We start from the raw sequence: 144,179 nt of genomic DNA, 5'->3' as shown, positions 1-144,179 counted from the left end.
GCCCAACAGCGCCATCTGTCGTCCAGATACCCAGTACTCAATGTAAACAAAGACTCAATTTTCTCCTCGTCCCACTGCGTCTCTATTGGGGAGGAAGGGAGGGTCCTTTAATTTATAATCACCGGGTAAGTATATTCAAAAATTTATTTTATTATCAAAATAACATTTTTCAATATTTAACTTAGCCGGTGATTATATAGCTGATTCACACCCAGGGGGGTGGGTAGAGACCAGCAATATATGTTTACACTTTTATGAGCTAAGAGTTTTTATTTCATTTTAGAAGTTATCAAAATAACAAAAACAAAATAAATAGGTACCTGGTAAGGAAGTCGACTTGAACAATTACTCTGCCTTTTAAGTACGTCTTCCTTACGGAGCCTCGCGATCCTCTTAGGATGCTGATCGACCCCTAGGATCTGAAGTATCAAGGGTTGCAACCCATACAACAGGACCTCATCAAAACCCCTAATCTAGGCGCTCTCAAGAAATGACTTTGACCACCCGCCAAATCAACCAGGATGCGAAAGGCTTCTTAGCCTTCCGGACAACCCAAAAAACAACAATAAAAACATTTCAAGAGAAAGATTAAAAGGGTATGGAATTAGGGAATTGTAGTGGTTGAGCCCTCACCCACTACTGCACTCGCTGCTACGAATGGTCCCAGTGTGTAGCAGTTCTTGTAAAGAGACTGGACATCTTTCAAGTAAAATGACGCGAACACTGACTTGCTTCTCCAATAGGTTGCGTCCATTATACTTTGCAGAGATATATTTTGCATAAAGGCCACGGAAGTTGTTACAGCTCTAACTTCGTGCGTCTTCACCTTAAGCAAAGTTCGGTCTTCCTCACTCAGATGTGAATGAGCTTCTCGTATTAACAATCTGATAAAGTCTGACCAAGCATTCTTTGACAAAGGCAAGGATGGTTTCTTAACTGAACACCATAAAGCTTCAGATTGGCCTTGTAAAGGTTTAGTACGCTTTAAATAGAACTTAAGAGCTCTAACAGGGCATAAGACTCTTTCTAGTTCATTGCCTACGATCTCCGATAAGCTGGGGATATCGAAAGATTTAGGCCAAGGCCGAGAAGGCAGCTCATTTTTGGCTAGAAAACCAAGTTGTAGCGAACAAGTGGCTTTTTCTGACGAAAATCCTATGTTCTTGCTGAAGGCATGAATCTCACTGACTCTTTTAGCCGAGGCTAAGCATACCAGGAAAAGAGTCTTAAGAGTGAGATCTTTCAGGGAGGCTGATTGTAACGGCTCCAACCTATCTGACATGAAGAATCTTAGTACCACGTCTAAATTCCATCCAGGGATAGCCAAACGACGCTCCTTGGTGGTCTCAAAAGACTTAAGGAGGTCTTGCAGATCTTTATGTTTGGAAAGATCTAAGCCTCTATGCCGGAAGACCGATGCCAACATGCTTCTGTAGCCCTTGATAGTGGGAGCTGAAAGGGATCGTCCTTTTCTCAGGTATAAGAGAAAAACAGCTATTTGAGCTACAGAGGTACTGGTCGAGGATACAGAAACTGACTTGCACCAGTCTCGGAAGACTTCCCACTTCGATTGGTAGACTCTAATGGAAGAAGCTCTCCTTGCTCTAGCAATCGCACTGGCTGCTTCCTTCGAAAAGCCTCTAGCTCTCGAGAGTCTTTCGATAGTCTGAAGGCAGTCAGACGAAGAGCGTGGAGGCTTTGGAGTACCTTCTTTACGTGTGGCTGACGTAGAAGGTCTACCCTTAGAGGAAGACTACTGGGAACGTCTACTAACCATCGAAGTATCTCGGTGAACCATTCTCTCGCGGGCCAGAGGGAAGCAACTAACGTCAACCTTGTCCCTTCGTGAGAGGCGAACTTCTGCAGTACCTTGTTGACAATCTTGAACGGTGGGAATGCGTAGAGATCCAGATGTGACCAATCTAGGAGGAAAGCATCTATATGTATTGCTGCTGGGTCCGGGACTGGAGAGCAATAGATTGGAAGCCTCTTGGTCAGCGAGGTTGCAAAGAGATCTATGGATGGTTTTACCCCAAGTGGCCCAAAGTCTCTTGCACACATCCTTGTGGAGGGTCCATTCGGTTGGAATTACTTGCCCTTTCCGACTGAGACAATTTGCTATGACGTTCAAGTCGCCTTGGATGAACCTCGTTACTAGGGAGATGTCTTGACCTTTTGACCAGATGAGCAGGTCCCTTGCGATCTCGTACAACGTCAGTGAGTGGGTACCTCCTTGTTTGGAGATGTACGCCAAGGCCGTGGTGATGTCCGAGTTAACTTCCACCACTTTGCCTCGAAGGAGAGACTTGAAGCTTTTCAAGGCCAGATGTACTGCCAACCGCTCCTTGCAGTTGATATGCATGCTCCTCTGACTCGAGTTCCACAGTCCTGAGCATTCCCGACCGTCTAGTGTCGCGCCCCAGCCCACGTCCGATGCGTCCGAGAAAAGAACGTGGTTGGGAGTCTGAACAGCCAGGGGAAGACCCTCTCTTAGGTTGATATTGTCCTTCCACCAAGTCAGACAAGACTTTATCTTTTCGGAAACCGGGATCGAGACCGCTTCTAGCGTCTTGTCCTTTTTCCAGTGAAAAGCTAGATGGTATTGAAGAGGACGGAGGTGTAGTCTTCCTAGTGACACAAATTGTTCCACGGATGACAGCGTCCCTACTAGACTCATCCACAGCCTGACTGAGCAGCGTTCCTTCTTCAGCATCTTCTGGATGGATAGCAGGGCTTGATCTATTATGGGGGCTGATCGTCTTGTTGTTCAGCAACGTCCTCATCAGAGGGTTCCTCATCCGAAAACTGATGAGGAAACGGCAACGGAGTGGGCAACGTCTGGCTCGCTGAGTCCGGTCGCACTGGTGGATGCGTGACGGAGCCGGACGCAACATCATGGAACTGCTGCACAGTCTGTGAACTGTCAACAACCATGGGTGCGCGAGGAAGCACAGCGTCAACCCGAGACTGTCTAGACCGTCTGGGTTGTGCAGTCAACACCCTACCGGGTTGCTGAGGTTGACGCACTGCGTCCAAACAAGTCACCTCTGCTGGTTGTTGAACGTCCTGAACGTCAACAACCACCTCCGAGCGTCGCTTAACGTCAACGTGCGGCTGGCAACCCACACTGGGTCGCATCGGTGGAGGAACCACCTCAACTGGCAGACGCGAGTAGGTTACCTCAGCGTCAACAGGGCGCACAACCGACCGGTTGGAAGGTTGTTGGCCAGAACGTTCGGTAGCACCCTTCTCCGCATTAAAGTCCTCTAACAAGGACGCAAGCTTGGACTGCATGTCTTGCAGCAAAGCCCATTTAGGGTCTACGGGAGCAGGTGTGGCAACAGACGGGGTTAGCGACTGAGGCGGTACCGCTTACCATCCCTGAAAGCCTTGTTATGCATGACATAATTGTACAGCAAAACTTCAAAGGTTCGAAAACAGCTGTGAAGTTGACCTGTAAACAACTTGGAGCGTCTCCTGGCCAGGCGCCAGGGAGAGTCTACGAGAATTGAGAAGTCTATCTGGGCAGAGGCATGAACTCCCAAGCCGAGAACTTCTCTCGTGTCATATCAGACTCTCGCTCTATAAACCAGTTTAAAAGAAGGGAAAGCAAAGGCTGTATCCCCCAAACTCCTCCTGGTGAAAAACCAGTCGCCTAGCCAACGTAAAGCTCTCTAGGAGAGCGAGAGAGCACTAGCTTAAAAACAACGGCTTCGAAGTAGCTAGGCCTAGTGTAAGCTCTGACGTTTAGGCGAACGAGGAGCAGCAGTTACAAAAAGATCCGGACAAAGATCCTTAAAAAAAATCATCATGATTTAATTAAAGTCCATAGGAGGCTAAGCAGCTTTAGGCTCCTCTCCATCTGACAGAGTCCTCAAGGGAATATCAGTAGGAGGGGGAACAGCAACTTCCTCATCTACAGGAACCTTGTCCGATAAAAGCTGAGTCTCAAGCAAGGGAGAGACCTACCGTGGTGGCAATGCTTTACAAGCAGAGTCCACACTCACTGGTGCATTAGTAGCGGACCAGAACGCAACGTCATGTAACTGCTTGACAGTCTGTGAACTGTCAACAACTGAACTGTCAACCACAACAGGTGCGTGAGGACGCACAGCGTCCACTCGAGACTGCTCTGACTGCCTAGACTGAGCAGTCAAAACAACTCTAGAATGCGGAGGTTGACGCACAGCGTCAAAACAAGTCAACTCCGATTGTTAGGGAACGTCTTGAACGTCAACAGGAGCATCAGCAAGTGGCCTAACGTCCAAATGCGGCTGAAAAACCACACGAGACCGCATCGAGTGTGGTTCTAAACAACCTGACTGACGTGACTAAGCTACGCCAACGTCAACAGTAAGCACAAAGGAACGTTAGGTTGGCTGAAAGCCAGGATATCGATGAGATAAACGGCTAGACTCAACGGACTAATCGGCAGAATAGTCTTCCATAAGGGAGGCAAGCATATACTGCATGTCTTGCCATACAACCCATTAAGGATCAACGGAAATGGTTGTGGTAAGAGACGAGGGTAACGTCTGTGACCGCAACACTTTGCCAACAAAAAAAGACTCTCGGAGTCTGTGTTACGCTTTTGTTAGGCGGCGAGCAGTTATCCGATGACTGCATAGGGTCAGAGCTGTCCTAATGGTTGTAACCAGGACACTGGACCTGTCCTGAAAGGACTTACTTTCGCTTAAGGGCTTCGAAACCTTGTGACAGGTTTCTTATGCGAAAAGGCTTCGGATGACGAGGAGAAACAACGTCTCTCTCGTCTTATGGTAGGGGAGATCTTGGTAAGATACACCCGATACCATAGAGGGAAAACGTCTGTTCGTTGATCAAGGCCTCTCGAACCCACAAGTCGTTTGACATTACTTCTCCCCTGGGCTTGGGAGCATGCAAGAGGTCCCGGACTAGGTGAACGACAGGCACGAACAGACGAACCCTCGGACGCAACACTGTAACACTTTGCGCATATCACTTTATCACTTCGATTTTCTGTTTTGCACTTATTTCACTGAAATCAAAACTTTTACTGATTTCTACCTGAAACACGCAATTCTACCCTTCATTAAAAGGTAGTAATTGCGAAATCAGTCGTATAATGCAAGCTCATTAATACCAGCAAAAAACAGAAAACATATTTTAAGATAAAAAAAATCAGTGGCTGGGAAAGAGACTAAACACTAGTTCATATAACTACGTTTTCAATCTCTCACCGCACATAGCCTGGGGACGAGAATAAAAAACTAAAAACGTTTTATCCTTCCTCCCCGTACAGCGACTAGGGACGAGAGTAACTCGAGAACAACGTTACCCGCTTGAACGGAACGTTTTCTCTCCTCTCTCTCCCTCCGTCTCTATCTCTCTCTCTCTTTCTCTCTTGATTTCGCACCTAAGAGAAGAGCCCAATTATATTTCGTCAAAAAAACATGTTATTTGACTAAAGGAAAAAACTGAAAGGTTTTTCAAATAAAAAGTTCCTTTAAAATAGAATTTAAAACATTTAAGCTAAGAAAGAATGAACAAAACGTCAGAATCGATTTACTCTTACTGCAAAGTGAAACCGTGATACACTCTCTCTATATCGTAACGATAGAGCGCGTGTTGAACGTCCTGAACGTCAACAACTGCGTAGCATAAATAAACAAAACGTTAGTTCATCTTTGAAAACAGTACGAAGACTATCAAAGAAATTCTTTCATAAAATATTACATTTAAAAAGTTTTAAATCCTTTAAAAGCTAATTACGATATAAAGGGCTCAACGTTGATTAACTTCGGTTTCCAAGTTAGGACCGCCTACTCTCAGGAAAGGTCTATATAAACAAAACATTAAAATTTATTTTTATATGTTTATAATAAATGGAAAGTTAATCGAAGAGGCCTAATAAAGGCGGAGAGATATAAAATATATAGAGGAAAATCTATAACGTGATAAGATAATTACTAAAAGCCTAAACACACTTCCGTCTAAGGGAAGGGTCGGCCATTTAAAAGTGAAAGAAAGTCCATACTCTCTTTGTCACCATAATTAAATCTATCCAAAACGAGTTCAAGATTTAAGATGAAGATAAAACACCTGCATAGCGAAAGCTCAAAACTAGAATAAAGTACTTCACCAATTAGTTGTGAAAAAACTCCAGTTTAGCAACAGCGAGTAAGTACGTCTTGTCGATAGCTCGACAGAGAGAAAATTGAGTCTTTGTTTACATTGGGTACTGGGTATCTGGACGACAGATGGCGCTGTTGGGCACACCCGCAACCTGTGTAGCGATCGCTGGCGAGTTTTTACCGTAGAGTTGTCTGTCGGGCAACAGAGTTGCAGCTATATAATCACCGGCTAAGTTAAATATTGAAAAAGGAGCAATTAGAGTCGTTCTGGTCTCCTTGTGAGATACGAACTTTTGCACTACTTTGTATAGGATCTTGAAGGGTGGGAACGCGTAAACATCCATGTGCGCCCAATCCAGCAGGAACGCGTCTATGTGAGCTGCCTCGGGATCCGGTACTGGAGAGCAATACGTTCCCAGTCTCTTTGTTTTGGAGGTTGCAAAGAGATCTATGAGAGGGTGACCCCATAATCGCCACAACTTCTTACATACCTCCAAATGCAGCATCTATTCCATGGACAGAACTTGGTCCCTCCTGCTGAGCCTGTCCACACTCACATTCTTGGCTCCTTGAATGAATCGAGTCAATAAAAGAATCCTCCTTTCCTTTGCCCAGAGGAGTAGATTTCGCCAACTCGTACAGAGACTCCGAGTGGGTCCCCCCCTCATTCGCTATGTACGCTAAGGCCGTGGTATTGTCCGAATTGACCTGTACCACCTTGTCCAGGACCAGGCCCTCGAATCCTTTGAGGGCTAAGTGCACCGCTAAGAGCTCCTTCTGATTGATATGAAGAGCCTTCTGTTCTTTTGTCCAACACCCTGAGATCTCTCTTCTTCCCAATGTTGCTCTCCACCCCGAATTTGAGGCGTCTGAGAACAACATGAGGTCTGGGTTACTCTGCTCCAACGATAGACCCTCGTTGAGTTTGTGAGCATTGCTCCACCATTGAAGATGTGATTTGATCGTATTCGTAACGGGAATACTCTCTTTGTCGAGACAGTCTCCCCTTTTCCAATGAGCATTGAGGTGGAATTGAAGCGGGCGCAGGTGCAACCTTACCAGAGATACAAACTTCTCTAGAGACGAGAGGGTTCCCAGAAGACTCATCCATTCCCTTAACGTAGTGACTTTTTTCTCCATAAAGGCTCCCAGCCTTAGAAGGGCTGACTGAACTCTTGCAGGCGACGGAAAAGCCCGAAAATCCTGACTCCGAATCTCTATCCCCAAATAAAGGATCTTCTGGGATGGAGTCAACTGTGACTTCTTTGAACTCACTAGAAGTCCCAATTCTTTTGTCAAATCCATGGTCAACTGAAGGTCCTTCAAACAGCGCTCGACTGAGGGAGCTCTTATCAACCAATCGTCCAAGTACAGGGAGGAGCTGATGCCTCTCGAATGCAGCATGCTCGCCACATTCATCATTAATTTTGTAAAAATCAGAGGAGCTGTGCAGAGGCCAAAACATAAAGCTCGAAACTGGAAGACCTTTTCCTTGTATACGAACCTCAGATAACGTTTGCAGCTTGGATGTATCGGAACATGAAAATAAGCGTCCTGGAGGTCCAATGATACCATCCAGTCGCCTTTCCTCACTGCTGCCAGCACAGTCTTCTGAGTCTCCATAGTGAATTTCGAGTTCTGGACGTAGCGGTTGAGGGCGCTCACATCCAGAACCGGTCTCCATTCCCCTGAACTCTTCAGATCTAGGAACAAGCGGTTGTAAAACCCTGGAGACTCCAAATCCTGTACCCTTTCTACCGCTCTCTTTTTTAGTAGAAGCGACACTTGCAAGTGTATGGCCTGCCTCTTCGGTCCTCTCTTGTACTTGGGTGAAAGATCCACCGGATCTGCGACTAAAGGAGGCTTTAATACAAATGGAATTTTGTATCCTTCCTTTAAAAGACGTACCGACCAAGGATCCGCTCCCTTCTTCTCCCAGGCCTGCCAGTAGTTGTTCAGCCTGGCTCCCACTGCTTCAAGGGGAGAACCGTCAGACCCTGCCCCAGCTTGGCTTGGCTCCTCTTTTCCTTTGCTTTCTTGCCTATGGCTTGAAAGTACTTCTCCCTGTAGATTTACCCCGAAAGGGCTGAGCAGAATGAGAATATGAAGCCCCTTCCTTAGTTCTACGAGAAGAGAAGGACGTAGGTAAAACCTTACTGGCTGTTTTAGTAACCAAATCCTGAGTAGACTCCACAGAACGGGACAAACTACGTCTAATCCTTTCTTTCCTAATTCTATCTTTCTCTAATTTCTGAGTATAACGCTCGTAAGCTACCCACTGACTTTCCATTAACGAAGAACATTCTTCACACGGATCCCCATCAGCACACGATTTCCCTCTACATTTAACACAAATTGTGTGCGGATCAACAGAACCTTTAGGAAGTCGAGTCTGACAACCTTTACTACACTTCCAATATAAAGGGGAGGGGTCAGCCATATTGAAAAGTGACAAGAGAAAATTAAACAATAACAAAGGTCAAAATAACTAAATAACCTCACAATAATAAGATTTCAAGAATATTTGAAAAGGAAAACACCAAAGCGAAAGCCAACAAAAACACAAAGACAGAATACATCACCAAATAAACCGTCCAAGTGAATGTAAACAGCGAGTGAATTTTCAACGTTCTGATCAGTACGACCGGCAGGAAAAATCTGAGGAAGTGGGAGTAATTCTACCTGTAGTCCACCAGGGTGCTAGTGTACACCTGACATACCTCCGTTAGCCGCGAGTTTTTAAATAGTTCTGCCGAGGCGTCGGGAACGCTAGCCATTCTTATATAACCAGCGGGTAAGTTTTATGTTTAAAATAAAAGAATTAGAATAGAGAAGACAATTAAGGAGGTGCCGAAGAAAAGGCAAATCCCTCCGCCCAGCAACGGAACGGATCACCTCCAAATTTTCATGGTTTCGTACGATGACTAAAATCTGTCCATTGTTAGAATTTGGTGAAAATTCAATGTGTCAATTTCTTTAGACATAATCTTTAAAATTGTGAAAAATGCAAATCCAGATCTAAAATCTGGATCCGGTACCAGATCATCTCCAATAGTTGATGAAGTTATCAATGGCCTAAGTTCTATCTGGGGAGAAAATTTTGTTAAAATCCATCCAGTGGATTTGACGTAATCCTGTCCACAGACAAATAAATAAATAAATAAACCGACTCAATTTCATTACATCATTGGCGGAGGTAATAAGTGAGTAAAGAGCTTGCTCATACAAATGACGAGAGTTTGTATTTGTGTAGGAACAGATTGATAACAATATCATAATTCCAGTTATATCAATGCCTTACCTTCACATGTTCAGAATCTAGAAGACGAAAAGACTTGGATACACGCTGATGTACGCCTACACCTCATTCTTCGTTTCGTTCGTTCCATACTGCCCGGAGCTGGTCTCTGGGTGAGGCTCGTAGACTATAAGTCATACCCCCTTACATGTTTGTGACCAAAATGGTCACCATTGCAAAGTATCTCTGCATCTTGTCTCTGAGGACCAAACTCCAGGTCACAAGTTGGAGCCGGAATGAATCCCATTCTTCGGACTTTCGATTTCAGCTGGTCAGCCTGGAATGAAATACAGTATCAGATTAAGGGCATTTCAATCTCTTGCTATCTCAAAGGTTAATACGATAGTCTTACTAATTAATCAAAATCTATAAAATCTATTAACTATTCTTTTTAATGGTCTACTAAATATCTGCTATGCTACACTTCACAATAAATGTAGGTAAAGTCATCTTTCTCTAAAATCAAAATTATATTGAAACAAATTATATGATGATAACCCTCAATAAGTTCTACTTGAGACTAGAACATCTGTATTATCTAAATCACTTAAATATCTGATTAAATTCAACATGTGGGCTGTCGCAAGTCTTTTTTTTTTATATAAAAATACTATAACCCAACAATTGGACACAACTAGGGCCAGGCAATGGTTCCTGATGACTCAGTAAGTAGACCTATATGCTCCCCAAATCCCCTATCCTTAGCTCACAAGAAACTATCAAGCTTGAGCGAGTCTTGAACCCCAGTCCAACAGACAGTTTGTTACCCATAAGCTACCGCAACCCTAGCAGTGGATTCAATCTAAAATGCTACCTTTAGAATCCTATCAAGAACAAAATTAGAATTATAATGGTTTATCAAAGGAGAAGGCAGAAGAGATGAGAAGTAACTGCTATTATTCTGAGATTGTCATACCCATCATAATCTAACACAAGCGTGAGAGCCTTCGATTAAAAGTTTGACTTTGCGAATATGGCCCTGATTACGTTCTTGAATATTGACTAATATTATTGTTATTATCCTTACTTGCTAAACTACAACACTAGTTGAAAACTCAGGATACTATAAGGCCAAGGGGTCCATGGGGAAAATAGCCTAGTAAGGAAATAAAGACACAGATAGAATAGTGTCCCTGAGTGTACCCTAAGACAGAGAACTCTAACCCCAGACAGTGGAACACCATGGTACAGAGGCTATGGCACTAACCAAGAGAAGGGAACATTGTTTTGATTTTGGAGTGTCCTCCTAGAGGAGGTGCTTACCATAGCTAAAGAGTTTTTACCCTTACCAAGAGAAAATTAGCCAATGAATGACTACAGTGCAGAAGTTAACCCTTTGAGTGATGAATTGTTCAGCTATCATAGTGTTCTAAGGTGTATGAGGAAAGAGGAAAATTTGTAAAGAATAGGCCAGACTATTAGGTGAATGTGTAGGCAAAGGAAATATGACACATAATCAGAGAGGGGTCCAAGGTACAGTAGTACTATCTGGCCAGGCTAAGGACCCAACAACTCTCTGGCGGTAATATCTCGCCAAACTGTTTTCAACATTGTCAGAATTTTCTCAATCTTGAATTCTCTGGCGGTAATATCTCGCCAAACCGTTTTCAACATTGTCAGAATTTTCTCAATCTTGAATTGGTGAAATCACTTGAACAAACTTTTCAAAAAAAAAAGAAATAAAATATCTATCCTAATTACATTGAGTCATCAAGTTCAAGCTAAACTAAGATCAAAGTCTAAAATAAGATTTTTGCAAAAATATTTCACTCATTCATCTTATACAGTATAAATATTACAAATTTTACGGTAAAAGAGCTTCAAAAGTTCTAATAAGCAGCGAATGTTTTTATGTTGAACAGATTGATATAAGTCTCTCCTCTTAGTTTATGAAGGACAGATCTATTTTAACACTGATACTGACCCTGAAGTTACTTTATATTGATTATTAATCACTTCTCATGTAGTTAATTTGTTTCCTTTCCTCATTTGGCTATTTATTCCTATAGGAGCCCTTGGGCTTATAGCATCCTGCTTTTCCAACTAGGGTTGTAGCTTAACTAATAAGAATAACAATAATAATCATATTTCAAACCACCTCTGAAGACGAATTAATTAACATGATAAAGACAGTAGAAATATTCTCAATATTTCCAGACTCCAAAGATGAAACTTAACAGCCCTTAAGTGCAAACTTCTTCCTGCATTTATTTATCTATTTATCTATCTGTTTGTTTGTCTGTTAGCAGGAATACGGCAAAACCTCCTGCGGGATTATCATCTATTTTAACAACGGATAGGAAGAACCCCTTTGCTTTTGGAAGTAATCCCGATCAAGATTGTGACTAACAACGGATAGGTTCCATGTCCTGGAACGGATAGGTATTTTGCTCTGGAAGACCCCATTAGATTCTGGAGGTGATACAGATGAAGATCGCAATTCTAGTTATTGCTGTTATTAAAATACAGTAGAATCATTCACGGTCAACATATGAAGAAGGGAAAGCTCAATCTGTAGACTTGAGTCAAATGTTAACAATCTTCATTGACGGAGACCTAAAATGTCTGAATGCTCTTTCTACTTGTTTCAAATGCATTTAGAATGTTGTCATCTACTGTAGATATTTACAACAAAGTTTAACCATTACACCTAACAAGACTAACCAGTTGGGGAACAAAATATTAGGCTTAATTTATAGAAGATCCTCAACTTACAAACTTAATAGGTTCCAAGAAGCTGTTTGCAAGTCAAATTTTGTTACCCAACTCCCATACCTATAATTTCCAGTTACAAAAGTCAACAAATAGTAGGATTTCATATGAAATAGATATCATGTTATTACAAATGTCATTTTTCTTACTGTATTAAAATGATATTTTCATTAATAAAATAAATTTTTGAACATACTTACCCGGTAGTTATATATATAGCTTACGTCCCCGACGTTAACAGCAGAAAATTTGAAACTCGCACCAACCGCCAGTTGGATAGCCAGGTGTACCACCCCTGCACCCTAGCAAGGTACCTGGAAACCATTCCAGTGACCCTCATATATTCCATGCCTCTAGTCTCTTAGAGGGGAGGAGGGTGGGACTAAAATTATATATAACTACCGGTTAAGTATGTTCAAAAATTTATTTTATTAATGAAAATATAATTTTTAAACACAAGACTTACCCGGTAGTTATATATATAGCTGATCAACACCTTTGGTGGAGTGGTGGAGGGTTAGAGACAGCTAGCATATCGGGAATTCTACTTAAAGAGTTAATTAAAACAAAACTTGAGGGTTCGTACCTGATAAGGAAGCTGACTTCAATGATACTCTGCCTCATTATGTCTGCTAGCCTTATGAGATCCAGCGATCCTCCCAGGAGGCTGAAGATCTTGAAGGGACTGTCAAACCGGTGTCAAAACCTCATCATGACAGAACCTCCTCCAATAACCAGTTCCGGGTGCTCTCAAGGAACAAACTTGACCACCTGACAAAATCAATAATTGTGGAAGACTGACACAATCTCCACAAACAACCATAAAAAACAATTAAGAGTACCAAGAGAAGAAAAGGTTATTGGGATTATGGGAACATAGTGGTGGATCCTTCACTCACTATTGCACTCGCTGCTACGAATGGACCCAGAGTGTAACAGTCCTCGTAACAAGTCTGAACACCTTTGCTCCTCCAGAAGGTTGTGTCCATTATGCTTTGTAGAGATCTGTTCTGCCTGAATGCTGCCGACGTTGCCACTGCTCTGACTTCATGAGTCTTGACCTTTAAAAGTCCAAGGTCTGATTCATTACAATGAATATGAGCTTCCTTAATCAAAAGCCTGACAAAATATGACAAGGCATTTTTAGACATCTGTAAAGAGGGCTTTTTGACTGAACACCACAAAGATTCAGACTTGCCTCGTAAATCTTTTGTTCTCTCCAAGTAGCATCTCAGAGCTCTAACTGGGCCTAAGACTCTTTCTACCTCATCTCCAACCAGATCCGTAAGATTTGGAATCTCGAATGCTTTAGCCCAAGGCTGAGAAGGGCGTTCGTTTTTGGCAAGAAAGCCTAACTGTAAGGAACAGACAGCTTTACCATTACGAAATCCAATGTTTTTGCTAAACGCATGAATCTCACTCACTCTTTTGGCTGTTGCAAGACTGACCAAAAATAAAGTCTTCATAGTGAGGTCTTTCAAGAAAGTTGAACCCAGTGGCTCAAACCTGTCGCTCATAAGATACTTCAAAACAATATCCAAATTCCAGGCTGGAGAATCTTGGTTCCGTCGTTTTGAAGTCTCGAAAGACTTGAGAAGTTCTTGCAGATCCTTATTGCTAGAGAGGTCAAGGTTTCTATGCCTAAACACAGTAGCTAACATACTCTTATAGCCTTTAACAGTAGAGGAGGAGAAATTGCACTTCCTTCGAAGATATAGCAGGAAATCCGCAATTTGAGCTACAGAGGTACTGGATGAGGAAAGAGAGTTGATTTTACACCACTCTCTGAAAACCTGCCACTTAGATTGATAAACTTTGATGGTCAAAGTCCTTCTTGCTCTTGCAATAGCTTGAGCTGCCTCCTTCGAAAAGCCTCTAGATCTAGCGAGTCTTGCGATAGTCTGAAAGCAGTCAGCTGAAGAACGTGGAGATTTTGATGCAATCTTTCCAAGTGGGGTTGTCTGAGTAGATCTACTCTTAAAGGAAGAATTCTTGGGGTGTCTATCACCCATTCCTGTACCTCTGTAAACCATTCTCTTGACGGCCAATAAGGAGCCACTAGGGTCATCCTGGTTCCTTTGGATGTCACAAATTTCTGTACTACTTTGTACAGGATCTTGTAAGGTGGGAAGGCGTACAGATCTAGATGGGACCAGTCCAACAGAAAAGCGTCTATGTGGACTGCTTCTGGATCCGGAACAGGGGAGCAATATGCCTCTAGCCTCTTCGTCTTTGAGGTTGCGAAGAGGTCTATGCAAGGACGACCCCAAAGACGCCACAGGCTCTTGCACACCTGAAGGTTGAGGGTCCACTCTGTTGGAAGGATCTGATTTCATCTGCTGAGACTGTCAGCCATTACGTTTTTCTCCCCTTGAATGAATCTTGTCAGGAGTATAACGTTCCTCTCTCTTGCCCACACCAGGAGATTCTTTGATGTCTCGTACAGAGATATCGAGTGTGTTCCCCCTTGCTTTGAGATGTAGACCAATGTTGTCGTGTTGTCCGCATTGACCTGAACCACTTTGTTGGTGACTAATTCCTCGAAACTTTTGAGGGCTAAAAAAACTGCCAACAACTCCTTGTGGTTTATATGCAAGGATTTCTGGGTCTCTGACCATAGTCCCGAGACTTCTAACTTGTTTAGGGTTGCTCCCCATCCTGTGTCCGAGGCGTCGGAGCATAACACAAGGTCTGGGCTCTTTATTGATACAGTAAGTCGAGACCTTCCTGGAATTTGTCTGGTTCTTTCCACCACCAAAGGCAGTCTTTGATGGGGTTCGTGATAGGAATGGACATCGTTTCTAAGTCCCTCTCCTTGTCCCAATGGCTGTTGAGATGGAACTGGAGAGGACGAAGATTCAGTCTTTCCAGTGGGACGAATTGTTCCAAGGAGGAGAGGGTTCCTACCAGACTCATCCATTTCCTTGCTGAACATACTTTCTTGCTTTGAAACGATCTTAGTTTCAACTTGGCTTGCTCTATCCATGAGGGAGACGGAAAAGCGCGAAAAATCTGACTCCGTATCGTCAACCCAAAATATAAAATCTCTTGAGATGGAACCAAGAGAGACTTTTCCTTGTTTACAAGGAGACCCAGTTCTTTCGCAAGGTCCAAGGTTGTCTGAAGATCCTTCAGGCAGTGATCGTAAGAGTGCGCTCTTAGAAGCCAGTCGTCGAGATACAGGGAGGCTCTTATGCCCCTTGAATGGAGGATCTTTGCTACATTCAGCATGAGCTTCGTAAAGATCTGAGGTGCTGTGCAAAGACCGAAGCATAGGGCTCTGAATTGGAAGACATCTCCCAAGAAAACGAACCTTAGGTAGGATCTGAAGCTCGGATGGATAGGGATGTGGAAGTAGCGTCCTGAAGGTCTAATGAGACCATCCAGTCGTCCCTCCTTACTGCTGCTAGCACTGACTTCGAAGTTTCCATGGTGAACTTCGTTTTGATGATGAACTTGTTCAGCACACTCACGTCGTCCAGAACTGGACGCCATCCTCCCGAGTTCTTGGGTACCAGGAATAGACGGTTGTAGAAACCCAGAGAACAAATATCCTGAACCTTCTCTATGGCCCCCTTTTCTAACATAAGAGACACTTGGTTCGATAGAGCTTGTCTCTTTGCCTCCTCTCTCTATCTGGGAGAGAAATCCTCGGGAACTAAGACCAGAGGAGGGCTCCCTAGAAAGGGGATCTTGTAGCCCTCCTTCAAGATCTGAATAGACCACTGATCTGCTCCTCTCTTCTCCCACGCTTGCCAGAATTTGAGTAGTCTAGCACCTACTGCCTGAAGGCGAAAGCAGTCAGACTCTGCTTCGCCCTGCTCTGAAGCCTCTTCTCTTACTCCTTCTAGCATCAGGTCTGGAACTACCGCTGCTGGAAGATCTCCCTCGAAAGGGCTGGGAAAACTTGGGAAAAGTATCTTCCTTAGGCTTGCGGCTGGTAAAAGAGGGAGGAAGAGCCTTTCTAGCAGACTTGGAGACAAGATCCTGAGTAGCCTTCTGAGCTAAAGCTGCAGAAATCTCCCTGATAAGCTCTTGTGGGAACAGCAATGGAGAAAGAGGCGCATACAAAAGTTCGGACTTCTGGAAGGGAGTAACCCCCGGCGAAAGAAAAGAGCAAAGTTGATCTCTTTTCTTAAGAATGCCTGCAGAAAAAAAAGAGCTGCAAGTTCGTTAGAGCCATCCCTCAAGGCTTTGTCCATGCACAACATCAAATGGACCAGGGCAGAGGTATCCCCCACTTTAAAAGTCTCAACTTTTTTACTCAAAGCCCCAAGTGTCCAGTCTAAAAAGTTAAAAACTTCAAAGGCTCGAAAAATTCCCTTGAGAAGGTGGTCCATCTCTGAAGTAGACCAAAAAATCTTGGTCCTTCTCATGGCCGACCGACGAGGAGCGTCTACGAGGCTTGAGAAATCTCCCTAGGCAGAGGCAGGAATCCCCAAGCCGAGAACTTCTCCTGTCTCGTACCAGATGCTCAACCTGGAGGAAAGGATAAAGCCGTCTTTCCTAAGGCCTTCTTAGACTGTAACCAGTCACCCATCAATTTAAGAGCTCTCTTAGACGAGCGCGACAATACCATCTTAGTAAAGCAGGCTTTATTAGAGGCTTTCCCGAGAGTAAACTCAGACGGAGGCGAGCGCGGAGCTACAGGCACAAAAAAGTCTGAAAACTCTTCCGTAAAAACTTTCATTAGTTTTTCAGATCGGCAGAATGACGGAAAGAAACAGAGTCCTCGTCTTCTGAAACGTCATCGAACTCCATAGGAGAAAGCTGGCCTTCTACTTCCTTCTCTTGCAACGTTCCTTCGGGAGCAGTAGGGTTAAGAGCAGTTTCTTTTTCAGAAATATCCTGAGTGCCAACCGCAATAGAAATAGGCTCATTGCGAATAGAATCAGGCGGCAGAGTCGTGTGCAGCTCATCCGAACGCTCGCGATCAGCTCGATCAGAGACAAGAAGTTCCTGTACATGAACTGTATCGATGTCTTGAAAAGAATGAGCCTTCTCATCGTAATCCAAACTAACATCCGAAATATGAGAAGGGATAGGACGTTCAGGATCATATTCAGAAACACGCTTGTCGTCAACTTCTGACAAGCGTTCAGTACTACGAACCTCTTGTTGTTCAGCGACTCGTTCAACTGTTATCCTTCCGGAAACACGACCTGAAGGACGCTCACTAAAATAATTGGCGGAGAGAGAAACTTCCTGAATTATAGGACGTTTGGCAGCCTGCTTGTAAGGACGTTCGGTAGCCTGTTTGCAAGGACATTCGGCAGCCTGTTCCGAAGGAGGATCGGCAGCCTGTTCCGTAGGAAGTCCAGGATCCTGAATCGAAGGACGTTCGAAAGACTTATCCAAAGAACGAACATAAGCCTGTTTAACACGGCGTTCGGTAATGCGTTTGCAAGGACGTTCAATAACCTGTTTAACAGGACGTCCGACGTCTTTCTTAGAAGAACGCACGAGCACACTGTCTGAAGGAAAGAACTCCTTGCTCTTGAAAGAACGTTCGCGTTCAATAAAAGAACTGTGGACTGCGGACTTAGGAGAACGATCACGATCACTTCCTAAGGGACGTTCATAGCGGCTAGCAGGAAGCTTAGAACCTCGATTACGAGGGCGTTTGGGAACACATCCTAGTTCGCTGCTCCGATCACGACCAAAACCGCCACGTGCGCTGAAATGAGATTATGGTATGATTGCATAAAGGACGAAAGCCTGCTTTGCATGTCTTGAAGAATGACAAAGTTAGGATCCGAACGTTGTGAAATCGGTGATGAAATCACAATGTTCTAGTCATCGCTAAATGGAACAGAGCACCTAGAAGGCGAAAACCAGTCTGAGGGCTGCTTGGGAGCTTGGAATGAGGTAAAGCCTGGTCCTGAGTGCAAAGAATGATCCTTGGAAACGTCCAGCGTTCTATAAGGACGTTTAATCGGGGGACTTTCAAAAGGCTCTGGAGTATCCCAGTGACTACATCCAGGTTTTGAACTAGCAGGACGTCGATAGGCCTTATCATAGGTCCTCTTAAGAGGTCTAGAAGCGAGCTTCCAGCCTCTTTTACGCAAGAGGTCATCCGAAGACGAAGAAAAACACTTAACCTCACCTTTCCAATGGTGAGGGCGAACGTCCTGGGAGGCGCCCACAGGTACGTTCGAGGGGACGTCTGCTCGTTTGTTAAAGCCTCTCGTCTCCTTTCGCCTTTACAGACACGAGCAAGCGCACCCTCCACTGCACTTAACTTCACTTCACTGCACTTGCACTTGCACTTGCACTTTCACCTTTTAATAGTTGCAAATCGGACATCAACTATGTCCTGTCCGCAGCCAAAGATGACAAATTTGTAGATAATTTGTATTTTTCCTAACTATACAAACCTTAGCTATTTACATGGGGGCAAATACTTCGGCGTAGCTGAATGACGAGCCATAAAAGTTTTAATGAGGGTTTACTACCCCGCCGCTAATTAGCGGGGAGTAGGGAGGGGTAGCTAGCTACCCCCCCTCACACACACCGGTGAATGCTTCACTTTGTTTAGAGGTAGGACTTATCTTAGGGGACAGGGCTGGCGGGCACATATGTGCAAATAGCTAAGGTTTATATAGTTAGGAAAAATACAAATTATCTACGAATTTGTCATTTGTTCCGTAACTGAAATACAAACCACGCTATTTACATGGGGTGACTTAACCCTTAGGAAGGGCGGTAAGTACCCTCCCATATTGGCTTTGGCTTGCCCGGGGACCCCAAACTCGAGTGTGTAGGAACTCAAGAAGTAAGGGGTCCCTGCTCCTTGCTGACAGCTGTGAAACTGCTGCGGCCTACATAAGCTGTGTGTGAAGGTGAGAAGTGACTCATCCTAGGAAGTTGACCTGGAGTTCTTTAGATGGAAATCTAGGCTAGGACTCTCCCAATACCACCTCGTCAGGGTATGGGGACATGACAGTATTACATCTTAATACTAGAAACACAAGGGAGCATAGCGTACCTGCAGAGGTTCAAGATCCTGTTGAGTACACTCCTCATCAGACAGAACGGGGGAAAGGCGTACACATCGACGTTGTCCCACCGTTGTTGGAAGGCATCCTGCCAGAGAGCCTTGGGGTCCGGGACTGGGGAGCAGTACAGCGGGAGCTTGGTGTTCAGCGCCGTAGCGAACAGATTCACCGTCGGGGAACCCCACAAAGTCAGGACTTTGTTGGCTATCTGAGGATCCAAAGACCACTCGGTACTCACTATCTGTGTCGCTCTGCTCAGACTGTCGGCGAGCACATTCCTTTTGCCTGGAATGAAGTGAGCTGCTAGTGAAATTGAGTGGACCTCGGACCATCTCAGGATCTCTACTGCAAGATGGGATAGCTGTTCTGAAAAGGTACCTCCCTGCTTGTTGATATAAGCCACTACCGTGGTGTTGTCGCTCATCACCACCACAGAGTGGCCCGCCAGGACTTGGTGGAACTTCTGAAGTGCCAGAAACACGGCCTTCATTTCTAGCAGGTTTATGTGAAGGTACTTTTCTGATTCTGACCACAGGCCTGAGGTCCTGTGGTTCAGAACGTGGGCTCCCCACCCTTTGTTTGATGCGTCCGAAAACAGCATCAAATCTGGGGGGGAGGAGGAGAAGATCCACTCCCTTTCGTAGGTTCTCATCCGCCACCCACCACCGGAGATCCGTCCGTTCCGCAGTGCCCATAGGGATCAAAGTGTCCGGGGAGTCGTGGCCTTGACTCCACCGGGACTTGAGTCGCCACTGGAGAGATCTCATTCTGAGGCGACCGTTGGGAACAAGACGGGTCAGGGAGGAGAGGTGGCCGAGGAGACGAAGCCACGATTGGGCTGGGAGTTCTTCTCGATTGAGGAAAGGTCTCGCAACCTTCCTCAGCCTTGCTATCCTGTCGTCTGATGGGAAGGCTTTGTGGAGATTGGTGTCTATGATCATGCCTAGATATACCAGTTTCTGAGAGGGCTGCAGGGAGGACTTCTCGAGATTTACCACGATCCCTAGATCCTGGCAAACTTCGAGGAGCTTGTCTCGGTGGCGAAGATGGGTTGCCTCCGAGTCCGCTAGGATCAGCCAGTCGTCCAGATAACGAAGGAGACGGATGCCGATCCTGAGCCCACGAAGAGATGAGGGTGAATACTCTGGTGAACACCTGAGGGGCTGTGGAGAGACCGAAGCACAGCACCTTGAACTGGTAGATCTTGTTGTCTAGGCAGAATCTTAGGTACTTCCTTGAAGACGGATGAATTGGCATCTGGAAGTACGCGTCCTTCAGGTCCAGTGTACATATGAAGTCTAGTGGTCTCACCGCAAGTCTGACCATGTCTGCCGTCTCCACGCTGAACGGAGTCTGCTTGACAAACCCGTTCAGGGTTGAGAGGTCGATGACTGGTCTCCAGCCTCCAGACGCCTTTCTCACAAGAAAGAGTCGACTGTAGAAGCCTGGGGACCCGTCTACAACCTCATGGAGAGCGTCCTTCTTCAACATGGTCTGGACTTCTGCCCGAAGGGCTTGCCCTTTTGCCGATCCCATGGCAAAAGACCTCAACGACACTGGATTCGCTGTCAGGGGAGGTAGAGAGGCTGTGAACGGGACGCGATAACCTAGAGTGATCACGGAGATCGTCCAGGCATCTGACCCAAGTTGCTGCCACCTTGTCGAGCAACTCTGTAGGCACCCCCCCACTGGTGGACATGCAGGGGGATTGCCAACCCTAGCATTTTTGGCCTCGGCTCTTACCTCTAGGGTTCTTGCCTCCCCTGGAGGACTTCTTGCTCCTTCTGCTCTTGGCAGGAAAGGGCTTGTTATTATTATTATTATTATTATTAAATGCTAAGCTACAACCCTATTTGGAAAAGCAGGATACTATAAGCCCAGGGGCCCCGACAGGGAAAATAGCCCAGTGAGGAAAGGATAAAGAAAAGTCAAATATTTTAAGTACAGCAACAACATCAAAATAAATATTTCCTATAAAAACTATAAAAAAAAACTTTAGCAAAACAAGAGGAAGAGAAACGAGATAGAAGTGTGCCCGAGTGTACCCTCAAGCACGAGAACTCTAATCCAAGACAGTGGAAGACCATGGTACAGAGGTTTAAAGGTAGTAGGTTGGCCAGGGCACCAGCCGCCCGTTGAGATACTACCGCTCGAGAATTAGGGGGTCCTTTGACTGGCCAGACAGTACCATATTGGATCCTTCTCTCTGGTTACGGTTCTTTCCCTTTGCCTACACAGACACCGAATAGTCTGGCCTATTCTTTACAGATATTCCTCTGTCCTCATACACCTGACAACACTGAGATTACTAAACAATTCTTCTTCGCCCAAGGGGTTAACTACGGCAATGTAACTGTTCAGTGGCTACTTTCCTCTTGGTAAGGGTAGAAGAGACTCTTTAGCTATGGTAAGCAGCTCTTCTAGGAGAAGGAAACTCCAATATCAAACCATTGTTCTCTAGTCTTGGGTAGTGCTATAGCCTCTGTACCATGGCCTTCCACTGTCTTGGGTTAGAGTTCTCTTGCTTGAGGGTACACTCAGGCACACTGTTGTATCTAGTTTCTCTTTCTCTTGTTTTGTTGAAGTTTTTATTGTTTATATAGGAAATGTTTATTTAAATGTTGTTACTATTCTTAAAATATTTTATTTTTCCTTGCTTCCTTTCCTCACTGAGCTATTTTCCCTGTTGGGGCCCCTGGGCTTATAGCATCCTGCTTTTCCAACTAGGGTTGTAGCTTAGCATTTAATAATAATAATAATAATAATTATGGCACTGCCCAAGACTAGAGAACAATGGTTTGATTTTGGAGTGTCCTTCTCCTAGAAGAGCTGCTTACCATAGCTGAAGAGTCTCTTCTACCCTTACCAAGAGGAAAGTAGCTACTGAACAATTACAGTGCAGTAGTTAACCCCTTGTGTGAAGAAGAATTGTTTGGCAATCTCAGTGTTGTGAGGTGTATGAGGACAGAGGAGAATCTGTAAAGAATAGGCCAGACTATTCGGTGTCTTTGTAGGCAAAGGGAAAGAACCGTAACCAGAGAGAAGGGTCCTATGTAGTAGGCCTACTGTCTGGCCAGTTAAAGGACCCCATAACTCTCTAGCGGTAGTATCTCAACGGGCGGTTGTTGCCCAGGCCAACCTACTACCTAGACACCTTTGGCTTCGCTGCAGTAGTCTTCTTCGTGTTCTTAGCTGGACGGGGCTGCTGAACCGCTGGAGGTTTGTAGGGCCTCGATGTCATGGCCCTGTGGATGAGGGAATCCTGGTTGGATTTCCTCCACCTCTCAGCGGTGAGCTCTACGTCCTTAGGCTCAAACAGACTCTTACCGAACACGGAAGAGTGTCTGAGCCTGCTAACCTTCGAACTGGGGACCTTCTGGTGGAACCTCTCGGCCACAGCGTCCCGACGTTTGAGAATCGTATTGGCCCACAAGCTTGAGACTTGGTGGGCCAGAAACTCAATGGTCCGTGTGCCTGAGAGTAAGAAAGTCTCCAGCGCCTTCCTGGAGCTTTCTTTGGAGAGGTCTTCAGACCGCACCAGGATGCCCAGAGACCCCAGCCAGATGTCGAGCCACGAAGTTGCCTGCATGGCACACTTGGTGACTTTCTCCTGGCTTAAGATCTCAGTGGCAGAGAAAGGCACGTGCCAGTTGGAGAGTCTCTCAAGAGGGACTCCCCCTGTGAGTTCTTCCACAGAGTGGTGCAACGGAAGACTCAGACAAGACGCCTCAAGGATCTCGAAGTACCTCCTCTGATGGACTCGAGGAGGAGGGAGGAGCTTGCTACCGGCACTCGATCTGCTGGAGGAGGCAAGCTCAGAGAGCTGGCCCTCGACCTTGTCCCTGGCACTCTTCATCCCCTGAGACCAGGGTAAAGCTGCACTGGCCCTAGAGGGTTTCTGGGGGCCATAGATGCGGTCCAGGACCGTGTCCTTAACTTCACGAGGGGGAATCTCAGGGTCTGGGATCCCATTGAGGTTCCTCATGAGGGTCAGGACTTGCCAGAAAACATGTTCTGACTCCTGGTGCTCTCCTCCTGAAGGACTGGCAGCTAAGTCTCCCGTCCACAGTGGCTCTTCCCGGGGGGACACGTGGACATCCTCAGCGGCTCTAGACGGTTCCTCCCTGATCCTTGCTGATGATTTGGGAATCGTCTTAGAGTCCTTAGGCTCCCTCCTGGGAGGGATACAGGACTCGAGCAACGAAGGGGGCAGGCTCTTCTCCACCCCTGGACGAAACGACTTCTCAGGGAGAGGCGGCGCTTCCCCCATTGGTGCGATGGGGGAATGGTCCGGCTAATCCGACTCTCCTGAGGATGGGTAGTCCTCATCCGTAGGGGAGGGAGAGAAAGTCTGGGGGGGAGAAGGAGCCTTGCGCAAGGACCTGCGAGGAGACAAAATAGGCCTTGGAGGAGTTTCCACGGGAGAGACTCCTCTCTTCCTCTTCAGGGGGGAGGAAGCTGCCGCTGGTTTGTGACCCCCGTCAGAGAGGGCGGGCTTAATCGCCTGCACAAGAGCTGTGACTAGGGTGCCAAACCAGGGTTGCTGGCTGACAGTCACGCTGTCAGACACCCCCTCTGGAGGGAAGGGGATTGTGCGATCCCTAGGAGGAGTCGACAAATGTGGGTTCGCCTGTGGGGCTGAAAGGAAAGTGTCCCAAGACCTGTCCGGGAAACGCCCCTCCTCCGGCGAGCGTACTGGTCTGCGCTTGCGGGGAGGGGAACGAGACGAAGAACTGTCCGCCTGGCAGCGCTCGCGCTGCGGGTCGTATGACAGGCCCTGGTCAGGGTCGCGCGTGAAAGAGTCGCGCACGAAGGGCTCGCGCGACACAGGAATCTCGCGCTCGCGCGGGGGTGAGGATTCAGGAACGAGGGAGCGCTGGCGCGCTGGCGATGGAGCGGGCGCGTGGTCGCAGGCGCACGTAGGAGATGGCGAGGGCGTGCGGCGCGCAGGAGCCGGCACGGGAGGCGGCCGGACGCGAGGGCGCGCAGCAACCTGATGCGGCCCCGGAGGGCGCGAGATAACGGGGGCGCCTGAGCGCGTGTCCAGGAGAACCAGGCGAGGGCGCGTGAGCGCTGGTGCAGGATCGCGTGCGGCAGGGATGGCGCGTTGGCGCGGCGGTTGTCGCTGGTCTGACAGGACCGGCATGCTCGCCTGTGGGCGCGCTGGCCGCGCCGGCGAACGTGGGCGCGCATCAGGATGTGGTCGCACCGGGGTGTGCTGCTGCGGCGGCTGCGTAGGGCGCGCGGTTGGATGAGGGCGCACAGTTGTGCGCTGGAGGGTTACATTAAGCGCCTTGAAGACAGGAACAGGGCGCGTGACAGAAATAGGGCGCGTAACCGGGGCGTCGCTCGCGGTTGTAGCGCGTGCAGGATCGCGCAGTCTGGTAGGAGAGCCCAGGGGCGGCCATGAGCGCCCGTGCGCCAGCTTAGAAGCCTCCTGGGCGACGCACTGGGATGTTGAAGCGCGTTGGCTTGTTGGTGAGCGCTGGATCTGGAACCGCGCGTGGGTTCGTGTCGCGCGTCTCTCCAGACAGGCGCGGCGAGTCCGGAGGAACCTGTGGGCGCCTGTACGCCAGCGAAGGAACCTTCTGGACTGCGCGGGACAAGGCAGGAACCGGGGGACGCTGGGGAGCTGGTGGGCGCGTGAGCGTAGGTGGCCGCTGGGGCACCGGAGGGGTGACCGGAATTCTTGCCGCATACATTTTTGCCGTAGGACTCTTTGTCACGGACTTTTTGCCGTAGGAATCTTTGCCACTAGGTATTTTTGCCGTAAGGAATTTTTGCCGCAAATTGCATATTACTTTTATAATTTAAAGGTATATGAAAGATTTGACCTATAAAAAAAAATAAGTATAGTGGCCTACATACATACATCTAATGCGATGGATGGTCTCTGATAATTAGCTCTTACTTACGAAGTTTTAAACAAGCAGTTTTAGCCCATACACACACTCCACTGGTCTTTGATAAATAGGTCGTGCTTCTAAAGTTTAAAACAAATGTGAGTGTAACCGGATGTTTGTTTCATTTAGCTAAAAATATTTTTCGAAAAGTCTGTGAATTTGGCCACAAAGTGCGTTACCAGAGTGATTTGGAATTTAACACCTTGGTCAAATTCTTTACAGCACTGGCATTTGTTCCTTCTAGTGACGTTATTAGAGCATTTGAGGAACTAGTTGACAACGATGATTTGCCTCAGGACCTGGTATCTTATTTTGAGACGTATTATATTGGTGGGGTAAGAGGCAGGGGCCCTCGTAGACAAAGAGTCGGTCCAACATTTCCTGTGGATATGTGGAATGTTTATGAACGGACTTTAAATAAGTTACCAAACACCAATGATAGTGTAGAAGGGTTTCATAATGCCTTGCAAAGTTCTGTTACAAATATCCACCCAAATATTTGGCAATTAATTAACCTTTTGAAAAACGAAGAGAGTCTAGCAAAAAAGAAAAGAATTGATATTGAACGCGGCGAAGCATCTCACATGAAGAAAAAGTACAAAGATGTTTATGTACGAATACAAAGAATTGTTTCAAGATATGATTTTCAGCATAAAGTACACTATTTACGGAGTATTGCAATGAATTTGCACTCATTCTAATCTTAATTAAAGTTTTTTTTTTTCAAATATTTAAAATTTTAAATAAATAAACCTTCTATATTGTAATACCTTTGTTATTGATTTTATTTTGACAATGATGAATATTTGAATATTTATTGTAACTTCAATTGCTCTTAAATTTATTGCTTGTTTTAAATAAATAAACTTTCAGTTTTATAATACACTATTATTCTCATACCCTTTTATACTCATAATTTAGATATATTTTATTCATTATACGGCATTCATGTATGTAGTAGAGTGTATGTATGTATGCTAAATACTTCTTGTTTAAAACTTGCTAAGTAAGAGCTAATTAGATGTATGTGTGTATGTATGTATGTAAGTAGGTGTGTATATTTCTTGTTTATAAACAACTTGTTTTAAACTTTAGAAGCACGACCTATTTATCAAAGACCAGTGGAGTGTGTGTATGGGCTAAAACTGCTTGTTTAAAACTTCATAAGTAAGAGCAATTATCAGATACCATCCATCGCATTAGATGTATTGATGTAGGCCACTATGCTAATTGTTTTTTATAGATCAACTCTTTCATAAACCTTTAAATTATAAAAGTAATATGCAATTTACGGCAAGAATTCCTTACGGCAAAAATACCTAGTGGCAAAGTTTCCTACGGCAAAAAGTCCGTGACAAAAAGTCCTACGGCGAAAATGAATGCGGCAAGAATTCCTAGAACTCACCGGAGGGCGCGTGTGCGCAGGTGAGAGCTAGCACGCTGCAACAGGAACTGCTGGGGGGCGCCGGGGTGCAGAAGGGCGTGGGCACGCAGGGGATATCTGGCACGTGGCAGGAACAGTGTCGCGAACGCATGAGGGTGAGCGCCGTGGCGCTAAGTCAGGAACAGCGGCAACGGCAGGCACAGCAGCGACAGCAGCAGGAGAGCGCACAGGAAGAACCTGGCACTTGAGGGCAGGAGGCGCGGTTTTGCGCTCAAGACCCTTCAGCCCCGAAGGGCCCGGAGACTGCGCAGCGGCAGGATCAGGTGGCGCGTCAAGCGCATCAGGAACCTTAGATGTTGAAGGTCTAGGAGACTGGTCACTGTGTCTCAAAGGACGACCATCATCTGAAGGTGATCGCGAACGATCCCCGGAGAGGTCTAGGGTGGTAGCTGGCAGGATCGGTGAACGGCGAGTCGTCTCCTCCGCAGAGGACTGTGGTGACGAAGAGCCGAAGAGGCGCCTCTTAACCCCCTTGTAAGGGGAAGGAAGGCCTCTACGGCGAAGGGGAGGACGAGCCTTCCGCTTTATACGCCCACAAGGGGCCGTGGGATCAGCAAGCTGACCATCAAGGGGCCTCCGAAGAGGAGTCTCTGTATGTGAGCTCCCCCGAGGGAGAGAATCACCGGCAGGAGAGACCGTGGGACTTACATCCTCCCTCGAAGGGTGTTCGGAGGGGGAATCTAAGCTGTCAGCTACCTCAGCCACAGGAACGGGGGTTTGACTTGACCCAAGGGATGACTCCGTCACAACAACGTCAACCAAAGACAGAGGATCTATCCCTGCTGTAGTTGGCGATTGTTTGACGGCTGCACCCAGTTTGATCATGTCAAACTGGGCTTCCTTGGAGGGCAAACCCTGCAGCCCCAAGGAAGCCCAAAGCTGAAACAAATCACGATTAGACATTAAATCCTCCTCCGGGGGAGGAGGGGCAACTACCTCTCCCGCACCCCGGGATCGGTCAACAGCACAGCGGTCTACGCTACCACTCGCCGGCCTCTCGAAAGAGACTGCTCGAGGGGGAGCTTCGGAGGAGGAAAGGGCAACGGAAGAAGTCCTGGAATTTTCTCTCTTCAGAGAAGCTTCTGAAGGAGAAAGATCCCTTTTGGCCTTCTTCTTCCGGCGCCGGGCAAACCTCTCCCACTGAGAGGTAGACCAATCCCTACATTCAATACATAAATTATCACTATCACACCGCTGGCCCCTACAGTGAGGACATAAGGTGTGGGGATCGGTGTCGACCGCCGACATACAGGTCCCACAAGGGTGGCCGGGAAGTCCAGGGCAAGTACGCATTGTCAGTAGAGGCAAACTTCAAGCTATCTGCAAAAGAGAAAAAGCAAAAACAGATTAATATGGCAGTCAAAGCGAGGGAGAGCGCAGACAGGTCTGTTATCTTCCCGAGCCAAAAGTAAAGTGAAGCATTCACCGGTGTGTGTGAGGGGGGGAGTAGCTAGCTACCCCTCCCTAACCCCCACTAACTAGTGGCGGGGTAGTAAACCCTCGTTAAAACTTTTATGGCTCGTCATTCAGCTACGCCAAAGTAATTACCCCAAGTAAATAGCGTGGTTTGTATTTCAGTTCCGGAACAAATTCAACTTTAGTGGCGAGAGCTTGAATCGCCACTAACATATCTTTTAGTGAAGGTTCATTAGCAATTGCAATAGTGGGATCGGGATCTACCACTACAGGTGAAGGAATAGGATTAATGACATGGGAAGGGGAAATATCTCTAGATGAGCGAGAAGAACTATGCCTCAATCTATCCCTTTTGAGTTTATGTCTGTATCTATCAAACTCAATCCATTCATACTCTGACAGTAAAACACATTCATCACAGCGATCAACTAAATCACACTCTTTACCACTACATGCAACACAGAGAGAATGGGGGTCAAGAGAGGCTTTAGCCATTCGGTTCTTACACACACTAGTCACACATAACCTAAAAGTTATAGGGGGGGTGGCCATTTTGAAATTTTAAAGAGAATTCAGAAGCAAAGGTCAAAAATTATCTAATCCAAACAAAATCAAGAAATATCCAAAGCGAGATCAAAAACAAGCGGGAGTCAATAACCAAAGATTTGTACTTCACCAAAAAAAACAATCAGTAATGACGGAGTAGAATTCACGTGTCGCCTCTAGCGACGGCAGGGAATATATGAAGGTCACTGGAATGGTTCCCAGGTACCTCGTTAGGGTGCAGGGGTGGTACACCTGGCTATCCAACTGGCGGTTGGCGCGAGTTTCAAATTTTCTGCCGTTGACGTCGGGGACGTAAGCTATATATATGACTACCGGGTAAGTCTTGTGTTTAAAATGATGTAGTATTGATTTATTACAGTATTCCTTCATCTTATCTTTGTTATTTTCCGTTGGATTTGTGTTAGTATCTCCGAATGTTTGCAAGCTGAGAACCTTCTGTACCGCACTTCCAAAGATCACTAGACCGCTCTACGGTGTCACACACCTTACCATGCATAATCAGTGTACGATAAAACAAAGGTTTTACGGCATCACACTGTACAATAGATCATTGATTAAAACCTTTTTATCAAAGTAAAATAATTCTAGTTAGTCCAATGACTTACCTTTACACGCTCCAAGTGCATGACGAACTGACTTAAGTCATTGCCGATGGACGACATGATGTGCTTCATCTCGATCTCGATCAATTTGTGTGCAAAGTTGATCCGCCTGAAATGAAACAAAAGTATCAGGAGAAAAATTCAATTGTTTGACTTCTCAAAACGGAATACTGTTTCAAAATAATACTTCTCAATAGAGTAGTAAAAATCCTTTTACTTTTCAATAAACATCAAAGACCTAGAGCAAAATTTTCCAAAATACATCAAGTTATTACTTTCAGAATACAATCATTGCCTGATTAACACATTTGCAGGCCAATGTCAATTCAATAGAAGGTAGTAGGTTGGCCAGGGCACCAGCCGTCCGTTGAGATACTACCGCTAGAAAGTTATGGGGTCTTTGATTGGCCAGACAGTATTACATTGGATCTTTCTCTCTGGTTACGGTTCTTTCCCCTTGCCTACACAGACACCAAATAGTCTGGCCTATTCTTTACAGACTCTCCTCTGTCCTCTTACACCTGACAACACTGAGATTACCAAACAATTCTTCTTCTCACAGGGGGTTAACTACTGCACTGTAATTGTTCAGTGGCCACTTTCCTCTTTGTAAGGGCAGAAGAGACTCCTTAGCTACGGTAAGCAGCTCTTCTATGAGAAGGACACTCCAAAATCAAACCATTGTTCTCTAATTTTGGGTAGTGCCATAGCCTCTGTACCATGGTCTTCCACTGTCTTGGGTTAGAGTTCTCTTACTTGAGGGTACACTCGGGCACACTCTTCTATCTTATATCTTATTTCTCTTCCTCTTGTTTTGTTAAAGTTTTTATAGTTTATAAAGTGATATTTATTTCAATATTGTTGCTCTTCTTAAAATATTTTATTTTTCCTTGTTCCCTTTCCTCACTGAGCTATTTTCCCTGTTGAAGCCCGTGGGCTAATAGCATCCTGTTTTTCCAACTAGGGTTGTAGCTTAGCAAGTAATAATAATAATGATAATGATAATAAAAATCATTTAACTACATCTGACAAGTTTGGAAGTAATTTGTATTTTTCCCAGCAATGAAAACCTGGAGCTCTTTACTAAGGAGTATTATTTCGGTGAAGCTGAAACCAGCCGAAAAGCTTTTTGTCAGTGTGTAACTACCCACCACTAGTTAGCGGGAACAGGGAGTGGGGTAGGATAACCTTCCCGCTCACACAAGCACTAGGGACTGACCGTCACTTTTGTAATTGCAGCAGGGCTTTCAGGGTGTTGTTGCTGGCAGGTCAGTACGTGTAAAGAGCTTTAAGTTTGTATTGCTCGGAAACAATACAATTCCAAATTTGTCATTTGTTCCTAAGCAAAATACAAAACTTCTGCTCTTTACTCTGGAGACTCACCTTTAGGTGGAAGTCCAAAACCAAATGACTGGCAACTGTATAGTTGAGGGATCCTGCACCACGTTATCCTCGTAGGAAAACGGCCTGGGCAATCATGGCTGGCGAATAAGGAATCAATCTCTTGGAACATTCACTGTAGCTATTCGAGCCGTGCCCTCTACTAATATATACATTATTACTTTCCACCTCCCCCTGACAGAAGTACAGAGGCATATCACATATACAGTGATACCTCTGGATACGAAAGTTTCTGCTTACGAAAAATTCAGGATGCGAAAAGTGATTGGAAGATTTTTATGCCCCAGTATATGAATAAAATTTCAGGATACGAAAACCTTACGAGATCCCAACTCTTCGCCGAGAGTGATTTTAAAAAGCGCGCGCCGCCGGACTTTGAACTTGGGTAGACTCACTTACAGCCTCCCGCTCACACTGGTTATCTCCCTACTCAGACGCTAGCTGACGCCATAAGATCCTGCTTCCAGCTTGCTTACGCACGGGCGTTCATCTCTCTCTCTCTCTTTTCGTTCCGACCGCGGTATCGTTAACAGACATTGTGTGCTTTCGCTTGTTTGACATACAGTAGTGTTAATATACAGTACATTCGTACGCCACGTGTTATCGTTATTAAACATTCGTTACTGTGCACTGTACTGTATTAGTGTTTACTATACATAGTACTGTATATAACGTACGTAGTGTATTATATTACGTATTACTGTAGCCATGGGTCCCAAGAATGTTGCCGAAGGAAAGAAGAAGACGACGATGCTTTCGATGGAGACGAAACTTGAAATCGTAAAAAAGTACGAGTCTGGCATGCATTTAAATGCGATCGCCAAGGAGTATGGCCGGAATCCATCTACGATAGGCACCATCCTGAAGCAGCAGGTGGCCATCAAAGCAGAGACACCTTCTAAGGGCGTCACTATTTTCTCCAACAAGAGAACCCACGTGCATGACGAGATGGAGAGGCTGCTTCTTGTGTGGATCAAGGACAAAGAGATCTCAGGAGACACCATCACTGAGACTACAATTTGCCAGAGGCCTCCGCCATTTTCGGTGATCTCGTGCGTTCTCAGGCCGAAGAAGGGGCCAGGAGAAGGAACATCCCAGCAGGAACCCACAGAGTTCAAGGCTTCTCGTGGGTGGTTCGAGAAATTCAAGAAAAGGACTGGCATTCATTCAGTGGTACGGCATGGGGAGGCAGCCAGCTCGGACACGAAGGCCGCCGAAGCCTTTGTTAAAATGTTCGACACGTTGACTCTGCAGGAAGGCTACAGTTCGCAGCAAGTTTTCAATTGCGACGAAACTGGACTTTTTTGGAAGAAAATGCCTCGTCGGACGTTCATCACGGCGGAGGAGAAGAGGCTACCCGGACATGAGCCTATGAAGGACAGGCTTACCCTTGCTTTTTGTGCAAACGCCAGTGGGGACTGCAAGATAAAGCCCCTGCTGGTGTACCATTCAGAAAATCCCCGAGCCTTCAAAGCCCAAAAAGTCATCAAGGAGAACCTTCCCGTGATGTGGAGGGCGAATGCTAAAGCCTGGGTAACGAGGCAACTTTTCATTGATTGGGTGAATGTCTGCTTCGGTCCGACTGTCCGAAATATTTGGAAGAAAACCGCCTCCCTATGAAATGTCTGCTGGTGTTGGACAATGCTCCAGCTCACCCTCCTGGCCTCGAGGAATATCTTCTGGCCGAGTATTCCTTCATAAAGGTCCTATATCTACCGCCTAACACCACCCCTCTCCTCCAGCCCATGGACCAGCAAGTTATTTCAAATTTTAAAAAATTGTACACGAAGCATCTCTTCCAGAGATGTTTCCAAGTCACAGAGAGTACAAACCTCACTCTGCGTGAATTTTGGAAAGATCACTTTAACATCGTGATATGCCTCAAACTCATCGATCTCGTTTGGCAGGAAGTTTCGAGGCGTACCCTGAACTCATCTTGGAGGAAGCTTTGGCCTGATGCTGTCTCTGCACGAGACTTCGAAGGGTTCGGGAAGCCTGGAGGCGAAGCCGAGATCGTTGACGATCCTGAACCAATTCAGCAGTGTGAGGTGGCTGACATCGTACATCTTGGTACGACCATGGGGCTGGAAGTTAGCGCGGAGGATATAGATGAACTTATCGAGGAGCACCACGAGGAGTTGACGACGGACGACCTAAAGGAGTTGGAGACGATGCAAGTGAGTGATGTTCAAGAGCAGTTCTCTAGCGGTGATGAGGAGGATGTTATACCTTTGAAAACGGCAGACATCAAGGAAATTCTCGCATGTTTCCATAAAATGGCAGACTACGTCGAAAAGGAACATCCAGAAAAAGTTTATACCAACCGTGCGCTTTAACAATGCAATGACGTTTGCCTAACGCATTTTAGAAATGTGTTGAAAAGTAGGCAGAAACAAGGTTCAATGGATAGTTTCTTATTAAAGAGGCCAGCGGTATTAGTAGGCCAAGACGAAGGTGAAAGTAAAGAAAAGAAACAGAAAAGAGGAAGGGATGAAGAATTAGAAGGTGAAAGTAAAGAAAAGAAACAGAAAAAAGAAAGTGATGAAGAAGTAGAAGAGATTTAGAAAATATGAAAAACGTAAAGTTATAAAAAAGCAAAAAAAAAAATTCAATTTTAAGTTTTATGTTACCGTTAAGTGTTGAAGTAATTTTTTCTTTCATTTTATAGTTTTCCATACGTAATGTTAAGTGTTAATTATTTCTGCCATTTTTTTATTTCGTAAAGTTTAAGTGTTAATGTGTTAAGTGTGTAAATTACTGTACGTAGTCTGTCACTTGTTACGTTTTCTGCCTTATGCCATCCTCCTCTGCCGCGACTTCGCTATCGGACATCGTCTCAATCAAAAGGTAAGTTTCAACTTTTTTGTTACACTAATTAACTGTAACCTTTTTTTCAGAGTATCAATCCTTAATTTAGGTGTAGGTACAGTACAGATAACAATACACCTTCACTGATCCAAATGCTTTACATACAGTACCGTAACTTTTATACAGTAGTAAAGAAAACGGACCGTTTTCTTAGGGCTTGGGGGGGATAACTAGGCTATAACTACATTATTGAATAATCTCATAGTGGTTTCTGGAATGGATTAGGCTGTTTTTAATGGTTGGGTTAATTATTGAATGATAGAAATGGCTGCATTGTATGTTTATTACTACAGTTTAGCGTGTTTATGGAAGAAAAGGTGTCTTCTCGTAAGGCTTGGAACGGATTAGGCTATTAACATGTAAAACGCGACTCAGGATACGAAAAAATCAGGATACGAAACCGTATCCTGAACGGATTACTTTCGTATCCTGAGGCATCACTGTATACATGTACAGTATATATGATTGTCCATAGAGCGTGAAACTCACCAACAGAAGAAGGAGGTCAGCTGTGCAGAGTTCCCCAAATGCTGCGCCCCAAGAGAGGGAAAGATGAAGTAAGAAAAGGCCAGTCACTGCACCATTCATCCTATACTTACTTCGTGGGTAATCCTCTGTCCTCGAACCACTGGTCCTTGTCCCGCAAGGGAGCTGAAGTGTTTAGATCACGTTATGAGCAGCTACCACAGGACCTACTGAGAATGTGTCTAGGCTCCTGTCGGTTATTTCTTGCAGGTAGCGGGAGGTGAATGTTGTTTGACGTTTTCACCTGCCCGCTTGAAGTACCTGCTGAACAGAAAAATTATTTCGGAATGCCAAGGAAGTACTTACTCCCCTGACATCATGGGCATGGGGACATCTACTTGATGTCGAGGTGTCTGAGGCCCTTGCCCTTTCCTATACTCGCCTGATCCAAGAGGAAATTGAGTTCTCCGTGATTCTCCTCTTGGTCTTCCTCGTGCTGACAAACAGCTGGTTGATCTGGGGTCGAGCTCTTCTCATCCTTATGAGATATAACCTCATCTTCTTTAAAGGGCATAGTAATAGTTGATCAGTATCATCTGTTACTGTTCAGTGACTCCCAATCCGAAAGGGCCCAAATCTAGGATTCGCTAAGGATGGATTTTTAGTCTTTGCAACAAACTCAGGGACGAAACCGAGTGTGACCTGCCACCCATCCCCTCGAATGGGTGATGACGTACGAAAGACAATGTAGCTCGCTAACTCTACCTGCAGAGGTCAAGGCGAAAAGAAAACAGTCTTTGAGGTCACGTCCTTATCCAAGGCTTGACGTGAAGGCTCATAAGGGGCTCCTTTCTGTGAACGTAAGACCCAGACAATGTTCCAAGGCGATGGTCTAACTTTCGACTAAGGGCCAGAACACTCGAAGTTCCGTATGAGGAGTGACAATTCCGTCGAGGAAGAAACGTTAACTTGATTCAGTTCAAAGACAAGGCTGAACAAAAGCCTTTCACCAACGACACGGTCAACATATGAAGAAGGGAAAGCTCAGTCTGTAGACTTGAGTCAAATGTTAACAATCTTCATTGACGGAGATCTAAAATGTCTGAATGCTCTTTCTACTCGTTTTAAATGCATTTAGAATGTTGTCATCTAAATATTTACAACAAAGTTTAACCATTACACCTAACAAGACTATCCAGTTGGGGACCAAAATATTGGGCTTAATTTATAGAAGATCCTCAACTTACAAACTTAATAGGTTCCAAGAAACGGTTTGTAAGTCAAATTTTGTTAAATTTTGTCCTAGGGTAGGCCTAACCTGACTCCCATGCCTATAATTTCCAGCTACAAAAGTCAATAAAAAGTCCGGTTTTATATGAAATAGATATCAGGTTATTACAAATGCCATTTTGCTTACTGTATTAACCCTTTTACCCCCAACGCTATTTGGAACTTTCCAACCCTTAACCTCCAGGCGTTTTTTTTTTTCAAGCACATTTTGCAATATATTTTTTTAAAATTGCTCTAACAACCTTAATTTTCACCATAGAGAGGTCAGGTTGGTCTCATTATTTTGGAAAATGCCTGAAGTTTTGCATAAAGTTATAAAAAATATGCAAAAAGATGTAAAAAAACAGTTTTTTGCAAGGACGTACAAGTACATCCATGGGGGTAAAGGGATGAGTTTTGTGAAACGTACCAGTGTTTCCATTGGAGGTGAAAGGGTTAAATGATATAGTATTGATTTATTACATCATTTCATTATCTTATCTTTGTTATTTTCAGTTGGATTTGTGTTAACCCTTTTACCCGCAGGCTCATTGGAAATTTCCAAGCCTTAACCCCCAAGGGGTTATTTTTTCCCTAGCACATTTTGCAGTATATTTTTTTTAAATTGCTCTAACAGCCCTAATTTTTGTCATAGAGAGGTCAGGTTGGTCTCATTCTCTTAGAAAATGCTTGAATTTTCTCAAAAAATTATCAAAAATATGAAAAAAATAATTTTTATAGCATTATTTTGCAAGGACGTACCGGTACGTCCATGGGGTTAAAGGAATGAATTTTGTGAAACGTACCAGTACGTCCTTTGGGGGTAAAAGGGTTAATATCTCCGAATGTTTGCAAGTCGAGAACCTTCTGTACCGCACTTCCAAAGATCACTAGACCGCTCTACAGTGTCACACACACCTTACCATGCATAATCAGTGTACAATAAAACAAAGGTTTTACGGCATCACACTGTACAATAGATCATTGATTAAAACCTTTTTATCAAAGTAAAATAATTCTAGTTAGTCCAATGACTTACCTTTACATGCTCCAAGTGCATGACGAACTGACTTAAGTCATTGCCGATGGACGACATGATGTGCTTCATCTCGATCTCGATCAATTTGTGTGCAAAGTTGATCCGCCTGAAATGAAACAAAAGTATCAGGAGAAAAATTCAATTGTTTGACTTCTCAAAACGGAATACTGTTTCAAAATAATAGTTCTCAATAGAGTAGTAAAAATCCTTTTACTTTTCAATAAACATCAAAAGACCTAGAGCAAGATTTTCCTAAATACATCAAGTTATTACTTTCAGAATACAATCATTGCCTGATTAACACATTTGCAGGCCAATGTCAATTCAATAGAAGGTAGTAGGTTGGCCAGGGCACCAGCCGTCCGTTGAGATACTACCGCTAGAAAGTTATGGGGTCTTTGACTGGCCAGACAGTATTACATTGGATCTTTCTCTCTGGTTACGGTTCTTTCCCCTTGCCTACACAGACACCAAATAGTCTGGCCTATTCTTTACAGACTCTCCTCTGTCCTCTTACACCTGACAACACTGAGATTACCAAACAATTCTTCTTCGCCCAAGGGGTTAACTACTGCACTGTAATTGTTCAGTGGCCACTTTCCTCTTTGTAAGGGCAGAAGAGACTCCTTAGCTATGGTAAGCAGCTCTTCTAGAAGGACACTCCAAAATCAAACCATTGTTCTCTAATTTTGAGTAGTGACATAGCCTCTGTACCATGGTTTTCCACTGTCTTGGGTTAGAGTTCTCTTACTTGAGGGTACACTCGGGCACACTCTTCTATCTTATATCTTAATTCTCTTCCTCTTGTTTTGTTAAAGTTTTTATAGTTTATAAAGATATTTATTCTAATATTGTTGCTCTTCTTAAAATATTCTATTTTTCCTTGTTCCCTTTCCTCACTGAGCTATTTTCCCTGTTGGAGCCCCTGGGCTTATAGCATCATGCTTTTCCAACTAGGGTTGTAGCTTAGCAAGTAATAATAATAATGATAATGATAATAAAAATCATTTAACTAAATCTGACAAGTTTGGAAGTAATTTGTATTTTTCCCAGCAATGAAAACCTGGAGCTCTTTACTATGGAGTATTATTTCGGTGAAGATGAAACCAGCCAAAAAGTTTTTTGTCGGTGTGTAACTACCCACCACTAGTTAGCGGGGACAGGGAGCGGGGTAGGTTAATCTTCCCGCTCACACCAGCACTAGGGACTAACCGTCCTTTATGTAATTGCAGCAGGGCTTTCAGGGTGTTGTTCCTGGCAGGTCAGTATGTGTAAAGAGCTCTAGGTTTGTATTGCTCGGAAATAATACAAATTACTTCCAAATTTGTCATTTGTTCCTAAGCAAAATACAAAACTTCTGCTCTTTACTCTGGAGACTCACCTTTAGGTGGAAGTCCAAAACCAAATGGCTGGCAACTGTCCCGAGATGGCCTCTGTATAGTTGAGGGATCCTGCACCACGTTATCCTTGTAGGAAATCGGCCTGGGCAATCATGGCTGGCGAATAAGGAATCAATCTCTTGGAACATACATCGTAGCTATTTGGGCTGTGCCCTCTACTAATATATACAGTATTTCTTTCCACCTCCCCCTGACAGCAGGACGGAGGTATACCACACATATACATTGTCCAAAGAGCGTGAAACTCACCAACAGAAGAACGAGGTCAGGTGTGCAGAGTTCCCCAAATGTTGTACCCCAAGAGAGGGGAAGATGAAGTAGGAAGTGGCCAGTCACTGCCACATTCATCCTAGACTTACTTCGCGGGTAATTCTCTGCCCTAGAACCACTGGTAATTGTCCCGCAAGGGAGCTGAAGTGTTTAGATCACGTTATGAGCAGCTACCACAGGACCTACTGAGAATGTGTCTAGGCTCCTGTCGGTTATTTCTTGCAGGTAGCGGGAGGTGAATGTTGTTTGACGTTTCCACCTGCCTGCTTGAAGTACCTGCTGAACAGAAAAATTATTTTGGAATGCCAGAGAAGTACTTACTCCCCTGACATCATGGGCATGGGGACCTCTACCTGACGTCGAGGTGTCTAAGGCCCTTGCCCTTTTCTATTACTCGTCTGATCCAAGAGGAGATTGAGTTCTTCGTGATTCTCCTCTTGGTCTTCCCCGTGCTGACGAACAGCTGATTGATCTGGGGTCGAGCTCTTCTCATCCTTATGAGATATAACCTCATCTTCTTTAAAGGGCATAGTAAGAGTTGATCAGTATCGTCTGTTACTGTTCAGTGACTCTCAATCCGAAAGGGCCCAAATCTAGGATTCTCTAAGAACGGATTTTTAGTCTTTGCAACAAACTCAGGGACGAAACCGAGTGTGATCTGCCACCCATCCCCTCGAATGGGTGATGACGTACGAAAGACAATGTAGCTCGCTGACTCTACCTGCAGAGGTCAGGGCGAAAAGAAAACCATCTTTGAGGTCACGTCCTTATCCAATGCTTGACGTGGAGGCTCATAAGGGGCTCCTTTCTGTGAATGTAAGACCCTGACAATGTTCCAAGGAGGTGGTCTAACTTTCGACTGAGGGCCAGAACGCTTGAAGTTCTGTATGAGGAGTGACAATTCCATCAAGGAAGAAATGTTAACTTGATTCAGTTCAAAGACAATGTTCAAGACTGAACAAAAGCCTTTCACCACCGACACTGAGAGAGTTCCCCAACCTCCCCCCCGAAGGAACAGTAAAAACTCCGCTACTGCTGGAATACCGGCACTGAGTGGAGAGATACCACGTCAATAACCTCCACCACCAAAGACAGACCACTTCGCCTGATACGCCATAGATGACGACTCCCGGAAGTATCTTGCCATGCACATAGCAACCAGCTTCAAAAAGCCTCTCTTGTAGTAGTTGCTGGATCGCCTCCAGGTGTGAAGACCTAGCGATGGTATCGCTTGGTGAAAAATCTTCATGTGAGGTAGTCTGAGTAGCTCAGCGCGAAGTCTCAGGAACAGGAGCTCGCTGGTTCGTTGTCTCTGGGTCAGCAACTGTAGAGCGCTTGCGCGCAATAGCGCACTGTCGCACAGGAGAACGTTGGCGCACAGGTGATACCTGGCGCTTAAGGGACTTTGCTACAATGTGAGCAAGTCCCTTTTGCCCCGAAGGGACCGTGGCCTGCTTGATCGCAGGATGCGTGGGCGACCACAGCGTGTCGGCAGCTAGGAAGGGCGACGGCAGGTCAGCAGGTCTGGCAGGAGTAGGAGATCGCGAACGATCAGCGGACAGGTCCAGGGATGTAGCTGGAAGGGCAAGTGAACAGCGACGAGGTTCCTCTGCGGCGGACTGCGGCGAAGATGAGCCAAAGAGGGGCCTCCTAACACCCTTGTGAGGTGAAGGAAGGCGGCTACGGCGGAGGGGAAGGAGGGCCTTACGCCTTATACGCCCTCTGGGGGCAGTAGGTAGACCGTCGGCAGTCCTCCGAAGAGGAGTCTCTGTCAGTGAACTCCCCCGAGGGGAAGAATCACCTGCAGGAGAGACCGTTGGACTTAGTTCCTCCCTCGAAGGATGTTCGGAGGGGGGAGCTAAGCCTTCAGCTACATCAGCAACAGGAGCAGAGGTTTGAGATAACACGTCAGAAGCCTCTGCCACAATAACGTTGACGATAGACAGAGGATCAACCTCTGCTAACGTCGGTGACTGTTTTGACAGCTGCCCCTAACCTGGTTATGTCAAACAGGGCTTCCTTGGAGGGCGAGCCCTGAAGCCCCAAGGAAGCCCAAAGCTGTAACAAATCATCATTAGCAACATTAGAAATTCAATCCTCCCCCAGGGGAGGGGGAGGAGCTGCCTCGCTATGGTAGGCAACTCCCTCTCCCAAACCCCGAGGTTGGTTAACAGAAATGCGGCCTACCCTACCACTCGCCTGCCTCTCGGAAGAAGCCAATCGAATGGGAGCTTTGGAGGAGGTTTGGGCTACGGAAGAAGAGTCCTTGGGGTTTTCTCTCTTCAAGGAAGCCCTTGAAGGAGAAATATCCCGTTTCGACTTCTTCTTCCGGCGCTGGGAAAACCTCTCTCACTGGGAGGTAGACCACTCCCTGCACTCACCACATACTTTATCTCTATCACACCATTGGCAACTACAAAAAGGACATAAGGTGTGTGGATCTGTTTCAACCGCCGACATATAAGTCCCACGAGGGCGGTCAGGTAAGCCGGGACACTTCCGCATCGCAGAGGCCAACTTCCAAACACTCTGTCAAAAAGAAAAAGCAAACAAAGATTAATGGCTGTCAGTGTAGGCGAGGGTGATAGGAGACAAGTCTGTATAGCACCCGAGCCGATAGAAAAGTGAAGCTCAGCACAGGTGTGTGTGTGTGTGAGGGGGGGGGGGTAGTATACTACCCTTCCCTACCCCCTGCTAACTAGCGGTGGGGTAGTAAACCCTCGTTAAAATTCTAATGGCTTGTCATTTCAGCTACGCCGAAAGTAATATGTTATTTTCATTAGTAAAATAAATTTTTGAATATACTTACCCGATAATCATGTAGCTGTCAACTCTGTTGCCCGACAGAATTCTATGGAGGGATACGCCAGCTATCACAATACTAGAAGGGGGTGTTCTTACCAGCGCCACCTGTGGCCAGGTACTCAAGTACTTCTTGTTGACACCTCCTCAATTATTCCTCGGTCCCACTGGTTCTCTATGGGGAGGAAGGGAGGGTCAATTAAATCATGATTATCGGGTAAGTATATTCAAAAATTTATTTTACTAATGAAAATAACATTTTTCAATATTAAACTTACCCGATAATCATGTAGCTGATTCACACCCAGGGGGGTGGGTGAAAACCAGTGTACAAGATTAAAGGATAGCTAAGTATCCCATATTTCATATAACAGTTATCTCAAATAACAATGAAATAATAAGTACCTGGTAAGGAAGTCGAATTGAACCGTTACTCTGTCTCTTTTTTAAGTTCGTCTTCCTTACTGAGCGCAGCGTTCCTCTTGGAGGCTGAATCAACCCAAAGGTGCTAAAGTATACAGGGCTGCAACCCATACTAAAGGACCTCATCACAACCTTTAACCTCGGCGCTTCTCAAGAAAGAATTGACCACCCGCCAAATCAACAAGGATGTGGAAGGCTTCTTAGCCGACCGAACAACCCATAAAAAGTATTCAAGAGAAAGGTTAAAAAGTTATGGAATTATGGGAATGTAGTGGCTGAGCCCTCGCCTACTACTGCATTCGTTGCTACGAATGGACCCAGGGTGTAGCAGTACTCGTAAAGAGACTGGACATCTTTGAGATAGAATGATGCGAACACTGACTTGCTTCTCCAATAGGTTGCATCCATAACACTCTGCAGAGAACGGTTCTGTTTGAAGGCCACTGAAGTAGCCACAGCTCTCACTTCATGTGTCCTTACCTTCAGCAAAGCAAGGTCTTCTTCCTTCAGATGAGAATTTGCTTCTCTAATCAGAAGCCTGATGTAGTAAGAAACTGAGTTCTTAGACATTGGTAGAGAAGGTTTCTTGATAGCACACCATAAGGCTTCTGATTGTCCTCGTAATGGTTTTGACCTTCTTAAATAGTACTTAAGAGCTCTAACAGGGCAAAGTACTCTCTCTAGTTCGTTCCCCACCATGTTGGACAGGCTTGGGATCTCGAACGACTTAGGGCAAGGACGGGAAGGAAGCTCGTTTTAGCCAAAAAAAAAAAAAACCGAGCCGCAAGGAACATGTAGCCGTTTCAGATGTGAAACCTATGTTCCTGCTGAAGGCGTGGATCTCACTTACTCTTTTACCTGTTGCTAAGCACACGAGGAAAAGAGTTTCTAATGTGAGGTCCTTAAAAGAGGCTGATTGGAACGGTTCAAATCCTGATGACATTAGGAACCTTAGGACCACGTCTAGATTCCAGCCTGGAGTGGACAACCGACGTTCCTTTGAGGTCTCAAAAGACCTAAGGAGGTCCTGTAGATCTTTGTTGGAGGAAAGATCCAAGCCTCTGTGGCGGAAAACCGCTGCCAACATACTTCTGTAACCCTTGATCGTAGGAGCTGATAGGGATTTTACGTTCCTTAGATGTAACAGGAAGTCAGCAATCTGGGTTACAGTGGTACTGGTTGAGGAAAACTGCATTGGCCTTGCACCAGCTTCGGAAGACTTCCCATTAAGACTGATAGACTCTGAGAGTGGATGTCGTCCTTGCTCTGGCAATCGTTCTGGCTGCCTCCTTCGAAAAGCCTCTAGTTCTTGAGAGACTTTCGATAGTCTGAAGGCAGTCAGACGAAGAGCGTGGAGGTTTGGGTGTACCTTCTTTACGTGAGGTTGACGCAGAAGGTCCACTCTAGGAGGAAGAGTCCTGGGAAACGTCGACCAGCCATTGCAGTACCTCGGTGAACCCTTCTCTCGCGGGTCAGAGGGGAGCAACCAACGTCAACCGTGTCCCTTTGTGAGAGGCGAACTTCTGAAGTACCCTGTTGACAATCTTGAACGGCGGGAATGCATACAGGTTGAGATGGGACCAATCCAGCAGAAAGGCATCCACGCGAACTGCTGTTGGGTCTGGAATCGGAGAACAATACAAGAGGAGCTTCTTGGTCATCGAGGTAGCGAATAGAACTATGGTTGGCAGACCCCACAGGGCCCAAAGTCTGCTGCAAACATTCTTGTGAAGGGTCCACTCTGTGGGGAAGACCTGACCCTTACGGCTGAGGCGATCTGCCATGACATTCATATCGCCCTGAATGAGCCTCGTTACCAGCGTGAGCTTTCGATCTTTGACCAAATGAGGAGGTCCCTTGCGATCTTGAACAACTTCCTCGAATGAGTCCCTCTCTGCTTGGAGATGTAAGCCAAGGCTGTGGTGTAGTCGGAGTTCACCTCCACCACCTTGTAAGCTGGAGGGACTTGAAGTTTATCAAGGCCAGATGAACTGCCAACAACTCCTTGCAATAGATGTGAAGTGTCCTTTGCTCCTGATTCCATGTTCCCGAGCATTCCTGTCCGTCCAGTGTCGCACCCCAGCCCGTGTCCGATGCGTCCGAGAAGAGACGGTGGTCGGGGGTCTGAACAGCCAAAGGTAGACCTTCCTTGAGAAGAATGCTGTTCTTCCACCACGTTAGAGTAGACCTCATCTCTTCGGAAACAGGAACTGAGCCCGTCTCTAGCGTCATGTCCTTTATCCAGTGAGCAGCTAGATGATACTGAAGGGGGCGGAGGTGGAGTCTCCCTAACTCGATGAACAGGGCCAGCGATGAAAGTGTCCCTGTTAGACTCATCCCCTGCCTGACTAAGCATCGGTTCCTTCTCAGCATGCTCTGGATGCATTCTAGGGCTTGGAAGATCCTTGGGGCCGACGGACAAGTCCAAAAAGCTCGACTCTGAAGATCCATACCCAAGGAAACAATGGTCTGGGATGGAACGAGCTGAGACTCCTCAAAATTGACCAGGAGGCCCAGTTCCTTGGTCAGATCCATAGTCCATTTGAAAATCTCCAGACAGCGACGACTTGTGGGAGCTCTTAAAAGCCAGTCGTCTGACGGAGCCGGACACAAGATCATGATACTGCTGCACAGTCTGTAAACTGACAATCATGGGCAAGCGAGGAAGTACAGTGACAACCCGAATCTGTCTAGACTATCTGGGTCGTACAGACAACTCCTTAACGGGTTGCTGAGGTTGCCGCACTGCGTCACAACAAGTCCCTTCTGTTGGTTGTTGAACGTCTTCCCCGTGACACATTGACTCCGTAAACAAAAATCCTCTAACAAGGACTAAGCTTGGACTGCATGTCATGCAACACAGCTCAAGGTCTATGGGAGCAGGTGTGGTAACAGACGGGATTAGCGGCTGAAGTGGAACCATTACCTTCCCTGTAAGCATGTTATGCTTAAATAAAAGTCCATAAGAGGTTATGCAGCTAAAGGCTCCCTCCAAATGACAGAGTCCTCAAGGGAATATCAGAAGGAGGGAGAAAAGAACTTTCTCATCTACAGGGACCTTATCCTAGAAAAGCTAAGTTCTCTGAGTGAGGGTTCACTGGTGCAAAAGCAGCAGACTAGAAGGCAACGTTATGAAACTGCTTGACAGTCTAGTGAGTTGGCAACAACCCAAGATATGTTGAGAAGCATGCGGTAAGGTATGCAGAGCATGATGAATGCAGAGTATGCTGTATGCAGAGCATGCTGTATGTAGAGCATGTTGTATGCATAGCATGCTGAAAGCAGAGCATGCTGTATGCAGAGCATGTTGTATGCAGAGCATGCTGAATGCAGAGCATGCTGAATGCTGAGCATGTAGTAAGCAGAGCCTGCTGTAAGCAGAGCCTGCTGTAAGGAAAGCAGAGCGTGTGCATGGCGTTTAACATTTCTCAGAAATTCCATGACCAGTGCTAGAGTGCTTTATGCATGCTTGCATGGGGTTTAAAAATCAACATAATGTTTACCTTACATTCATAACTCATGATTCATATTTTTGCCATGGTTAGAAAATGGAGGTAAGGTATGCTGAACAGCAGAGTCAGAACGAGCTGGAACAACAACAGTGGAAGGTGCAGAAAGTTCCTGTTCCTGTGGTATGAGTGGAGCGTGAAGAGACCGAGGTTGCGCAGAACAAGGTAAAGTTCCCGCAAGCAGAGGTGTCTGAGGCGCAGGATCAGGGTGCACGGGTTGAGCTCGGTGCAGCAGCTGAGGAGACTGACTCACAGGTGGAAGAGGTTGTACCTCCACCGAGAGTTGCACCACCGGTGGAGCAGCCAGGGGAGGAGGAGGAAGAGTGGGGTAATCCTCCTGATCCCAAACCGAAGGTTGCCTTAAAGAAGGCTGAGGCTGAACAACACTGGGAACAGCGAACACAGAAAGAGGTTCAACATCGTACGCCTGGCAGATGGTGCTGCGACTGGGTGCAGCGAGTGCAGGCGGGTTGAGCACAGGCTGAAAGGGTGCAGGGGAGGTGCAACACTCTCAGCCCGACACTCACACAACAGGTCCGAAAGCTGTGCTTGCATGGACTGTAGTAGAGTCTACAACATCGTACGCCTGGCAGATGGTGCTGCGACTGGGTGCAGCGAGTGCAGGCGGGTTGAGCACAGGCTGAACGGGTGCAGGGGAGGTGCAACACTCTCAGCCCGACACTCACACAACAGGTCCGAAAGCTGTGCTTGCATGGACTGTAGTAGAGTCTACAACATCGTACGCCTGGCAGATGGTGTTGCGACTGGGTGCAGCGAGTGCAGGCGGGTGCAGCACAGGCTGAACGGGTGCAGCCGGTTGGTGCACCACCGGTGCAGGCGGGTGCAGCACAGGCTGAACGGGTGCAGGCGGTTGGTGCACCACCGGTGCAGGAGGAGGAGGAGGTGCAACACTCTCAGCACGACACTCACGCATCAGGTCCGAAAGCTGTGCTTGCATGGACTGTAGTAGAGTCCACAACATCGTACGCCTGGCAGGTGGTACTGCGATCAGGCGGAGCGAGCATAGGGGGGGGGGGAGTGTAGGCGCACTCTCAGCCCGACAAACTGATGACTGAGGAGAGACAGAGCTAACCCAATGACTGCATCCGGGTTGTTGAACTTTACTTCGTACGTCTGGCATAGGTCTGGACTTTACGTTTAAGAGGTCTTGAGACCTGAGACCAGCGTACTCTGCCTTTATTTTCTCCTCTAAATCTCTTCTGCAGACGAGCAAAATAAGGGCTCAATCGTCTGCGGGTGGGAGTGACGGTCTCGGTAAGACACGCCCACAACCACCGAGGATACTTCTGTGCGCCGATCAAGGCCTGCCGAACCCTTATGCCCTTCGACATTGCTTCTCCCCTGGGCTTGGGAGCTTGCAAGAGGTCCCGGACTGGGAGGACGACTGGCGCGCACAAAAGTACCCTCACGCATAACACTGACATACTTTGCGCTAATCACTTATCACTTTGATTTCTGTTTGCACTTATTTCACTGAACTCGAAACTTTAAGTGGTTTGTACCTGAAACACGCAATTCTATCCTTCTCAAAAGTTAGTAATTGCGAAAACAGAATTACAATGTAACAGAAAAATCTAATGAAAGAAAATTCAGTGGCTGGAAAGAGACTAAACACTAGATCACTCTAGAAACGTTTAGTTTCTTCCCCTAAAGAGACTAGGGATAAGAGCAAAACGATAACGACGTTACTCGTACGCCTGGCAGGCTTGAGGGAAACGTTTATCCTCTTTCTCCCTCCGTCTCTATCTCTCTCTCTCTCTCTCTCTCTCTTGACTTAGAACCTGAGAGAAGAGCCCAATCATATATATCGTTAAAACATATTATTGTTAAAGGAAAAAACTGAAATATTTCCCAAAAAGAAAAGTTCCTTATTAGGATCAAAACCATTAAGTTAAGAAAGAATGAACAAAAAGCTAGAAACGGTTACTCTTTACTGCAATGTGAAACCGTGAACATTCTTTCTCTATCGTAACGATAGAGTGCAAGTTGAAACGTTCTGAACGTCAACAACTGCCGAGACAAACAAAACGTTAGTTCAACTTTGAAAAAGTACGAGACTATCAAAGAAATTCTTTCAAAGACCTTAAAATAGCATAATATGTTAACAGGTAAAACCGAAATGACGGGCTCACGATAATTAACTTCGGTACCAAGAAAAGACCGCCTACTATTAGGAAGGTCGAATATAAACAAATATAAAAATTAATTTTAATAAGTTTATAATAAAAGGAAGTTAATCGAAGAGGCGGAGAGATATAAAATAAATCTATAACTTTTGTTAAGCAAAATTAAGAAAGAGAGTCTATACTCTCTTAGACACCAACACTTCCGTCTAAGGGAAGGGTCGGCCATTGAAAGGTGAACGAGAGTTCATACTCTCTTCGTCACCAAAAATAATCAAATTAATTCCAAAAGCTAACTAAGCTAAAATAGAAGTTTCCAGTAAAGCGACAGCCGAAATCAAAGAGAAATACTTCACCAAAGTCGTGAAAATACTCCAAGAACATAAGCGTATCCCAGAACGTCTTGTCAGAAGCACGACAGAGGAATAATTGAGGAGGTGTCAACAAGAAGTACTTGAGTACCTGGCCACAGGTGGCGCTGGTAAGAACACCCCCTTCTAGTATTGTGATAGCTGGCGTATCCCTCCATAGAATTCTGTCGGGCAACAGAGTTGACAGCTACATGATTATCGGGTAAGTTTAATATTGAAAATACCCATATTAAATAGCGTGGTTTGTATTTTAGTTACGGAACAAAAAGGTTTTACGGCATCACACTGTACAATATATCATCGATTAAAAACTTTTTATCAAAGTAAAATAATTCTAGTTAGTCCAATGACTTACCTTTATATACTGCAAGTGCATGACGAACTGACTTAAGTCATTGCCAATGGACGACAAGATGTGCTTCATCTCGATCTCGATCAATTTGTGTGCAAAGTTGATCCGCCTGAAATGAAACAAAAGTATCAGGAGAAAAATTCAATTGTTTGACTTCCCAAAAAGGAATACTGTATAAGAATAATACTTCTCAATAGGGTAATAAAAATCCTTTTACTTTTCAATAAGCATCAAAAGACCTTGAGCAAAATTTTACAAAATATCACAAATTATTAGTAATTTGTATTTTTCCAAACATACTTACCGAGAAACACTTTCATAGGAGTTACCTGGAACCTCCTCTCAAATGACCAGTGTTTTGCGTAGTTTACCCTACTCCCATTTTCTATAATGATAGGCCTAGCGGAGGAGAACGTGCCCTGAGGGCGATACTGAGCCAAGCCGCATGTTTCCCAGGTTGTAGGCTTCAGTAAGTTTTATGTAAGGAACAATACTAAAGCTCAGTGAGGCACAAGGGGGAAGGATGGGGGGGTCATAACTCGAAAGTGTTTCTCGGTAAGTATGTTAGGAAAAATACAAATTACTAATAATATGACAAATTCGAAGATAATTTGTATTTTTCCTAACCATACAAACCTTAGCTATTTACATTGGGTTTACCTTTTAGCGCAGCTGAAATGGCGAGCCATTAGAATTCAACGAGGGTGTATTACCCCCGCGCTAGTTAGCGGGGGGGTAGGGGAGTGGTAGCTAGCTACCCCTCCCCCCCCCTCACATACAGATGAATGCTCACTTTCACTTAGAGGTAGGACTTGTCTTGGGGGACAGGGCTGGCGGGCAAATATGTGTAAATAGCTATGGTTTGTATGGTTAGGAAAAATACAAATTATCTTCGAATTTGTCATTTGTTCCGTAACCGAAATACAAACCACGCTATTTACATTGGGTGACTTACCCCTTAGGTAGGATGGAAAGTCCCCAGCCATACTGGCTTTGGCTTTACCCGGGGACTCAGAATACGAGTGAGTCGCACTCGAGAAAAGGAGTCCCTGCACCTCACAAGTTCCTTGCTCCGCAAGGAACCGTGTGGCCTATATAAGCTTGTGTGTGAAGGAAGAAGTGTGACCCGTCCTAGGCAGTTGACCTGGAGTTCCAGAAGGAACTCTGGGTTAGGACGTTCCCAATACCACCTCGTCAGGGTATGGGGGACGCGACAGTATTGACTCAATACTCGGAACACAAGGAAGCATGGTTTACCTGCAGAGGTTCGAGGTCAGCTATGCAGAGACCAGGATGCCGCCTCCCCGTAGAGGGGATGATGAAGAAAGAAATAAGGGCCAGACATACTTCTTTCGTTCATGCATACTAAAACCTGATAACAATGCCCTCAAGCCTGAGGTTAGACCAGCTGTTGTGTAGCCACCACAAAGCGATAGAAAACGTATCGAGACTCCTGTGGGTCACGCCCTGCAGGAAGCGGGCTGCGAAGGTCATTAGACGCTTCCAGACTCCAGCTTGTAGCACTTGCGTCACAGAGTAGTATTACTCGAAGGCGAGGGATCTTGCGATGTATCCAACATCGTGCTGTAGGGCGACGTGACGGGGGAGGGTCTGGAGACAGGTCGAGATGAATGTCCTTGAGTCCGGGCTGAAGAGGTATACTGGTGACTCTCCCCCGTGTCCTCCTTGTGCTCCCAAATCGGCTGCAACTGAGGACAAACTGCAGCTATTCCCAAAGCTAACCTCTCGATTCCTTTACTGGCAAGAAAGAGAAGGTCTTGGGACATCAGACACAGAATGGAGACTCGAAATCTTGAAGGAATTGGACCGAAGGGCCGGGACCCTCAGATTCTGAGTCTAGCCAACAACTCAGGAGCGAACCTGAATGTTGTCTCCCCCTCTTCCTTAGAAAGGGGGAGTCGTACGAGACCAAGAAGATTGCTTACACACTGGCCGTGGCCAGAGTGAGCAGGAGACCCAAGGCGGAATACAATCCGAGGCCTGTCGTTAAGGGTCTTGAGAAGATCTCTTAAAGGACTAAAAGTCTGAGCCATGCTCCAAGTTGGAGGTCTTCCTCCGACTAGTTCAGGGACGATCGTAGCTTCGCATGAGCAAGGAAAGATCCAGTGGGCAGGAAAAAGTTATTCCTTTAAGCCTGAAGGTCAGGGAAAGGCTGAGCGACAGGCTTCATTGCCGAGAGCGGAAAGGAGTTTCCTCCCGCCGAAAGGCAATAAGACCATTATTGCTGGAGAAGAGGCCTCAAGGGAAGAGGTATATCTCCCACGGCACCAACCACCGAAGACTCTTCACTTTGCCTGGAAGACCCCTGCGGAGACTATCACAGATGACGCGACCTCCGTATCGCAACTGTAGCGGGTTGTCTCTTCTTGAGGAGGAGGCGTAGTGTCTCCAGGCATGAAGCCGAAGCGACGCCCCGGTTCAGGAGAGATGTCGCAGTGTGGTTGTTTGAGTAGTCTGCGCCGTGGGAGAAGCTCTCCCGGGAGTTCCGTCAGGGGAAGCAGAGGGTCCAAAACCGTTCTGCGCATAGTCCCAGTGGAGCTCTCCCATTGAAAGGTTGACAGACAACCTGGTCTTGTTGAGACCCATTGTCCACAGACAAAAAGGAGGGAAGACGCAGGCGTCGAAGTTGTCCCACCATCACCGGAATGTATCTTGCCAGAGTCTCGGGGTCTGAGACTGGGGGGAAGAACAGCGGAAGCTTGAGGTTCCAAGCTGTCGCGATCAGGTCCCCCAGACCAGGACTTGCTGGTTACTCAAGGTCAAAGACCCCCAGGTACACTCTCTCTACGAGGCTCTGCTCGGATAGTCAGAGAGAACATTCCCCTGCCTGGAATGAGAGAGCCGATGTTGGTATTGAGAGAATCTCAATCATCCCGGTATCTCTACTGCAAGATGTGAAGGTGTGAAAATGCGTCCCCTGCTGGTTAGAACACGCCAGAATCATGAAGTCGACGCGCACAAGGCGACTCGGCAGGAGCTGTAGGATCTGTAGAGGGGCCAGACTACGGCCCCTAAGCCTGCCTGAATGATGGAGAGGTATCCTTCAGGTCTTGGCCATAGGCCTGGACCGGAACATGCCCCCCCCCCTTTCCTTTGACGAGTCCGAGAACAGCATCAAGAATGTGGGGAAAGGACGAGAATATCCACTACCATCAAGAGGCTCCATAGGTCAACACCCATTGCAGGTCTAATAGTTCCGCTGGTCCCATAGGGGCCAGGAAGTCCGGTTAAACGTTGCCTGAAACCACCGGAACTTGGACCGCCCCACATGGAACTTATCCTGAGGCGACCGTTCGGACTATAGACGGGTCAATGAGGAAAGGAGAACTAGGAAACGTTCCAAGGTAGGGCTGAAAGCTCTGCTTGACTGAGAACAGGTACTGCGACTCTCCTCAGTCTTGCCACAGTCAACTGAAAGGAAGGCTCAGAGGATGTAGCAACAGAATCTGGCGTCCCCAGGTGGTCACCCATCCAAGTATCGACCAGAACCGACGTTGCTTAACCTCGCTGGACGGACGAGAAGCGGGGTTTCCAACGTGGTAAGGCCGTTGACTCAATATCATGGCCAGATACTCCAGATGTTGAGGCAGAAGAAGAGAAGGCTCCAAGCAAAATACCATGAACCCACACTCATGGTAAGCATCCGGAAGCTTGTCCCGGCGCTGAAGAAGGTCGAACCCGAGCCTACCGGAGTTGACCAGCCCTCCAAAAAGCAGAGGAGGCGGAAGCCTGCACCTGAGCAGCCATGAGGAAAGCAGGGAGAGTTCTCTGGGGAAAAAAACCTGCTATGCCACGGCGGGATAGCCACACTGCATCATAAGCAGGAATACTTGCAGTCTAGGCTGAATTCGACGAGCTCCCTGGAAGATGGATGGAATGGAAACTGAAAGTACCCTTCAAAACTAGAGGAGCATAGTACTAGTGAGATCAATATCGGGCAGCGTGCAGGCAGGTTGCGTGAAATCAGTCACCAGGTGATGATGAACCTTGTCCGCAATTATGAATATGGAATTGAACATTTTGAGGATTGTACGAGTGCTAATAGCAGTCTATGGAGGTCATGTGTTCATGTTCCCAATCGTGCATGGATGAGGAGAAAGAACAGCTGATTTGTGATCATGTTCCTTATCATGCATGTGGGAACATTTCCCCTGATCTTAGAATCAAGAGGAGACCGATCCCAACTGATAATCGTATTCCTGAACATGACCACACGAGAGAAAATCTTGTCATTTAATCAAGCGTAAAACTGATTCAACATCTAGTTCGGACCCCTTGTACTCAAGAAAAGTAAAATATCGCCACTCTTACGAGCGAGGAGGCAACTCATAGTTCCTGATCGAGTGTACACATGGGAACATCTTCCAAGGCCCTATGAGCCACAAGGAGACCCATGCTTGTGTTCCTGGTAGCGTGGATGCATGGAAACTGTTTCCCGGACCTGCAAGGAGACAAAGGATCGTATTCCTGAAAGTGATTACATAAGAGAAAGTATGACCAATCACTGGTTCCTCTCACCTAGAATCCTCTCTCAAACAGAAGCAATGAAACCTTACTACAAGTCATCTTCCTGCCCTTCAAAACTGACGTTTCTTTAGGGAGTGAGACAGCAGTGTTCCTCAAGTGTCCAGGAAAATGTCTAGAAGTGCAGTTCCCCTCATCCTGATAAGCAGTGCGAGGATGTTCAGGCTAGTACAAGACCAAGCATTAATAGCAGAACCGCAAGCCCCTGACTTGCTCACCATGACACCTTATCAATTTAGATTACTTCTTGGTATCAAGAAGTAATCCAAACTGATAAGGTGTCACGGTATGCAAGTCAAGGCTTATGGTCCTGCCTACATGGCTGAGGACTATGAAGTGCTTAGTAGAAGATGATGAATGGAGAAGTACTGAATTAAAAGTTCAAGATAAAGATCACTGGCGAAATCTAACCGAGGCCCTTTACGTCAATAGGCGTTGGAGGAGATGATGATCCCAACACTTCTTTCTCTCTCTTGCATGAGGAAAGAGAGATCAGTTGTCACAGATAAAGAAGGGTAGAAAGACTGATCCCTTCATCTCTACCTACAGTGTGCACGCTCAGTCCGAAAGGAGATCCAGCACTGGTAAAGCAAGAGTAAAATCCTATACTGTGTGCCGAGACACTTTCCTAGTCTGGTTTGGTTCTTGGTACCGTACAATCCCTCTCAGGTGTGAGCAGTCGGAGTCTTCTGCGAGCCCTTTGTAAATCTCTTTTCCTGGCTTCTTCAATGATATCTTCTTCTTAGAAGTTGTGGAATAATGAGTTATGACAGGTCAAATCTGGCAGGCAAGCGGCATGCGCGCCACCTAGGGGTGCAAAAGGTAAACAGGGAAATAAACAGATTCACAACGGAAGCCACAGCTACCGGAACTGTTATACAGTGATCTTAGGACTATTGTCTTGATCTATGTGTAAGTAATAGCATAAGAAGGTGCATCATTATTATGAGCCCAGAGGGGGCATTATGTTATATGTAAATTGCAGGCTACATAGCAACCAGATGAGAGTCACACATTTGGATAGGCTAATCAGGGGCACATTTTACAGTTCTCGCAATGAGTAATTTTATGCAGGTCTGGCAGTAAATATAACCATGCATCACAATGTACATACATAGATTAGTATATATGACAGCACATATCCCAAATCCATGCATACCACTGGAAGGTCATATTTATGTGTATCTATATGTATGTAGCAAGATGGCCTATCACAGGTATAGTAGCCCATTTTATTTTATAGCCATTACAGGTGTGTAATTACATACATTTATTTTTTCAGCTTCAAACATTCGTTGCATGTACCTCAAATAAAGTCACCAAATGCATGAATGTCTTATCGACCAGAAGTAGCAGTGTCTAAACAATGTAATGAAGACGAGGCAGAGAAGGAGAAAGACCTTGAAGAGGTGTAATAGTGAACACACTTCTTTTTGCCAGCCTTGTTTGAGGTCGAGGCCTGCAGGAGTCAGAGATACACCAAAGGGGCAGCTTCAGAAGGCCTAGCAGCGGTGAAAAACCACAGCAATTAAGCAGCAGTGATGCCCAAAGAAAACCAACTTCTTTAGGTTCAGGTTGTTATTGTGCAACCACACACAGCGAGGGGATGACTGTGGTCAGTCAAGATCCACGAGAGACAAAAGGCACAAGAAGCATTAAATTAATGACAGATTTACACAATAATCCTGTCCCACATTTGCAGATTTACCCAGAACAAGTGCATATTTTTGTACTTTTAATTTTTCCAGATTTACCTGAACATAACAGCCTGTCTACCGACTTAAGCATTTATTCTTGAGAGAAAGCAAATAATCAAACCAGGCCAAATTTGAGGCAGCAACATTATGCATATAGCACAGGGAGCCTTTGAATATCAGCAACCAGTTCCTCCAGCGAGCATAAAATATGGACACCAACTAACTTCAACTACAAGCCGTGTCTTTACCTACTTACCTAACAGGGGGCTGACGGCCCCCAGCGCCCCACCTCCTTACACTGCCGTATTCTTAGTCAGCAGCCATCATACATACAGGTGGCCGCTATCATACATACACCCCCAGCACTGTTTGTGGCCGATGTGAAAAGTGAGTGTCAAGCTGACTTGTAATTATAATTACCCCTATCAAATTTAAATTTATAACGGCATTCTCAGATTTACTGAATTGATACTCCAATTAAAGAACGGATTTGTATTCATGTAGGAACAAAAGAAGTATCTCCTAAGTGCTTTGAACTGTTCTAATAACACTTATAGTTAACTCATACTTTTCAAGTTACTGTACTGTATAAAGATGATTAAATCACATGATGTTGCAACTTACAAAACATATTAACAAGGCAAACAAAAACAGAATCACCTCATTTTATATTCCCATCAAATATTATTTATCATACACTCCATTATATCTTGCTATATTACTTTTATACATTTTGTTATTACCTTGTCACGCCAAAATTTCACATAAATACTTGCTCTGGACAAGTTTCCCATTCTAGTTCATTCATGTTTACTCTCTAGACTTCGTTGTTTTTCCGTTAACCAATCACGAACCCTTACGTATGGAAAGTTTGCACAGGGGGGTTAATATTTCCCAACACCCTTCCCTTACCTCTTCAAGTGGTCTATCCATACACCTTCTAACAGACCCTTTTGCGTGGGAAACTTTGTCCAAGTCAGGTCTTTGTTAGTTCAAGTGAGGTCTTTTTGCGGATTTTACGATGGAAGTTATAGAAACGTTTACAGTGTCCCAAATGCCGTTCGAGTCTATCATACAGGAAAGATATTCACGCCTGTTACTGCAATATTGAAACTTAGATAGCTAAGACAAAGAAGAAACGGTGATGTGGATATACAGAAGTTAAGACGTCACAGTCACAACACCCCAGTGACCCACAGGCTTTGTCGTTCCGGTCATAAAAGTAAGTCGTTAATTTCTTTAATTTTAATGTGTTAGTTTTATTAATTTTTTAAAGTGCGCAGCTCAAAATTACCGCTTGCCAGTACATACGTGCTTGATGTTTTATTTTCATGCGAGCGAAGCGAGCCAGTAGCAGAACAAGAACCATTATATTTAGCGTTGCTAATGTTAGCATGCGCAGCTCAACATTACCCCTTGCCAGTACATACGAGCTTGATGTTTTTGTTTTCTGGCAAGCAAACAAGAGCCATTATATTTAAACATTTTAACAGAAAATATGTTTTCCTCTAGTAAATTACGTGATTTGACCGGTTTTTACCTCCATTTCAACCGCAACAACAACAACAACCTGTTCGGCTACTTGAAGTTAGTCGAACTGGTTGTTCTGTCTGTCTGCGGTTGAAATGAAGATAAAAACCGGTTAAATCACATTATTTGCTACAGGAAAACATTTATTTTCTGTTCGAAATACTACCCTGCAATACAGTAAAACTTTACCTCATTTTCAAAGTAAATAGACATTTCTCTATAGGAAACGAAAATAGACATTTCTCTATAGGAAACACCTGTTTTTAGTAGAAAAGCTTCTCCTGTCCATAACTATAATAAAACCCCATTTAATTATTATGCTAAGAACAGACCTAAGATGATTTGGCATTGAAAAACAGTCAATTTAATTGTATTTCCTAATATAAAAAGCAATGACCTAACCTAAAGTAACCTCCATTGAAACCTCAGTAATCTCTCATAGGATTAGTTGGTGGGTGTGTCCACCATTCTACAAACTATCCAAATCCTTTGAATTACATACCATCTTAATAACCTTCTTTGAAATTAACAATCAATTACAGTAAAATTGCATATCAGAATATAAAAACTTCAAACTTTATAAATACTTATGGGTAAATTTGTTATGGTACAATCTAGCCTATCTCGTGCATTCTAAGTCTGTCTTACCTGGTAGGCTACCAATAATTGAGATACCTTTGCATTACCGTATGACCTGTCTATTTATGCTAATCTCATAATTCTTAACCTGCATAGACTAACACGCAGGTTATGCCGTTTAACGTATCGCTCATAAGAAACCTACCTGCAGTAGCTACCTGGTTCCTGGTTCCTGGTTCCTTATTGCTCACTCCGCAAAATAAGTTTGCGGGTACTCTATCTCGTTATAGATAGTTGCAAAGCTTCTAAGCTTATTCTTATTATTAAGTTTATATCATCTGTGCCTTAAATAAATTAATATCATAATGAGGTTCACAATCTTTACTTTTATTCCCTTATACTTTGAAATTGGATAGGATAAGACCTTGCTATCATCAGTTTTGGCAACCTGTTGTGGTAATCAGTTTGGGCTTCCTAAACTCTTCTTTTATATTCATTGCCCTATCTATAAATGCAGCCAGATCCCTGCTAGGATTTTTCAGCGTACCTAAACTTATTTCTACATTCTTTAGCTGTTCTAACTTTGGGCATAAAAATAAATGTTCAGTGGTGTCTTCTTCCTCTTTGCATAAATCACACAAATTGTCATCATATTTTCCCCTGAAATTTGCTTTTAAGTTGAGCATATTTAATCTTGCTTTCATCACAAGGGATGCCTTATCCAGAAAAATTTCTCTGATATAAGGCATAGGGCCATTTCCTTTAATAAATCTTAATTTTTTCATTATTTTCTTTTTTTCTTCAATAGTTTCTTCTATTTTTTCTATAATTCTTTTCTTGATTTCTTTTTTCAGGGTCCTTTTCCCCCAACTTCTTATTTCTTCCACTTCCATCCCATATTTACTGCAGATTTCTTCTACGCTCTTGCTCCAGCACTTCCCATACGGGTTCTTCAACTGATCCTCAATTATCTCTCTTACTAGTCTTTTTTCCTCGGAGTTTATGATGTTATGGAAGAGCATTAACTTCTTATATTCTATTCTGCAGGACACCGGCCATATTCCTGTTTCTGCAAGTATGCCCCAATATGGAGTACTCGCAGGTAGTTCATACATATTTCTTATTATCTTGTATTGGAGGTTTTCTAGATCTTTCATATCTTTGTCCCTAATTACACTCCAGGTCTCCACGTTGGCAAATATTGTTGGTACAACTACTGTTTCATATATTTTCTTTCTGACTTCCAATGCCATCTTTCCAACTTTTCTCGTATCCCCATATTTTCTTATTTCTTGGGTCATATATGCAACCCTCTGGGTTTTTTTACTGATACTCAATTCTTTGTTTCCCTTCTCTGTATACCATTCACCCAGATACTTATATTCCTTAACTAAACTTACTTTTCCGTTCTTCACTTTTGTTTCAATCTCCACCTCTTTCTCTTTCTTTCTTTTGTTAATTCTTAATACACCCGATTTTTTGGGGTTGGTGTTTATAGTGAATTTCTTTAGGGTCTCTAGGCTATGACAGTTACTTATGGCACTTTCGATACCATCTTTCCTTCCTGAGGGAAACATTATATCATCTACATATACAAGTGATTCAATTTCAATATTTCTTATCAATGTGATATTTTTTCTGCTAATGCTATTAACTTTGTCAGTTGCTATACTGCATAGCTTGGGTCCATATATAGTTCCTTGTCTAACATTTCCTTCAATCGTTATATCTTCTGTTGTACCTGCTGGGCAGTTGATGGCTGCTCTACCTTTTTCATTCATTTTTTTAACTATCAATGCTTCTTTCCATCCTATCATTTTTCCCATTTCTTTTATGCAGTCCTTTAGATCTAGCTTATCAAAGCACTTATACGCATCACAGAACCATACGTATGTCGACCCTCCCAAATAGGCGTTATAGTCTATTACTGCATTTAGTGTAAGCAGATGATCGGCCGTAGATCTTCCTTCAATGCCTCCACACTGGAATCGACTCATCTCTTCTTTGAATCTGTCCTTATATTTTTTCATCCTTATTTTCTCGTATATTTTACTAATTATGCTTGTAATAAATAAGCCTCTTTTATTTTCTAGTTCCATTTTATTTCCCTTTTTGTGGATTGAAAGTATCCACATCTCTTCCCACTCTTTAGGGATACATATGCTTTCGTCAATTTCTGTGAGTATCAGCTTCAGGCTTTCTATTATCTCATTTCCCATCATTTTAATCATAACATTGTTCAATCCTTGCCTGTCCATTGTGTATTTGTCTTTCAGGCTTTTTATGATGGCTTCTACTTCTTGATATGTTATTTTTTCTTCCTTGCTGGATCTCCCTCTGTCACTTCCTGACAGCCATTTATCAAACATGTTGTTGATTTCTTCTGCCAGGGTCTCTTCTTCACTTAGGGGATTTTCTAGCTTAAATAAATCACTGTAGAATTTCTCATATTCTTTCTTTATTTCTTCAATATCCTCTATTATTTCTCCATCCTTTCCTCTGATTGCTGTACATTTACTGGCATTTTTTCCATCCACTTTCTTCTTGAATTCCCAGAAGGCTGTGCTGTTCATACCTCCTTTTGCTTTGATTTCTTCTACTTGCTTGATTATTCTTAAACCTTCCTCTTTTTGTTTTTCTTCTTGTATGTATAGGTCAACAAGGCTCTCCTGTACTTTCATTCTTCTCTTGACCCCATTGTTTTCCTTTCCAACATTAATACAATTCTTTTTTAAGGTTCTTTTAAGTTTCATTAATTTCCTTAATTCCTTGGACCTCTTGTTTTTTCTGTTTGTCTCTTTTACACTACATTTTCTTAATATTTCTTGCACTTTTTTTTGCCATTTTGAATATTTTATTCTTATATTAGCTTTTTCTTTGGCAATCTTTATGAGTTCCTTTTTATCTTTGTAGGATGGCACAGTGATCAGAATACACCATTTCTTTTGATATTCTGTAGGGTGTTATCAATTTCTCTTCGTCAATTACCATGCTCCTAATGCCTTCTTCGTCTTCTTCTCTAACTAGAGCATAATCTATCACTGATTTCTTCTCTTTTTCAATTCTCGTCCAAGTCCCTCTGCATTTCGGGTTGCTATTTGCAATTATCATGTTGGACTCCTGCTAAATCTCTTAACATTTTGCCTGATTTTGTAATCTCATTACTATTGTTTTTTATTATGCTTCCTACTTTACAGTTGAAGTCTCCCATTACAATTACTTTTTCTTCTCTGCTATTTGCTATCATTATTTCGTCTTTAATAGACTTGTACATATTTTCTAAATGGCTTGACTTTGTTTTATTTTCTTGTGGGGCATAGATTACTCCTAATCTGACTTTAGTCTTCCCATTATCAATTTTTACCCATTGAGACTCGTGACCCTGATTTTCGCTTTTTATTTCCACCGTTACATTTTGCAATTCATTTTTTATTGCAATCAACACTCCTCCGTTTGATTTTCTATTATTATTAAAGACCCTATAACCTGCTATCTTCAAATTTTCTTCCTCCTTCAGATGTGTTTCTGTGATGCAAATAACGGTTGGTTTAACTTTTTCTATTATTTCCTCTAGCGAATCCACTTTTGATTTTATGCCCCTTATGTTAATGTAATAGAGCTTGAAAGCTTTGTAAAATTTTGCTTTCTTTTTTCCTCTTCTCTTTTTATTTCTTCTTTTCTCTTCCATTTTTACAGGCAACGACCTGTTCTTCCTTGACCACCCTGTGGTATCATGTAGTCCATTCCTAAGGCTGTGTTGGGGTTTCCCACTGCCCTTTCTGCCCACGTCAAGTTGTGTTGGCTCGGGTTGTATGATTTTTCGTACCTTATTTCTCGTATCAATCTCCCCATTTCCTCCATTCTTGAATTTAAAAAATTTAATTGGTTTTCCATCCTTTTTTTACTTGGACCGTTGCTTACTTGATTCCTTACTTTTCCCCCCTTTATATGTTCATACTGCTCCTCGTTTCCTCTAAATTTTGATCTGGTTTCATTGAATCTAACATTGTTGTGCCTGAATGAGCATGTATGGCCTCTTTTGCAGGTACCGTTCACATAATCTCTGCATATTTTCGATACATCTTTCCCATAGTTTATTTTGTTGACCATTTTCTTTTCCCAGTGACCATATTTGCACTCCCTGCCTAACCTACACCTGCCTTCTTTGTAAAACTTACATTGAATATGCTTCCTCATCTCGTTTCTCTGTGGGTTATCTTCACCTTCCTGGCTACGACTGTGGAGGAAGTCGCATGATCGTCCTTTTTTACAGATTCCCTTTCTAAAGTAGTAGCATATTTTGGGGGTCTTTTCTTTCCGTTTTTCTGAGGGAATCTCATTCTGTTCTTTCTCTTTTCCATCGTTACTTGTTTCATCTTTGCTTTCTTCATTATTTACCACTGAATTATTTTCACCTGAATTTGAATTTTCCCCCTCTGTTGTCTCTGTTCTTTCTAAACTAGTTTCCCTTTCATTTGCCAACTCCTCTACTTTGCCCTCTGTTATTAAATTTCTGTTGATTATCTTCAAGTCCTCAATGTAGGACCATTGGTTCCCTATTGTACGTTTATGGTCAGCTAGTTCACCTAGGCACAATTCTAGCTCATCTTTATAGTTCCGACACTCTTTTTTAAGCATTTCTATTTCAGCATCTCGTGAACTGATTTTGTAGCAGTTATCTTCCAGCAATTTTGACATCAAATTTATGTGGTTTCCCATTTGCGACTCTGACATTAAATTTTCGGTTTCATTGTATATTATTACATCTCAATGTATCCTGGTATTCCAACTACTTTTTCTTATAGGAAAAATTACGCTCCCTTCGAAAATAACACTCGTTCCCGTCGCAAATGAATAGTTACAGAAATATATATACATCTATATCCGCCGATAATGGGGGACCCCCAGTGGGAACTCGGGGTTTTGGGTGGGGAAAACATACTGGGGAATCGATATATAACCGTAATTCAGTCCTTTTCTTCTCTATACATTTCTTTCTGGTATTTATTATAACCGTAGGAAAAGACAAATCAGTATACCTGGATATATTTGGGAGGAGCCGTTTCAAAGGTTATTTCTTGTAGTAATACAGTAACCAGTGCTGCCAACGCCTGATGTAGATTAAATGTTAGTATTCCATACCTGATGTAGATCAAATGTTAGCGTTTCATGCTAACATTAGCACCCATTTGTTCGTTTCTTCGTTCGCCCCACCTTCCGTCCTTCGTTTCTCTCCATTATTACTCTTTTTATTACCGTATTATTTTCTCATTTTATATTCCCATTCAATATAATTTATCATACATTCCATTTTACCTTCCTATATTGGGTTTGTTTTGTTATTTCCTTTCCCATTTGTTCGTACGTTCGTTTCATCAGTTTCCGATCTGCGCATATATCCCCCCGCCCCCTGCGCAGGAGTTTCCACTCCCCCTTTTACTCTTTTTATTAGTGTTATTTTCTCATTTTTTATTCCCATTCAATATTATTTATCATTCATTCCATTTTACCTTCCTATATTGGTTTTATTTGTTGGGTTATTTCTTTATCCCTTCCCGGTTTCACATAAATACTTACCCTGGACTAGTTTTTTTTATCCAGTTAATTCTCGGTATGATCTCATTTTATATTCCCATTCACTATTATTTAACGTTCATTCCATTTTATCTTCCTATATTGTTTGTAATTATTTTTGTTGGTTAGTTCCTTTTCTCTCCTCTGTGTCTTATAAAACTTTTCTTTCGTCTAGTTTCCGTAATTAGTTCATTCATGTTTTCTCTTTTGTTCGTTGTTTTTCCCTTAACGGCTTAACCAATCATCACTCTAGTCCTATTCAGATATCTCCCTACCCCCCCCCCCTTCCTTTATCTCTGTATGCGCTGTTTTCCGACCCATTGTTCCCCTGCCTTTCCCGTTTTAACCTTTGACCTAGTTACTCGTCCTTCGTTACTAGTGCGTTTTTTTTTCCCGTATTTTGAGATGGAACATATTATAGAAACTTGTACCGGTTGCAGCATTCCGTATCTAAAAGCAGTGGCTCAATTCCAATGTGATTTTGGTGATAATTCAGGTTATGTTGACCATTTTCTTAAATCTCACAATGTTATTCCTCAACGTTTAAACTGCCCCTAGTGTCGTGCGCTTTTGTCTCTTCCTTCCTAGTCCAGCAAGTTTCGACGTTTCCTTCATAAAAGTAAGTCATTCCTCAATAGTCATTATTCGTGTTTTGTGACCGGGGTACTTCTAGGCAAGGTTAGGTGGGTTTGTTAGGTTCTGTGGCCTTTCTGTACTTTTTATATATTTCGTACCACTTATATGGAGAAATTATTGAATATATCTGAGGAGATATTTAGCAGTTCTAGCTCTAGTAATGCCATCGTGTCGTTGGTAGTTCTGTGTACCATTCGTCTCCGTTGGTAGTACTGTGTATCAAGGTAAGTCATTCCCCCATTCTTATTATATGTGTTTTGTGACCGGGGTACTTCTAGGCAAGGTTAGGTGGGTTTGTTAGGTTCTGTGGCCTTTTGGTACTCTTTATTTATTGTGTAATATTTTTATGGAAGTATTATTTAGTTTTCGTATGGAAAAATTTATTTCTACCTCTAGTATAGACATCGTGCCGTTGGTAACACTGTGTACCATTCGTCATCGTTGGTAGTTCTGTCAACCATTGGTAACGTTGCTAATGTTATCGTCCCCGACATCAGTTGTTTATATATTTTAACTCAGTATATATGTCCACAGTGTTAATATTTATATGGTTCATTTGTATTGTATTTCATTGTGTGATTTCGTACAGGAAATATATGATTTCCTATAGTAGATATCGTGATTTAACTGGTTTTCTCATTCATTTCATCCGTAATAACATCAACCAATTCGTCAACTTATTACTAACCGAATTGGTTGATCTGTTTGTTTGCGATTGAAATGGTCATCAAAATCGGTTAAATCTCGTTATTTGCTATAGGAAATCATATATTTCTTGTGCGTAGTCACACGATGTAATAATATACAAAATTACCAAATTTTCTCCTTTTTTGTTTTTGTCTTTTACGTCACCACCTTTTCCCATCAGGAATTGTTTTGTTTCTACTGAGCAGCCTGCACAAAACCAGAAAAGCCCATCAATCTTTTCTGTCATTTTGATAGTTTTGATCAGAGTTTTTTTTTGGCTTTTTGTTGTGGTTGCTAAATTAATGCACTGGAGGCAGTACCACTCCTTGCATTTATCGCATTCTGCGCTTTCATCGTCCGGGCCCAACTCTAGAGTACAGCTGGCACATTGGTCTGAATCACTACTCTCTTTTTGTGTGGACGTGACTATTGTATCCAGCTCTACGTCTTCCCCCGACTTTCCTTCTATAATATTCCTGCTATCTCCTATGTCTATAAGTCTACTTTCTTGTGAGTCCTGGCTGTTATCCCCTAGACTAATCATAGACACGTCCGACTTATCTAGGCTAGCTTCTTTCATTTTTCCCACAACTTTGATTATTCGGTAATTTTGTATATTATTACATCTAGTGACTACGCACAAGAAATATATGATTTCCTATAGCAAATAACGAGATTTAACAGGTTTTGATATCCATTTCAATCGCAAACAAACAGATCAACCAATTCGGTTAGTTATAAGTTGACGAATTGGTTGTGATGTTATTACGGATGAAATGAATGAGAAAACCAGTTAAACCACGATATCTACTATAAGAAATCATATATTTCCTGTACGAAATCACACAATGAAATACAATACAAATGAACCATATAAATATTAACACTGTGGACATATATACTGAGTTAAAATATATAAACAACAGATGACAGGGACGATAACATAAGCAACGTTACCAATGATTGACAGGACTACCAACGATGCCGAATGGTACACAGTGTTACCAACGGCACGATGTCATTACTAGAGGTAGAAATAAATTTTTCCATACGTAAACTAAATAATACTACCATAAAAATATTACACAATAAATAAAGAGTACCAAAAGGCCACAGAACCTAACAAACCCACCTAACCTTGCCTAGAAGTACCCCGGTCACAAAACATATATAATAAGAATGAGGGAATGACTTACCTTGATACACAGTACTACCAACGGAGACGAATGGTACACAGAACTACCAACGACACGATGTCATTACTAGAGATAGAACTGCTAAATATCTCCTCAGATATATTCAATAATTTCTCCATATAACTGGTACGAAATATATAAAAAGTACAGAAAGGCCACAGAACCTAACAAACCCACCTAACCTTGCCTAGAAGTACCCCGGTCACAAAACACGAATAATGACTATTGAGGAATGACTTACTTTTATGAAGGAAACGTCGAAACTTGGTGGACTCGGAAGGAAGAGGATGACGGATTAACTTCTATGACTGGGATGTGGATGGTTGGGGGTCATCGGGGTCTTGAGGGTAGGGGGGGTCGATTGGCTGATGATGTAAAGGAGGGTAGAGGCGACTGGCAGTAATGAAAAAGTGGTGCAGCAACGAATGACGGGGATAGTAGTGGGTGAAAAAGAACCTGGAAAAATATTGCTTGAAATGTCCAGGTATGATTCCAGGCCTCTGAACCCACTCCTTCACTTCTCTCCAGAGACGTTCTATATTTTGAGTATGGATGGTTGGGTCTAGGGGGTCAACGAAATTCTCCGAATGATTAATCGACTTATGAACGTAACCAATTTCCGATAAAGAGTTGTATGCAGCCCACTTATCACTGATAATAATACTACCACGTTTAATATACTTCTGGATGAGGGGAATTAGAGTAGCAGCATCTCGTTTAGTAGAAAGGGGGGGAACTAAAGGGATAATGAAAAATTTCTTGGTCACACGTTCAATACCCCCAAAGACCCATATGGCACTTAACGGTCTACCACGGTTGTATTTACATTTACCAAAATGAGTTTCGTCTATTTCAACAGTAACTCCATCACCACCAATCGCCTCTTGGTTATCGAAGAAGTATTCGGTAACCTCCGAACAGAAACTTCTCCAATCCACACTAGTCTTTGAAGATATGTCTATACCATCCATGAGGGTCTCATGGTCCGAATGTTTATGCAAAAACTGGTTCGCACATAATATTATCTTCCATGGGGGTAGCCGACTTTGGTCCAAAAAAGTACCTTTATAGGCCGAAACAGTATACCCACAACGACGTTTCTTCTTAGTTTTACGGATGGTGGTTACAGTAGAGCAATAAAACCCGTGAATGTCTGCCCTATAAGATAAAAGCGAATGACACTTGGGGCAGTTTAAACTTTGAGGGATAACATTGTGAGATTTAAGAAAATGATCAACATAACCTGAATTATCACCAAAATCACCATGGAATTGAGCAACTGCTTTTAGATACGGAATGCTGCAACCGGTACAAGTTTCTATATGTTCCATCTCAAAATACGGGAAAAAAAACGCACTAGTAACGAAGGACGAGTAACTAGGTCAAAGGTTAAAACGGGAAAGGCAGGGGAACAATGGGTCGGAAACCAGCGCATACAGAGATAAAGGAATGGGGGGGGTAGGGAGATATCTCAATAGGCCTAGAGAGATGATTGGTTAAGGGAAAAACAACGAACAAAAGAGAAAACATGTATGAACTAAATACGGAAACAAGACGAAAGAAAAGTTTTATAAGACAGAGAGAAAAGGAACTAACCAACAAAAATAATTACAAACAATATAGGAAGATAAAATGGAATGAACGTTAAATAATAGTGAATGGGAATATAAAATGAGGAGATCATACCGAGAATTAACAGGATAAAAAAACTAGCCCAGGGTAAGAATTTATGTGAAACCGGGAAGGGATAAAGAAATAACCCAACAAATAAAACCAATATAGGAAGGTAAAATGGAATAATATTGAATGGGAATAAAAAATGAAAAAATAACACTAATAAAAAGAGTAAAAGGGGGAGAGGAAACTCCTGCGCAGGGGGCGGGGGGATATATGCGCAGATCGGAAACTGATGAAACGAACGTATGTACAAATGGGAAAGGAATTAACAAAACACATAAACCCAATATAGGAAGGTAAAATGGAATGTATGATAAATTATATTGAATGGGAATATAAAATGAGAAAATAATACGGTAATAAAAAGAGTAATAATGGAGAGAAACGAAGGACGGAAGGTGGGGCGAACGAACAAACGAACAAATGGGTGCTAATGTTAGCATGAAACGCTAACATTTGATCTACATCAGGTATGGAATTCTAACATTTAATCTACATCAGGCGTTGGCAGCACTGGTTACTGTATTACTACAAGAAATAACCTTTGAAACGGCTCCTCCCAAATATATCCAGGTATACTGATTTGACTTTTCCTACGGTTATAATAAATACCAGAAAGAAATGTATAGAGAAGAAAAGGACTGAATTACGGTTATATATCGATTCCCCAGTATGTTTTCCCCACCCAAAACCCCGAGTTCCCACTGGGGGTCCCCCATTATCGGCGGATATAGATGTATATATATTTCTGTAACTATTCATTTGCGACGGGAACGAGTGTTATTTTCGAAGGGAGCGTAATTTTTCCTATAAGAAAAAGTAGTTGGAATACCAGGATACATTGAGATGTATTAATATACAATGAAACCGATTATTCTACCCCTAGTAGACGTGGTTTTGCATCCTACTCTATCGGCCATATTATTTAATTAACTTTTCTTTGCTGTTGTTTTCTCGTGTATTTTTTAAATGAGGTATGCCGACCACGTGAGTTGTCTCGACTGAGAACACAAGATATTATCTTACCTTATTTCAATCTTGTCCCGACTTTGAGTTATTGCTTGAATTACTCGTTACTTCACTCTCAGTTTGACTTTCACAATTTACACTATTTCACGTTAATTTCTCACTAATTATTTTATTTTGCAGAGCACTAAGAGTACAGCGTGGCGACTAAAGTTTACGTTCTAATATTTTTTTAAAAATATTAGAACACCGTATCACGTATCAACTAAAACTTCGCGCATTTTCTAAAGCGATCTTTGTTTACAGACAAACCTCTTCTTCTTCTTCTTGACCAGAGTTGCCAGGTTTTCTAAATGAGAAAAGGCCTACTTTTAATCAATAGAAGCTTTAAAAGGCCAACCCATTTTCAGAAAAAGGCCAAATATATAGTATTTAAGGTCCGCCTTTTTTCATATTACTAAAGGCCAACAAATTTTTAAAATAGGACAAATTTGCATTTTTTTTGGCCTGAGAAAAGGCCAAACTGGCAACTCTGTTCTTGACAAGGTGTTCAGGGTCTCCACCAACCAGAAGGCGTTACAAGTAAAAAATCAATACTGTATCTCTTCAAAATTATTTTAATTACAAGACATTATTAATGTTTATGCATGAATTTACATTTATAAAAGCTTTACAATAGTATTAATTTTAATATTAATTACAAAAATACACAAATACTTCTCAAACAAAAGATATAATAACAAGATTTAGAGAAGCAATATTAACGTCCAAAACAGAAGTTTACACCCATTTGGATCAGCTTGAATATTTCATTTATGATTCCTTCTTGAACTGATTATATTATATATATATATATATATATATATATATATATATATATATATATATATATATATATATATATATATATATATATTTATATATATATATATATATATATATATATATATATATATATATATATATATATATATATATATATATATATATATAAATATATATATATATATATATATATATATATATATATATATATATAAATATATATATATATATATATATATATATATATATATATATATATATATATATATATATATATATATATATATATATAAATATATATATATATATATATATATATATATATATATATATATATATATATATATATATATATATATATATATATATTTATATATATATATATATATATATATATATATATATATATATATATTTATATATATATATATATATATATATATATATATATATAAATATATATATATATATATATATATATATATATATATATATATATATATATATATTTATATATATATATATATATATATATATATATATATATATAAATATATATATATATATATATATATATATATATATATATATATATATATATATATATATATATATATATATATATATATATATAATATATATATATATATATATATATATATATATATATATATATATATATATATATATATATATATATATACATTAAGTGTAGAATTTTAATTAAACAGCTTTATTTCTGATATATAAAAGGAACAAATATGTGTTTTAAAGCAATATTCAACTAGTCTACATCAGGCGTTTAGATGAACATACCTACAGGCATAACACAATTCAAAAAACGTAAGATAAAATTTCCTTCTATATCTGCTTAGTAATATTAAAAATTACGAACCATAGTTGAATGGAGTTAGTGTGTAAAATCAATTTCTCCGCTTGCTTTCTAGTTTTTAGAACACAGTAGAAGTTGATTATGACGAATTATTGTGAAAATTTGTAAGAAATCGTGTAAAGTATACTTTGTATGATATTGTGCACTATAATTGCAAGGTATTTTCATACAGTGTATTTTAAGATGTATGCACTAACCTATATTTGCTACAGATGGTGTCTACATTTGCACTAAAGTTAATATCTGCATATCCATATCAAAAGTATTACAGAGACTTCGCCGTATTAGTAAAATAACGAACTATTTTATGTGTAGCTCATGTATAAATTCTTTGCATATTAAAAGTTCACTTTCTATTCATATGCCAAATAAAGAATTATTTTGTGTGATGATCCATTTTGAATTTTTCATTGGTTTTATTTTCCCTTTTGTTACCATTACAAGGTCATAGTGTTCCCTAAGTATGTCCGGGATATTATATTCATCTATTCTTGTTGTGTCTTCCTGATGCGCTATTTCATTCTCAAATTCTATCTGTTTTTTCTTCATTCCAAACTGAGTCTATTGTATTTTCATGCTGACAATATATAGTTTTCCAGTACTTGATTAATTCCTCTTTTGTTTCTTCCTTATTTAGCTTATTTCCTTGTTCTCCATAAAGTTGTATAACTTTGCCATAGGCTTTCTGTCTATTCCTTATTCTATCAATATTCTCCCAGAGTTTTTTATTTTCATCCATTTTTATTTCTTCTGTTATCTTTTTTTCAAATATAGTAATTTCCTTCTTTATCATTTCTTGCACTTCCCTCTTCTTTTGATCATATCTCTCTTCTAATATCTTTTTTACTTCGATATTGGATTCATTTCTTTTCTTTCTGTTTAAATCCTTCCTTTCCTTTATGCCTTTTCTTATTTCATCGTTCATCCATGGTTGCTCATGTACCTTTTCTTCATCAAGAACTTTCCTTTTATATACTCTTGCCAATTTTTCTTCTGCAGCCTCTTTTATTATCAGATCCATTCCTTCTATTCTGTCTATTTGTCTATCTCTTACAATTTCCTCTACTCTTGTTGTATATTCTCTTAAACTATTTTCATCTGTCCTAAAGTATTTTACTTCCTCCCATCTTCCTTTATTAAAATTTTTGTTCTGTTCACTCATGAATTCCAGTTCTATAGTGATCAGATTATGATCTGAGATGTCAAAATCCAATTTTTCGTCGTCTATAATCATTTCCCTAAAGTGCTTATACATTTGTTCGTTTACTAGTACGTAGTCTATTACACTTTTTTGTTGCAATCTTTCCCATGTATATATACCTTTACATCTTAAATCTCCATTCAATAGGACTAACCCATGGTCATTCATCCAATCGAGAATCATTTCCAAAATGTAAACAACGTGGTGGTAGTAGTAGTGGCAGGAGGAGGTTCTTCTTATGTAACGGCTCTCCTTTAATAATCCAGTTCATAAAAAGACATGAATTAAATGTCTACTATTCTTTAAAATAGATGAAAAAGTTGATAAAAATGATAATTATTGTTCTCTTCCTCTTATTTTATGTTTTACATATATTTAATGTACCTATTTAATGTACTATTTCCAGGAGACAGAGTTCTCCTCATTTATTTCCTTATTTCCTTTCCTCACTGGGCTATTTTTCCCCTATTGGAGCCCTTGGGCTTATAGGATCTTGCTTTTCCAACTAGGGTTATAGTTTGGCTAATAATAATAACAATAATAATAATGATAATAATAGTCTTATATGTCAGCATATTCTGGCAAGCATTTTCAATCTAAAAGCATATTATTATTATTATTATTATTATCATTATTATTATTATTATTATCATTATTATTATTATTATTTGTGTCGACAAAATATCATTTCATTGTCTATCTTTAAATATAGTTTTTTAAATTATTAACATGAAATTTAATTTTGTCTTACTGTCACGCAGACGACGCATTTTACTTACATTCATATATATATATATATATATATATATATATATATATATATATATATATATATATATATATATATATATATATATATATATATATATATATATATATATATATATATATATATGTATATATATATATATATATATATATATATATATATATATATATATATATATATATATATATATACATATATATATATATATATATATATATATATATATATATATATATATATATATATATATATATATATATATATATATATATATATATATATATATATATATATATTTCCATGGCCTTTCTAATATTGTAATTGATCAGTGGCTACTTTTCACTAGGAGAAGGACACTTTTGTTCTCTAGTCTCGGGTAGTGAAATAGCCTTTGTACCATGGTCTTCCACTGTCTTGGGTTGGAGTTCTCTTGCTTGAGGGTACACTCGAGCACACGAATCTATTATGTTTCCTTATTTTCTTTCCTCATTAGGCTATTTGCTTTAAAACCTCACAATCAAATTTCACATTTACATTCCATTTTCAATTTTTACGTTTAAACCTTACTTTCAAACTTAACGTTCACACTTCACTTTCAAACTTCCTGTTCAAACCTCACTTTCAAACTTTGTGTTCAAACCTCACTATCAAACTTTGCATTCAAACCTTGTTTCCAAACCTCACGTTCCAAACTTCACATTCAAATCTCACTTTCAGACTACTTCCAGAGTTCACATTCAAACCTCTCTTTCAAATTGTAAGTTCAAACCTCACTTTCAAACTTCATTTTGAAAATTCATATTCAAACCTCACTTTCACACTATATTTCCAAACATGTTCTAACCTCACTTTTAAACTTCACGTTCAAACCTCACTTTCAAACTTCACGTTCAAACCTCACTTTCAAACTTCACGTTAAAACCACACTCAAACTTCACATTCAAATCTCACTTTCAAACTTCACATTCAAATCTCACTTTCAGACTACTTACAAAGTTTGCATTCAAACCTCTCTTTCAACTTGCAAGTTCAAACCTCAACTTCAAACTTCACATTCAATCCTCATTTTCAAACTTCCTGTTCAAACCTCACTTTCAAACTTATGTTCAAACCTCACTTTCAAACTTCACATTTTAACCTCACTTTCAAACCTCATTTCCAAATTTTTATTCAAACCTGTTTCAAACTTCGTGTTCAAACCTCACTTTCAAACTTCATGTTCAAACCTCACTTTCAAACTTCATGTTCAAACTTCATGTTCAAAATTGTGTTCAAATCTCGTGTTCGATCTTCATTTCCAAACTTCATATTCAAACCTCACTTTCAAACTTCATGTTCAAACCTCGCTTCAAAATTGTGTTCAAATTTCGTTTTAAATCTTCATTTCCAAACTTCATATTCAAACCTCACTCAAATTGCTTCTAAACTTCATATTCAAACCTCACTCTTAAACTTTATGTTCAAACCTCACCTTCAAATTTCATGTTCAAATATCACTTTTTAGCTACCTAAACTTTACAAATAAACCTCACTTTCAAACTTCAAGTTCAAACCTCACATTCACATTCAAACCTCAGATTCACGTTCAAACCTCACATTCACATTCAAACCTCAGATTCACGTTCAAACCTCACATTCAAACTACCTAAACTTCACGATTAAACCCTATTTTCATACTTCACATTTAAACCTTGCTTACAAACTGTGTTCAAACCTCACTTTCAAACTTCTTGTTCAAACCTCACTCAAACTACCCAAACTTCACGTTTAAACCCCACTTTCTAACTTCACATTCAAACGTCACTTTTAAACCAAACTTTTGAACGGTTCAAGCCTTACTTTCAAACTTCACTCCAAACTTCATGTTTGAATCTTTCTTTCAAACTTGACCTTCAAACCTCGCTTTAAAAACTTCACTTCCAAAGTTTATATTCAAACCTCTTTCAAACTTTATGTTCAAACCTTTTTCGAATTTACCTTCAAACTTCACTTTCAAGCGATACTTTCATACTTCAGGTTTAAACCTTTTTCAAACCTCACTTCCAAACTTTACTCTCAAACCTCATTATCAATCTTCATTTTCTTAATCCATGTTCAAACTTCCCTTTGAGATGTCACATTTCAAACTTGAATGTGAAGTTTGATTATCTTGTTGGATTCTGATCAACTGGGTTCCTTTCCTTGTCCTTCTCACTGCAACTATGGGGTTTTCCTCGTTTTACACATGTGCGTGTTTTAATTTATCGTCCAAAATTAAAACATAATTTCTTTATATTATACTCGTGACTTTAATTCTAAATTCCACAAAAGAACTGGTAAGTGATCAATATAAATTTCAATGTCTAACAACACAAAATTAAGTCGTTTTATGTATTAAAATCGTTATAAATTGGATGAAAATTACAAAATTGTAAATTTTTTAGCTATATTGAGAATATGATATATATATATATATATATATATATATATATATATATATATATATATATATATATATATATATATATATATATATATATATATATATATATATATATATATATATATATATATATATATATAAACTCAAACATAACATATATGGTTTTAGTTTATATAACTAATATTATGTATCTTAGCAACTTTTGAAAGCAATTTTGTCATTTCATGGCTTAAAAACACTATAAGCTGCATAAAAACATCTAAATCATTTAATTTTCGTTCTATTGAGAATATAATATATTCATAACAACATTACACAAATGTATTTACATAATATAACAGGTATATATTTATCCTAAACAACATCACACAAATGTATTTACATAATATAACAGGTATATATTTATCCTAAACAACATCACACAAATGTATTTACATAATATAACAGGTATATATTCATCCTAAACAACATCACACAAATGTATTTAGATAATTTAACAGGGATATATTTATCCTAAACATCACACGAATGTATTTACATAATTTAACAGGGATATATTTATCCTAAAAAACACCACACAAATGTATTTAGTTAATTTAAAAGGTATATATTTATCCTAAACAACATCACACAAATGTATATAGATAATTCAACAGGTATATATTTATCCTAAACAACATCACTCGAATGTATTTACATAATTTAACAGGTATATATCTATCCTAAACAACATCACACGAATGTATTTACATAATTTAACAGGTATATATTTATCCTAAACAACATCACATGAATGTATTTAGATAATTTAACAGGTATATATTTATCCTATCAACTGGTAATGACGTCATTGAAGAAGTATGAAGAAGAAGAATCAACTGGCGCTTTTGTTTACATGTATAGACGACTGAATCATGAAGTATAATGGATCATAAGTATCGCTTTAAGGGATTCAATAACCTTGAAATGGAGACTTTTGATCCATTATATTTCAAGATTCAGTCGTCTATAGTCCTCTCTCTCTCGAGAGAGAGTCCCAAGTTCTCCTGTCGTCAAATCATAAATGTTTTCATATTTTGAAGTGTAAAATAAGATGTCGGTTTCAGATTGCAAGAAACAGAAGACAGTAAGTGTTGAATATGGTTTATTTTGACATTATTTAGCCGGGAATTATGTTATTTAACCGGTAAAGCTGAATTTGCTGGCGTATCATATGGGGGTGTTTTTGACTAAATGTCACGTACCATATTTATGTATCTAATTAATTTGATTTCTTATTTTATTAATTATTTTCACTATTTTCATTCATATTTTAAATAAAACCAGCTTTTTTGGCCTTTATTTTGGCACTGTTTGGCCGGTTAAGTCGTAGGTTATGGGCGCTGCCTGGGGTTTCAAAACTTTGATTTTTCAGTTAGTAAATTTAATCTAATATTTGAAATAACTTTTATTACGGAAATATGTCGTATTTTGGGTTTCATTGTATATTATTACATCTCAATGTATCGTAGTATTCCAACTACTTTTTCTTATAGGAAAAATTACGCTCCCTTCGAAAATAACACTCGTTCCCGTCGCAAATGAATAGTTACAGAAATATATATACATCTATATCCGCCGATAATGGGGGACCCCCAGTGGGAACTCGGGGTTTTGGGTGGGGAAAACATACTGGGGAACCGATATATAACCGTAATTCAGTCCTTTTCTTCTCTATACATTTCTTTCTGGTATTTATTATAACCGTAGAAATAGACAAATCAGTATACCTGGATATATTTGGGAGGAGCCGTTTCAAAGGTTATTTCTTTTAGTAATACAGTAACCAGCGCTGCCAACGCCTGATGTAGATTAAATGTTAGCATTCCATTCCTGATGTAGATCAAATGTTAGCGTTTCATGCTAACATTAGCACCCATTTGTTCGTTTGTTCGTTCGCCCCACCTTCCGTCCTTCGTTTCTCTCCATTATTACTCTTTTTATTACTGTATTATTTTCTCATTTTATATTCCCATTCAATATGATTTATCATACATTCCATTTTACCTTCCTATATTGGGTTTATTTGTTTTGTTATTTCCTTTCCCATTTGTTCGTTCGTTCGTTTCATCAGTTTCCGATCTGCGCATATATCCCCCCGCCCCCTGCGCAGGAGTTTCCACTCCCCCTTTTACTCTTTTTATTAGTGTTATTTTCTCATTTTTTATTCCCATTCAATATTATTTATCATTCATTCCATTTTACCTTCCTATATTGGTTTTATTTGTTGGGTTATTTCTTTATCCCTTCCCGGTTTCACATAAATACTTACCCTGGACTAGTTTTTTTTATCCAGTTAATTCTCGGTATGATCTCCTCATTTTATATTCCCATTCACTATTATTTAACGTTCATTCCATTTTATCTCCCTATATTGTTTGTAATTATTTTTGTTGGTTAGTTCCTTTTCTCTCCTCTGTGTCTTATAAAACTTTTCTTTCGTCTAGTTTCCGTAATTAGTTCATTCATGTTTTCTCTTTTGTTCGTTGTTTTTCCCTTAACCAATCATCACTCTAGTCCTATTCAGATATCTCCCTACCCCCCCCCCCCCCTTCCTTTATCTCTGTATGCGCTGTTTTCCGACCCATTGTTCCCCTGCCTTTCCCGTTTTAACCTTTGACCTAGTTACTCGTCCTTCGTTACTAGTGCGTTTTTTTTCCCGTATTTTGAGATGGAACATATTATAGAAACTTGTACCGGTTGCAGCATTCCGTATCTAAAAGCAGTGGCTCAATTCCATGGTGATTTTGGTGATAATTCAGGTTATGTTGATCATTTTCTTAAATCTCACAATGTTATTCCTCAACGTTTAAACTGCCCCAACCGAGTCCAGCAAGTTTCGACGTTTCCTTCATAAAAGTAAGTCATTCCTCAATAGTCATTATTCGTGTTTTGTGACCGGGGTACTTCTAGGCAAGGTTAGGTGGGTTTGTTAGGTTCTGTGGCCTTTCTGTACTTTTTATATATTTCGTACCAGTTATATGGAGAAATTATTGAATATATCTGAGGAGATATTTAGCAGTTCTAGCTCTAGTGATGCCATCGTGTCGTTGGTAGTTCTGTGTACCATTCGTCTCCGTTGGTAGTACTGTGTATCAAGGTAAGTCATTCCCCCATTCTTATTATATGTGTTTTGTGACCGGGGTACTTCTAGGCAAGGTTAGGTGGGTTTGTTAGGTTCTGTGGCCTTTTGGTACTCTTTATTTATTGTGTAATAGTTTTATGGTAGTATTATTTAGTTTACGTATGGAAAAATTTATTTCTACCTCTAGTAATGACATCGTGCCGTTGGTAACACTGTGTACCATTCGTCATCGTTGGTAGTTCTGTCAACCATTGGTAACGTTGCTAATGTTATCGTCCCCGACATCTGTTGTTTATATATTTTAACTCAGTATATATGTCCACAGTGTTAATATTTGTATGGTTCATTTGTATTGTATTTCATTGTGTGATTTCGTACAGGAAATATATGATTTCCTATAGTAGATATCGTGATTTAACTGGTTTTCTCATTCATTTCATCCGTAATAACATCAACCAATTCGTCAACTTATAACTAACCGAATTGGTTGATCTGTTTGTTTGCGATTGAAATGGTCATCAAAATCGGTTAAATCTCGTTATTTGCTATAGGAAATCATATATTTCTTGTGGTTAGTCACTCGATGTAATAATATACAAAATTACCGTATTTTGTTCCATTTTAGTCCCACTTTTGACAAGGTTGTAGGCTAGACCCTAGCCCACCTATGGTGGATAGGTAAAACTTTGTTGCTTTGGTTGTTTGATGGGAGAGGTTTGGGATAACTAGAAAATAGAGTAATAAACGTCAGTAATCGGATGTTTTTTCACTGGAATTATATTCAAACGAAGCCTTTGTATTTCAGCAGCCAGTTCCTCTCGTGTGGATTAAAAATTTACATCAACTAACTAAACTTCCCCCCCCCCCTAACCTAACTTACAACCCCTGTACTTACTTAATGAGGGGGGGTTGCAGACGCCCCCCTGCGACCCCCGTAGCCTTTGTAGGGTGACGGCCAGATCCCGTAGAAAACGGGACTATTCTGAACTGTGGCTGTCGTTCTAAAAACGATTTTGGCGGGAGAAGCTAACTTAAAAAACCCACCTAACTTATGCTAAAAGCTGTATCCTTACCCAGGGGGGCTTTGCCCCCCCAGACCCCCCCCCTTTACACAACAGTTTCCTTACCTACGAGTACGACGGGAGAAACTAACTTAAAAAACCCACCTAACCTATGCTAAAAGCCGTGTCCTTACCCAGGGGGGCTGCACCCCCCCCCGGACCCCCCCTTACACAACATATTTAAGATCCGTAGACCATTTCCAAACGTTTTTATTCTTTACAAGATAACAGTCGGAGCGATAATAAGCAAATTAGGACGCTTGGCCGTAGCGCTACAAACTACCCCGACCCCCCCTTACACTGCTGTATTCTAAGTCAGACATAATAATACATACAGGTGACCGCTATCGTACATACACCCCCACTGGAATTATAACCGAATGAGATATCAATGAATTCACTAGTTTTGTAAAGGCTTGTCTCAACAATCTACATACTAGGACCACTTTGCGCATGAATGTCGGAAACATGTGAGAATAGACAACAAGAAACTTCTTGGAACACCGAAAAAACCCTAATTTTGTTCTTGGCATTTCATACGATGTCAAATAACTGAAATTTCACTCGTTTGTCCTAAAGTTCTACATACTGTACTAGGAACACTCGACGGACGTAGGTGGGAACCTTGGGGTTTGGGTGTGGTTAAATAGGACTAAACGTGATTATTTAACCCTTGTGAGATTTGTAAAAGGCCACTGAACCTAACAAACCCACCTGACCTAACGGAATAGTTCCCAGGTTACAACCCCCTAGGCGGGGCAAGCTCCCGGATCCCCTTCCCAGGTCACAACCCCTAACCAGATTTGTAAAAAGCCACCTAACCTAACTTAGTAGTTCCCAGGTTACAACCCCCTAGGCGGGGCAAGCCCCCGGACAGCCTTCCCAGGTCGCAACCCCAAGCCAGATGTGTAAAAGGTTATAGAACCTCAAAAACCCACCTAACCTAACCTAATAGTTCCCAGGCCATAACCCCTAGCCGGGGGCAAGCCCCAGACCTCCTCCAGGTCACAAACTAAAACGGAATAAAAAATAAATCCTTACATTATGTTAAAGTGAATCACAAATAAATCTCTCTCCTACACAATAAAACGGTGGGCAGCACTCTAAATTATATCTTAATCACACTGTAATAAAAATATTACTTAGGATTACCTTTATGTGCATTTTTTACGGCAATTGTGGTTCCTGCATCTCCTATTATACACGATCGTCCTCAAAGTATCAAGCTGACCGATATGAGTAATAAATTCAAGCACATCGCTCAAAGAAAAACCACAGTATAGGATATGCGTCCGTCCATCTTGGAGGTTAGCGCTGGAAAGGCCGACCTCGCTCAGGTCAATCTTGGGTCGCAGGTGGGTTAAAAAGTTTGAAATCACACGGCCAACAAAAGCAGGCCTACACGCGCACGGAAAAGAAAGGTTGGTTTGGTTGGGCTGATTGACACTGGCTTAATCCTCCTAAACATCTTAACTAGATGTTGCTTACCCTAACCTTTGGTTGTATATATAACAAATTAGTTTGTTCCGTAACTGGAATACAAACCACGCTATTTAATAGGGGTATTACTTTCGGCGTAGCTGAAATGACGAGCCATTAATTTTTAACGAAGGTTTACTACCCACTTCGCTAGTTAGCGGGGGTAGCCCCCCCCCCTCTTCACACACCTGTGCTTGAGCTCACTTTGCTCTTGGCTCGGATGGTGGTCGGACGTGTCCACTCTCATCCTCGCCATCATATTGGCAGCCATTAACGCTTTTTGTTCTTTCTTTTTCTAGTTACTGTGTACGTGAAGTTGGCCTCTGCGACCATGCGCACCTACCCTGGTTTTCCCGACCGCCTTTGTGGAACGCTCATGTCGGCGGTCGAGACTGATCCTCACGCCCTTTGTCCTTCTTTTAGGGGCCAACTGTGTGATAATGTCAACAAGTGTAGGGAGTACTCTGCCTCCCAGCGGGAAAGGTTTTCGCGACGGCGGAAGAAGTCCAAGGGGGTATTTCTCCTTCGAAGGTTGCTTCGAAGGAAGAAAAACCCAAGGCCTCTTCTTCCGTTGCCCAAACCTCTTCCGAAGCTCCCACTCGGTGGGTCTCTTTCGAGAGACCGTCGAGTGGTAGCATAGATCGAATTATTTCTAACCAACCTCGGGTCTCGAGAGATGACGTTGCTTCCCCTAGCCAAGCAGCTCCACCTCTCCCCCCAGAGCAGGACATGTCACTAACTTCCCTTTTTCAGCTTTGGTCCTCCTTGGGGCTTACGGGTTTGCCCTCCAAGGAGGTTTTGCTTGATTATATCCGCCTGGGTGCTGCTGTCAAGCGATCGTCGTCACCGTCAGAGGTTGATCCCCTGTCTTTTGTCGACGTTGTGGTGTCAGAGGTATCCCGTGCGGTTTCACCCATCTCCTCTTCCACTCCAGACTCTACGTTAGCTGACGACTTGGTTTCTCCCGTTCCTAACCATCCTATGAGGGGGAAACTAAGTCCATCGTCAGTCTCTCCTGCTAGTGTTTCTTCCCCTCGGGGGAGTTCACTTACAGAGACTCCTCTTCGGAGGACTGCTGAAGGTCAGCTTGCTGATCCAACGGCCCCCAGAGTGCGCATCCGTTGGAAGGCTCGCCTTTCTCTTCGCCATAGAGCCCTTCCTTCACCTGCGATGAGGAGGCACCTCTTTGGTTTAACGTCTTCTATGCAGTCCCCCACAGAGGAGCCTCTAGACCGATCTTCCATCACTGCACCTCATTGGTCCTGGACCTTTCTGCAGATCGTTCGCAATCTCCTTCGGTGGAAGGTCGTCCTTTTAAAGGACACGTCTTCCACCTGACAGACCTGCCGTCGCCGTTCCTGCATTGGCCTAACAAGGCTGCACCTGAACGCGCTATTGCGCGCCAACAGTCCACGCGACCAGCGTTCATCAATAACTCGTCAGGCCCCATCACTACAAGCGCGCTGCTTATCCTGCTCGCACTAACACAGGGCATCATCCTAAGGTGCATACGCGCCAACAAGAGCAGACCATGCGCGCGCACATGCGCCAACGATCTCCTTCGTCCCCTGCGCCGATTGCGCTCACGTGCCCTGCGCCCACTGCGCCCACTGCGCCCACGTGCCAACGATCTCCTTTGCGCCAGCGCCCACCTGCGAGAAAACTCTCATATGCGCGCCCTACATCACGCTCTCATGAGTTCCATATTGCTTGCCATCCTACGCGCCAGGTAAAACCTGCGCGCCATCTTTCTCCTGCAAGCAAGTTTGTAGATGAGACAGCTATGCTGCCCTCACCCACGCGCCAGCCTTCTCCTGCGAGCACTTACAAAGATACGCGCGCGTGCCATCCGTCTCCCAGGGATGCGCGCCCATCATGAATCTACTGCGCGCTAAGGGACATTCTCCTGCGCGCGCGCCCTAAGGCTTTGACAGATGCTCGCGAACACTCTTCCAAGCGCCCGCGCGTTCATCTTGATTCTCCTGCGCGCCCGTGCGCTCGCGAATATCCTCCCGCGCGCGTGCGCCATCAGTTTCCCGCACACGAGCTTCAATATTCTCCCTCCCACGAGCACCATTATTCTCCCTCGCTCGAGCGTCAATATTCCCCCACGCGCGAGCCTGCGCATCACAAGGAACAACGTCCGGCAAGGTCGCCATCTCCTCATTCCCCTCCCCGCAAGCGCATACCACCGCGCATTGTGGGAGAAGGGAAACTTCCAGAGGAGTTTCAGGATCCCACAGCTACCAAAGGCGAACCCACCTATTCCAGTGACTCCTCCCAGGGATCCCTCAGTCCCTATCCCTTCGGGGGGTATGTCTGACAGTGCGTCTGTCAGCCAACAGCCCTGGTTCAGTGCCCTGATCAGAGCCGTAACTCAGGGTTTCAAGCCTGTCCTCTCTGATCTAGGACACGGAACCATGGGTTTCTCTACCCCTCTGAAGAGGAAAAGAGGAGTTCTGGACGCGGTCACATCCCCGAGGGCGAAACTGACTCCACGCAGACCTTCAAGGCAAGTTCCTCCTATTCCTCGGACTGATTCTCCTTCCCTTTCAGACGAAGATCTCCCGTCACCAAGGGAATCACGCGAAGAGAGATTTTCCCACATTGCACCAATGGAGGAAGCTTCTCTTCACGCCGAGAGTTCCACACAGTCCGGGATTAGAGGAAACATGCCACCCTCATCAATGTTGGCGTCTTACATCCTTCCCAGGAAGGAATCCAAAGACTCCAAAACATTGCCTAAGTCCTCCACTAGGGCATGGATGGATTCAGCCAGCCACTCAATTAATGTCCACGATTCTCCCCAAGAAGAGTCTTTGTGGGATAGGAGGAGACTTCGCTGCAAGTCCTACAACAGGAGGAGACCAGCAGGAGTCGGTACACACATTCTGGCAGGTTCTGACTCTAATGAGGGCTCTCAACGGGTTTTGCAACTCGGAGATCCCTCCTTGAGAAGGCAAAGACACGGTCCTAGACCGCATCTTTGGTACTCAGAAGCCCTCTAAGACCATTGCAGCCCTGCCCTGGTCTCTATGGGTAAAGAGTACCAGGTACAAGATTGCCTAGCAGCTCTCCGAGATGTCCTCCTCCAACCGTTCCAGTACCACCAAGCTCCTCCCACCTCCTCGCGTACTTTGAGATCCTTGAGGAGCCTTGTTTAGCTCTCCCACTTCACCACTCTCTGGAAGAGCTAGCCAGGGGAGTCCCTCTTGAGAGACTCTCCAACCAGCAGGTCTCGTTCTCGGCAGCCGAGATCCTCAACCAGGAGAAGGTCGTGAAGTTGCTATGCAAGCCCTTCGGGCAGAAGTCGAGACCCTGTTGAAGAAGGGCGCTCTCCAAGAGGTCCTTGACGGATCCCCAGGCATCTTCAGTCGACTCTTTCTTGTAAAGAAAGCGTCTGGAGGCCAGTCATCGAACTCTCAGCGCTGAACAAGTTTGTCACACAAACTCCGTTCAGCATGGAGACGGCAGACACGGTCAGACTAGCAGTAAGACCGCAAGACTTCATGTGCACAGTGGACCTAAAGGACGCGTACTTCCAGATCCCAGTCCATCCATTTTCAAGGAAGTACTTAAGATTCAGCCTAGACAACAGAATAAACCAGTTCAAGGTGCTGTGCTTCGGTCTTTCCACAGCACCACAAGTCTTCACTGGAGTGTTTACCCTAGTCTCATCTTGGGCACACAGGATTGGCATCCGTCTCCTCCATTATCTGGACAACTGGCTAATCCTAGCAGACTCGGTCTCAACCCTTCTTCAACACCGAGACAAACTTCTCTGAGACTTTGCCAGGATCTGGGGTTCATGGCAAATCTCGAGAAGTCCTCTCTGCTTCCCACTCAAAGACTGGTATACTTAGGCATGATTGTAGACACCATTCTCCACAAAGTTTTCTCATCAGACGACAGGATAGCAAGGCTGAGGAAGGTCGCAAGACCTTTTCTCAGACGAGAAGAACTTCTAGCCCAATCGTGTCTATGGGTCCTCAGTCAAAAGTCCCGGTGGAATTAAGCACACGACTCCCCGTACGTCATGATCCCCATGGGACCTGCAGAACTGACGGATCTCCAGTGGTGGGTGGCAGACAAGAACCTACGAAAAGGAGTGGATCTTCTCGTCCTCCCCCCGGATTTGATGCTGTTTTCAGACGTATAAAAAAAAAAGGGTGGGGGCCCACGTGCTGCACCACACGACCTCAGGCCTCTGGTCAGAGTCAGAAAAGTACCTTCACATAAATCTCCTAGAGATGAAGGCTGTCTTTCTGGCCCTTCAACAGTTCCACTAGTACCTGGCAAGTCACTCTGTGGTGGTGATGAGCGACAACACCACAGTAGTGGCCTACATCAACAAACAAGGAGGTACTTTTTCGCAGCAACTATCCCATCTAGCAGTAGATACTGAGATGGGCCGAAATCCACTCTATACCACTATCGGCACGCTTAATTCCGGGCAAAAGGAATGTGCTCGCCGACAATCTGAGCAGAGCATCTCAGATAATGAGTACCAACAAAGTCCTGACTTTGTGGGGTTCCTCGACTGTGGATCTGTTCGCGACACCGTTGAACTTCAAGCTTCCACTATACTGATCCCAAGGCACTCTGGCAAGATGCCTTCCAACAACGGTGGGACAACATCGACGTTTACGCCTTCCCCCGTTCTTTCTGATGAGGAAGGTACTCAACAAGACCAGAACATCGGTCAATCTTTCAATGACCCTCATAGCTCCGCTATGGCACCAAGAGAACTCCCTCCACGACACAATCTACTCAAACAACTACACGCCAACATCTTCTGCAAAGCCGTAGCTTTGCTACGACTTCACGGCTGGAAACTATCCAGTATCTCCTATCTGAGAGAGGATTTTCGCAGCAAGTTGCGATTAGGATGTCTGGACATCTGCGAAAATCATCCGCATCTGTCTACCAGGCAAAGTGGAAAGTCGTCTTTGGTTGGTGTCGTGGAAGGGGTATTTCTCCACTCGATGCCACTATTCCAGCAATAGCGGAGTTCCTCGTGTATTTGCGTGAAGAAATGCGCCTTTCAGTCTCGGCGGTGAAAGGCTATCGCTCAGCCTTAAGTCTAGCCTTCAGGCTCAGAGGAATAGACATTTCTTCCTCGCTGGAACTTTCCCTACTCATACGAAGTTATGAACTTCCTGCCCTCAGTCGGAAGTGAGACCTCCCCCATGGAACGTGGTTCGAGCTCTCAGGTCTCTTAAGAGACCTCCCTATGAACCATTACGCCAGGCATCAGATTGCCACCTAACTTGGAAGACGGTGTTCCTGCTAGCTTTGGCCTCGGCCATGCGATTGAGCGAACTTCATGGTCTCGTATGACATCGCCCATTCAAGGGAATGGGGGAGGTAACGTTCAAATTCGTCCCTGAGTTTATTGCTAAGACTCAGACCTTTGGTTCGACTCCTTCCAGATTTCGAGTCTTTGTTCTGTAACAGATGACCCAGACCATCTCCAACTGTGCCCAGTAAGGAGTCTGAGGCTATATCTCAAAAGAACGGCTGCAGTCCGTCCTCAGGTGCAAGCATTGTTTGTTAGCACTAGGAGGACTAAGAGGAGGGTCACCAAGAACATCATCTCGGCATGAATTCGTAGGGTTATCCATCTATCCCTGAATCCAGACCCTCCTCCGTCACGTCGCCCTAGAGCACATGATGTCAGGGGCGTAGCTACGTCCCTGGCCTTCAAGAAGAATTTCTCAGTGACGCAGGTTCTTCAGGCTGGGGTGTGGAAGCGTCAGACAACCTTCACAGCCCACTACCTGCAAGACGTGACCCACAGGAGGCTCGATACGTTCTCTATCGGCCCTATGGTGGCTGCACAACAGGTGGTTTAGAACCTCAGGCTCCTTAGTGGACAAGTAGAAGAAGGTTGAGGGCATTGTTACCCAGTTTTAGTCTGCATGAATGAAAAGGTTTGACTGGCCCTTATTCTTTTCTTCATCATCCCCTCTCTTGGGGAAAGCAGCATCCGGGGTTTTCTGCATAGCTGACCTCAAACCACTGCAGGTAAACCATGCTCCCTTGTGTTCCTAGTATTAATATTAATACTGTTACGTCCCCATACCCTGACGAGGTGGTATTGGGAAAGTCCTAGTCTACAAGTTTCCATCTAAAGAACTTCAGAACAACTTTCTAGGATGAGTCACACTTCATACCTTCACACACAGCTTGCGTAGGCCGCAGACCTTGTGTAGCAAGGTTTTAGCAAGGTGCAGGGACTCCTTATTTCTTGAGTGCTTACACACTCAAATAAGGAGTCCCCAGGCAAAGCCAAAAGCCAGTAGTTTATGGAATGATGTGCAGTAGTTAAAATTTTACTTAAATTATACATTCTCTTATTGAAGGACTCAGGTTTGTATAGTTATGGTAAATATAATTTACTGTACTTTAAAAATTTGTTATATTATAGACTAATATTTTACTTAATTCATTCAGAAACCATACCTTCAAGGCCAGGTTAAGTAGGTGAGCCATGGAGATGGAAGCAGGCCTTTTTCAAGCTGTGCTCGGTGTTGTAATTTACGTTAGGTTAGGTTGTGTCCATTCTTTTTATTTTTGTATACATAGATGTTACCCCTGAGGTCTTCCTAATATTTGCAAACCAATTTACATTTGTTCTGTCACTAAATACAAACCACCGCTCTTCATAGGGGATATTACTTTCATTGAAGCTGAATGCGAGCGTTAACCACCCACCCACTAGTTAGCGAGGGTGGGTGGAGGGTTACTAGCTAGCCCGCTCACTCACACACCGGGGCTGTGAACCCACTTTGTTTTTGGCTTGAGTGGAGAATGTACGTTGCCCCTCTTCCCCCTCACCTTTATTGACTTGCCATTACTGACTAATTGCTTTCTTCTCTTTCTTTTCAGTGTGTGTGCGCTCTCTCCTTGGCCGTCCACATGTGGACTTGTCCGGGACCTGATGGCTGCTCCTGTGGGATGTTTATGTCATAAGCATCTGCTATGTCCTGCCTGCTGTGGGCGGCGTGGTGACCAGGACAACACCTACCTTGAATGCCAAGAGTGGTCTGCCTCCCAGTGGGAGAAGTATGGGACCTGGCATAATAAGAAGTCCAAAAGGGATTCTTCACCTTCAGGGTCTTCCTCGAAGTTGAGAAATCTAAGACTTCTCTGATCCCCCAACCTCTTCCTAAAGCTCCTGTTCATTCGGTTTATGCCGGGAAACAATCGCAGAAAAACGTACGCCAATTAACTCCAGGTCAACCTCAGGTCTCGAGGAATAGTGCTGCTTCCCCTAGTGAAGCGGACCCGCCCCACCCCTCTCCCTAAGTGAGACTTGCAGTACTCTTTTTCTGATGTTTTCCAGGTGTGGTCATCTCTGGATTTGACCGGCTCCCGAAGATAAACGTGTTTTTTGAACTTCAACTCGGTGCGAAGCAGAAACGATCACACTTCCTCAGAGGTGGATCCCTTATTGTTGCTGAGTGTGAGCTTACAAGATCCTGAGGTTTTGTCTGCCGTGTCCGCTGACGATTCCCACCCTGCCTCTTCTTCCGCTGCTGCCGCCGTTGCCAAAGACTCCTCCCTCCCCCCTTGCTGAGCCAACTCTTCCATCTGGGGTAGAGCCAAGTTCAAGGCAGGTCCCTCTTGTGGGTGGGCATCGCTCTCGCCTAGAGTGAGATCCCCCCCTAGAGTCCCAGATCCAAATTTCTAGACATCTTCCTGTTCCTGCTTAGCATTCCTCCCCTTCGGAAGATCTTTGCCGCCCTCTATGAGCTCCCAGAGTGCGTGGTCGTCCCTGACGCTCGCCCACTCCTCGTCACTCATCACCTCAACCGCAGACCTCTTCCAGAGATCGTCACTCTTCACCTCGTGAGGAATCTCATTAGACTCGCTGACAGCCTTCTGGTTCTCAACCCTCGCCTGTTTTATCGGACTCGCCGTCCGTCAGCCCCGAGGCGTTCGCCTGTCCATCGGCACTCTCCAGCTTCTAGTCACTTGAAAGCAGTTCATGGTTTGTCAGCTGCCATAGATTCTCCAGGCTTTCCGATCGCTCGTCGATCACCTGCAGTCTGCTGTTCGTCAACTGTTCGTAGTCCTACAGCTACTCGTCACTCGCCCATGACTCATCATTCCCTGCCTTGACGTTCACCAGCAGCTTATCGTTCGGCTGTAACTCACCGATCACCTACTACTAGACTTTCGGCAGTTTCTCGTCGTTCTCCAGCTGCTCGTCGTAACCTAGCTTCTCGGCATTCCCCAGCTGCTCGTCGATCACCAGTGGCTCGTCATTCGCCAGCTGTTCTTAGTTCTCCTGTGGCTTGTCGTTCACCAGCCGTTCGTCATTCGCCAGGCTGTAGGCGATCTCCTCCAGATTGAAAGCAGTTTTCCTGACGCTCTCCTCTTTGAACTTCCCATTGCTCGTCCTGTCATCGGCACTCACCAACCATCCATTTTCCAGCTCCTCGTAGGGGTTCTCCCTCTCTTTCACCAGCTCATAAGCCCTGGTCATCAGGCTTAGATCGTCCTTCTCCAACTCTAGACCGTAAGTCTTTTGTTTCTTACAGGTCGACTCAAGAACACAGCTCCCCAGCCAAGGTGTCCAGGACATCACGCCGGAAGGACCACTCCCGACGATCTCCTCTCCTTCAGAAGGAACTAGCCTTTAAGGAGCCTAGATGGGTAAGCTTCCCTGTTCCGTTCACCTTAAGTGGGAACCATCTAGGTTGCAGCCATCCGCCTCTTTGCACCGCTTGCCTGTCCAGTCATCAGTCGATCCAGGCAGGAACCCGATTCCATCTTTTCAGAGACCTTCAGCATCAATCCTCTCAGGGGATCTGTCGGCCAGCTCCTCAGTGGGCAAGGAACCTTGGTTCAACACCCTGGTCAAAGCAGTTCACCAGGCATTTGTGGAAGGTGTCTCACCTCTACAGTCCACCAGTATGCCGATGGATTCCTTTGGAGAAGTCGTCTTCATCTCCGGCTGACCCTAGACGTAAGTCTACGTTCCCCTCTCCTCAGGTGCTCTCATCATCTTCCATCTCTCTTCTTGAATGGAAATGAGTAGTTGCTGAGCCGCAGGATTCCTCTCAGATCAAACTGACTCCTGTACGGATATTTAGGCGGAGACTGACCATCGTCGTCCCCACTCCTCCGCGGGTAGGCGCCCTCCAGCGTCCTCCGAGCCAAGATTCTCCGTCTCTCAGAGAGGAGAGTCTGGTAGGATCTTCCTGCCCCTCCCTTATCAAGGTGGTTCCCTTGGAGCAGCTACCGGTATCCAGTCCTTTACGGCAGGACGTCGCTCCCTCAGCAAGTGAGGGACAAAGGGAAGAGCATGCAAGACCTTCACTCCTGGAGGAATTCTTTCCGCTCCGTAAGGGGTCGTAGGATGCCAATACTGTCGTGTAGTCTTTGGCAAGGACTTCAAGACCTTTGCAGGAAGGATCCAAATGATCTTCTCCAAACCCTACAGGGTCGTCAGCATTGTTCGAGGGACCACGTCGACTCACCTCTAGAGGAGATCTAGTGGGTGGATGACTTAACGACGATGACGACCATCTCCCAAGACCTGCTAGTCCAAAGCTATCAGAGGTAGAGCAGGAGGAGTTGGAGTACGCCTTCTAGCAGGTCTTGGCCTTCATGAGGATCATTAATGGGTTATCTGATTCATCAGTGGCCCCTCAGCAGTGCCTGTCGGAAAGCGTTCTCACAGATCACTTGCCCCTCCTTTAAACTTCTTCCGCCGCCTTTTGTGCTGCAGAGGAAGTATCACGAGGTCTCCAACGAGCCCCTTCCTCCCCTGCCTCTCGATCCCTCCATAGAGGCCCTTACCAGAGGGACCTCCCTCGAGATACTTTCAGGACCCCAAGTCTTGTTCTCGGCATTGAAGATTCTTATCTAGGAAAAAGTAGCGTAAGTACGCCATGCAGGCTACTTCGTGGCTGGACTTTAAGTTAGGATCAGTGGGATACCTCATAAGGACCGAGGACTGGTCCAAGGGGACCTCGAAGAAGGCGATGTAGATCTTTCTATTATCAGGAAATTGAACCATTGAGTTCCTTTCCCACCAAGTTGTGAACTTTTGGGCAAATACGATCCTTCGGCAAAGGGACTCCCATAGAATGAAGTAACGAGACTGAGAAACTCTACTTTGCATGGTTCCTCTGCTCAGGCCGGAAAACGTCAAGCAGGCTTTGGAGAGGTGAAGAAAGTCCAACCAGGATGCTCTCCTCCATAGGGCTCGAACATCTCGTCCTGTAGACCACTTCCTCTGCAGAAGAAGCAACAGCAACCGCTGAAACCTCTAACGAATAGGACAGCAGCTACAACGACAACAAGGTGTAGAAGTCTTTTCCAGCCAAAGAGCGAAAGGGTTCCAAGTCCTCATGTGAAGGTAAGAGTTCTAGAGAAGGCGGCCGAGACCGCACCCGCTTGGATGGCCAATCCTCCCACTTATCCACCGGTGGTGGTTGCCTGCATTGCCACTGGCAGAGGTGACTGCAGCTCAAGGTCAAACCCTGGACAGCCTCTGTGATTCATTCAGAGTATTGTGTTACATTCACTCAATCTCTCCCTCCACTGACCAAGGATCCAGTTCCATCGAGCTTCTCTGCGAAGGAATTCGCAAAAGAGCTGGCTCTCCTGGCCGAATTCCAGACCATGTTAAAGAAGGCTGCTCTCCAAGAGGTCCTCGACGACTCCCAGGCTTCTTCAGTCGACTCTTTCTTGTGAAAAAGGTGTTATCGACCTCTCAGCTCTGAATAATTTGTCAAACAAACTCCGTTCAGCATGGAGACGGCAGACACAGTCAGACAAGCGGTAAGACCACAGGACTTCATGTGTAAACTGGACCTGAAGGACGCATACATCCAGATTCCTATCCACCCGTCTTCAAGGAAGTATCTAAGGATCATTCTAGACAACAAGAAATACCAGTTCAAGGTGCTGTGCTTCGGTCTTTCCACAGCACCTCTGGTCTTCACTAGAATATTCGCCCTAGTGTCATCCTGAGCTCACAGAATCGGCTTCCATTTCCTTAGATATCTGGACAACTGGCTGATTCTAGCGAACTCGATGGCAACCCTTCTTCATCTCCGAGACAAACTTCATGAGTTTTGATAAGATCTGGGAATCATGGAAAATCTCAAGAAGTCGTCACTACTTCCCTTTCAACGACTGGTATACTTAGATATAATCATCGACACTGATCAACAGAAAGTCTTCCCATTAGACGACAGGGTAGTGAGGCTGACGAAGGTAGCAAGACCAGTCCTCAGACGAGGTGGCTATGTCTCCTCGGGCACCCATCATCCTTGGTTTGTCTAGTTCCCAATGGCTGTCTCAGTATCTGATCTCTCCAATGGAGGCCAAAGTTCAGCTGGAATCAGTCCAACGATTCCCCGGACATTCGAGTTCCTGTAGGACTAGAAGAGCAGACAGACCTCAGATGGTGAGTGCATAATGAGACTCCTTAGAGGTGTCAACCTTCTCGTCCTCCCCTCTGACTTGCTGCTCTTTTCAGATGCATCAAAAGAAGGATGGGGGCCAACATGCTGCACCACACAGCCTCAGGCCTATGGTCAGAGTCCAAAAAGTACCAGCACATAAATCTCTTAGAAATGAAGCCAGCCTTCTTAACCCTCCAACAGTTCCAGCAGTTCCTGGCAGGCCACTCGGTGGTGTTGATGAGCGACAACACCACGGTAGTGGCTTACATCAACAAACAAGCCGGTACGTTTTTGCAGCTACTATCCCATCTAGCATTAGAGATTCTGAGATGGGCAGAAGACAACTCGGTGACCCTATCAGCATGCTTCATTCCAGGCAAAAGGAATGTGCCCGCAGACAACCTTAGCAGAGCGACTTAGATATTGGGCTCCGAGTGGTCTTTAAATCATCTAGCAGCTAACAAAGTCCTGACTTTGTGGGGTTCCCCGACTATGGACTTGTTCGCAACATCCCCGAATTTCAGGCTCCCGCTTTACTGCTACCCAGTCTCGGATCCCCAGGCTCTCTGGCAAGATGCATTCCAACAATGGTGGGACAACATCGACGTTTACGCATTTTCCTCCATTTTGTCTGATGAGAAGAGTACTCAACAAGACAAGAGCATAACCCTCATAGCTCCGCTATTGCATCACGCAGAATGGCTCCCGGACCTTCTGCAGCTCCTAACAAAGCTCCCAAGAGAACTCCCTAACAAAGCTCCCAAGAGAACTCCCTCCACATGATCTACTCAAGCAGCCCCATGGGAACATCTTCCACAATGCCGTAGCTTTGCTGACTTGATGCCTGGAGACTATCCAGAACCTCCTCACTCTGAGAGGATTTTTGCAATAAGTTGCGAACCTGATGGCAGGACACCTTCGACACTCATCAGCTTCGGTCTACCAGGCTAAGTGGACTGTCTTCTGTGGTTGGTGTCGTGGAAGGGGCATCTCTCCCGTCGATGCTACTATTCCAATAATAGCAGAGTTCCTTTTACACCTTCGGTTAAGGCAGTAAAAGGTTACCACTCAGCCTTGAGTCTAGTCTTTAAGCTGAAAGTTGTAGATATTTCTTCTTCTTTAGAACTTTCTCTCCTCATATGAAATTATGAGCTTACTGTCCCAGTCAGGAGTTAGAACTACTCCTTGGAATGTGGTTTGGGTCCTTCAGTCTCTGAAGGGTGTCCTCTACAATCCATTATGTCAGGTAACAGATCGCCACCTCACTCTGAAGAGGGTGTTCCTACTCGCTTTGGCTTTGGCCATAAGAGTTTGTGAACTTCATGGTCTTTCTTAGGACATCGCCCATTCAAAGGAATGGGGAGAGGTAATCCTCAGCTTCATTCCTGATTTCATTGCAAAGACTCAAAATCCGGGATAGCAGATCCTAGATTCGATTCCTTCCGGATTGAGAGTCTCCGTATCATAATCGATGACAGATCAACTGTTACTATGCCCAGTAAGAAGTTTTGAGGTATTACTTCAAAAGAACATCTGCAGCTGGCCCCCAAGTGTCAGCACTCTTCGTCAGCACAAAGAATGTCAAGAGGAGGATCACGAAGAACACCATCTGTGTTTGGATTCGTAAGGCCCTGAATCCCTATCCTCTTCCAACACATCGACCCAGAGCTCATGACGTCAGGGGCATTGAAACATCCCTTCCGTTCAAATGAAACTACTCTGTGGTTATAGGTACTAGAAGCAGGCATGTGGAAGCATCAGACGACCTTCACTACCCACTACCTGGAAGACGTAACCCACAGGAACATGGAAACTTTTTCCATTGGTCCTATGGTGGCTGCTCAACAAGTTGTTTAACACCTCAAGCTCCTTGATGGACAAGTAGCAAAGGGTTGAGGGCATAAGTTATCCGGGATTAGTCTGGGGTGATTGTTCAAGTAGCAGAGGGTTGAGGGCATAAGTTATCCTGGATTAGTCTGGGGGGGATTGTTCAAAAAAGGCTGGCTCTTTCTTTTCTTCATCTTTCCCTCTTGAGGAATCAGCATTCAGGGTCCTCTGGAAAGCTGACCTCAAGTATCTGCAGGTAAACCATTTTCCCTAGTGTAACCTCTTATTGTTTCAATACTTGTTGCGTCCCCATATCCTAACGATGGGATATTAGGTAATGTCTTGGTAACCTCTGAAGATACCTATGGCTTGGAAGAACTCTTAGCTAGACTGTCACATTGCTAGTGTCACGAGCACGCAGCATGTGTAGGCCGCGGACCATGCATTGTACGGTTTTAGTGAGGTGTAGGGTTTCCGCCAATTATGTGCAAAACGCATAAAGGGGAAAACTCGGGTCGAAGCCAAAAGGCCAATTGGCAGACTTCCACCTTTCTCAAGGGTAAGTCATCCCATATAGATAGCTTTGGTTTTTATTTAGTGACGGAACAAATGACAAATTTGGAAGTAATTTGTGTTTATCCTAACGACACAAACCTGTAGCTATTTATATAAATTGGCCCGCCAGTACCTGTCCCTCGTGAAGTCCTACTTCTTAGCAAATTAGGTTAATAGCTCAGGTATGTGAGTGAGCAGGGTAGCTACTACTCCCACCCCCCACCCTGCTACTTAGCGGATGGGTGCTTAACCCTCGTTTAAAGTCTCCTCACCTATCCTTCTTAGAATCCTAAACTGGGTTAAGTCTGTTAGGGGTACGATATCTATGGTTATCTACGGATACGTCCCTGATTACACACGATGTCTTAGGATAGTCGTTCCGGGGGTTAGAACCCTGTGATACCTGACGGTAATTCTCTTGTAATATCACTCGCAGAAATGTTTTATAGTAGGAAGCTGCCGGAAGGACCTTCCATTAGGACGACATGGCTATCTCACCCAAAAATAGATTCTTCTTACTTCAAAATCCGTTTTCTTTCAGCTTCGCATAAAGTAATATCCCTGTATATATAGCTAAAGGTTTGTATCGTTAGGAAAAATAAAAAGTACTTTCAAATTTGACATGTTATGCCGATATGTGACCTTGCGACGAGCTCTGCAACAAGCAGTTATGATGAAAATTACAAAAAAAGCAGTTCTAATCATGAAATTAGAAAATACAGTACATACTCATTTCTGATAATGGTATAATGGTATTATACATAGCATAACAAGAAAATATAAGTAGAGGAGTGTGATAAACGAAAACATAAGCTATGTTTTGACAACTCTATTTGCATCTCAAAGCTGTTCAGTACCTTACAGATTGAAGCAGGTAGCTCTATCCCGACTGAAGCTATGTCGGTTTTGTTAAGAATAGTCACTAAGGTCGTACAAATATTTTGTGAATGGATAACAGCGTGATAGCCTAATGCTTAATTTATAAAATAATGGAATTATTTATATATTTTATGTACTATGTAATTTTTGAATGAAGTCTTGGTGCCTAGCAATGAATTTCTCTGAAGTTAGAAAAAATTTTAGCATTTTTCAAGTGACACTATTAGGAAAAGAGTTTTTTATATTGATTTATTTTAATTGAGCAATATTCCAGGTAAGGTTGCTGTCATCCCCAAGATGAAAGTGGCTTTTAATCATGACGCCGATGCGATGGAAATAGCCAGATCTTTTCTGGCTGCCCCAGCACGCTATCAAGACTTGTCGAGAAGTACGCGTGACTCTCACCGACCCTTTCTTTAAAGTTCCCTTGGGAACTCATAAAACATCGCATCTGTTTGTACTGGATGGAAATCCTTTATAAGTAAGTTGCTTTTAGTTTTTGATTATCTGGAAAGTGTTTTTTTTTTCACAAATGGAAATGTGTTATTGACTAGTAAAACAAGTAACCTTATAGGTTACTTTGAGGTACTGTACTGTATAGGCTATTGTGTTGAGGGTAGGATCAAATCATCTTTGTTCCGACGCTAAATGCAAACCCTTCCGTTCTTTATAAGGGAAATACTTCCAGCGAAACTGGAAGACTAGCCATAAGATGTTTAGCCCTTTTACCCCCAGGCTCTTTGGAAATTTCCCACCCCTAACCCCCAAGGGGTTATTTTTTCCCCAGCACATTTTGCAGTATATTTTTTTTTAAATTGCTCTAGTAGCCTTAATTTTTATCATTGAGAGGTCAGGTTGGTCTCATTCTCTTGGAAAATGCCTGAATTTTCTCAAAAAATTATCAAAAATATGAAAAAAAAAATTTTATAGCATTTTTTTGCAAGGACATACCGGTACGTCCATGGGGGTAAAGGGATGAGTTTTGTGAAACGTACCAGTACGTCCTTTGGGGGTAAAAGGGTTAGAGAGGGGTAACTCCCCCGCTGCTACTTAGCGGCGGGTAGGGGAGGTAGCCGGCTACCCCTCTCACACACAGACACACATACACACGCATACAGACACACCAGTGTTGTCTCATCACTTTTGATTGAAGACAGGACTTAGAGGGGGATAGGTGATGGCAGGCCAAATTTATATAAAGAGTTCAAGGTTTGTGTGAAGAAAAATACAAATTACTTACAAATTTGTCATTTTTATTGTTGTTAAAGAATGGTCAGTAAGGGAGAAACAAAATTAAGTGTCATAGGTGTCAAGCTTTTTATTTGTATTCATTAATAGATATTTTGTTTGGTAGTTCATCCTCCTTAAAATGTTTATACATAATCCAGAGTGAGTTGGCAATTTACTTGCTGCCATTTTCTTTTGTACTCAAAGACTTACTTTCGAGAATTTTTTTTAAAATGTAAAGATTAAAGATTTTTATATTATGAATGAATTTGTTTCGGTTGAAGTTATCAGTGATAAATTTAGAATAGAAAGCAGATAATTTGAATTGAGTCAGCCTTTGTAAAATATTTTAGATGAAATAGAACTTTTGAATTAACATTTGTATAATTAAAATCAAAACAAGAAAGAAGGAATACTTGTTTGGCACATGTGAAAGAATGTCCTCTTTTGTTATGAATTGGTTGAAGTGAACCCAAAAAGCAGTTTGTCTTGGATTGTAATTAATTCAACCAATACTTTCAGATTTCTAAATAATGAATCTGCATCTCCTGTCAAACCTACTGGTATGCCATCTATACTTGGAGCCTTGTTGTTTTTCAAACTAGACATCGCAGATGTTACCTCGACTAAGGTTGGGATTCTGTCTAGTGTCACAACTGGTTGTTGAGGTCTGTTATTAATGGCATTTTCATCTTTTATAGGATCTCTATTCAATACTTCCTGGAAGTGTTCCCAACCAATTAAGGATCTCCATTTCACCCTTGAGGATTCTAGTGCAATCTTTGTTTCGTAATGGAGCTAGTCCTTGTGAGATGAAACCATATACTCATCTTGCAGTGCTGAAAAAGTCAGCATTTTATTTGCATTTCTTCAAACTGCTTATCTACCACTCATTTTCGATTCTTCTTGTGGATCTTTGAACATCATCTTTCAGTTGTTTATTCTTTTGTCTTTTAGTTTCCGAGATGAGATTGTTCAGGTCATCAATCAGTGCCTTTCTTTTAACATCTGTTAGCTTTGTGTTTTCCTCTTCATTTTCATCAAACCAGTCCTCTTGTTTGTGATCTTTCATGCCAATTGTTTCTGAGCAGCTGTCCCACACTCTTGTTTTGAGTTTCTTCCCAGTGTCCTTTAATATCTGTGGATATTCATCTGGTAGATTATTGCTAAGGCCATTCCAATGTGATTGTTTTTTAGAGGAGTCATATAGACGTTCAGTCTTGAATCTGGTTCTCTTCAGCACCCGTCCGTTCCTGATGGTCTTTTCAAGACTTATTTTTATCTGTCTGCCAAAGAAGGTGATGAATGCAAGAGTTGATGGGAGAAGTTCAAGAGGAAGGCCAAGGTTTTGGTGGATGGATGGAGTGAAGAAAGCTCAGGGTGATAGGAGGATAGATGTGAGAGAGGCAAGAGAGCTTGCTAGAAATAGGAATGAAGGACGAGCGATTGTGACGCAGTTTCGGTAGGCCCTGCTGCTTCCTCCGGTTGCCTTGGATGACCGCGAAGGTAGCAGCAGTAGGGGATTCAGCATTATGAAGCTTCATCTGTGGTGGATAATGGGGTAGAGTGGGCTGTTGCACCCTAGCAGTACCAGCCAAACTCGGTTGAGTCGCTCGTCAGTCTTGGAGGAGCGTAGAGAAGAAAGGTCCCCTTTTTTTTTTTTCATTTGTTTCATGTCAGCTACCCCTAAAATTGGGGAAAGTGCCTTGGTATATGGATAGGACTTTTATCACTTAGTAGACAAGAGGATGGGCAGTCCAGCAGTCTGTGAAAGGGGCAGCTCTTGTGATCATTACATCTTTACGGTCACAGGTTCTTTCAGTGATATAACCTAGTAAGTGCCTTGGATGTTTTCAGGTAGTCTTATATGTGTTCCTTTGCTGGGAGATAGTTTTTGTGATGCATAGGTTGAATTCTGAACACTTGGATAGGAGAAGGCTGCCATTTGAATTGATGTAACCCACTCCATGTCTACCGATTGTATTTCTCCATTAATGAAAGTCTGTTAACTCTGGTGTTGAAGTCACCAATGAGGAACGCTTTGTCATGGCTAGGGACTAATGTAAGTATTCTATCAAGGTCAGCATAGAAAGACTTTTACAATGTCTTCAGCATCAAGAGTCGGAGCATAAGCACTGATCATTGTGGCATATGCTATTAAGATTCCCCTGATGAAGCCAGTTATAAATGTTGAACATAAGACACTTTTTTTTCAAAAGCTCTAGATATATTAATGTTAATTCTTATGATTCTTTGTAACTAATTGCATAATAAATATTGAAAAATCAACAAAGGTTCCGTACATCTAGAATGATATTATTGAGAATCAAAAATTTTTATACAAATTGAAATATTAAAAAATTATTCACCAATCTGTTGCTAAGCAATAAAGTAAATGAAAAGAGTTAACAATATTTCCTATGCAGTATCTATAAAATTATCTTCACCGTACCGTTTCAGGGGTAAATTTGATATGAATGTTACAAAGCTCCTCATTCCCTTCCCACACACACACATATGCATGTGGTAAATCATTTGCTAAGCATTTGCAAGGGGGATTGCAGACTAAGGATATTATTAGAAGAATGAAGCAAATCACAGACAACTTAGCAGTGTCCATTAATTATGTCCCATCCATGACCAAGGGGTGATGGGAGTGTTCGTTTTGTCTCTAACCTTAGTCCATATCTTGACCTGATTATTTATTTTCTTAAATTTAGGCACTACAGTCCTTTGTCTGCATTAGCCTTTCCCAGGGTATTTGTTTCTTTGAAAACATATATCATTGAAGTTCTTGCTAGTTTATCTATACTTGACCATATTTTTGTAGATTTGACAAAGAATTTCAAGTTCCTCTTGAACTCCATCAGAGATTTCTTCACTTGTTCCAAATGTTGCCAATGCTTCTAAGGCTTCCTTAGTTTCCATATATTAAAGGCCTTCCAGTAAGAGTTTGGCCTTGCCGACCAAGGCACTAGTTGTGTCACAGCTTGAATGACCGTGAATTGTAGGTAATGTAGATACTTTCAAAGTGCTCAATGATGAAAATATCAGCAATGAAAATTTCACTTCTAAATTTTGGCTTGAAGAATGACTGAGATGTTAGTTTTGGTCATTGTCTTACAGCAAGTACCAGAACATCAGTGCCTGGAGTGAAGATAGCTTGTTAGCACCTCTTCCTGTAGCATTTACTTTATGAAGAACCATTTTTGTATCAACTTCTTGTGTACTTTTAAGAAGTAGGTCACAATGGACAGAAGTTACTTGTTTATGCCATGCTACCACAAGGTTTATATTTTTCTCTTCTGCATGATGGATGACTTTTTGAGAAATATAGGATGATAATTCATCTTTGGTATGAGAAATTAGTTTCACCAAACATTTAACTGGGCTCCACAAAGCACTAGAAGAGTTGAAAGACCCAATCCTACATGGCTGAGGACATTGAACCGTGAAATAGATGGGGAATGGAGAAGTATTGAATTAAAAGCTCAAGATAGAGACAACTTGCAAGATCTAACAGAGGCCTTTTGCGTCAATAGGCGTAGAAGGTGATAATGATGAGAATGAGATGGTATTTTTTTCAGTTTCATTTGTGATGCCGATGCTGTCCCTAATTTTGAGTTGCACTGGTACAGTACCATGATGTCTCATTTCTCGTTTAATGCTGTTTGTGTATTTTCCACACAACTATTAAGGACTTTCTGGAAATCGTATTGGTCTCAGACATATTTGAAATGACAAATTCCTTGGTAACATTTTTCTGCGTCCATCATTGAGACAACTTTCCTTGACAGTAAAGCTTCCAGAAAAGAATCATTAAATTCTACCTGATTACCAGATTCTGCCGTTCTTCGCAAACCCTCAGCTGTTTTTTGTTTTTCTAATTACATTGCCGACATTTCCGCTTAAGCCCTCCTTGTGGTATGCGAAATCAGGCATGGCAGTCTCTTGGGTCAATACATCCATTTAATTCAAGTTTCTATTCTGTATTAGTACCCTGGTTCAGAGCATCATACAACTTTTTACCTACTGATGATGTAGAAATTATGCAGTGGATGGTTTCTAGTTTTAGGTTACAAAAGAAACTAGTCATACTCAGAAGTTTTGAGTGAATTGTGGATACTGTATAGTTGTGGGTCCTTTATTCAAAATGTGAGACAATACTGTTGTCATCTCTTCATTTACTTTATTTTAATTTTTTCTGTATTTGAATTTTTCTAGCATTCCTTTGTAGGTACTGTACATTTTTTTATTGCAAGAAAGTTGGGTAAGAATAAATACTTATAATTACTGGTACAAAACTGTACGAAGGAAGCAAAATGAAAAGTTAATACTTGGATGCTTCGACAAAGTAGTAAATATAATCAACGGTACAAAACTGTACGAATGAAGCGATATGAAAAGCAATAATACTTAGATGCTTCGAATAGCGTAGATACGGAAATGTCAGGCCAGTCAAACTCCAAACCTAGAAAGTTGGCATTTTCATTGCTCTTCAGTAAGTCTTCGACAGATTTGTCCTTCAGATAATGAGAAACATGCAAATAATTATCACTATCACAGTCACTTTGAATCTTTATACTGCCAACAAGTTTTTCAGCACATTTTAAATCCTCAATTAAGGTTTCTTTTGTTTCAGACTGACATAATTAACATGAATTAACATTTAAACTGATTGTTTTCTTTTCTCATGAGGGTAAACTTGCATCATCCAAATGTTCTCTTTTCCTTCTATCAGAATTTCCTTCATTCACAACTCAATTCTGGCACAAAACAAAAGCTTTATTATAAGAGGAATAATTATTTTGTTTGATATTTAAAAGCGATATCATGATGTATATTGTTTAAACTTAACAAATCATATAAGTGTACTTTTTCAATATTAATCTTACCCGATGATCATGTAGCTGTCAACTCCGTTGCCCGACAGAATTCTACGGACAGGATACGCCAGCGATCGTTATACAGGAGGGGGGTGTACTCACCAGCGCCATCTGTGGTCAGGTACTCCAGTACTTCTTGTCAACAAGAACTCAATTTTTCATCTGTCGTGCCGCCGGCAAGACCTACATGGATACGCTGTTGATTTTGGAGTCTTTGTTCACGGTTTTGGTGAAGTATTTGCTCTAAAATTTAGCCTTCGCTGTACAGGAAGCTTTTCCCTTAGCTTAGATAGCTTTTGGAATTAAATTGATTTATTGGTTAACGATCTTTGCTTTACTTTGGAATTCCCCCTTGACTGTTCTCTAAATTCAAGATGTCCGACCACTCTCAAGCTCCTAAATTTAGGCGATGTAGTGTTAGGACTTGTAATAGGCGTCTTCCGAAGGCCTCTGTTGATCCTCACACCGTTTGTTCCGACTGTAGGGGAAAATCCTGTCAGTTGGAAGATCGATGTGGGGAATGTGCTGGGCTTTCGGAATTCGAATTTAATGAATTCCTCAAATATACAACTAGGTTAGAGAGGGAGAGAGTTAGGAGGAGTTCTTCTCGCTCTTTGGTTTATTCCTCCCCCCATGACCCTCAACCTTTTCCTTCCCCTGTGGTGGTGACCCCCGAACCTGCTACGAGTGCTCAGCCTGATATGACGGATATGTTGCGTGCCATTCAGGCTCTTGGTGATAAGGTGGAGTCGTTAGTTAGTGACCACAATCTTCTCTTGGCAGATGTCAAGGAACTTAAAGTGAAGAGTGCAGTGGGAAGTGTTAGTGCCAGTGCTGTGCCTAGTGTCAGTGTCAGTGTTGCGCATGAGGATACTTCTGTGCGTGCCAGTCGTCCTCCCAGTCCGGGACCTCTTGCAAGCTCCCAAGCCCAGGGGAGAAGCAACGTCGAAGGGCAAAAGGGTTCGGCAGGCCTTGATCGGCGCACAGTTGTATCCTCAGTGGTTGCGGGCGTATCTGATAGAGATCGTCACTTCCACTCCCAGACGAATGAGCCCATAAATTCCTCGTCTGCGGAAGAGGTTTCCAGGAGGAAACGGTGGACCCAGGTCTCACGACCTCTCAAACGTAAGGTCCCTTCCGAGCTAGTCCAACGGCCCAGGTGTAGCCACTGGGCCAGTTCGGACTCGCCGCAGTCATCTGATGACTGCACACCTCCTAAGAGAGGTAGAGCGGTGCCTCAACAGGCCTCTGCTCCAACTTCTGTGGACCCCAAGTGGTCTATGCTGCAGACTATGCAGTCTCAGCTTGCGGCTTTGATGCAGGAGTATCAGGCAGAGAAGGTTAACACACCTCCTCCTGCGAGCGCTTCTCCACCTCTGCGCAGTCCTCCCTGCCAGACGCATGTTCTTGAGGCTCCTCCTGCTTCCATGCGTGAGCTGCCGCATCGGGAGTTGCCAGGTTCCAGCACTATGCAGCAACCTCCTCTACCCATGAGGCAGGAGCCTCATGCTATGCGGCAACCTCCTCAACCCTTGAGGCAGGAGCCTCATGCTATGCGGCAACCTCCTCTACCCATGAGGCAGCAGCCTCATGCTATGCGGCAACCTCCTCAACCCTTGAGGCAGGAGCCTCACTCTGCGCAGCAACCTCCTCAACCCTTGAGGCAGGCGCAACCCTTGAGGCAGGCGCAACCCTTGAGGCAGGAGCCTCATGCTATGAGGCAGCCTCCTCAACGCATGCAGCACGAGCCTCTTACCATGCAGCAGCCGCATTCTTCGCAGCATGAGCCTCATCCCATACAGCATGAGCCGTATACCATGCAGCATGAGCCTCATGCCTTCCAGCATTCGCTTCTGACCACGCTTGCTCCTCAGACCACCGCAGAACCTCCCTCACTCCAGCCCCCTGCCTTTATCATTGCCAGCCCTCAGTCTATTCAGCAGAGGCATGATGATGGATCCGCTAGTGCGCATGCACCCGTTCTGCAGGATTCAGCCATTCAGCCTGCCGCTCTACCTTTACCTCTCGCTACTCAACTCTCAGGCGATGAGGTTTCTGAGGATGAAGCTGCTCATCTGGATGATCCTACTTCTGATGTGGAAGGACACAAGTCGTCGCCGCCTTCCTTAGACTTTCGCAAGGTCCTGGCTCTGTTCAGAGAGTTGTACCCTGAACACTTCGTATCTGCAACCCCTCGTTCTCCCCCATCCGAGTTTTCTCTAGGCATGCAGCCTACTACGTCTGCCTACACCAAGCTTGTCCTCGCCAGATCATCAAGGAGAGCTTTGAGGGTTTTAGGGGATTGGTTGCAGTCCAAGCAGCAACTGGGAAGGACCTCTTTTGTGTTTCCTCCTCCTAAGCTGGCTTCTAAGTCGGGCGTCTGGTATGCCACGGGAGAGGAACCTGGCTTGGGGGTTCCTGCCTCTGCCCAGGCCGACTTCTCAAGTTTGGTTGACTCTCCCCGCAGGTCGGCTATGAGACGCTCGAAGGTCTGCTGGACCTTTTCTGAGCTGGACCACTTGATGAAGGGAGTCTTTCGCGCCTTCGAAATTTTTAACTTCCTCGATTGGTGCCTGGGGGCCTTAAGCAGGAAGACTGCTCCTTCTGACAAAGACTCGGCCATGCTGATCATGTCCAGTATGGACAAAGCAATTCGCGATGGTTCTGGCAAACTTGCGTCTATTTTTGTCTCAGGAGTCCTCAAGAAAAGGGAACATCTATGCTCCTACTTATCGACTGGTATCACCCCTTGCCAGAGGTCAGAGTTGCTGTTTGCTCCTCTCTCCAAGTTCCTGTTTCCGGAGGAGTTAATCAAGGGGATGGCTGCGGCTCTTATCCAGAAAGATACGCATGACCTCATGGCCTCTTCAGCACGTAAGGCTAAAACCTTACCTTCCGTGCCGAGATCTTACCGCACCCCTGTGGCTGATACACCTGCTACCAGATTCATTCCGCCCTTTCGTGGCAGAGCCTCCAGTAGAGGAAGTACCCGTGCAGACAGTCACCGGGGCAAGTCCAAGAAAGGTGCCAAGTCCACGAAAAGCAAGCTTTGACTTCCTTCCTCTCCAGACAGCTGTAGGAGCCAGACTCAAGACCTTCTGGCAAGCCGGGGAGAGCAGAGGTGCAGACGCTCAGTCTGTCAAGTGGCTAAGGGAGGGTTACAGAATTCCGTTCTGCCGCAATCCCCCTCTGACCACATCTCCCATCAACCTCTCTCCCAACTACAAGGAGAAGGACAAGAGGCTAGCGTTACATCAAGAGGTGTCGCTCCTGCTACAGAAGGAGGCAGTGGTGATAGTCCGGGACCATCAATCCCCGGGCTTTTACAACCGTCTCTTCCTGGTGGCCAAGAAGACAGGAGGTTGGAGACCGGTGCTGGACGTCAGTGCGCTCAATGCTTATGTCACCAAGCAGACGTTCACAATGGAGACGACGAAGTCGGTCCTAGCAGCAGTCAGGCAGGAGGACTGGATGGTCTCGTTAGATCTGAAAGACGCCTACTTTCACGTTCCCATCCATCCAGACTCCCAACCTTTTCTGAGATTCGTCTTTGGAGAGGTTGTGTACCAGTTCCAAGCCCTGTGCTTTGGCCTGAGCACGGCACCTCTTGTGTTTACGCGACTGATAAGGAATATTGCGAAATTCCTTCACTTGGCAGACATCAGAGCCTCCCTTTATTTAGACGACTGGCTTTTAAGAGCTCCCACAAGTCGTCGCTGTCTGGAGAGTCTCAGATGGACTTTGGATTTGACCAAGGAACTGGGCCTCTTGGTCAATTTAGAGAAGTCCCAGCTCGTTCCTTCCCAAACCATCGTTTACCTGGGTATGGAGATTCAGAGTCGAGCTTTTCGGGCTTTTCCGTCGGCCCCAAGAATCAACCAAGCCCTGGAGTGCATCCTGAGCATGCTGAGGAGGAACCGATGCTCGGTGAGGCAGTGGATGAGTCTAACAGGGACTCTTTCATCGCTAGCCCTGTTCATCGAGTTAGGGAGACTCCACCTCCGCCCCCTTCAGTACCATCTGGCAGCTCACTGGAACAAGGATATGACGCTCGAGACGGTCTCTATTCCTGTTTCCAAAGAGATGAGGGCTACTCTAACGTGGTGGAAGAACAGCATTCTTCTCAAGGAGGGTCTCTCGTTAGCTGTTCAGACCCCCGACCATCATCTCTACTCGGACGCATCAGACTCGGGCTGGGGCGCGACATTGGACGGACAGGAATGCTCGGGGACATGGAACCAGGAACAGGAAACGCTTCATATCAATTGCAAGGAGTTGTTGGCAGTTCATCTGGCCTTAATGAACTTCAAGTCCCTCCAGCTAAACAAGGTGGTGGAGGTGAACTCCGACAACACCACAGCCTTGGCGTACATCTCCAAGCAGGGAGGGACTCATTCGAGGAAGCTGTTCGAGATCGCAAGGGACCTCCTCATTTGGTCAAAAAGTCGAAAGCTCACGCTGGTAACGAGGTTCATTCAGGGCGATATGAATGTTACGGCAGATCGCCTCAGCCGGAAGGGTCAAGTCATCCCCACAGAGTGGACCCTTCACAAGAACGTGTGCAACAGACTTTGGGCCCTGTGGGGTCAGCCAACTATAGATCTGTTCGCTACCTCGATGACCAAGAGGCTCCCATTGTACTGTTCCCCGATTCCAGACCCGGCAGCAGTTCACGTGGATGCCTTTCTGCTGGACTGGTCCCACCTCGACCTGTATGCATTCTCGCCGTTCAAGATCATCAACAGGGTTCTTCAGAAGTTCGTCTCTCACAAAGGGACACGGCTGACGTTGGTTGCTCCCCTTTGGCCTGCAAGAGAATGGTTCACAGAGGTACTGCAATGGCTGGTCGACGTTCCCAGGACTCTCCCTCTAAGAGTGGACCTTCTGCGTCAACCTCACGTAAAGAAGGTACACCCAAGCCTCCACGCTCTTCGTCTGACTGCCTTCAGACTATCGAAAGACTCTCAAGAGCTAGAGGCTTTTCGAAGGAGGCAGCCAGAGCGATTGCCAGAGCAAGGAGGATATCCACTCGCAGAGTCTATCAATCTAAGTGGGAAGTCTTCCGAAGCTGGTGCAGAGCCAATGCAGTTTCCTCTACCAGTACCACTGTAACCCAAGTTGCTGACTTCCTGTTACATCTAAGGAATGTTAGATCTCTATCAGCTCCTACGATCAAGGGGTACAGAAGTATGTTGGCAGCGGTTTTCCGCCACAGAGGCTTGGATCTTTCCACCAACAAAGATCTGCAGGACATCCTTAGGTCTTTTGAGACCTCTAAAGAACGTCGGTTGTCCACTCCAGGCTGGAATCTAGACGTAGTCCTAAGGTTCCTTATGTCATCAAGATTTGAACCTCTCCAGTCAGCCTCTTTCAAGGACCTCACTCTAAAAACTCTTTTCCTCATTTGCCTTGCAACAGCCAAAAGAGTAAGTGAGATTCACGCCTTCAGCAGGAACATAGGTTTCACATCTGAAACGGCTACATGTTCCTTGCAGCTCGGTTTTTTGGCCAAAAACGAGCTTCCTTCACGTCCTTGGCCTAAATCGTTCGAAATACCTAGCCTTTCCAACATGGTGGGTAACGAGCGGGAGAGAGTTCTTTGCCCTGTCAGAGCTCTTAAGTACTATTAAAAGGTCAAAACCCTTGCGAGGACAATCGGAGGCCTTATGGTGTGCTATTAAGAAACCTTCACTGCCTATGTCTAAGAACGCAGTTTCTTACTACATAAGGCTTCTGATTAGAGAAGCTCATTCTCATATGAAGGAAGAAGACCTTGCTTTGCTGAAGGTAAGGACACATGAAGTGAGAGCTGTGGCTACTTCAGTGGCCTTCAAACAGAACCGTTCTCTGCAGAGTGTTATGGATGCAACCTATTGGAGGAGCAAGTCAGTGTTTGCATCATTCTATCTCAAAGATGTCCAGTCTCTTTACGAGAACTGCTACACCCTGGGACCATTCGTAGCAGCGAGTGCAGTAGTAGGTGAGGGCTCAGCCACTACATTCCCATAATCCCATAACCTTTTTAACCTTTCTCTTGAATACTTTTATTGTTGTTTTGGGTTGTACGGTCGGCTAAGAAGCCTTCCGCATCCTAGTTGATTTGGCGGGTGGTCAATTCTTTCTTGAGAAGCGCCTAGGTTAGAGGTTGTGATGAGGTCCTTTAGTATGGGTTGCAGCCCTTTATACTTCAGCACCTAAGAGTCGTTCAGCATCCTAAGAGGACCGCTGCGCTCAGTAAGGAAGACGTACTTATTAAAGGCAGAGTAATGGTTCAAGTCGACTTCCTTACCAGGTACTTATCGATTTTATTTGTTATTTTGAATAACTAATAAAAATGAAATACGGGATACTTAGCTTCTTGATTAACATGTATACTGGTTTTCACCCACCTCCCTGGGTGTGAATCAGCTACATGATCATCGGGTAAGATTAATATTGAAAAATGTTATTTTCATTAGTAAAATAAATTTTTGAATATACTTACCCGATGATCATGATTTAATTGACCCACCCTTCCTCCCCATAGAGAACCAGTGGACCGAGGAAAAAATTGAGGTGGTGTTGACAAGAAGTACTGGAGTACCTGACCACAGATGGCGCTGGTGAGTACACCCCCCTCCTGTATAACGATCGCTGGCGTATCCCGTCCGTAGAATTCTGTCGGGCAACGGAGTTGACAGCTACATGATCATCGGGTAAGTATATTCAAAAATTTATTTTACTAATGAAAATAACATTTTAAAGCTTTTTATTTAAAAAACACTTCATTAACAAAAAAAATTTTTTAGACCATTTTTTATGTATATGAAATTCCCTTTACAATGGTTTAAATAATTGAAATTGAACAAAAAATAAGAAATATGAATAGAATTTTTTCAATATTAATCTTACCCGATGATCATGTAGCTGTCAACTCCGTTGCCCGACAGAAATCTAAGGTCGGGATACGCCAGCGATCGCTATACAGGTGGGGGTGTACACAACAGCGCCATCTGTGAGCAGGTACTCAAGTACTTCTTGTCAACAAGAACTCAATTTTTCCTCTGTCGTGCCACCGGCAAGACCTATTTGGATACGCTGTTGATTCTGGAGTTGTTTCTCACGATTTTGGTGATGTATTCGCTCTAGATTTTAGCCTTCGCTATTCAGGAAGCTTTATCATTAGCTTAGCAAGCTTTTGGAATTAATTTGGATTAATTGTTAACGAACTTTGCTAGTGTTTGGAATCCCCCCTTGACCATTTCTACAATTCAAGATGTCTGACCATTCTCAAGTCCCTAAGTACAGGCAGTGTAGTGTTAGGGCTTGTACTAGGCCTCTTCCGAAGGCCTTCATAGATCCTCACACCGTTTGTTCCAATTGTAGGGGTAAATCCTGTCAATTGGAAGATCGGTGTGAGGAATGCGCTGGCCTTTCGGAATTCGATTTTAACGAATTCCTTAAAAATGCACGTAGGCTAGAGAAGGATAGGATCAGGAGGAGTTATTATTATTATTATTATTATTATTATTACTATCCAAGCTACAACCCTAGTTGGAAAAGCAAGATGCTATAAGCCCAGGGGCTCCAACAGGGAAAAATAGCTCAGTGAGGAAAGGAAATAAGGAAATAAATAAATGAAGAGAACAAATTAACAATAAATAATTCTAAAATAAGAAACAACGTCAACACAGACATGTCATATAATAAACTATCAACAACATCAAAAACAAATATGTCATAAATAAACTATAAAAAGACTATGTCTGCCTGGTCAACAAAAAAGCATTTGCTCCAACTTTGAACTTTTTAAGTTCTACTGATTCAACCACCCGATTAGGAAGATCATTCCACAACTTGGTCACAGCTGGAATAAAACTTCTAGAGTACTGCGTAGTATTGAGCCTCGTGATGGAGAAGGCCTGGCTATTAGAATTAACTGCCTGCCTAGTATTACGAACAGGATAGAATTGTCCAGGGAGATCTGAATGTAAAGGATGGTCAGAGTTGTGAAAAATCTTATGCAACATACATAATGAACTAATTGAACGACGGTGCCAGAGATTAATATCTAGATCAGGAATAAGAAATTTAATAGACCGTAAGTTTTTGTCCAACAAATTAAGATGAGAATCAGCAGCTGAAGACCAGACAGGAGAACAATACTCAAAACTAGGTAGAATGAAAGAATTAAAACACCTCTTCAGAATAGATTGATCACCGAAAATCTTGAAAGACTTTCTCAATAAGCCTATTTTTTGTGAAATTGAAGAAGACACAGACCTTATATGTTTCTCAAAAGTAAATTTACTGTCGAGAATCACACCTAAAATTTTGAAAGAGTCATACATATTTAAAGAAACATTATCAATACTGAGATCCGGATGTTGAGGAACCACCGTCCTTGACCTACTTACAATCATACTTTAAGTTTTGTTAGGATTCAACTTCATACCCCAAAATTTGCACCATGCACTAATTCTAGCTAAATCTCTATTAAGGGATTCACCAACCCTAGATCTACATTCAGGGGATGGAATTGATGCAAAGAGAGTAGCATCATCTGCATATGCAACAAGCTTGTTTTCTAGGCCAAACCACATGTCATGTGTATATAGTATGAAAAGTAATGGGCCAAGAACACTACCCTGTGGAACACCAGATATCACATTCCTATAATCACTATGGTGCCCATCAACAACAACTCTTTGAGATCTATTACTTAAAAAATCAATAATAATGCTAAGAAACGACCCACCCACTCCCAACTGTTTCAGTTTGAAAACAAGGGCCTCATGATTAACACGGTCAAAGGCAGCACTAAAATCAAGGCCAATCATACGAACTTCCCGACCACAATCAAGGGATTTCTGTACAGCATTGGAGATTGTAAGAAGGGCATCACATGCTCCAAGGCCTTTACGAAAACCAAATTGCAAACTAGGGAGTAGATGATTACCTTCAGCAAACCTATTAAGACGTTTTGCCAGAAGACGTTCAAAAACTTTAGATAATATGGGAGTTATGGAAATTGGGCGGTAATCAGTGGGACTTGAGCTACCACAAACACATTTACATAGAGGAGTAACATTACCAATTCTCCAACTAGTGCTAAAAGCTCCTCTTCTTGCTAACTTGCGCAAAATAACAGATAACTTTGGAGCTAAGAAATCTGCTGTCTTTATAAAAAACAAAGGAAAAATACCATTTGGGTCTACACCTCCATAAGCATCAAGGTCCATCAACAGAGCCTTAATCTCACGAGATCGAAAAGCTAAACTAGTTAGTTTAGCCTCAGGAAAACAGGAATGAGGAAGTTCAAGTTTTTCATTACTCTGTTTACTGTCAAAAACATCAGCCAAAAGCGTTGCCTTTTCCTTTGGACAGTGAGTGACTGAGCCATCTGGTTTAAGTAAAGGAGGAACTGTTGCATCTACACCAAAGAGTGCAGATTTAAGGGTAGACCACCATTTATGTTCCTGAGTTGTACCAGAAAGTGTTTCTTTTATGGTTAAATTGTACTCCTTTTCAGTTGAGGCCTAAACTCTCTGAGCAAAAGCTCGAAGCTGAGTATAGTTGTTCCAGGTCAAATCTGATCTGTTACCCTTCCAAAGTTGATAGGCCTCCTGCTTCTCCAAAAAAGCACGTCTACAATCATTATTGAACCACGGTTTGTCCTTCACTCGGTACCTTAGCACACGAGAAGGGATACGCCTATCAATTATGTTGACTAGATTCTCATTCAAAGGGACAACAGGATCTACACTATTATATAATTGTGACCAATTCAAGCACAAAAGATCATGTTCTTCTCGCTCTGTTGATTTTTCCTCTCCCCATGCCCCTCAACCTTTTCCTTCCCCTGTAGTGGTGACTCCCGACCCTGCTACTAGTGCTCAGCCATCCATGGCGGATATGATGCGTGCCATTCAGGCTCTTGGTGACAGAGTGGAGTCATTGGCTAATGACCGTAATCAGCTTTTGGCAGATGTCAAAGAGCTGAAAGCGAAAAGTGCAGTGGGAAGTGTTAGTGCAAGTGAGGTGAAAAGTGTCAGTGTCAGTGTTGCGCATGAGGGTACATCTGTTCGTGCCAGTCGTCCTCCCAGTCCGGGACCTTTTGCAAGCTCCCAAGCCCAGGGGAGAAGCAATGTCGAAGGACCAAAGGGTTCGACAGGCCTTGATCAGCGTACGGATGTACCCTCAGTGGTTGCGGACGTTTCTCTTAGAGATCGTCCCATCCACATACAGACGAATGAGCCCTATCATCCCTCGTCTGTGGAAGAAGTTTCAAGGAGGAAACGATGGACCAAGGTCTCACGACCTCTCAAGCGTAAGGTCCCTTCCGAGCGAGTCCAACGGCCCAGGTGTAGCCACTGGGTCAGTTCGGACTCGCCGCAGTCTTCCGAAGACTGCACACCTCCCAAGAGAGGTAGAGTGGTTCCACAACAGGCTACTGCTCCGTCTGTTGCTGCTCCAACCACGGTAGACCCTAAGTGGTCCATGCTGCAGACTATGCAGTCTCAGCTTGCTGCGTTCATGCAAGAGTATCATGCTGAGAAGGTTGACACTGCCCCTGTTAGCCTACAACCTGCCGCGGTTGTGCGCTCAGCAGATACTGCGGCTGCCTGCTCCCACACTCCACCTGTGAGAGCTCCACCACCGATGCGCAGTCCACCCTGCCAGACGCATGTTCTTGCTGCACCATCCGTTGACATGCGTGAGCTACCGCATCAGCAGTGCTGTAGAGCTGCCGGGTTCTGACTCTATGCGGCATGCTCCGCAACCCATGCGGCATGCTCCGCATCCCATACGGCATGCTCCGCAACCCACGGCAGTCCCTCCCACGCACCAGCACTCTGCTTTTGTTGTTGCCAGCTCGCAGACTGACCAGCAGCGGCATGATGTTGGATCCGCAGCAGCTACGCATGCACCCGTGCTGCCGGATTCAGTTGTTCAGCTTTCTGCTCCGCCTTTGCCACTTCCTACTCAGCTTTCGGATGATGGAGTTTCGGATGACGAAGATGCACATTTGGATGAACCGCACTCAGACTTAGAAGAGCCCAAGTCTACGCCTCCCTCCTTAGACTTTCGTAAAGTCCTTGCCTTGTTCAGGGACTTGTATCCAGAACAGTTTGTGTCTGCAACCCCTCGCTCTCCTCCCTCCGAGTTTGCTCTGGGCATGCAGTCTGCTGCTCCTGCCTTCACCAAGCTTGTCCTCGCACGCTCATCCAAGAGAGCTTTGAGGGTTATGGGAGAGTGGTTGCAGTCCAAGAAGCAACTGGGAAAGACTGCTTTCATCTTTCCGCCTACCAAGCTTGCTTCCAAATCTAGCGTCTGGTATGCCACGGGAGAGCAACCCGGCTTGGGGGTTCCTGCCTCTGCCCAGGGCGACTTTTCAAGTCTGGTTGACTCTCCCCGCAGGCTGGCTATGAGACGATCGAAGATTTGCTGGTCCTTTTCTGACATGGATCATCTGTTGAAGGGAGTCTTTCGTGCTTTTGAGATCTTCAACTTCCTCGATTGGTGTTTGGGAGCGTTAAGCAGAAAGACTTCCCCTTCGGATAAGGACTCTGCCATGCTGATCATGTCTTGCATGGACAAAGCCATTCGGGATGGGTCTGGTGAACTTGCGGCTTCGTACACGTCGGGAGTGCTTAAGAAGAGAGAACATCTTTGCTCCTTCTTGTCGTCTGGTATCACTCCTTGCCAGAAGTCGGAGTTGTTGTTTGCTCCTCTCTCCAAGTGTCTGTTTCCGGAGGAGCTGATCAAGGGGATGGCTGCCTCACTGATCCAGAAGGATACCCATGATCTGATGGCTTCTTCCGCACGTAAGGCTAAAGCTTTACCTTCCGTGCCTAGACCTTTCCGTCCTGCAGCAGTAGACACTCCAGCTACTAGGTTCATCCCGCCCTTTCGTGGCAGAACCTCCAGCAGAGGAGGTACCCGGGCCGACAGTCACCGTGGCAAATCCAAGAAGGGTTCCAAGTCCGCAAAAGGCAGGATCTGACTGCCTTCCTCTCCAGACAGCAGTGGGAGACAGGCTCAAGTTCTTCTGGCGAGCTTGGGAGAGCAGAGGTGCAGACGCTCAGTCTGTGAAGTGGCTAAAGGAGGGGTACAGAATTCCGTTCTGCCTCAGTCCCCCTCTAGCTACATCTCCCATCAACCTCTCCCCCAACTACAAGGAGAAGGACAAGAGGCTAGCGTTGCAACAAGAGGTGTCGCTCTTGCTACAAAAGGGAGCGGTAGTCATAGTCCGGGACCATCAATCCCCGGGCTTCTACAACCGTCTCTTCCTGGTAGCGAAGAAGACAGGAGGTTGGAGACCGGTGCTGGACGTCAGTGCTCTCAATGCTTTTGTCACCAAGCAGACGTTCACGATGGAGACGACGAAGTCGGTCCTAGCAGCGGTCAGGCAGGAGGACTGGATGGTCTCGTTAGACCTGAAAGACGCGTACTTTCACGTCCCCATCCATCCAGACTCCCAACCTTTCCTAAGGTTCGTCTTTGGAAAGGTCGTGTACCAATTCCAAGCCCTGTGCTTTGGCCTAAGCACGGCACCTCTTGTGTTTACCAAACTGATGAGGAATATTGCCAAATTCCTTCACTTGGCAGACATCAGAGCCTCCCTCTATTTGGACGACTGGCTTTTAAGAGCTCCGTCAAGTCGTCGCTGTCTGGAGAATCTCAGATGGACTATGGATCTGACCAAGGAATTGGGCCTCCTGGTCAATATAGAGAAGTCCCAACTCGTCCCATCCCAGACCATTGTCTATCTAGGTATGGAGATTCAGAGTCGAGCTTTTCGGGCTTTTCCATCGGCCCCAAGGATCAATCAAGCCCTAGAATGCATCCAGAGCATGCTGAGAAGGAACCGATGTTCAGTCAGGCAGTGGATGAGTCTAACAGGGACACTTTCATCGCTGGCCCAGTTCATCGAGTTAGGGAGACTCCACCTCCGCCCCCTTCAGTATCTTCTAGCTGCTCACTGGAGAAAGGACATGACGCTAGAGGCGGTCTCAGTGCCTGTTTCCGAAGAGATGAGGTCTACACTAACGTGGTGGAAGAACAGCATTCTTCTCAAGGAAGGTCTACCATTGGCTGTTCAGACCCCCGACCACCGTCTCTTCTCGGACGCATCGGACACGGGCTGGGGTGCGACACTGGACGGACAGGAATGCTCGGGCACGTGGAATCAGGAGCAAAGGACACTTCACATCAACTGCAAGGAGCTTTTGGCAGTTCATCTGTCCTTGATAAACTTCAAGTCCCTCCAGCTAAGCAAGGTGGTGGAGGTGAACTCCGACAACACCACAGCCTTGGCTTACATCTCCAAGCAAGGAGGGACTCATTCGAGGAAGCTGTTCGAGATCGCAAGGGACCTCCTCATTTGGTCAAAAGATCGAAAGCTTTCGCTGGTAACGAGGTTCATTCAGGGCGACATGAATGTCATGGCAGATCGCCTCAGCTGGAAGGGTCAGGTCATCCCCACAGAGTGGACCCTTCACAAGAATGTTTGCAGCAGACTATGGGCCCTGTGGGGTCAGCCCACCATAGATCTATTCGCTACCTCGATGACCAAGAGGCTCCCGATGTATTGTTCTCCGATTCCAGACCCAGCAGCAGTTCACGTGGATGCCTTTCTGCTGGATTGGTCCCATCTAGACCTGTATGCGTTCCCTCCGTTCAAGATTGTCAACAGGGTACTTCAGAAGTTCGCTTCCCACGAAGGGACACGGTTGACGTTGGTTGCTCCCCTCTGGCCTGCGAGAGAATGGTTCACCGAGGTACTGCAATGGCTAGTGGACGTTCCCAGGACTCTTCCTCTAAGAGTGGACCTTCTGCGTCAGCCTCACGTAAAGAAGGTACACCCAAGCCTCCACGCTCTTCGTCTGACTGCCTTCAGACTATCGAAAGACTCTCAAGAGCTAGAGGCTTTTCGAAGGAGGCAGCCAGAGCGATTGCCAGAGCAAGGAGGACATCCACTCTCAGAGTCTATCAGTCAAAATGGGAAGTCTTCCGAAGCTGGTGCAAGGCGAATGCAGTTTCCTCAACCAGTACCTCTGTAACACAGATAGCTGACTTTCTGTTACATCTCAGGAATGTAAGATCCCTCTCAGCTCCTATGATCAAGGGTTAAAGGAGTATGTTGGCAGCGGTTTTCCGCCACAGAGGCTTGGATCTTTCCACCAACAAAGATCTACAGGACCTTCTTAGGTCTTTTGAGACCTCAAAGGAACGTCGGTTGTCCACTCCAGGCTGGAACCTAGACGTGGTTTTAAGGTTCCTGATGTCATCAAAATTCGAACCGCTTCAATCAGCCTCTTTTAAGGATCTCACATTAAAGACTCTTTTCCTCGTTTGCTTAGCAACAGCTAAAAGAGTCAGTGAGATCCACGCCTTCAGCAGGAACATAGGTTTTACATCTGAAACGGCTACATGTTCCTTGCAGCTCGGTTTTTTGGCTAAAAACGAGCTTCCTTCCCGTCCTTGGCCCAAGTCGTTCGAGATCCCAAGCCTGTCCAACTTGGTGGGGAACGAACTAGAGAGAGTACTTTGCCCAGTAAGAGCTCTTAAGTACTATTTAAGACGGACAAAGCCATTACGAGGACAATCAGAAGCTTTATGGTGTTCTATCAAGAAGCCTGCTCTACCGATGTCTAAGAACGCAGTTTCTTACTACATCAGGCTTCTGATTAGAGAGGCACATTCTCATCTGAAGGAAGAAGACCTTGCTTTGCTGAAGGTAAGGACGCATGAAGTAAGAGCTGTCGCTACTTCAGTGGCCTTCAAACAGAACCGTTCTCTGCAGAGTGTTATGGATGCAACCTATTGGAGAAGCAAGTCAGTGTTTGCATCATTCTATCTCAAAGATGTCCAGTCTCTTTACGAGAACTGCTACACCCTGGGACCATTCGTAGCAGCGAGTGCAGTAGTAGGTGAGGGCTCAGCCACTACATTCCCATAATCCCATAACCTTTTTTAATCTTTCTCTTGAAATACTTTTTATTGTTGTTTTTGGGTTGTACGGAAGGCTAAGAAGTCTTCCGCATCCTGGTTGATTTGGCGGGTGGTCAAATTCTTTCTTGAGAAGCGCCTAGATTAGAGGTTGTGATGAGGTCCTTTAGTATGGGTTGCAGCCCTTCATACTTCGGCACCTAGGAGTTGTTCAGCATCCTAAGAGGACCGCTAGGCTCAGTAAGGAAGACGTACTTAAAAAAGGCAGAGTAATGGTTCAAGTCGACTTCCTTACCAGGTACTTATTTATTTTATGTTTGTTATTTTGAATAACTGATAAAATGAAATACGGGATACTTAGCTTCTAATGTTAACATGTATGCTGGTCTCCACCCACCACCCTGGGTGTGAATCAGCTACATGATCATCGGGTAAGATTGATATTGAAAAATGTTATTTTCATTAGTAAAATAAATTTTTGAATATACTTACCCGATGATCATGAATTTAAGGACCCGCCCTTCCTCCCCATAGAGAACCAGTGGACCGAGGAGAAAATTGAGTTCTTGTTGACAAGAAGTACTTGAGTACCTGCTCACAGATGGCGCTGTTGTGTACACCCCCACCTGTATAGCGATCGCTGGCGTATCCCGACCTTAGATTTCTGTCGGGCAACGGAGTTGACAGCTACATGATCATCGGGTAAGTATATTCAAAAATTTATTTTACTAATGAAAATAACATATTTTTGGTAAGTGGCTATTTTAATGACATCAAAATTATATGCAACAGAACCGAGAGTTTTCTTTAAACTCCACTCTTGGTCATACATACATATACCAAGGCACTTCCCCCAATTTTGGGGGGGGTCACCAACATCAAACAAATGAAACAGAAAAGGGGACCTCTCCTCTCTACGTTCCTCCCAGCCTGACAAGGGACTCACCGAGTTCGGCTGGTACTGCTAGGGATGCCACAGCCCACCCTCCCCCGTTATTCACCACAGATGAAGCTTCATAATGCTGAATCCCCTACTGCTGCTGCCTCCGCGGTCTTCCAAGGCACCGGAGGAAGCAGCAGGGCCTACCAGAACTGCGTCACAATCGCTCGCCATTCATTTCTATTTGGTATTTGCATGATAAACTGGTTTTCAATCATTTTGCTTCTTAGAAAGCTTCTGAACATTCTAGGGCTCTTTCTGTATAATGTATTTTGATTTGGTTAACTTCCTTTTGTTGTTATGATTAAAGAAGAGAGAAATGAAAGTACAGGGGTCATAAATCTTTGACGGGAGTTTGCTATCGCCCCAAAATGAAGACTAGACAGAAGAATTCTAATACTAAAGACCCTATATTGGAGATCATAGTTCTGGAATACTAATGATTCTACCTCATTAATCCTTTCTCCTTCCAGCGAAATTTCATCTTCAACTGCATACTCCATTCTCATCATCTCGTGGGACGTGGCTCTTGAGCAAGCTCAGCAGCAGGAGTGAAACCGGCAACGGTCTCAGGTAGACGATGCAGCATACATCTGACACAAGGGCTGATGTTTGCCGGCATCATCAACAAACAGCTAGAAGGATGGACCTCAAGAAATCTGATTGTCATTTCTCTCACTGACCCTTTCTCCTTGGTGAGTTTCCTTAATCATACGTGTTATAACATAGCCGTATTTACAGGAGGGAAATCCCTTCAATCTAAAGTTTTTTGAATGACTATATTGTGTTGAGAATGGGATGAGTTCTTATTTTATTGTGGTTTGATAAGCATCAATAGGGGACAAACAACAGTATAGGTGTTATATGTCTTTGAGAAGAGTTTGCTTTTTGCTTAAAGTGACGTAACCAAATTGTGGAATGATCTTCCTAATCGAGTAGTTGAATCGGTAAACGTTCAAACTTACAGCAAATGTTTTTATGTTGAACAGGTTGATATAAGTCTTTATAGTTCACTTGCAAATATCTGTTTTAATGTTATTGTTTTTAAAATATTTTATTTTAATTGTTCATTACTTCTCATTTTTATTTATTTCCTTATATCCTTTCTTCACTGGGCTATTTTTCCCTGTTGTAGCCCTTGGGCTTATAGCATCTTGCTTTTCCAACTAAGGTTGTAACTTACCTAGTAATAATAATAATAATAATAATAATAATAATAATAACCAGATAAAAATAATAATGCTTGGATAGCTTAATTCCTTTTCTATTGTATTACAGAATGGTGTGTAAGTTAGAAGTCTATGACGACTGTTGCAGCGAACAACAAGGACAGAGCTCAAGAATTGTATTTCTTACTACTGCCACTGACCCTGTATTGGTAAGTTCTCATCAACAGCCATTTTTACACTAAGTCCTCAACTTAAAACTTCATACTTCAAATGTCGTCTTGCTTACTGTATTGTTTGATTACAGTACTTCATTATGAGGTTTTGATACAATAACTGAGATTTTATGATTTCATTTTGGATTTGAGGAAAGATGTGAGAGAGGCAAGAGAGCGTGCTAGAAATAGAAATGAATGGCGAGCGATTGTGACGCAGTTCCGGTAGGCCCTGCTGCTTCCTCCGGTGCCTTAGATGACCGCGGAGGTAGCAGCAGCATTATGAAGCTTCATCTTACTTGGTTTACTTGGTTTACTTGTTTTGGGTTTAAATCCAACCCTCCACTGAAGTCGAGTGAACTACTTCTCGGGCGGGTCCATATTAATCATCTAACGAAACATTTTCATTATAACTTATACGATTCTTTGATTGTAGCATCTTCCAAATCATATGATCTTGTGAAAAGTAATGTCTTTAGTTTCTTCTTAAATTCAATTGCTCCCTTTTGGTCCTTCATTTCAGTTGGCAGTTTATTATAATGTCTAGGCGGATAACGGGGGAGGGTGGGCTGTGGCACCCTAGCAGTACCAGCTGAACTCGGTTGAGTCTCTTGTTAGGCTGGGAGGAACGTAGAGAGTAGAGGTCCCCTTTTTGTTTTGTTTCATTTGTTGATGTCAGCTACCCCCCCAAAATTGGGGGAAGGGCCTTGGTATATGTATGTATGTATTTTGGATTTGTTTGTATCACCAGATGTCTTTGAGGACCTTCTGTAAGTCCCTGTTCTTCAGTAGCTAATTTTTATAATTTTGAATCTGAAATGTTTTTTATTCTAAATTCAATCTTGGTAATAAGTAGAACTAGTAATTAAGCCTTTAGGCTTTCTAGAAATTTTTAAAACAATTCTTCTTTGCTCAATGGGTTAACTACTACACTGTAATTGTCCAGTGGCTACTTTCCTCTTGATAAGGGTAGAAGAGACTCTTTAGCCGTGGTAAGCAGCTCTTCTAGGAGGAGGACACTCCGAAATCAAACCATTATTCTTTAGTCTTGAGTAGTGCCATAGCCTCTGTACCAAGGCCTTCCACTATCCTAGGTTAGAGTTCTCTTGCTTAAGGGTACACTCAGGCACACTATTCTGTCTTATTTCTCTTCCCCCCCTTTTTTTTTAAGTTTTCATAGTTTATATATAAAAGATCTATTTTGATGTTGATACTGTTCTTAAAATATTTTATGTTAGTTGTTAATTACTACTCTTGTAGTTTATTTATTTCCTTATTTCTTTTCCGCACTGGGCTATTTTCCCTATCGGAGCCCTTGGGCTTATAGCATCTTGCTTATCCAACTAGGGTTGTAGTTTAGCAAGTAATAATAATAATAATAATAATAATAATAATAATAGGGTTCAGTAAGAGAGGAGTGAGAATACAGTTGTCCTATAGTCCATTTCTTTTAGCGAGGCAGATTTGCACCGACTCGCAGGGGTGCCCTTTTAGCTCGGAAAAGTTTCCTGATCGCTGATTGGTTAGAATTATCTTGTCCAACCAATCAGCGATCAGAAAACTTTTCCGAGCTAAAAGGGCACCGCTGCGATTCAGTGCAAATCTGCCTCGCTAAAAGAAATTGACTATAGTTCGTTGATAAGATTTTCCTTCACCAAGAATGAATTTGAAATGTGCCTGCAAATATATTTGATTGTGTCGATATATTTTTATTTTCCTTTTCATTAATGTCCCCTAGTCAATATATTTACTATTTCTGGACCTCCTTGGATGATAAAATTGCTTAATTTCTGCCTGTTGCTATTTTTTATATTATCCTAAATATCAATAATTTGATCAATAGATATTCTATACTTGGTAGTTCTGCTGTTCAGAATTTAATACAGAATTCAGTGAATTGGTTATTTCCAGAGTGCTAGTTTTATTTGCTTTTAGAATTACTCCGAGAAGTTTTCTTTATAAATTAAGCTACAGTAGATTAAAAAGATAATTATAGTATGAAATAATTTTTTGTAGTTTGGATCAATTCTGAATAGAAAGCAAAATGTAGGTATTGAGAAAGCTTTATAAAAATACTTTTAGATAAGTTTTCCTTATAAAGTTTTATAATTTCAATCTAAACAGGAGAGAAAGGACTATTTTGACACTTGCTAAAAAAACTACCTCTTGAGATACTACCGCTAGAGAGTAATGGGCTCCTTTGACTGGCCAGACAGTATTACATTGGGTCCTTCTCTCTGGTTACGGTTCACTTTCCCTTTGCCCTCACATACACCGAATAGTCTGGCCTATTCTTTACAAATTTTCCTCTGTCTTCATACACGTGACAACACTGAGATTACCAAACAATTCTTCTTCATCTAAGGGGTTAATGCACTGTAATTGTTCAGTGGCTACTGTCCTCTTGTTAAGGGTGGAAGAGACTCTTTAGCTATGGTAAGCAGCTCTTCTAGGAGCAGGATACTCCAAAATCAAACCATTGTTCTGTAGTCTTGGGTAGTGTCATAGCCTCTGTACCATGGTCTTCCACTTCCTTGGGTTAGAGTTCTCTTGCTTGAGGGTACACTCGGGCACGCTATTCTATCTAATTTCTCTTCCTCTTGTTTTGTTCACGTTTTTATAGTTTATATAGGAGATATTTATTTTAATGTTACTCTTCTTAAAAATTTAATTTTCAATATTAAACTTACCCGATAATCATGTAGCTGTCAACTCCGTTGCCCGACAGAATTCTATGGAGGGATACGTCAGCTATCACAATACTAGAAGGGGGTGTACTTACCAGCGCCACCTGTGGCCAGGTACTATAGTACTTCTTGTTGACACCTCCTCAATTTTTCCTCTGTCGTGCTTCCGGCAAGACGTTCTGGGATACGCTTATGATCTTCGAGTATTTTCACGGCTAATTGGTGAAGTATTCTCTCAGATTTCGGCTGTCGCTTTACTGGAAACCTTCTTATATTAGCTAGATAGCTTTTATATAGTCCTGATTAACGGTTAACGATCTTTTGCTTGATTTTGGAACCCCCTTTGGCTAACTCTTTGGATTCAAGATGTCTGACATTTCGCAAGCCCCCTCCCATAGACGATGTAGGTCTTGCAATAGGCGTATTCCGAAGGCCTCGGTAGATCCTCACACCGCTTGTTCTGACTGTAGGGACAGGCCCTGTCAGTTAGAAAATCGATGTGAGGAATGCGCCGGACTTTCGGAACTGGAATTTGTCCGTCTTTTGAAATATTCAACTAAGTTAGAGAGAGGTAGAGTTAGGAGGAGTTCTTCTCACTCTTCACTTTTTTCCTCACCTCATGATCCCCTACCTTTTCCTACCCCTGTAGTGGCTACCCCCGAACCTACTGTTTGCCCTCCGCCTGATATGTCTGTTGTTTTGCGTGCTATTCAGGCCTTAGGCGATAAAGTAGAGTCAGTGGTAAGTGATCATAAGTCTCTGATGGCCGAAGTCAAGGAACTTAAGGTCAAGAGTGCAGTGGGTGGAATTAGTGCCAGTGCTGTGACGAGTGCTAGTGTCAGTGCAGTGCCAAGTGCTAGTGTCAGTGCCAGTGTGGTGCGTGAGGATACTTCTGTGCGAGCCAGTCGTCCTCCCAGTCCGGGACCTCTTGCAAGCTCCCAAGCCCAGGGGAGAAGCAATGTCGAAGGGCATAAGGGTTCGGCAGGCCTTGTTAGGCGCACAGAAGTATCCTCGGTGGTTGCGGGCGTGTCTTCCAAAGACCGTCACTCCCACCTGCAGACGATTGAGCCCGTCTTTTTTCTCGTCCGCTGATCAACTGTCAGGGAAGAAACGTTGGTCTCAGGTCTCTAGACCACTTAAACGCAGAGTCCAGTCCGCGAGTGCTCAGCCAGGTTGCAGTCATTGGATCAGCTCTGACTCGCCGCAGTCATCTGTCGACTGCACTCCGCCCAAGAGGAGTAAGGTTCTGCCACAACAGATCTCTTCTGTTAAGGCTTTACCTCAGCCTACTGTAGTTTCTGCCGACCCCAAGTGGACTCTACTACAGTCCATGCAAGCACAGCTTTCGGACTTGATGCGTGAGTGTCGGGCTGAGAGTGTTGCGCCTCCGCCTCCGCCTACACTCCCTCCGCCTGCGCTCGCTCCGCCTGCGCTCGCTCCGCCTGATCGCAGTACCACCTGCCAGGCGTACGATGTTGAGCCACGTTCTGAGTTTGCTGTTCCCAGTGGTGTTCAGCCTCCGCCTTCTTTAAGGCAACCTTTACAATGGGATCAGGAGGATTATACCTCGCTTCCTCCGCCTCCACTTGCTGCTCCACCAGTGATGCAACACTCGGTTGAGGTACAACAACCTCTCCCGTCCATGAGTCAGTCTCCTCAGCTCTCGCTGCAGCGAGCTCAACCCTCCACAAGGCAAGCACCACTACACCTTAGCCTTGCGCCTCAGGAGCCTCAGCTTGCGAGACATTTACCTTGTTCTGCGCAGCCTCTACCTCATCGCGCTCCGCTCACACCACAGGAACAGGAACTTGCTACTCCGCTTCCGCCAACCGCTCAGCAAGCGCAACCCTTGGGTTCAACCACTCATGCTAGGAGTCAGCCTCCTCCACCCATGCGCCTTCCTTCTGCTTCGTCTTTTATTCAGCCTTTGCAGTCTGAGCCTCAGGTTTTCCCTCAACAGTTACTTGAAGAAGAAACCACTAATATTGTTCCTACTCGTTCTGACTCTGCTGTTCAGCATTCTTGTCCGATCTCTTCGCTACACTCTGGTGATGAGGCGTCTGATGATGAGGCGGCACACCTGGATCCCTCGTCAGACGTGGATGAATCCAAGCCTTCTCCACAGTCTATTGACTTTCGTAAGGTCTTGGCTCTGCTTAGGGAGGTTTACCCAGACCACTTTGTCTCTGCTATTCCCCGCTCTCCGCCATCTGAGTTTTCGCTGGGCATACAGCAAGCTAAGTCCACCTATACTAAGCTAGTCCTAGCAAGATCCTCTAAGAGAGCGTTAAGGATCTTAGGGGAGTGGCTGCAGACTAAGCAACACCTTGGCAAAACTTCTTTCATGTTCCCTCCGACTAAGCTCACTTCGAAAGCGAGCGTTTGGTATGCCACAGGAGAAGCACCAGGCTTGGGAGTACCTGCCTCTGCCCAGGCTGACTTCTCAAGTCTGGTAGACTCGCCTCGGAGAACTGCAATGAGGCGCTCTAAGGTTTGCTGGACCTTCTCAGACCTTGATCACTTACTGAAGGGAGTATTTAGAGCATTTGAGATGTTCAACTTTCTAGACTGGTGCCTGGGGGCCCTCAGCAAGAAGACCTCTCCTGCGGACAAGGATTCTGCCATGCTATTAATGTCCTGCATGGATAAGGCCATTAGGGATGGATCTGGTGAGCTTGCGTCGATGTTTGTATCAGGGGTTCTGAAGAAAAGGGAACAGCTGTGTACCTTCCTTTCCTCCAGCATTACACCTTGTCAAAGGTCACAACTCCTTTTTGCTCCGCTCTCGAAGTTCCTCTTCCCCGAAGAGCTGGTTAAGGACTTGTCTGCTGCCCTGATACAAAAGGACACACACGATCTTGTAGCCTCATCGGCTCGTAAGTCTAAGGTTGCTACCTCAGTCCCCAAGACTTATCGCTCCCCAGTGGCTGATACCCCTGCTACGAGGTTCATACCGCCCTTTCGTGGTAGAGCCCCCAGCCGAGGAAGCTCCCGTCCAGACTCTTACAGGAGCAAGTCTAGGAAAGGCTCCAAGACATCTAAAGGAAAAAACTGACTCTCCGCATCTCCAGACAGCAGTAGGAGCCAGACTCAAGATCTTCTGGCGAGCCTGGGAGAAGAGAGGTGCAGACGCCCAGTCTGTCAGTTGGCTGAGGGACGGTTACAGGATTCCATTCTGCCTCAAACCACCTCTGACCACATCTCTCATCAACCTCTCTCCCAACTACAAAGAAGAGGACAAGAGGCTAGCATTGCACCAGGAGGTGTCGCTACTTGTGCAGAAGAAGGCAGTGGTTATAGTCCGGGACCATCAATCCCCGGGCTTCTACAACCGTCTCTTTCTTGTGGCCAAGAAGACAGGAGGTTGGAGACCGGTGCTGGACGTCAGCGCGCTCAACGCGTATGTCACCAAGCAGACGTTCACGATGGAGACGACGAAGTCGGTCCTAGCAGCGGTCAGGCAGGAGGACTGGATGGTCTCGTTGGACTTGAAAGATGCCTACTTTCACGTTCCTATTCATCCAGACTCCCAACCTTTCCTGAGATTCGTTTTTGGAAAGGTTGTCTACCAATTCCAAGCCCTGTGTTTTGGCCTAAGCACAGCTCCTATGGTGTTCACTCATCTGATGAGGAATATAGCAAAATTCCTACACTTATCGGACATCAGAGCCTCCCTCTACTTAGACGACTGGCTGTTGAGAGCCTCCACGAGTCGTCGCTGTCTGGAGAATCTCAACTGGACTTTGGACTTAATCAGAGAACTGGGTCTGTTAGTCAACATAGAAAAGTCTCAGCTCATTCCCTCCCAATCCATTGTGTACCTGGGAATGGAGATTCGGAGTCAGGATTTTCGGGCTTTTCCATCGGCCCCCAGGATAAGCCAAGCCCTAGAGTGCATCATGAGCATGCTGAAGAGGAGCAGTTGCTCGGTGAGACAGTGGATGAGTCTCACAGGGACCCTTTCATCACTGGCCCTGTTCGTCGAGCTAGGGAGACTCCACCTCCGCCCTCTTCAATTCCATCTTGCAGCTCATTGGGACAAGGGTTCGACTCTCGAAGCAGTCTCTATCCCAATCACCCAAGAGATGAAGACCACTCTCCTGTGGTGGAAGAACAATCTCCTTCTCAGGGAGGGCCTATCGTTGGCTATTCAGACCCCCAATCTTCATCTCTTCTCAGATGCATCGGACTCGGGCTGGGGTGCGACCTTGAACGGACGGGAATGCTCGGGAACGTGGAACGAGGAACAGGGATTACTCCACATCAACTGCAAGGAGCTACTAGCAGTTCATTTAGCCCTGTTGAACTTCAAGTCCCTCCTGCTAGGCAAAGTGGTGGAGGTGAACTCAGACAACACCACAGCCTTGGCTTACATCTCCAAGCAAGGAGGGACCCATTCGAGGAGCCTATACGAGATCGCAAGGGACCTCCTCATTTGGTCAAGAGGTCTAAACCTCACTCTGGTCACGAGGTTCATTCAGGGCAATATGAACGTCTCAGCAGATCGCCTAAGCAGAAGGAATCAGGTCATTCCCACGGAATGGACCCTCCACAAGAGTGTGTGCAACAGACTTTGGACCTTGTGGGGTCAACCTACCATAGATCTGTTTGCCACCTCCATAACCAAGAGGCTTCCGCTGTACTGTTCCCCTGTTCCAGACCCTGCAGCAGTTCATGTGGATGCTTTTCTACTGAACTGGTCCCATCTCGACCTTTACGCATTCCCACCGTTCAAGATAATAAACAAAGTTCTGCAGAAATTCATCTCGCACGAAGGGACACGGCTGACGCTGGTTGCTCCCCTTTGGCCTGCAAGAGAATGGTTCACAGAGGTACTTCAATGGCTAGTCGACATCCCCAGGACTCTACCTCTAAGAGTGGACCTTCTACGTCAACCTCACGTAGACAGGTTGCACCCAAACCTCCACGCTCTTCGGCTGACTGCCTTCAGACTGTCGAAAGATTCGCTAGAGCTAGAGGCTTTTCGAAGGAGGCAGCCAGTGCGATTGCCAGAGCAAGAAGGGTTTCCACTCGTAGAGTCTACCAATCTAAGTGGGAAGTCTTCCGGAGCTGGTGTAGAGCCAATTCAATATCCTCTACCAATACCTCTGTGACCCAAATAGCTGACTTCCTTCTACATCTTAGGAATGAGAGATCCCTTTCAGCCCCTACGATTAAAGGGTATAGGAGTATGTTGGCTTCAGTTCTCCGCCACAGAGGTTTGGACCTTTCTTCCAACAAGGACCTTCAAGACATTCTTAAGTCTTTTGAGACGTCTAAAGAGCGTCGTCTATCCACTCCAGGCTGGAACCTAGACGTAGTCTTAAGGTTCCTTATGTCACCTAGGTTCGAACCTCTCCAGTCAGCTTCCTTCAAGGACCTTACCCTCAAGACTTTTTTTCTCGTCTGCCTTGCAACAGCTAAGAGAGTCAGTGAGGTTCATGCCTTCAGCAAGAACATTGGTTTCACGACCGAATCTGCAACATGTTCTTTTCAGCTCGGATTCCTAGCAAAGAACGAACTTCCTTCACGTCCTTGGCCTAGATCGTTTGAAATACCTAGCCTCTCCAACATAGTAGGTAACGAACTAGAGAGAGTTCTTTGCCCTGTCAGAGCTCTCAAGTATTATCTTAAGAGGTCTAAACCTATTCGAGGACAGTCAGAAGCCTTATGGTGTGCCATCAAGAAACCTTCGAGGCCCATGTCCAAGAACGGGGTTTCGTATTATATAAGGCTTCTGATTAGAGAAGCCCATTCTCACTTAAAGGAGGAAGACCTTGCATTGCTGAAGGTAAGGACCCACGAAGTAAGAGCCGTAGCTACTTCGATGGCCTTTATAAAAACCGTTCTCTGCAGAGCATAATGGATGCAACCTATTGGAGGAGCAAGTCAGTGTTTGCATCATTTTATCTTAAAGATGTCCAGTCTCTTTACGAGAACTGCTACACCCTGGGACCATTCGTAGCAGCGAGTGCAGTAGTAGGTGAGGGCTCAGCCACTACATTCCCTTAATCCCATAACCTTTTTTAACCTTTCTCTTGAATGCTTTTATTGTTGTTTTTATGGTTGTTACGGTAGGCTAAGAAGCCTTCCGCATCCTTTTGATTTGGCGGGTGGTCTATTCATTCTTGAGAAGCGCCTGGGTTAGAGGTTTTGTAGAGGTCCTTTAGTAGGGGTTGCAACCCTATATACTTTAGCACCTTTGGGTTGATTCAGCCTCCAAGAGGAACGCTGCGCTCAGTAAGGAAGACGAACTTAAAAAAGAGGCAGAGTAACGGTTCAATTCGACTTCCTTACCAGGTACTTATTATTTCATTGTTATTTGAGATAACTGTTATATGAAATACGGGATACTTAGCTATCCTTTAATCTTGTACACTGGTTTTCACCCACCACCCTGGGTGTGAATCAGCTACATGATTATCGGGTAAGTTTAATATTGAAAAATGTTATTTTTATTAGTAAAATAAATTTTTGAATATACTTACCCGATAATCATGATTTAATTGACCCTCCCTTCCTCCCCATAGAGAACCAGTGGACCGAGGAAAAATTGAGGAGGTGTCAACAAGAAGTACTATAGTACCTGGCCACAGGTGGCGCTGGTAAGTACACCCCCTTCTAGTATTGTGATAGCTGGCGTATCCCTCCATAGAATTCTGTCGGGCAACGGAGTTGACAGCTACATGATTATCGGGTAAGTATATTCAAAAATTTATTTTACTAATAAAAATAACATTTTTCCTAGTTTCCTTTCCTCACTTGGCTATTTTCCCTGTTGGAGCCTCTGGGCTTATAGCATACTGCTTTTCCAATTAGGGTTGTAGCTTAGCAAGTAATAATAATAATAATTGTGTTAGTATATCATTAATGATGTTAAATTGGTTTGAAGCGAGATTGATATTCAGTTTGTTTTCTTTTTAAATTATTTGTCTAATATTGTTTATACTTTCAGATTTCAGACGTTGGTATCTGCCTCAAAACTAAAATCAACTTCCAAGCACACTGAAAAGAAAAAGCAAAACAAGATCAAGGCTGTCAATAAGTGAGGGTGGGAGCAGACACGTTTGTTCATCACCCGAACCAAAAGCAAAGTGAGCTAGTCACAGGTGTGAGGGGGGGAGGGGTAGCTAGCTACCCCTCCCTACCCTAGTAAACCCTCGTTAAAATTCTAATGGCTCGTCATTTCAGCTACGCCGAAAGTAATACCCATATTAAGTAGCGTGGTTTGTATTTTGTTTACGGACCAACAAGAATTTTGGATATAAGGCTCAAGCAATGGGTCCTGGGAGTTCATTCATCACCCATATATAGGTGAAGATTAAAATGAAAGGGCAGCTAGTGGCCAAAAAGATACTGTACAACAGCAAGTAATGCATTGATAGTGCTACTACTTCATTTATGAGAGATTCAATTATTTGGATATCCTTTCATATGGAGTTTCAAATCCCAATTAAAGTCGAATGTATTTTTCAAGCATTTAAAAAAGAAACAAAAAGTTTACTTTTTACTTATTATAATTATTGCTTACCCATATTAAATGTTTTGAGTTTTTTATATATATATTTATCAATCCTATTTGCATTTTAGGCTTATGTGTACACTGATCAGCTATGCTCAAAATCTTGATAATAAAGCGATTGTTGACCATCTTGATTGGTATAATGACCTGAAGAGGGAGAATCTTTTAACTAAACAGCTCTTTTATAGTATTTAAAACAAGTATGGATGTTTTTCAACTTGAGGTAGAATGTATTATACAGTAATGAGACCTTTATAGAAGAATATTCATTAGTAAGAATGATTTTCTCTTGCCAGTCTTCTATTAAATGTAAAATTTCAGTTATTGTGTAATATGAGTGTCTCTTTCACTGGGGAATTTACCTTTGTGCTGAATTAATAACACTTCTTGAACAGATGTTTTTGCCTCAATCAACAGTATCAAATCTATATATAAATTTTGTTTAAATTGAATAAGTGAATTTTATTTATTTCCATCCTAAATTAATGTAAATGATCGTGCACTGCTCCTAATTGCCAGTCTTATAAGAATTTTTCTTTATTAATTTTCCAAACTTCACCTGATGTTCACATATACTTCTCCAAAATCTTGTTTGCTTCCTTACGTTGATGCTTACCCCAAAAGCTGAAAAATTTCCCTGTTTTCTTTCCTTTTAATAGACTTAATAGCTTCCTGGCTAGTACAGTGGTAGCGAGTTTGCCTAGCATTCGAATGGCGGCAGATGGATCCCCGCCCGGGACCGTGAGTTTAAGCTGTTTACTGGAGAGGCCACTGCTGTGGTTGGGCACCTCAGTTTGGGGGGTAGGGCTTTCCTGCTTGACTTTCTGGTGAGCATCTATTCTGATGAACCTGGAACTCATACCAGATACCTTTTAACCTGCAAGTCTCTAGTATAGTATTGAGACAATTAGACGGCGTTGGTTGGCCCACTGTCTTCTCTATCAGTCTGCATCGATCTAAAGAAAACTTTTACTGACATATTCCGCTGATGTTTTTTTCTTGTTATTAGCTTCATTTTGTAATTGTTCAATCTAGTTCAACTGGTGTGATCATATTTTCTCTTCTGTAAAAAGAATTTCTTCAATGATCGATGAAATTACATTTCCCAAAGCAATAACTTTTATGTAGGTAATACTCTGTTTAATCTACTATGCTGCCATTGCCTCGGTATGTATCATCATTACAAATTTATTCAAAAGTATTAGTTCTGATATGGAATGCTAGAATTAGTTTCAACATATCTCAGTAATGAGAGTGGCATAGTTGATGTTAGTGTTGAGAGAGAGTTGTTTGTTGTCATTCACAAATTCCACCCAGTTATGAAATCCTTTCCTTCATGTGTACACAAACTGGATAACTTATTAACCCTTTTACCCCCAGGCTATTTAGAAATTTCCAACCCTTAACCCCCAGGGTTTTTTTTTTCCCAGCACATTTTAGTTTATATTTTTTTAAATTACTCTAACAGTCTTAATTTTTGTCATAGAGAGGTCAGGTTGGTCTCATTTTCTTGGAAAATGCCTGAATCTTCTCAAAAAATTATCAAAAATATGAAAAAAATATTTTTTATAGCATTTTTTTTGCAAGGATGTACCAGTACGTCCATGGAGGTAAAGGGATGGCTTTTGTGAAACGTACCAGTACGTCTTTTGGGAGTAAAAGGGTTAAAAGGAGGAATACAAAGAGTTATAGTTGTTTCTCCGGGCTCATATAATTTTGTCTCTTGTTCCGAAAGCTTCTGGTTGTTGGAGATGGTTCTAAATGTTTCTATTCTCAAGTAACTAGTAACTAGTAACTAGTAACCAGGTTCTTCACTGAGAGCCCTAGAATTATAGTTTCAGGACATAGGAAATTATCGTGCTGATCTGGTATCAAGGCTTTAGGCTGTAGTCAATTTCAAGTTGTATTGTTTGATTTAATCTCAATCTTATTTTTGGATTAACTTGAACCTGTTTCTTTTCCAGGCAGGGTTGAAAAGAATTTGTGCTTTTGGTCAAAATTTTTAACAGTAAATTTTTCCAAAAATATAATCCTTGAAATTGTGCTTTTGGTCAAAGTTATTAATAGTAAGTTTGTCCAAAAGCAGATGAATTCTTGAACTATTTATAGATCCCTCCTGTTCTATTCAGGTTGAATCCTTTCAAATTTATTTAAAGCTGGTTTTGGACAGGCCAGGAAAGATCAGAAAACTGTATGCCAGGAAAGATAAAGAATATGCCGGGAAAGATCCAAGATTCGAAAACAGTTTGTACTCAGATTAAGGCGTCGACAAAACTTTTGGTCGATGGGATGCTTATCAACATCTTTGAGTTGCAAGCTAAATGTCTTGTGATGCTGGCAGGATGAAATGAAATTATATCATCATCTGTGGGGAACTTGGTCAATTGAAGTCACAGATACTAATAATGCTATTAAAGGTACTAGTTCTCTCAGAGGATCTACTGAAGGAATGGCGATTGATGTACACTGGCAGCATAGCAGCTTGAACATTTATAACATCAAGAAACAAGATGATCAAGTCGGAAACACTTTCATTTTTCTGACTGAAGAACTTTTTATGTAAGACGTAGGATAAGGAGATCTTCCCCCTGTCCCAGTTTACATATAAAAGGACTAGTTGTTACATCAAATGTATGTGAACATAAGGAAACGTTAGAGATGGCAACTTGGTGAACAAGAAAATATCATCTATTTCTCTAGCTCAACATCCTCAAGTTGGGGCAGTGAATGGAATTTTTCAGTAATGGTGTAATATAGATATGTGATATACACCTATTTGCCAAGATTTGTTTAGTAAAATCAATTCTATTTACCATGGCATATTCCCCAATTTTGTGTGGTAGCCTTACAAGGGACTTAGCTGAGTTTGGTTGGTATTCCTAAGGTGCTATAGCCCACCCTTCCCTGTTTTCCACCGCTAATGTAACTTCATAGGCTGACTTCCGTACTGCCGCTGCCTCAATGCACACCAGGGTGACCCGACATAGCAGCGTGGCCTATTGAAACTGTGGCACAATCAGTTGCCATTCATCTCTAGTAAATAAATATTCCCCCATTAATTTTAACCTATAGAAAGGATCTCCTTTCAGACATTGACACACTTTATCTTAGTCTTAGCATCAGCTTAAAGAGTATGCAAGTTGTAGGTTGCCTCAGTCCAAGTGGTCTTCAATATAAGGGTATCATGATTCCACTGTTACTGGGTTTCAGAGCCAAAATTGTTCGAATAATATTACCCTTTTCATATCTTCGTACTCCTGTGTCCTGAGATGCAATCAAAGGGAGGGATGGGATATTTTCAGTTAACCCATCTGATGCTTATTCTCATGTTCCACTTCACTAAGGTTCATAGAACTACCTCAAGTTTCTATGGTTTCTTAAGACAAAAGTTATTATTCTTAATTGATAAACTTTGCGGTAAAGTTGTCCCTTTAGTTTATTGGTAAATTATGTAATGTTAAAGTAGCGTTAACTATTTTTTTCCTTTCTTTTTTGAGAAATGTTTAGTCGGTTATAGATGTATTTAATGCAAAGGTCCTGGAGTTGATAAAATACTTTGTATATTTTGGAGGGATGTTTCTGCAAGGCCTAAACTAAGTGATCATGGTCCTCTGCATTCTGCTTTGACTACCAATCTTTGTTGTCTAATTCTTGTAATAAATTTCCTGACAACTGATTGCCAATAATTGGAAACTTGTACATATATATATATATATATATATATATATATATATATATATATATATATATATATATATATATATATATATATATATATATATATATATATATATATATATATATATATATATATATCTATCTATCTATCTATCTATCTATCTGTCTATCTATCTATCTATCTATCTATCTATCTATATATATATATATATATATATATATATATATATATATATATATATATATATATATATATATATATCACTTCACTTCACTTCACTTCACTTCCACTCCCAGGTAGGCTTTCAGCCTGTCAGTGGAATCAGTTGTCTTCTCCACTCAATTCTGTTTTCAAAAATTCCCTCTCTTCTCAGCTGTTCAATTGTTGGCATGTTGTTCTTTGTCAAAATCTCTTCAATTCCATCCCTCCAGCGTTTACGTGGTCTACCTCTTGATCTCCTCCCACCAGGCGTCCAGTCCCATCTCTTCCTTGCAATTCTATTTCCATCCATTCTCATTAAATGTCCCAACCATCTCAGCTGTCCCTTCTCAATCTTGTTCAACATAGGAGATACCCCAACCATCCTTCTAAAATCTACATTTCTTATTCTATCTCTTCTTGTTTTGTGCATTATTGTTCTCAGGATTTTCATCTCTGAAGCTTGGACTCTGCTCCTGCCTTTGATGGTCATTGTCCATCTCTCTGAACCATATGTCATGATTGGTGTTAGTAATCCTTCAAATATGGTTTTCTTTACTTCTATAGGTACGTATGCATCTCTCATAATTGGATAGAGTGCTCCACAGCATTTATTCAGCAATAGGTTAGGACAGGCCTAGCAAGCCGCTAACTGAATCTTTAACGCTCGAGAAACTCAAGGATCAGTTGTCAGATGTAATATATATATATATATATATATATATATATATATATATATATATATATATATATATATATATATATATATATATATATATATATATATATATATATAGCTAAGCTACAACTCTAGTTGTAAAAGCAGGCTGCTGTAGGTCCAAGGGCTCCAACAAGGAAAATATCAAAGTGAGGAAAGGATATAAGGAAACATAGAATAGTGTGCCTGGGTGTAGCCTTAAGCAAGAGAACTCTAACCCAAGACAGTGGAAGACCATGGTACAGAGGCTATAGCACTACCCAAGACTAGAGTACAATACAGCATTTTAGTTTTAGAGTATCCTTCTGAAGAACTGTTTACCATAGCTAAAGAGTCTCTTCTACCCTCACCAAAAGGAAAGTAGCTACTGAACAACTGCAATACAGTTGTTAACCCCTTCAGTGAAGAAGAATTATTTGGTTATCTTAGTGTTGTCAGGTGTATGAGGAGAGAGGAAAGTGTGCAAAGAATAGGCCAGACTATTCAGTGTATGTGTAGGCAAAGAAAATTGAGCCATAACCAGAAAGGAATCTATTGTAACACTATCTGGCCAATCAAAGGGCCCAATAACTCTCCAACGGTAGTTTCTCAGTGGGTGGCTGGAGCCATGGCCAGCCTACTACCTACAGGTACGCAATTCTTGTTGTGCAAATGAAGCCTAGAGCAAGTTGCAAAAAGGCACCATAAAATTTTCTGGTGTCACATTGCCATCCTTCTGTAGTGCCAGTCAAGGCTTGCATTTGTTAGCATGGCTATTTAATTTAAACTATGTCATCTTCCTACGTAAAGTAAAGCATAGCAGTTTTACACGTCATTAGGCATTTTCTTCAATGGTACCTATTGGAAACAACCCTGTCTTCGTAATGTGTTGGACTGGGGCTTGAGACCAGTGCAACCTCGATTGTTTCTTATAGTGTATACAACCTCGCCAACCTTGTGAGCTAAGGTAGGTGATTTGAGGGGAGTCTCTAGGTCTACATATTGTTATAAGCAGCCATTGTCTGACCCTCCGATATCCTCGCTTGGGTGGAGAGGGGGCTTGGACACTGATCATATGTATATAAGGTCAGTCTCCAGGGCATTGTCACTGTCCCTTGCTTCTTCCATTCATGTGCGACCTTTAAAGAACAATAGCCATCAAACCATGCTCAATGCTGGTGTCTGCAAAATCTGCTATGATGAACACAAGCTTAGGTATAACGGTAAGTGGATTCATCAACATATGGTGTTCTCTTTTTCAATGCAAAGTACAGCCGTCAACCTTCCTAAATCATTCACATTTTTAATCATACAGGTATTTAAAAATGTCTAGGCCTACTGATATACAGGAGGAGTTTGAAATTCTAAGTCTTTTCGGGGTTGATGTTTAATGTCCAGTAGTTCACCTCTTCATGACAATGGATGTCATTTGTTCTTAGAATTAATTTTAAATGTCAAGAAAATACCAAAGTTAAGAGAGTCGGCAATGCGATTTACATGTTACCTGATGCATGTCCGTACCCTACGTATTTGGATGTCCTTTTTTTAAATTATTAAATCTATCATATTCAACCTTGTCTTACTGCTTCTTTGTGTTAAGTCCACCTATTAATAGTATTATTATTAGTTGCTGTGCTATACAACCCTAGTTGGAAGAGCAGGATTCTAAAAGCCGAAGGGCTCCAACAGGGAAAAGGAGCCCAGTGAGGAAAGGTAACAAGAAAATAAATAAACTACAAGAGAAGTAACTAACAATTAATGTAGAATATTTTAACAACATGAAAATAGATCTTTCATATATAAATTATAAAATCTAAAGAAAAAAAAATAGAGGAAGAGAAATATGATGATAGTTTGCCCAAGTGTACCCTCAGGCAAGAGAACTCTGTACACTCTTCTGCAATTAGGCTACTGTAGGCCTACTATATCTGCTGATGTGGCCCAATGCTAAATGTCTAAAATTAAAATCAACTATTCTAATACAGTTCAAGGTTCTTCTTGTGTTTGTCAACTATATTCACAACTAAAGAAATACGTAAATCTAGATTTGAGTGGCATTTGTTATAATGACGTCATCTGTGTTAAGCAGCTCTTCTAAGAGAAGAGCATTCTAAAATCAAACCATTGTTCTCTGGTCTTGGGTAGTGACATAACCTCTGCACCATGGTCTTCTTCCACTGGCTTGTGGTAGAGCTCTCTTGTTTGAGGGTACACTCAGGCACATTATTTGTTTTCTTATTTCCTTTCCTCACTGGGATATTTTCCTTGTTGGAGCTTTTGGGCTTATAGTATATTGCTTTTCCAACTAGGGCTGTAGCTTAGTCAGTAATGATAATACTCTAATAGCAATCTATTTACAGAAGTATACAGTAGACCTATACCAAAATGCTCAACTTGTATAAGTGTGTGCATAATTTTTAGATCTTTAATCTAATTTTAAAATGAAATTAAGCAGCTGCTTTTAATGTAAAACATTGTGTATTTCCAATTCCATTTGGTGTTCAATAAAATGCATCAACCAAACTTAATTCCTTCATTTCAAAACTCCTCCATTCACCCAGTGTGAACTTGGCAACAAATACATCACAAAGGATATAGTTACATCGTTTAACTGCTTCTTTAATCCGTCAAAACTATTAGAAGGGTATTTACATAACATCTCCCTTCATTTAAAAGATAAATGTTTGTAAAGATAGTTAAACAGACATAGGCTAATACTGGTTTACATGAAGTCTATAGGCTAACTATAAATGGAGCCTTTGTACATTAGCGGCCAATTCTTCCCATGTGTATAAGAATGGGTACTAGCTAACCTAAACTTCCTACCCCCTAACCTAACCTACATGCCATGTCCTTACTTGCCTAATAGGGGTTACCCCCCTCCCCTGTGATCCCCCTTATACTGCTGTATTCTTAGCCATCATCCTACATACAGGTGGCCGCTATTATACATACACCCTCTATAAATCCTAGTTTGTGGTGATAGTTTAACTATTCTCAAGTAAATCTTACTAATTTTGTACCATACAACTATATAAGTTATGGAAGATAATATTCCTAAGGACATTAACTCATAAATTTGCTAAGAGAACTTTATAACAAGAAAAAAAAAAATTTCTTGCTGGTTAAATATATCATAGTTACCCTTAAATAAAGTTTTCTCTAAATAAAAAGTCGCACCGTTTTCTTTTCTTTAAGCCCGCTGATTCAGGGGTAACTTGATTGTATATTTCACTCGTATACTGTATATCTATTAAATATTAAATTATATTCATACTAATATCTTATGAACTCCTATTATAATTGAATTAATCTATTGGAAGAATTTTTAAATATATCCTAAGCAAAATACTATAATTTTAGCCGATGAAAAAGCTATAGAAAGCAGGCTATGGTGGAGGTCTCCGATTGAATAAAGCAATTCTTTAACCAGGGGGACAACTTGTTGAGAAGTTGTCCCCAAATCTGTGAATTTCTAGAGGTTTTGGGGACATATCAAATGTGCAAATTCCCATACATCTGGTAACTGAAAAAACACTCTACTGTAAATACTCATGAATAATTCTGTCTTCAATAAGATTTATAATAACTTAATTACGTTTTATTGTTTTCCTGTGGTATGAAATTCATTACAATTATAATTTGATTAATATATCTTCCAGAGCACAACTGTAATCAGAACATTAGTTCAAGATTAAATAACCAAATTTTACTGTTTGTGGTTTCACAAACACCATAATTAAATAAATACAGAATGTATTATAATAATAGAAGATAGTGTATACACCATACACCATTTTATAAGCAACAGATTTAATTGCGTTGAAAAATGCCTGGAGAAACTACTTCTGGTCTGGGGAACTTTTAGAGACCTTCTAGGAATATCCCTAACAGTGTAGACTATAGAAGAAGATTCATTTCTGTCTGACACAGAGAGGAAGAAGGAAGTGTGTGTCTTGTCTTTGAACTTGTGATTCTGTGAAGAATGAAGGATTTAAGGGGTAAGGAGAGACACATTTTACAAGGTTTATTTCTTTTTATTATGTTCTCGATGTTGTTTTATTACTTACAATACTTTTGATTCTAATATATTATGTATTGTAGGTTTCCATGGTTGATAGCAAACCATCGAATTTCTGTAAGGGTCTTTTAATGGCGAAGAATTTTTCATGAAAAGACATTTCTCGAAATGCTCTTTTTAGCGTGTGGTGGTGATCCAATAGTCAGTGAAAATGTGAAAAGTTATTAGATGAGTTTTTTTTCTAGATGTGACTTTTAACTTTTCGATTAACAATAGGATGGTGTATAATTGTAGCTGTGTAGTTTGAGTTCCAAATGGGCACACTGTAATCACCAATAATACAATTCTCTTGCTTTAGGGAACATCCATTGTCTCGCTTCATTAGTTTAAAAGTCCTTGTCCAGCCACGCACACTAATTAGTGTCTCTCTCTCTCTCTCTCTCTCTCTCTCTCTCTCTCTCTCTCTCTCTCTCTCTTTCTCTCTCTCTCTCTCTCTCTCTCTCTCTCTCTCTCTCTCTCTCTCTCTCTCTCTCTCTCTCTCTCTCTCTCTCTCTCTCAAATCCATTGAAATACTAAATATTCGGAAGTGTATCCCAAGATACAAATTATTTGTAAATTTAGATTAAGTCATCTCAGCACATGCCCTTACACAGAAGTGTTTGGTAGAATAAGAGGCTTATTTTTTATCTAAATGGACTATATACCAGTAATATATTGAAAATAAGTTTAAATCAAAGTAGGAAGTTACCGTGATAAAAGCCCGAGTAGGAACACGGATTTTTATTTAGATTTATAGAAGATAATCTTGAGAAAACCTTTATAGACTATTTATTTAGTATGCAACTCTGTTTTTTCTCATATTCCAATAGCAGACGTATAATTACCCCATTAGTAATGACTAATAAGCTCTTACTGTAAAGGGGATGGTGTTCCTTGCCTGTTTTTTTTTTTTTTTCGACCAACCAGACAGAACTGGTTTTCTGCATATTTGTTCTTCCTTTAAGAGGACGGGCCTACTCGTTTAAAGTGAACTGTGAATTCTCAAAAATATCAGTTTTTAATCTAAAAATTGGAAGCCTTATTTAGTAATTAATACCAACGGGCTTTGTTCAGTATCAAGGTAAAAAGTTGAATTAATTTTGTTACTAAGTGATTATCTTCATGGGGAAATTACAGGCAACATTATCATTTTGATATTAAAACCTTTTCATTACTGATCCGCATGATTGCATAAATCTTCAACCCTAAAAGACATAATTTGTTGACTAAGCAACTTGAATAGGAGTGACTATAACTGCAATAATAATCAATAAAAAGATTTTGACTTTAATGGTGGTTATAAGGGACCAGTTCTACTTTCCAACCTTGTTAAAATAGGCGGAGATGCCATATAGATCATGATTTTAATCTAACTTGACATAACGTTGTTGATTGATTGTTCTCATTTGGAATTGTAGTAAAGAACGACTCCAAAGTGTTGACAATTGTTTCCACAATTCTGTATTGTGGGATGTGACATCATAGAGCAATCTTTATTTAAAGTAAAAACTTAGGAGCCGAATTCATAAGTACGAATTTGTTAAATCATACTTGCGTTTCTAGGCTACATAGACACTCTTGCACGAGTTGCTCATCTGGCAATAATCGTGACTCTTACTAAATGATAATATTAATGTATCTTGTGTATGAGTAATGTTTTTATTTGTGTGAGGTGAGAATGTATTTATCCAGCGACAGTAAATGGCTTCTCATGCAGTAGGGTCCATACATGAACTTTACGTAGAGGGCTGTTTTTTTCTGGTCCTGTCACACATTCTAAGGTTTTTCTTATATCGCACAACACATGTAGTGTTTATTACCAAATGCTTTTGTTTTGAAACAGGTAATATTTCATATATTTATCCTAGATTTATTTCCATGTAGATTTTTACTATCAGTTTTCACGTGTTGGTTCTGGCAGAATCATATGAAGTTAGGACGAATTTCTTGAGAAAATATTTTTTGGGAAATCATTTATTAATACGTCTTTTGTATTAAACCTTCATTGATATTTTGTTCTATCATTCACTAGTGTGCAGACGTAATCAAAGCGTTAGTTAATGACTAAACTCTTACTGTAACTTGGGCGGGGTGTTCCTTGTCTGTTTTTCGACTAGTCAGGCAAAGGTGGTTTTCAACATATTAGCTCTTCGTTAAGAACATGGCCTTACTCGTTGTCAGTGTTTTTATTTATTGAGTTTTTAATCTGAAAATATAAAGCCTTATTTAGTTTAATGTAAAGGCAATAAGCTAATTTTGTTTAGAGTGTGTTAACTTTTGAATTGATTAATGATGAATAGTTCCATGTGGAAATTTCCGAAGGCAATGTCATTTTGATGAGACAAAACTGGTTGTTAGTGATCAACAAGATTGCAAAAAGCGTCAATACTGTCCTTAATACTTCGTAGACTAAGCAACTTGAATCGAAGGTGTGACTATGAACTTTTTATATGGGTACTACATTTCATCTTTAACTACTAAAACCCACGTTTTAATCTATATTATTAGACTCGTTTCAATCATTAAGTTTAGCATTTAGTGTTGCCAGATGGATTGGTCTAAAAATTCCCCCAAACCACCCAAAAATCTCCATTTCCACAAATATATTTTATCTTGTAGGCTTTACTAATATAAAAATTACTCGACTATACTCCATATAAGTGCAGACTAAATGCAATAATATATTGGTTTACTTAAACTATCCCCATCAGACATCCAAAATCCCCAAATCTAGGGATATATCCCCATAATTGGCAACATTGCCAAAAATGTATGCAATCGTGTGTAGTAAAACAGCCAACTATTTTGAGTGTACATCTCCAGTATATACATATTTATGCAAATTTAGATTTATCATGTGAGTATATATTTACTTACATACAAATCAATCTATAAAACAATAAACTAAACAATAATATTAATCAGAAATTTACAAAAATAGCCCATGAGGAAATTGGTGTAAACTTTGCCGATGAGGAATCCGCTTCCGCATTCGAAATTTCCGCACTTTGGCAACACCATTCCACTGTAAATAGCCTCTCATAGTTTTGCCAATATGTGAACATTTAGATTTTGAATTTATTTCAGTTTTATTTTCTTTGAGATATTTACTATTCTATTATTTTTCATATGTTGATTATTTGGAAATCTATTGTATTAATCTAGATGCTGCCAATTACCCACTAGATACCAAAATGAATGGAGATATTAAGGATTTCAATAGGAAACTGGAGTTTTTTTTCGATATTTTGAGGATTGGAAAATGAATGCATAACGTAAGCTCCCACGAGACATCCGAATGATTGAAGACATTAAGGCTTTCAAGAGGAAACTGAAGACTCTTATTCTGTGAGTCCTTTTGAGTGACGATTTAACAGTAAATGAGTAATACGTGATATGCAATGTTGAATACTCTGAACGAACAAGATAAAATGACAGCGGAGGTCCTGTAGAGAGTAGGGTTCCCTTGCTGTATATGGGACTGGAAAAACAAACGTCAAACTAATACGCTTTCATATACTAAAGAATATATATAACAAACTAATCTTCTAGGTCCAGTAATGAGTAATATTTGTGTGATTGGAAACGAAAAACAGCCACAGCTCTCGTCATCCACCATTGCCAGTAAATCATATTTACAATACTGCATATAGTTTTCTCTGCAGAATATAATTGACTGTATGCTGACTGGTTATCCAGCAATGTTTCATACTGCCCAAATAACTAATGAACAGTTCGAGAATGCCGTATTCTATCCCTTTTGCCACGAAGGATAGATTCTAAATAGGTTTTGGTGTAGAAGTTTCTGGAAACCGATCCAGTGAGAGAATTCTTATGAAAGGTGTACCACAGGGTAGTGTTCTGGGCCCTATCTTGTTCAACATATACACTATCGAGCTATCACACATCTTGAAAAAACAAAAATAATCAGGGGCACTTTTAAGAATGGGTGTGGCTGTGGCCACTGTCTCAGATTATGGATATTTACACTCATCAATGGTAGTATTTATTATTCCCAAAATAGTATACTCCAGAATCTAAAGGTTTTCTACACCAGTTACTTTATATATTACCATCAGATCAGTCCCTTTTTCGTGAGTTCGTTCGCTTTAGATTGCCTTGCCTTATTCAAGACAGGGTCACACAACAACAATGATAATAAGAATAGGGATGTGGGGAATATGAGGAAAGGAAGCTTAACCCTGGATACAATCCAGTTTATAGCCCGAAGGCAGGTACTCGGTATGGGAAAGATTAAGGAAATAGGGAGAAAGAGAAGTACAGAAGAAGAATAAAAGAGAGGGGCAGGCCCTCTTGCATTGCCCTACCTATAAGTGCAGCCAGATCCCTGCTAGGACTTTTCAGCGAACCTAAACTTATGTCTACATTCATTAGTTGTCCTAATTTTGGGCATAAAAATAAATGTTCGGTAGTATCTTCTTCATCTTTGCACAAGTCACACAAATTATCTTCATATTTTCCCCTGAAATTCGCTTTTAAGTTGAGCATATTTAATCTTGTCTTCATTACAACAAAAGTGAATATGTTGACTCGGCCATTCATAATTCCACATTTTTGGGGGGGCAAAGATTTTCCCTGATTGCACATCAACCTTTTAAGTAAAAACAGCAGTATTATATAGGTATATTCAAATTGAATGAAAAATATATAATAAATTCTAACTATTTTATGCATTTAAAATCATATTTAATAAAAATTACAAAATATATTGCATAACTGTTTTTTTCTCATGTATTTCAATATATTAAAGTAATTGGGTCTTCTCAATGGGTTAATCATTTCAGTAGTTCATCATTTGATCCAGGAGATCTTTTATCTTTGAAGAGTACAGAGTAAAATCTGCTCCCATTTGCATTAATTCTTCCTCATTCTGTGACGATACGGCACAGTGTAAAATCCGGACGTCGGATGATGTCCGGGAGAATAAAAAACCTCTTGTATCACCGGGGAAGACGCGAAAATACACCTCTGTTTTTGTGACTGGTAATGTTCACTGATACTTTCTGTTATTTTCTGAATAAATCTCCGAAAAAATATTGGTTTATTTTCATGTTATTGAGAATATCACTTAGTATATAGTGTAATGTTGACGTCCGATTGAGTTTATTCTCATTAAAATGAAAATAAATCAATATTTTTCGAACATTTATTCATAAAATAACAAAGTATCAGTGAAAATTACCAGTGTCAAAAAAGTGGTGTATTATGGCGCATTTACCGGTGATACAAACGGTTTGTATCACCGGTAAATGCACAGGCTATTATAAAACGAATAAAAACAAATTGATTGATAAAATTTCAGTATATTTCAAGCGAAATAGGCTTCATTTCTTACATGTAGTATACTGTGTCTGGCTAAAGTTGGCAACATTTTAATTGGTTAGTGGATCATACTAAACCTATTGGCAACTAAATGCAGGGTAAAGGGAGTGGTAGGCCCTTTCTCCTTATGTTACATTACAGCCGGGTAAATTCTTATCTGTGACTGCTGATTGGCGACGTCCGGCTTTTATCCTAACAGGGTAAGATGATACTCTGATCGTCTAACACCTAATCAAAGCATCAATTGCCATGTCTATAGCATGACATCAGACACGGGGTCTTGTCGTAGGACAGCCCGTAAGAGAATAGCATCTGTAATAAGAACGAAAAAGGAATAACATACGCTATTGTTATAGTTACAGACGTCATGTCGAGAACTGATGACTTTTTTAAAAAATATTAAAGTTTTTTATGCAAACATTCTCTAATCTCATTAATTTTTTAATAAAAAGTTCACGTAAATTATTTATTAAAAAAACAAATTAGTAATCTATTCATTAACTTATATTTTGAAGATAAAGTGACTTTTCTTCAGGAAATATCTAATAGGTTACAAAAATAAAGTTATAATTTCTTATCTCTTTTCTTTCTGTTTAGCTCCATTCCTTTCCACATTTCATCATATATCCAGGGTTTTCCTGTATCTTTTATTCAATAATTCATTAATTTATACACTTTTACAATATATTCCCTTAAGCTAGTTGCCTCACCTTCACGTCCTGTCATTCAGGAAATAAAGAAAACCACAAAAGCCTACAATAAGATAATTTTACTTAAGAGAATTTATATTTAGATTGAATCTGAGTAGACTAATTATTATTCCAGGAATTTCTCCCTAAAAAGAGAATTAATCGAGGGGGATAGGAGCGCTATATAACTACTGAAGGGCAATAATTTTGGCTACTTTCAAAAACCTTAAGGATAGAAAAAAACCTTCATTATCTGATATAAAACTCCAAAAAGTGACTAATTAATATCCTTACTAGAGTCATACTCTCAAGAACTATTTTAGGGATCCCAATGAAATCCTGAGCAGGAATTTACTTTAATCAAGAGAAATTTAATGAAAGCGATGGATGGGAACAGGAATGTATTATGGGGAAATCATAATATAAATTTTCACCTTCAAAGCAAAAGAAAAAAGTGTTTTGCTGTATATTAATAACACAGAAACATTCAAATAAAAGGAGGTTTGAATTTTGAGAATTCAATCTACAAGTTATCAGATGTTCGTTTATCAAAGTAACCCAATGAAGATAACACTAGAACCGGGCGACTTGACCAATCATGAGGACCAAAGTTTTCAGATGTTCGTTTATCAAAGTAACCCAATGAAGATAACAGCTAGAACCGGGCGACTTGACCAATCACGAGGACCAAGTTGAAAACTGAACCTGTAAGATAGGTTAGTGGGTGAAGATTGCCATGCCTGTAGCATGACACGGGCTCTTGTCCTGGACAGCCCGTAGAAGGATAGCAATCTGGAAAGAGGACAACTCCAGAGGAGCCAAAAATTGGTGTATTAAAAGGAGAGGCTGGATTTGAAAGGGTCTGGAACAGGAAAAAGGATGCAGGATGAGGGATTAGACAAGACATGGAAAGGGGTAGAAAGTAACCCTAAAAGGAGACTCCTTTTTAGGTCCACAAAATGAAAAGTTTTAGTTAGAGAAAAAGTATTGGTAGCAGCAAGTCCCAGTAAGTAGGAGATACTGGGAGAGGAGAGAAGGATTATCAGTAGGAGAGAAAAGTAGTCTATGTTTAAGCAAAGAGGTTTATCCGTGCTCTGTGGCTGGAAACTGGAATTGTTGCAGGAGTTGCAGGAAGGTGGAGGTCGAGGATAAGGAAAGGACTCTGGTAAGGATTTGGAAGGCGATAGGTATGAGGTCTTGCAAGGTGAGAGACTCAATTTCTTGAGCCAAGGTTTGGGATGGGAATGAGGATGAGGGTCGTTGCTAGAACTTTACAGTTATTCCTTTCTCCTGAAGCCGACAAACCAACCCTTTACAAAGAACATCCACCTCAATATTAGTGGGTGTTTTGCTATTTAAGGCTAACAAAGCACTCTGGGAATCAACGAATACAAATACATCCTTTGTTTTATTAACTACCATTTTGAGACCCTTGTGTATAGCATGTAACTCTGCTACCGTAGATGATGTTTCATCTTCAATATTAGACATTATTTCATCCACACTAACATCATTTTCATAATATTCACGAACCACCACACCACAACCAGCTTTATTACCATTCACAGAGCCATCACAATATAATTATATGAATGGTATTACACTTGGGTAACATGTTAAATTTACTAAGAAAGTATTGTCTTAACACATATTTATTACATTCGCTCTTTTTATAGTTCAACTTGCTTATACATATATTTAACTTACAAAATAACCATGGTTTTGGACACATTACTCTTTCCAATTGAACACAATCTTTAACAACGTCATATTTTAACAATATTCTATATAGTTTTCTCAAATGAACATTAGGTTTATTCGAGATTCTACGGTTACCAGACATCATATCAATAGCCACTTTTAAAAACTCTCCACCCCTCTTAGTACTTCGGACAACCGCTGCACAGACTATTTCTTGACCTCTTTCAGAGATACTTGGAAGGTTCAACTCCATTCTCATGATCTCTGTGCGCGTGCTCATGGTACAACCTAGTATTAGGCGCATTGCTTGATTTTGTATTATTTCTAACTTCTCTAATTCTCTCTCCGGATAGCAGTTTAGCACTGGGGCTGCATAATCAATAACCGAACGAACTGTGCTTATGTACATCATTCGCAATCCATGTATACCGGCACCATTGCCTCGGTTAGCCAAAAATAAAAAAATTGTACATAGTTCGGTGCCAGCAGTGTTCCAAGTCGCGGAGTGGTGTCTCGTACTAAACGACTTAGTAATTCAAATAAAAACATTTTCAGTTATAAAAAAAATTAAATTTTTATTTAAAAACAATTCAACAAAATAATAAAATTGATAATTTAAGTACTTATAACCTTTATATAACATAAAAATATTACTTTCAGATTTAAAGTCTGCAGTTTATTTTAATTATAAATAAAAAAAATCCTTCATAAGCTTTTTTTTTTCTTTTTTTTACAATGAACTGCAGCCTTTGAATCTGAAATTAATTTGAAAGAAATATACATCACTGCATGTTAAGTATTGATTACTCTTCCTAATAGTATTGCTTGTGAGAGAAATGTAGTAAATTTGCTTTCATTCATTCCTGTACACCTAGGCTGACTCAGTTGTCTTTGTGGACTCCGAAACCAAAAGTCTATTGAATCACTGGGTTAAGTGGAAGAGAAACTATAGACATCGCTGCTTGTAAAATCAAAGATATAGAATTTGTAATTATAATTCAATTTCACGCCACTTGCACCAACAGTATAGTTTTTCCATCTGGTTATCATATGTATATTATTTACAGTCAGGAAGTCAGCTCTCTTTTTACGTGAGATTACACTTCGTAATTTCACCTACACGCGGCAGAGATAACCGTAATATTATTATTATTGACCAATCTACAACCCTAATTAGAAAGGCAAGATGCGCTATAAGCCCAAGGGCTCCAATAGGGAAAAATATCTCGGCGAGGAAAGGACAGGAAATATATAAATGATGAGAATCAATTGACAATATATCATTCTAAAATGATATAAAAACCACATTTACAATTAAG

General features: G+C 42.6%; 2 long non-coding RNA genes across 5 annotated transcripts in view; one reads left to right on the top strand and one right to left on the bottom strand.

Annotated features, from left to right (window-relative positions):
- Positions 1-66,747, bottom strand: part of LOC137636435 (uncharacterized) — a 70,591-nt gene extending 3,844 nt beyond the window's left edge. The window contains exons 1-5 of one of the 4 annotated variants that reach the window (XR_011043098.1): positions 66,514-66,747; positions 47,370-47,475; positions 36,096-36,201; positions 29,057-29,162; positions 9,415-9,688 (exon numbers count right to left, since the gene is read on the bottom strand). This is a non-coding gene — a long non-coding RNA (uncharacterized lncRNA). Of the gene's footprint in view, positions 1-9,414; positions 9,689-29,056; positions 29,163-36,095; positions 36,202-47,369; positions 47,476-55,725; positions 55,758-55,786; positions 55,923-66,513 lie in introns of those variants that run through there. The other 3 variants (XR_011043100.1, XR_011043099.1, XR_011043101.1) reach the window with 3 other exon arrangements.
- Positions 66,748-73,580: 6,833 nt separating this feature from the next.
- On the top strand, positions 73,581-126,948 carry LOC137636436 (uncharacterized). The gene is made up of 5 exons (XR_011043102.1): positions 73,581-73,688; positions 93,191-93,397; positions 115,377-115,598; positions 116,182-116,281; positions 125,927-126,948. It is a non-coding gene; the product is annotated as an uncharacterized lncRNA (long non-coding RNA).
- The last annotated feature ends 17,231 nt before the right edge of the window (positions 126,949-144,179 follow it).

This window comes from Palaemon carinicauda, unplaced genomic scaffold (genome assembly GCF_036898095.1).
Source record: "Palaemon carinicauda isolate YSFRI2023 unplaced genomic scaffold, ASM3689809v2 scaffold299, whole genome shotgun sequence".
Classification (NCBI taxonomy): Eukaryota; Metazoa; Arthropoda; class Malacostraca; order Decapoda; family Palaemonidae; genus Palaemon; species Palaemon carinicauda.
The sequence above is the reverse complement of the archived record's forward strand: the minus strand, read 5'-3'. Positions and strand labels throughout refer to the sequence as shown.